This window comes from Barbatula barbatula (genome assembly GCF_947034865.1).
Source record: "Barbatula barbatula genome assembly, chromosome: 13".
Taxonomy (NCBI): Eukaryota; Metazoa; Chordata; class Actinopteri; order Cypriniformes; family Nemacheilidae; genus Barbatula; species Barbatula barbatula.
The window spans coordinates 22,798,098-22,901,276 of NC_136776.1; the positions used below are offsets into that span (position 1 = coordinate 22,798,098).

General features: G+C 40.5%; 10 protein-coding genes across 46 annotated transcripts in view; 4 read left to right on the forward strand and 6 right to left on the reverse strand.

The window, feature by feature from the left end:
- The first annotated feature begins 360 nt into the window (after positions 1 to 360).
- On the forward strand, positions 361 to 6,824 carry cers4a (ceramide synthase 4a). The gene is made up of 11 exons (XM_079472083.1): positions 361 to 753; positions 1,336 to 1,515; positions 2,335 to 2,452; positions 2,595 to 2,713; positions 2,803 to 2,860; positions 3,546 to 3,596; positions 3,867 to 3,959; positions 4,048 to 4,176; positions 5,214 to 5,320; positions 5,432 to 5,588; positions 5,671 to 6,824. The coding sequence occupies exons 1-11, from the start codon at positions 746 to 748 to the stop codon at positions 5,860 to 5,862; spliced, it is 1,212 nt and encodes a 403-aa protein (XP_079328209.1). The 5' UTR covers positions 361 to 745; the 3' UTR covers positions 5,863 to 6,824.
- Positions 6,825 to 6,981: 157 nt separating this feature from the next.
- On the reverse strand, positions 6,982 to 8,945 carry LOC306903019 (kelch-like protein 23; the record flags this gene model as incomplete). Its single annotated transcript, XM_079471939.1, has 3 exons — positions 6,982 to 7,288; positions 7,358 to 7,766; positions 8,003 to 8,945. 3 exons carry the CDS (start codon positions 8,943 to 8,945, stop codon positions 6,982 to 6,984), a joined length of 1,659 nt encoding a protein of 552 aa, XP_079328065.1.
- A 10,290-nt stretch (positions 8,946 to 19,235) lies between these two features.
- Positions 19,236 to 23,265, reverse strand: rad23ab (RAD23 homolog A, nucleotide excision repair protein b). Its single transcript, XM_079471311.1, has 10 exons — positions 23,035 to 23,265; positions 22,557 to 22,638; positions 22,393 to 22,472; positions 21,910 to 22,223; positions 21,718 to 21,764; positions 21,501 to 21,628; positions 21,258 to 21,387; positions 20,747 to 20,904; positions 20,513 to 20,662; positions 19,236 to 20,415 (listed from the first exon to the last, which is right to left on the reverse strand). Exons 1-10 carry the CDS (start codon positions 23,224 to 23,226, stop codon positions 20,302 to 20,304), a joined length of 1,395 nt encoding a protein of 464 aa, XP_079327437.1. The 5' UTR covers positions 23,227 to 23,265; the 3' UTR covers positions 19,236 to 20,301.
- A 613-nt stretch (positions 23,266 to 23,878) lies between these two features.
- calr3a (calreticulin 3a) lies at positions 23,879 to 27,359 on the reverse strand. The gene is made up of 9 exons (XM_079471980.1): positions 27,065 to 27,359; positions 26,117 to 26,218; positions 25,787 to 25,990; positions 25,586 to 25,680; positions 25,291 to 25,500; positions 25,094 to 25,207; positions 24,811 to 24,954; positions 24,467 to 24,559; positions 23,879 to 24,375 (listed from the first exon to the last, which is right to left on the reverse strand). The coding sequence occupies exons 1-9, from the start codon at positions 27,153 to 27,155 to the stop codon at positions 24,169 to 24,171; spliced, it is 1,260 nt and encodes a 419-aa protein (XP_079328106.1). The 5' UTR covers positions 27,156 to 27,359; the 3' UTR covers positions 23,879 to 24,168.
- Positions 27,360 to 29,301: 1,942 nt separating this feature from the next.
- Positions 29,302 to 32,122, reverse strand: LOC306902522 (uncharacterized protein). Of its 2 annotated transcripts, none has more exons than XM_079471143.1 (3): positions 31,842 to 32,122; positions 31,461 to 31,778; positions 29,302 to 31,364 (listed from the first exon to the last, which is right to left on the reverse strand). In XM_079471143.1, the coding sequence occupies exons 1-3, from the start codon at positions 31,912 to 31,914 to the stop codon at positions 31,222 to 31,224; spliced, it is 534 nt and encodes a 177-aa protein (XP_079327269.1). In that variant the 5' UTR covers positions 31,915 to 32,122; the 3' UTR covers positions 29,302 to 31,221. The 2 variants fall into 2 exon arrangements, with proteins under 2 accessions (XP_079327269.1, XP_079327268.1); XM_079471142.1 differs by having other exon boundaries at positions 29,537 to 31,364; positions 31,461 to 31,796; positions 31,842 to 32,088.
- Positions 32,123 to 33,493: 1,371 nt separating this feature from the next.
- LOC306902518 (ICOS ligand) lies at positions 33,494 to 35,772 on the forward strand. Its single transcript, XM_079471136.1, has 4 exons — positions 33,494 to 33,588; positions 33,967 to 34,004; positions 34,460 to 34,786; positions 35,446 to 35,772. The coding sequence occupies exons 1-4, from the start codon at positions 33,512 to 33,514 to the stop codon at positions 35,577 to 35,579; spliced, it is 576 nt and encodes a 191-aa protein (XP_079327262.1). The 5' UTR covers positions 33,494 to 33,511; the 3' UTR covers positions 35,580 to 35,772.
- On the reverse strand, positions 35,494 to 71,594 carry LOC306902459 (myosin IXB). Of its 35 annotated transcripts, none has more exons than XM_079471043.1 (43): positions 71,241 to 71,594; positions 61,864 to 62,760; positions 55,851 to 55,945; positions 54,355 to 54,417; positions 53,935 to 54,034; positions 52,266 to 52,366; positions 52,026 to 52,155; positions 51,840 to 51,929; positions 51,650 to 51,766; positions 51,265 to 51,399; positions 51,057 to 51,178; positions 50,837 to 50,978; positions 50,456 to 50,651; positions 49,997 to 50,072; positions 49,273 to 49,365; positions 48,473 to 48,586; positions 47,712 to 47,751; positions 47,115 to 47,231; positions 46,563 to 46,643; positions 46,327 to 46,437; positions 46,038 to 46,157; positions 45,811 to 45,960; positions 45,581 to 45,738; positions 44,436 to 45,431; positions 44,166 to 44,229; positions 43,464 to 43,628; positions 42,908 to 43,026; positions 41,930 to 42,036; positions 41,677 to 41,855; positions 41,436 to 41,543; positions 41,155 to 41,325; positions 40,816 to 40,860; positions 40,626 to 40,737; positions 40,413 to 40,486; positions 40,111 to 40,303; positions 39,853 to 39,981; positions 39,669 to 39,774; positions 39,276 to 39,407; positions 39,070 to 39,193; positions 38,875 to 38,922; positions 37,758 to 37,873; positions 37,481 to 37,608; positions 35,500 to 37,084 (listed from the first exon to the last, which is right to left on the reverse strand). In XM_079471043.1, the coding sequence occupies exons 2-43, from the start codon at positions 62,698 to 62,700 to the stop codon at positions 36,651 to 36,653; spliced, it is 6,738 nt and encodes a 2,245-aa protein (XP_079327169.1). In that variant the 5' UTR covers positions 62,701 to 62,760; positions 71,241 to 71,594; the 3' UTR covers positions 35,500 to 36,650. The 35 variants fall into 35 exon arrangements, 29 of the variants coding, with proteins under 29 accessions (XP_079327157.1, XP_079327154.1, XP_079327165.1 ...); XR_013787450.1 differs by lacking the exon at positions 49,273 to 49,365 and adding an exon at positions 37,320 to 37,381 and having other exon boundaries at positions 35,529 to 36,963; positions 37,469 to 37,608; XM_079471024.1 differs by lacking the exon at positions 49,273 to 49,365 and adding an exon at positions 37,320 to 37,381 and having other exon boundaries at positions 35,529 to 36,963.
- Positions 71,595 to 75,356: 3,762 nt separating this feature from the next.
- On the forward strand, positions 75,357 to 78,065 carry s1pr4 (sphingosine-1-phosphate receptor 4). Its single transcript, XM_079471094.1, has 2 exons — positions 75,357 to 75,424; positions 76,263 to 78,065. Exon 2 carries the CDS (start codon positions 76,366 to 76,368, stop codon positions 77,533 to 77,535), a length of 1,170 nt encoding a protein of 389 aa, XP_079327220.1. The 5' UTR covers positions 75,357 to 75,424; positions 76,263 to 76,365; the 3' UTR covers positions 77,536 to 78,065.
- Positions 78,066 to 92,328: 14,263 nt separating this feature from the next.
- Positions 92,329 to 98,279, forward strand: ncln (nicalin). 2 transcript variants are annotated; one of them, XM_079471062.1, is made up of 15 exons: positions 92,329 to 92,633; positions 93,302 to 93,492; positions 93,566 to 93,710; positions 93,801 to 93,895; positions 94,368 to 94,448; positions 94,527 to 94,630; positions 94,710 to 94,798; positions 94,880 to 95,019; positions 95,154 to 95,377; positions 95,483 to 95,570; positions 95,911 to 95,949; positions 96,030 to 96,193; positions 96,288 to 96,341; positions 97,218 to 97,296; positions 97,372 to 98,279. In XM_079471062.1, the coding sequence occupies exons 1-15, from the start codon at positions 92,471 to 92,473 to the stop codon at positions 97,432 to 97,434; spliced, it is 1,719 nt and encodes a 572-aa protein (XP_079327188.1). In that variant the 5' UTR covers positions 92,329 to 92,470; the 3' UTR covers positions 97,435 to 98,279. The 2 variants fall into 2 exon arrangements, with proteins under 2 accessions (XP_079327188.1, XP_079327189.1); XM_079471063.1 differs by having other exon boundaries at positions 92,343 to 92,633; positions 95,154 to 95,332; positions 97,372 to 98,253.
- An 859-nt stretch (positions 98,280 to 99,138) lies between these two features.
- cers1 (ceramide synthase 1) overlaps positions 99,139 to 103,179 on the reverse strand; it is a 5,176-nt gene continuing 1,135 nt past the window's right edge. Inside the window, exons 3-6 of the mRNA XM_079471128.1 lie at positions 102,127 to 102,288; positions 101,900 to 102,047; positions 100,360 to 100,469; positions 99,139 to 100,133 (exon numbers count right to left, since the gene is read on the reverse strand). Of these exons, the coding sequence (XP_079327254.1) occupies positions 100,094 to 100,133; positions 100,360 to 100,469; positions 101,900 to 102,047; positions 102,127 to 102,288 (460 nt within the window). The 3' untranslated portion in view covers positions 99,139 to 100,093. The remainder of the gene's footprint in view (positions 100,134 to 100,359; positions 100,470 to 101,899; positions 102,048 to 102,126; positions 102,289 to 103,179) is intronic.

The following is a 103,179-nucleotide window of genomic DNA, read 5'->3' on the forward strand; positions in this document are numbered from 1 at the left end:
TTTTAAATGTGTATCAGTAAATGTTTGAAGGAATTAAGACTAGTGAAGGTATAAAGTTGCTTACTCTGTGTTTAGCTATATTCTCTGATGCCACAACATAACTCTTGTTGTTTTTAAATCAACTTGAATAGAGTGTTTGTTATTTGGAGAGACAGACTGGATAAATATTTATTTGAGTTATTTTAATGATTATAATACATTTATTTATTTACACAGACTGACTAATTGGTTATTTTATTTATTATCACAGATTTGTATTTGTATTTTTGAATGACTAATTTGTATTTACAGATGTCTTGTGCGCGTTTCGGTGGTGCGTGTTCATGCAGTCACCGGCAGGGGGCGTCAGTATCTCCGCCCGCGAGCGCATCGCGGAGGACGCAGGACGGAGACGCGCTAAAGATGTTGCTAAACCCTTCACTTCTCCTGCTTTCTTCACTCACACGAAACCCTTCATGTCTGATGATTTCTCTCAGTCTGGGGTCTGGTTGGTGAATCTGGGGTCTGTTTGATGAATGTGTGATGGTTTTGTTTTTCGGGACACGGATGGATGTGGCGACATCGGAGGAGACCGCGCGGATTCGTTGAAATATTCCGCGTCAACAATCGCGTCGTTTTTATTTTAGTCGAAATTTAAATCGATCACGATGGCGTGTGCTGTTTATATTGAACAGGGGGTTTAAACCGGATTTGGATACCCGTGAAACAGGCCCCTGGTGGTCTATCCTAGATCCATCACTGGAACATGAACGCGTAATGACTTCACTTTTATTTACAATATAAACAACTATACAGTTATGATTAATGCACTGTCCGTTATTCCTCCGATAATAAAGTGCGTATTTTAAGACGTACGACAGATTTGATGTTTATTGATATTCTATTTTGAGGTAGCTTACGTTACCATAAGGATCTTAAATGATACGTTTTAATGTTATAATTAACACTGTGTTAACACATTAAATAACATAAATAGATTTGATTTGCGGTTTCTGTGCGAAAAATATGGTTTAGTCATTTTGGGGACGTTTCGCTTGTTGGCCCCGCCCATTGCAAAGTCTCATTGGTCCGAAGTCTGTATTATTGCGTAACTTCGCCCATCGTGAAATCTCATTGGTCCAAATCCAGGTTGACGATTAATACATTAGACCTGATTTCTATTCATTTCATACCAGTGTTGTTATACATTTCTGTTTTTATACCATTTTAATTGGACACAAATAAAATATTTATTCAAATGTGTGCAATACATCTGATTATACACTACGGCTATATGTTATATAATGCTATAGATCGGCTATTTTATTAGTAAAGGAGTGTCCTTTGTGTGTATAGGATAGAGGATCTTGTAAACCAGTGGATTTGGCAGGAGGACTTCTGGCTCCCTCCTGGCGTCACATGGAAGGATATCGCAGAAGGGACGGAGGATGGCGGTCGTCATCCTGCCCCCCGCGACCTTATCGTCTGTCTGCCTTTGGCCCTGAGCTTCATCGCCCTGCGCTTTGGTTTTGAAAGGTTAGGACTAAGGAAATACCACCGATGCCTTATTGCATTGATGTTGTGCATGAATTGTGAAATTATAAGACTTAAGATCCAGCTAACTTGTCGTCAGTGTTTACAGTACAACGGTTAGTCAGGACGAGTGAGTCAAGTGTAGACTTGCTGTTTTTGTAGAGTTACGGTGAGATGGCCTCCGGGCAACAACAGCAGATGTTTCATACAAGATTCTCTTGAAACTCAATCCTGCCTGTTTGTTACTAAAACTAAAAGGTCCTGAACATCTCTGCACGTCTTTAGATTGACTCAAGTCCCAATGAAATAAAAAATGACGATGTCTATTTTTTCATGAAATATTGCAGTGTGTATTGTAAATAGTTTATCAATGTGGGTCATTACAACATAATCTTCAGTTAAATGGCTATCCATTTTAGATCACGTATGTTAGACGGCTTGGGTGGAGCATCCGTTAACTCCGCCCCTTCAACGGTCAGTCTGTTGCCTGTTTCATTTAAAAATGCAACAGCTTTTTTTAATCATCAAATTGCAGAGAAAGCCGAAAGCCACTCCGCTATTTTTCTCATTCAAACTTCCATTTCACTCGGAAATGCGTCAAAATACCGAAGTCAAAACAATCGCAACTTCTGCTTCACAGGGACTTTAAGGATCTTGAGTTGCAGACCGTGTATTGTGGCCACACAGTCATGAAAAACAACACATAGGCCGTGAGGCTGTGAGACGGTCAGCGTTATGAGCCCACGCCCAATTGTACCAAGTCTCAACGCGTTGGGTCGCATTATCTGTGTCACTAATAAATATATTGTGTATGTCTCGCAGGGCTGTCGCGCAGCCGCTTAGCCGGCTGCTGGGAGTGCGGGACAGGGTTCGGGTCCGAGTCACGCCTACCCCAACGCTAGAGGCTTTTTATCGGAGGAAAAGGAGTCATCCGTCGCAGGTTAGTGAGTCACATGTGCACCTGTCATCTTAAATTTGTTCAATGTTAAAGATTTCGAATGATAAAAATCAACAACGGCAAATTCAAAATGTGTGACTTCATCATTAATATAAAACAATGAGTGGTTTGTGTTTGTTATCAGAGTGAAACAGCAGTCCTGGAGAAGCGATGCGGGCTCTCCCAGCGTCAGATCCAGACGTGGCTTCACCATCGCCGAAACCAGGACAGACCCAGCAACACCAAGAAGTTTTGTGAAGCTTCGTAAGTCCAGTTGTTAAAGGCTGTGTCAGACATCTGCGATTCTTCTCATCTACGGTTAAGTAACCGTCCTTTTCCGTGTCATTTCTCAGGTGGAGGTTTGTCTTTTATCTCATTGTGTTCTCCGGTAGTCTTGTCTCTTTGGTTAACGTGAGTATCTCCCAGTATTTCTCGCTTCAGAATCGACACCTTTCGTTTTTAGGCCGCGTGCAGAACACATAATGTCATTTGTGTCTGAACATGTCAGTTATTTCTTCGCTGTTTGTTTTTTAGTTTTATTGAAAATGTTATGACTGAACTTTAATTAAAAATATGGGTTTTTGTATTTGCTTACCTGAAAGTAAATCCATATTTTAAGTGCTATAACTGTAACCAGAACAAACAAAAACACAATAAACGTTACATTGTCAACCACACTAACAGGCATGTGATGATTCGATTGGCTGTCAGTGTTTTATCGCTGTGGATAAACGTGTCTGCTAAATGACTAAATGTTATTGTTTATCTGTATTGTATAAGTTATGATTTGGCCTATTCTCTTACATTTAGAGTGATTTTTTTTACTTTGTTATCATCCTTAATGTGAACAGGCTTTTAGAGGATAAAGAAAATTGTCGTTGTTTCCATGACAACAGTCAGTCGTCTTTGGTAAATGGTCATGGGCTAGCTACTGTTCAACTGATCCAAAGAAAATAGCAAAATAACAGATTTTTCTTTTCATGAAATAATGATTTGAACTATTTGGAGTTTTAAATGATGTGTTAATGCAACGTCTGTTGCGTCATTTAAAACAAAAATATAACTATAATCCATTTCACCTTTTGTGTCCTGACAGACTCCTTGGTTTTGGGATCAGAAAGAATGCTGGCGTGGATACCCAAAACAGGTCAGGAGAAAACACATTTACGCGCACACTTCCTGTTGAACAATCTCAGGATCTCAAAACGCTCAAACGTTTTTTCCCGTGAAAAACACACACGGTCTCAAGATGTAGAGTCTGTTTGAGAATAGAAGTGTATATGTTTTCAGAAGAACTCTGACGTAAAATCCACCAAATACAAACATATTCAATTCCTGTTTTTGTGCTAGGTATTAAAAACGTATGTTTAAAGTGTGTATTAATGTGTTTACTGTGAGTGTTCTTGTGTTTCTGCAGGCTGTCGCAGAGGCTCAGTACTGGTATTATGTGACGGAGCTCTCCTTCTACCTCTCACTTCTGCTGTGTGTATCAGTGGACACCAAACGCAAAGTACGCTTGCTACATACGGTCGGGGGTTTACTTCCTCTGTGACACATAAAGCGTGTCGATATAATAAACGTATTTGTGCTGTGTGCAGGACTTCAAAGAGCAGATTGTTCACCACGTCGCCACCATTTTCCTCATCGCGTTCTCGTACTGTGGAAACTTTGTGCGCGTGGGAACCCTGGTGATGCTCGTACACGACTCCTCTGACTTCCTGCTGGAGGTAAACCACAGGCTTTCATCTGATTGGCTGCTCTCCGCTCTCCCATTGTGACATCACAGCATCAGTGTTCATACCGTTCGTCAAATACAAAGGTCTAACAGGAATTAACCACTGCTTAAAAATGGGAAAAGCATGCATGCCAGAAACATGTCGGTAAACCGGTCGACCTCACCGACAGTTTCGGAGACACATTTTATTGGTATGAGAGAGGCTGTATGTGAACAGCAGAAATGGGTTTGAGGCGGATGTTTTGGTTTCAGGGCTGATGAATATACAGAAGAACACAACACAGATGTCGCGGCTGTCAAAACTGAGATTGTAGTGTTGACAGCTGCTGGATGAAACACAGACACGGCTTTGGTTTCTGCCGGTGTCACGTTGGCTTATTTAGCCGTGTCTAGAATCTAAGTGCAAAACAAGGGATTTACATTGAGGTTTAAATTAAGATTTGGAGCTGACCGCTTTAATGGCCAAACATGGATGATGAAAGGCTATATACATTTGATTAAATACGTTTATATTCTGAAATGATAGTATAGCGTCTGGTGTGGCATCTCTGAAGTCATGCGCAGGACGCGTCTCTCTGCATGTGCAATCTTCAGCTGGAGCGCGAGACGGACAAAAACTGTTCTGATTGGCTTTGTTTTGTGATTGATTGACACGTCCCGCCTCTTTTTCGCGTTCGGTATGGATAAACAAATTGCTTATCGCAGGAATCTCTTCGCATGGCTTTTGGTTAGGATGCGGTGTAAGGCCATGTAAAAAAAAAGCCTTCTAGTATCATTTGGTACAAAACAGTGTCAATAGCATCATTCATATTCTGTTACTTTCTGTATTATAAATGAACGTTTGTCGACTCATGAACATTTGTTTCTTGAAATCTATCATTCACATTAGAAACGGCTCATTGTTTTTGGATATTTTTGGGGTAAAACATCACGATTTTTGTGGCGTACGGTAGGAACGACAATTGGATTTTTTCTTACGTCCTTTAAGAAAATGATATAATAATAATAAATTTCTTTTTTCTTTTACAGTCTGCTAAGATGTTCAATTACGCCGGTTGGAGAAAGACCTGCGATACCCTGTTTGTGATTTTCGCGGCAGTGTTTCTCATAACCCGTCTTGTGGTTTTCCCCTGCAGGTTAGAGCGTTCACATCGCCCTTCCATTGGAAATGATGCGTTTAAAACACAATCAAAATACAGATTTTTAATCATACAAACTCACTTTTTATATTTGCCCTCGTTTTTAAGAGTGGTCTACACAACTGTGGTGGATTGGTTGGACGTGTTTCCTCCGTTCCCCGGATACTATTTCTTAAACTTCCTCCTGCTGGTCCTTCAAGCGCTGCACATCTTCTGGGCTTGGCTGATCCTTCGGATGGTTTATAAATTTGTCTTTATAGGCAAAGTATGTTTCTCTGTACACATCACAAGGAATACTTTACAAATCTTTCATAGTTCCTCTTTAAACGGTGCAATCTGTTTTTAAGGTGGAGCGAGATGAACGCAGCGACGAAGAGAGTGAGGTGGAGGAAGATGATGGCGGAGAAGAGCAACACAGCTGGGAGAAGAAACAAGGGGCCCTGAACTCCAAACTGTCTTCACTGGCCGATAACTGTGTGTTGAACAATTTAACCAATCAGAGACGAAGGATGAACAGCAGAAAGACGAAAGCAAGATAGTAATATTAGTTTGCGTTTAGTGTGTTTTGTTTAAAGACATGAGGTCCAAATTTGATTCCAGAAACGGCAGATGCTTGAGCACATGTGAAAGCATATATGGATGAACAAAATCAGTTCATTTAATGAATTAGCTTCTTTGCGTTGACTAAATAGCTTTAACCTGTTTTTAAACTGCAGATTGAAGAGCGGAAACCGATGTTGATAATAAACGTTACGTTTAACAAAGTTCGCAATGATATGTTTCGTGAATAGGCAATTTAAAACTGAATTGTGCGCTTAAAGTTGTTTTCACTGTCTTTTCACAAGTCGGTTAACACTGTCGACGAACACACTACTGAACATTTACATACTTAAACCTTCACCTAAGTTATTTTACGTGTCTTCTAAATTATGATATTTTTAATGTACATTATGGGAATTTTCTACAACTGCTGTCAGAATGTGCTTTTGTCTGTGTTTGGAGAGTCGAGCAGCTCCATCTTGTAAAGGATCGTCCACTTGTTTTCATGTTACTGAAATAACCTTTTTTTTTACAGTTTTGTGTTTTGTGCATCGCCTTACCGAACGACAGCGATTATTGAAGCATGTGCCTCTTAAATAAGAAATATTGCAGGGCTACAGGCCAAGTGTGCATTTGCGAATATGTTTAAGATGTAGTTTAAGAGGCTGTAAAGTTTGTGTGTTTTGTCAAACTTATGCCTAAATTGTTTGTTTGCACAGTAACCCCAACCAAACCTTCTGAAGGCTTCTGATCTGAAAATAATGCGTGATTGTTCATTTTGTTTTATAAAATACATTTTCATACCGAAGCTGTGATACTGATGACGTGTAACAAGAAAGTGTATTCGTTGAGATCTGAAGTTGTGCATGATTCCTGCGATTATCGTTGCATATTACCGACTCAAATCCCTGGCATTCTCTCTCTGTGACTGTTTTAATAATAAACACGTAAAGCATATATTAAGCTTCAGTGTTCATGCAAAATCATTCTTTTTGTGTTCAGACTTGCCACGATATTCCCGTTTTTTTTAAATACTTAGGATCGTAAACCAAAGAATGAGAGGAAAAACATTTATTATATCTAACACAACAGTGAAATACAAATGGCTAACATGTTTTTTAGTAAGGATTCACACGCAATGTGATGCAGCCTCTTATGGGAACTGGACAGGGTATTGAATCGTCGATCTCCGAGCACGTGTCAATGTAAGGGTCCATCAGAATCATGTTAGGGAACGCTTTGTTCATCTTCCTCTCGCTCAGTATGTAAACCTGTCCGTTGACCGTGGTACATCCCGTATAGAATTTGTTGTCCAGACATTCCTCCTGAAGGGCGGTCCACTCGTCAGTGTCGACGTCAAGGCGCAGAGCTCGACCTCCCAGCAGATAGACGGCACCGTTGAGCTCGGTTGCGAGTAGATCATAACTGGAATAAACACAGTAAACCAGATAGTAAAGTTCTGTGTCAAAAACCAACCGTTCTTACTTTACTCACCGTGGGAATGGCGAATAGGACACCACATCCCACTGGTCCACCTCCGGCCTGTATCGTTGTATTCCACTGTACACGTCTCCATTCTCATCCAAACCACAGGCAACGTAGATGCAAGATCCCAAAGTGGTGACAGCGGCTCTCTCCACAGCGCACACCATGGGGCTGACGCTCTCCCATTCCTCTGCTCCCAGCTCCAGCATCTCCACGTCGGCCACGGGTCCCTCGTCCACACTTCCGCCAAACACGAACAGCTGGAGCTGGATGGACGCCGAGCAGTGACTGTGCCTGGACTTGAGAAGTGCCGGGCCGTCCACCCATCGTTCGGTACCGCACTGGTAGATGCTCACCCAGTCAACGCTGTACCACAAGATGTCCCTGAAGTAGCCTCCGGTCACGACTATGTTGTCCTCTGAGGGCAAAGAATTGTGACTTCACACCAGAAAGATCTGGACTCATTTATAATGTGTGATTCCCAGATAGCGCACGTGCATGTACATCTGGAAGATGTTTATTTGATGTCTACATTTACATCTGCAAGACACGTTTTTTTTATTGTTTGCTCATCTGCAACACGTCTCTGAGACGGTTCATGTCAGATGTTATATATCTCATTTCCCTAAGACAAAATAGTTAACAAGTTGTTACCTACGGAGGCCACGCAGTACTGTGTAAGACATTTCTTCTGCAGGGGTGGATGGGATTGCCACCTTCCGCTATATGGATGAAACTGATACAGCAACTGTGTGTCCTGCTCATGGGGTCCGCCGAGAACAAACAGAGTTTCTCTTGAACGACTCCTGGGTACCGACCTTCCTGCAGTCCAGCTACTAGGCAGGCTCTCGTTCAGCTTACAAATGAGTTTGGCACGTGGGTCCGAGCTGTTGATCTTAGACAAAAGATCGGTAATGTACGGAAGACTCAAGCACTCGGGCCTTACCAGACCCACCAGCTGCATGAAGTCGGCTTCTCGACTCGGTTCGAAAGTCGCCCAGCGAAGGGCCACGTCAAGGACCAGGTCTTCCCGTGGAATGCTCAAGTTGTCGCTAGCGAGGAGGTTGGCGATACTGTCTTTGGAAAGGAACATGAGGTCTTGCTCAGAAGCTATTGCGGGAAGGTGGGTCAAGACGACCTCACGGGCTGCGGCGTAAAGACCCAGACAGCCCAGCTGCCAGGCGTAGGCCATCATGCCCAAACAGTTACTAAGATGCAATTGTCTTTCCAAATATTTACAGCAGAGAAGTCGAGCTCTGTCGAGCTGGAGGAAGTCAGCCGCCTCTAAAATATCAAGGACATTCTCGCTATCCAGAGACAGTTTGAAGTTCTTCGTGAACTCCATCAGAGTTCGAAACTGTTTCACGCCCAAGCCTCGTATCTCGATGTGCTTCGTGGTGCTCTCCTGACCACCACCGAAGAACAAAGCTCGGAAGTAAGGACTCAACATGGCCAAACGTTGACGGTTCACAAAGAACGATTCTCCCTCAACCTGAAGCACTGTGTCGGGAACTACATCGTCTTCATTCTCCTCAACAAGTGTTTTTTGGCCAGTTCCAGGACTCGGATCATAGCTAGCTTGCTTTCCACAAGCCATGACTGTACCCGACACTATATCTGGGACATTGATATCCCCGCCAAGACCGACATACTCGTTGTGGGAATGGGGTCAACATGCACGGTGAAAGCAACAGCTAAATATATCACTGGAAATGTGTTACAAAGATACGCGTTTCTTTTTTTTAACATCAACTTTATGAGAGTGTTTAGTGGCACGTCTAGAAATCTGATATACTGTTGGAACTTGGTTTTTTATATGTTAGATTTCTGTGTGGGTTGTGCAGAGATCACTTCAATCTAAAGAATTGTCTTTTTGGGTTGTTATCTTACTGATTCTTCCTCAAGGTTGGATTTTGGATAAAAACGTCTGAATGCAATAATGTACATGTAATACTGTCAATAAAGCACATGTTGGACAACAAAAAAGACAATAGTAACTACAGTCAACATCAACAAGTTGGTCAAGTGACCACTAGCCTACATTTACATTACATTTAGTCATTGAGTCATTTAGCAGATGCTTTTATCCAAAGCGACTTACAGAGAGTTCAGGGACCAATAAGCGATATGTCATATAAGAGCAATAATATAATAGATGCTAATACAATTTATTAGTTACAAAAAAAGCCAGAACAATACCTGTCGAGAGAAAGAGTGTGTGTTTTTTCATTTTTTCCTCATTTGTCTGTCAAGTATTCACAGAAGAGATCATTTTTTGAAGGTTGTGAGAGATTATACACAACTATATAATTCACCCCATTTTACTGTTTAAGTCCAAATGCAACACATACATTTAACACACCATGTGCATGTAATTGCATTTGTATAAAACATATTTTTATATTTTGTGTAAATATGGTGTGCATGTCTTTTATATAGCCATTTCTTCGCTTTATTTATTACACATATATATATTATATACAACAAAACAGGCATCTGACTAACATTTATAATTGATTTCAATCTCGACACAACCATAAACAGAAGATTTTATTTTCTCGTGTCATCTGTTTATAAACTATTACTAAGTTTCCCATTGGGCTACGAAATACACTTTAAATATACGTTTATTGGTGAATTTTAACATTAGTGTCATGTTGTTTTGTTCTATGGTTTAATGTATTTCATTTGGTTTGGTTCTATTGCTTAGATGTGCTGTCCCGTGGAAAGGATAAACTTGTCCTTTATTTACAAAGCATAATTTAAATAAACAAAAACAAACACGAAACTAATAGAAAAAAGTGCGACCTCCCCGTCGGGGAATTGAACCCCGGTCTCGCGGGCGGGCGCCGTGGATTGTTTCGCTAAACGGCCCTAAACAGTTTCCCATTCATTTTCAATGGTAGTGCTAAAACACTACGGATGCAATATCCTTTCGGCCACTGACGCTTTGTGGCGCACTTCTGCGTGTCTCTACACTTCCGCCGGGAGATTTGAAATCGCCATTGTTGCTTCCTCGCCTGAGAGACACGACACGCTCAGAACTTTGCTCTTTTTATACAGCGATTTCTCTTCTCATCGATCAAAAGTAAGTTTTTTCAAATCATCCGCTTGTGTTTAGAAATACACGCCTGTTCATTTTAACAACAGAGTCGATTTGTCGCAAAAAATCCGGTTAGCACCCAATGAGATAATGTTTGTTTGTTTGTTTCCAAACGTATCTCTAAAACACATCGCTGGGTCTTTTGTTCGCTAATGTATGAATGAACATGACCGTAATTCGTGTTTGTGGTTGTGCATTTCCTTTGTTGTGTAATGTTTTTAATGTTTACATATAGATTTAGGTGTGTTGTTTATTGAGGGATGTTTCTTTTGTGCACAATATCTGTGCTTTAACGATGTTTTTTAAAGCCATAGATCTCTTTTGGTAACTATGGGTTTACTACAGTAACCCTGTTTTTTCCCGTTTTAACTGCAATAAAACCATGGTTAATTTCCATTGGTTGGAAGTGTTTTATGTTTATGGAGTTTATTGGAGTGCTTATTAGTAAACAAAGTATACAGTTGACCGTTTCATCACAACACTATTTGTACTGCATGTGTGAAAACCCATCTGATTTTCATCTTTTTTATTCCAATGTCAATTTTTAATATTTACATTTAAAAAAATTGCCATTCTTTTCTCGCAGGTCAACATGCAGAAAAACATATTTTTCCCTGGAAGGGTTACCGTTGTGTTTCGTAAGGGGCCGCTGGGATATCTTTTGCAGGATCCAACTGACCAGGCCAGAACCATCAAAAATGACCCATCTTTGCAGGACAAGTCGGCTCCAATTAAGCCGGAGCTTGTCAGACAAAATGCTCTGAATGTGGTCCGTCAAAGAGGAGGTGATGCCTCAGACCAAAAAGAAGTTTTTGGAGAGTACATCCTGCAGTTCGGGAAATACAAGGGGAAGTCCTTCCGATGGCTTCTTGAAAATGATGTGGGGTACACCATCTACCTGACGAAGAACCTTCAGCAGGAAGAGGCTGCAGGAGTCACAATGACCGAGGGGCACAGCAAGAGCAGCCTGGTCTCTTTTGAGAAATACGCCCACAGCTTTGAGGAAATTCGGTCTCTTTTACTCCACACTTCTAAAACTCCAGCTGCACCCACGGCATCACCAGACGACGATCAGCTGGTTGGTTTTGGAGCTCGTGCCAAGAGTACATGGAAGGAGATTTGGGACGGCAGAGCTGATGGTTACGCTTCCTTTATAGTGGGGGCTAAGTGTGTCCGTGGGACACGGATGCATAAACTGCAACAATACCTGCTGAAGCAGAAGCAGTCTGCCCGTCCACATATGCCTGCCACATCTGAGCCCATAGGTCAGTTGTTATTTTCCCTCATTTGCCCTTCAGAAGAGAATCTTTACAGTTATTTCAATAAGTATAAACAGTATAGCACATTTGATTTGAAAAGTTCCAAGCAACCTTTAACTCTTGTTTGTCAATCATACAGAGATGGATGAAGACGCTGAGCTGGAGAGTGCAATGCTGAACATCACCCCCTCTAAGCTACTGGTGCAGTGTAAGTGTTACTTTTCTTAAATGACAGCTTGTATCAAATTAGTTGATATTTAATAAATGTTCCCTATTTTTTTACATTTGTTTGTTCCAGCATCATCTGCATCCTCAGCTGCTGAAGTAAAACACTCCACAGGAACAACGACAGGTTTTTAAACACTTTAGCTTCAGCACTTTCGTGTCGATGAATTATGAAATTAGATGTCTTCCAAAACTGAATATGAATTTTTATATATGTCTGTGTGTTGTCTGTGTGTTGTCTGTGTGTTGTCTGTGTGTTGTCTGTGTGTTGTCTGTGTGTTGTCTGTGTGTTGTCCGTGTGTCACTTACAAATCTGTGTGCTGTTGGCATTATACTAACTGTTCAAGGGGCTATGAATTGATTCCCCCACCAAGATGAACTGATAAATCCCCATTCTGGGTAAGTGCTCACTTTTACTGTAAACTTATCAATATTTGAATATGAATTTTTATATATGTCAGTGTGTTGTCCGTGTGTCACTTACAAATCTGTGTGCTGTTGGCATTATACTAACTGTTCAAGGGGCTATGAATTGATTCCCCCACCAAGATGAACTGATAAATCCCCATTCTGGGTAAGTGCTCACTTTTACTGTAAACTTATCAATAATTCAGTTTATTAATACACGAAGACGTGCATGTTCTTGTAATTAAATTTTTTACATTCCCTGTTTAGTTTAAAATGTTTTTGACATTATTTGAGAAGGCATAATGCATCATTTAATTCATTCTATTAAAGTAAGCAGATCTCTTAAGAGTATTGATATTATTAACAAGATTTATGTATTGCAGAACCACCTACTGTCCTTTCAAAACCACTGATGGGCACTAGAAAGGAACTGCATCTGTCTCCTGTGGATGGTAAAGACATTTTATTTATGCCTCTCTGATCATATAATTGTCGTCTTTATAACTTTGAATTGACATTTTTTTGTGTCTTCCTTTTTAAAGCACCAGCTGTGCCAATACTGAAAACACCTGTGCCCCTTCCTAAAGAGCTGATGTTTCTTGTGCAAGAACCATCAGCTTCCACACAAATGAAAGGTGTTTCAGCGACAGGTGTGTTTTAATGTCAAGTTTATGGATACATTGAATCATAGATTATACCTCTTTTACAATGTGTCTCTCTTCAGCAGAGAGCAGTATCTCTCGAGCGTGCAGGACACTTTCTTTTGAGGAACGTGACAAAGATGGTAAGAACTGTTTGCATTAGATATATATCCGTTGAATCATTTCTAGGTTTGGAATTTATAGAGACATCATCACATAGTGTTATGTTGTGTTTTACTTTGTTTAGAACAGCTTTAATTATTGTTTTTGTGCTTTCAGAACCATGCTCCTCTGCTCCTCATCCTTCTGTGTGCGTCCCACCACCTATGCGACAGACAGTGCAAAGTAAGATAGTATTCTGTGGATATAATAGTGATTACCATATTTAATATCTGTGGCAATACTTTATTATATTCAAATTTTTTAAACACCCAGGCACACCAACCCTTCCTAGAGTTCCTGCTCCACAGCTTCCCGGATACGATAGAGACACGCCTCAGTGGAAGTGTTCTCATCAACAGAGGATCTGGATGAAGACCGAGCTGGAATCCATGGGTCTGTGGCCAGGCTCTCGTCCTGTGAGCAACCCCATGAAGACAGTGTCATTGTGGCGTTTACCTCCTCAACCTGAGCTGATAGACACAGTCTCTGATCTGCCGTCAGCCAAATATTTTCAGCTTCATCCTTTTTTTATTTGGAAACCTGAAAATGACACCTTGATGGCTAGACTGAAAACTAACTATGCTCTACCATGCATTGCGGGGTGTAGCAAAGCACAGGTCACGTGTGCAGGAGTTGGTAGACCTCGTGTGATCGTGGGCATCACAGGTCAGTACTACCTCTTCTCATCTCGGCTGTGCTGCAAAGTCTGCAAGAAAAGGTGGTATGCAGACAACCCACAGTGGCTGGAAAAGCTCCCCAAAAGGTTTACAAATGTATTGCCAGCAATTCTTACTTACAAGAAGGCCATCTGTAAATCTGTAATGGATGAGCTGCGGCGTACTGGAAAGTCACCCACGGACATGGCCAACCAGGTGAATGAAATGATGCACCTGAAATTTGAACGTGCTGATTTTGCCTACCTCCTCAGTTGCCAGAATGTCCTGGATTCTGAAGCTGGAATGTACGGACAGAAAACCATTACAGGATTCCTAAGAACTGAGACCAAGCCTGCTCCCTTTGGCGAGTATGATGATCCTGATGGATGGAATGGAATCTCTGTGTCTGCCCACTACCTCACTGACTGCCTCCTTTATGAGTACAAGCGGCAAGAGGTAGCTATTAGAAAGCTCCTGCAGGGCACCTTTGGGCAGGCTTTACGTTCTGACCACACTCGGAAAGTGGCAAGGAAAGTTACATTTACCTCTGGCACAATGTCATCTTACGCCACCATGAACGAGAACTGGATGATCCTTTCTTGGGTGATGGTGCAGTCCGAGACGGAAAGGTCGTTGGAACACATGTATGAGGGCCTAGCAAACCGGTACAACATTGCAGGAGTGGAAAAGGCAAAGTACCATTGGGTGGACAGGTGAGTCATTTGAATCATGCAATCGTTTGCCTGCATTTCTTTAAACATACTCGCAATTCACTATCTGTGGACATTCTTTTTACTCATAACCTGTTGTTTAGACCGATTAATACAGAAGTTTTAATATGTAATTATCCTACAATTTAATTTAATTATACTATAATTAAAAAATATCTTCTTTCTGTTTCAGGGATTGCTGCGCAGCGTTCAGAGTGCCGGATCTACACTCAGGAGAACATCTCAACTGGGATGCTTGGAGAACTGCTGAGGCTGCTATTGCCGAGGCCACTTCTGGTGAGCTGCAAAATGCATGTGCATCCAGGTCTCGCTTCAATCAGCACATCAATGTCAAGCTTGACCTGTTTCATTGCATGAGGCGCTTTCACAGGGAGTGTGTTTCCGAGCATCATGCTTTGTACAGCTCCTTCACCCAGTTCCTGTCTGCTGCTTTCTGTGTGGTGGATCAAGAAGACCTGATCAAGCTCAAGAATGCCTATGCGTTTTGCGGTATTCAGCCAGCCAACCCCACCAAGCAGCACATTCGGGAGCACTGCAGGACAAAGATTCCGGCTCCTCAAGAACTTCTCAAAAGGGTTGAGGGGGTCATGCAGCACTTTCATTTAGCGGCTGATCCAAATGGTGTTCCCCTCTACAAGCCCTCTATGCTGAAGACATGGCGCATTCAGCGTGTCCATATCTTGAGGGGCTGTTTGAGTGACCCTGAAGTGGCAGGTGGGATCCTGTATAGGCATGGTGGGACACTGCAGCTTAATCACGTCCAGGGTGAGGGAGCCAAAGTTGATGTCTGGGTTCCAATAAGAGGCACATCACAGCAGGAGGGCTACCACTTCCACCAGGCTCAGTGGGTCACCGGCACACGTGTTTCCTCTGAGTTGTTTCAAGCCCAGGGCATGATCGGAGTGGCACGTTGGAACTTTCAGCGCCTGGTGGACCTGAAATCACCAGGTGTTCGGCTTCCTGGTGTGTTTGATCCATCCCTGATCGCTGATCTCAATACTGCGTCAGAAAGGGTTTTAGGAATGCCCAAGTATCCTGCTCTTCTAGTGTCCAGCAAGGATTCTGGGGAGAGGTTTGGGCTAGACTATGTGGAACCTGGATGTCGCACTGTTGTGCTAGATTGGGAAAAGCACAGGAGCAAAACTGACCTGCCTTTAGATCCTCCCGTGCAAAGCAGTCCATCAACTGCCAGGGCGCGATACCTTTCATCTGACCTTGATCCGCAGCCAGATTCAGGTAAACCTTTTTTTAAAGAATATATAGGATGTTATCATACACTTAATGTCTTTAAAGTGACTATATTAATGCTGTTTTGTTCCTCTAGGATCCATTACCACTTTGCCTGCCCCCTTGCTGTCCTCATGCCATGGTGCTGATGAGGATCTTCAGCCTAAACCAGGTAAACATTTCACATATGAACAGTGTCATGCTTAAAATGCCCTTTTTCTTTACACATAAAAATAAATACTTGCTAAAAGTACACCTTGATGAAAAAAGTATTTCTGCTGCTGCTGTTGTAGAATCTGCTGATACGACTGGTGGAAGGGTATTTGTGCTAGACCACAAACGGTGGACAACGCCAATGAAGGAGGCAATTGACAACCTGCTTACTGAACATCATGGGAAGAAGGATATGCTTAAACTTGTGGATCATGAGTATGCAGCAATGGTCCATAACTCCAGTACTAATCCCAACAGCATGCTCCATCCTACTACAAAACTGCACATAGCTCAGTATGTCAAGCACTTGGCCAAACTGCTAAACACCAGTTCTTCGTTAAATACTTCTCCTGAAAAACTACTTCAGACACAACGACTGTGGCACTCTCTGACAGAGGGGAGCGAGACTACTAGTGTGCCAGTGAATACAATTAATCCTGCAGTTGTAAACCCACCAGCACTTGCTCTGACCACACCACTTTCACACGCAACCATTGAGAGGATCGTTGAGGGTATTATGGAGAAGCATCAACAGCAACAAAAACAACCAGAACAAAAAAAGAAACAGACGAAGACTTGTGTTGCCTGCGGACAGCCCAAGTCTCGCTATGAAAGTGATGGCTCCTCAATCCATTTTTTTTACCAGCAAGGACCTGTTAGGTACTTCTACTGTTCCACCAAGGTTTTTAAGGCTTATAGTGGTGAAGGGCTGACAAATCCCATAATGCCTTTTAAAGATTTTATGGAAACAGAGTTCTTCCAAAGAGAACTGGATGACACAAAAAAAAGGGTGGAAGAGAAGGGACAGCAAAAACGAAAAATGCCTGAATCTCCGCATGTAGGTCGCCTGTGTAGGTTTTGTAAAATGGAACTCAAACAAGGTCCAAACAGTCCACACATACATGCGGGCTTTCCTGGAATTGCTGGGAAATATGTTTATTGTCCTGCTAAAGTCTTTTCCATATACAGAGAGCAGGGTATGGAGAAAGAGATGACCTGGAAAGACTTTCAAAAGTCTACATTTTACAATATGGAAAGACAGAGATGGGTTTCTGGAAAAAGTAAATAAGAATTTTCCACATGTAAATATGTTTTGCTTGTTTGTTTTGCCTTTTAAATTGTTAAGAAAATAAAAACTATCTAAAAAAAGCACTTATCTTGTACTCTGTGTTTTATATTTATATACACACAAATTATTGGCAAATATTTTCAACATGAAGTAAAATATACTTGATTTACAGATGTCTCTTACCTTTGTAGTGCTATTACATATGTATTGTAATTGGAGTTTAAATACAAATACTCTTCATGAATGCATTCACATTTAGTGCTGCGAAAATTATTATTTTATGTCAATTTGACCAAAAATCTAAAAGGATATAGTGATGAAAACAATATAAAACCAATTCAACACTGATATAAAGAATATTTTGTTATGAATATCAACATTTACATTTCAAATAACCTTTTGTTACAAATTAATGTTCATAAGAATAGAGTTTTCAAACATTTTGGTTAAAGATATGATAAATAAAGCACCATTAATGAATATATTCTAGAAACATTTTCATTTAACCCAACTTTAATTTTAATCATTTTAATACTAATACTTTGTCATTATTTCTAAATTTTAAAAGGGTGCTTAAATGTCATAAAAAACTCACAAATGTTTTTAAAACAATGTTTTCAGTTTTGCTTCGAGTGGGATTCGAACCCCATGCAAGCGAACATAAAAAAAGATGTGAAACAATCTGATTGGCTGTCAAGGACCTGGGACAATAAGAGAAAAGCTTGAATCTGATTGGCTGTCAGTGAATGCCACCTATCCACGACCGGCCCGCGGGTGACAGGCGGGGATACTGACCACTATACTAACGAGGAGTAGCTTATATCCTGCGCGGACGGATACCGTTTTTTTTTATATATATACACATTCACATTTTGTATTTTAGATTTAAGTTATTGGACGGTACATAAACATAGTAAATATAGTAAAGACGTAATACCTTGTGTTGGTAGAGGATATCTCCTGTAGCTCAATGGGTAGAACATGTTCGCAACTGTGACAAAACGTACTGACACAAATACTGATAAAAAATATAAAATAAATGCATTCTAAAGTCGTTTTGCATTGAACCATCAGCCAAATGTGTAAATGCGCTGAAAACCCTGAATCTCAATGTAATACTGTACATACGCGCGTGATGCAATACTGTGACCACACCACAAGGGGTCGGTGTAGGACAACCAAAAAGATTTAAACCACCTGTAGAATCTCTTTCTTACTCTCTCGTTTGAGAAACGTTTGGGATAAAAGTCAAGATAGCTTTATTTATATAGCGCTTTTTACAATTTTCATTGTTGTACAAGCAAACATTGACTGTAAGAAAAACATAAAAGGTCATGCAAGTCAAAATACAGGTCAGATATCCGACAGACTATAAATTCCTATATGCAGTGTTTATTAAATAAGACTATAAAATCCTAGCAGCCCCCCGGCCAGTGAAAAACAGTATACAAACGGTGGCGAGCTCGACAGAGGTTGAACAAGAAGGCGAAATAAAATAAAAAAGTTAGATTTAAGATTATCATTAATAATCTAATAGCGGCTGAAGTTTTGTAGAGTCCAGCTCTTTCATCACAGGATTGCGTCCTGTAAAAGCATCTGGTAAACGAATCAGTTGTATAAATGATGATATTTCCAAAGTTTTCTTCGTTTAAAATCATGCAGACGATTCGATTATGGATTCATGCATTCGCAAAACGACCTTTGAAACATTTTAGATTGTTTTTATATGCAACTAAGTATCGTTTTAATTTCAGCATATCGAATCCGGTTCTTATCGATTCTCTCTTCCGATTTCACTATTTGTGGGGGAGAGAAAAACTAGAAAATAGTTAAAGAAAACAAGCTAACGAGTAGTCTGTAACTGTGACAATTCGTCAAATAATGAAATAAACAACACCTCCATTAAGGAATAACAAGGAAGCATTTACAAAAGTTAAATTTAACCATTTAACACCCCCTCACACAGAAATATATTTACCAGACGTATTGCACGTGTCAATGCTATCGTCTTTTTACACAAAGCTTTTCCAAACTTTTGATCGTTTGCTGCGTACATAGCGCCGATGGTAATGAGATGCGCGCATGCGTAATGAGATAAAGGTCCTTGTCGCAGGTCCTGGCAGACAGATACAACTGTAAAATACTCTTTGACGTTTGGAACCGGTTCTCGATACCCAACACTAATAATAACTTGCGTTGCCGATGTGCACTTGGAGCTGAAGCAATTTCTCACGAGACACTTTATGGTCAGCTTTGTAAAAGCGATTTATTTCACACAGCACTGAAACAATACATTCATCATCCAGCCAGTTCAGGCATTTACAGACCAAAATCTTCCACTTTCCACACATCAAATCCCACCACGCGAGAAAATAATATAAAACGCTCAAATGAGAAGCGCATCACACAGTGTAAACAGGACGCAATTTCTTCAATACACGCAGACTCCTTTTCTACCTCAATAAAACTTCTAAGCAAAACTTCCCTGGGACATGTTTGAGGTCAAATATAGCCTATTCAGAGAACATTTTAAGCATTGCAGTCATGTTTTCAGCCTTCGTTCTGGCCGTTTTCCAGTTGTGATTTGGCACGACGATTTCTCTCCACTGCTCCAATATGCAAAAAGTACTCAAATCACTTCACAAGTCTGCATATATCATGAGGTTTTAAAGACACCAAACCACATTCTGTTCGCACTAAATAAAACAGCAACGATTATTGCAGCATTTTGGGCACCATTCAGAATCACGGATCATACAGTTACCACTGCACACTTTTTGCTCCACAAAGTCTTGTTGGAAACAAAGTTAAAAAGCAAAACAAACTATTTGAACATAAAAAACCGGGATAGACTATGACATACTATTCCGCGAAGCTTTGGTTTTTATTCGGGACAAAGTACCCTGACTAACATCTGTATGTAACACATATAATACCTCATAAATGTATGAAGAGTTTCAGATAAAGGTGAGAAATTGATCATGATAATGACGACTTTTTGCAGAGTTTTAGTCTACCTCTGATGCATAAACACTCGATACGCAACGTATACTTAGCAGCAAAAACCAGACAGACAACATGCCCCTCCCTACCGAGGAAACAAAAATAAAGCTTCTGTCGCGACTCCATGATAACCATCACGTAAGACCGTAGGCTTTCTACTCGTAACACCTATTCACGCACGCACACACACACACGCAACATGCGGCCGAACGCTCGCGCTCTCTGTCGCCCCAAGTGTCCTCGCGTCCTGCTGCAGCTACTCGTCGTCGAAGTTCTGTTGGAGCAGGAAGTTGGCAGCAAGGTTTTCGTTTTTCTCGCAGGCGAAATACGCTTGAATGACGAGTCCCTCTGGGAAACCAAGAGCTTTTAACTACAAGAGAAAAGAGAAAACAATCACACGCAACCAAACAAAAATATGTCAAATGGACATTTTTAGGTTGCGCTAAAATTCACGATTAATCACAAACCCTATCGATTGCTTCCTTCTCCTGTGGCGTGACCTGGATGTAGTTTGTCTGTGGTGCGCTGTGGGCTTCCACGGCTTCCGCAGCTCCCGCCTCCCCGACGTGCGGCTCGTTCAGCATGAGTACGAACCGCTCCTGGTGCTGCGTAATTTGCTGCAAAAACGTATGAACGTTAGGCCTACGTATGTCCACCATCCAGATCGACTCTCAAGATGTGATGTGTTAAGCTCCACCCACCTGCAGGAGTTGCGGATTGTCTCGACCCAGCTGTTGCAGCAGTGCAGGCAGGAGGGCGGGGTTCTGCTGGATGATCTGTCGCATCTGCTGGAACTGCGGCTGGTTCCGCAGGAACTCCAGCGGGTTTTCTGACGTCTGCGCAGATCCCGACCCTGCGCCTGTTCACAGGATAGAAAGGGCTGTACAGGAGTCTGGTCCAAGGTTGCGGTGTACCAAATCAAGCAAATGTTTGATAAAGGAAATTTTCGTTCGCCTGTCCGCAACAACACATTCTGATGTCAATAGAATCTTTATGGTCTTTATTTCTTAGACCCGGGGAGCACCACCATTTCTGAGATTTCCAGCCTCAGACAATACCAGGGACCAGTTCTTCTTTTATTTTGTTCACAGCCATCAGCTGTGCTGCCAAAATTATATTTATACCGAATTAGAAGGAATGTATCAGCTGCCGCGAGGAGCCGAGGACGAATCATTTGTCTGTTTCTTTAAGGAAGGAACAAATGTGCCTCACCGGCTGCAGCAGGTGGCGGCTGAGGTCGCTGTGGTGCTGAGGGGGCGGGGGTAGACACGGGGGCGGGGGTAGACACGGGGGCGGTTTGCACGACTTCCTGGGGTGGTTGCTCGGATTCTGTGGGTATACCCTTCAGGAACATACATCACCCTTTTACACATCAATACTTCTCTCATTGAAACACATCACACTATGGTTAGTTTTTCGCAAAACTTTTAAGTTAATTTGTTTATTAACTCTCACCGTAAGCAGATATTCCACCGCACGGTCCGGATTGTTGAAACTCGCTCGTAAGGCGGAGATCACCTGTTCTCTCTCGTAACCCATGGACATGATCTCCGTCACTAAATTCTCATACGCTTGACCTGTAACTGATGGATAAAAGCGATAATAGAAAGAAGTCACATTAACCTTTTTTTATTATTATTTTGTTTTTTAAAGAAATCCCCCCCAAACATACCTAGTATTGAAGCAGCGGCTTCAAGCAGACCCAGTTCATCCACGAAACTGCAGAAAACAGACCCAATGTTTAGTTAACAGCTATTGACCATTTAAGTAACTGTGTAATTTTCTAATATATTTTGAATTTCACTGACTTTTCAGCAAACATTTACAAAGTTTCAAAACCTAACAAAATATGTTTTAGGCTCACCTGGCCTCTGATTGGGCAATGGCCTGGGTCCCCTCCTCTAGGAGGGGAACTGGATCTGGGGTCACTTCAACCGGTTCTGAGGCCTCTGCACCGACATCTAAGGCCACAGGGGGCGCTGTGACGGGTGGAGCGGGCGGTTCCACGGATGGTGCTGGTTCCGCACGGTCAGGAGCCGGGGTCGATACAGGCACTGCAGGGACCGCAGGTGGATCGTCAGGGGGTGACGGTGAAAGGACGGAGAGTTCTGCGAGAGGGATGCTAACTGAAGCTGGGGTGACGGCAGGAGCAGCTTGAGGAGGTGATGCAGATTTAGGCTGAAGAGACAAAAATACAACTGCACAGAGAACTATAGAAACCTGCCAATGGTTGTCACTGTTGAACGTAGCATGTTGTAACAGGTACCCATAAACCTCCCGGATGGTCTACCGGCTTGAATGTTCTAATAAATGATGTGATAAATGATGAGAAATGAAACAATCTTACCTTTGTAACCATTACCACTACAAAGTTCTTCTCATCCATTTTGTATTCTTTAAGAGGTATGTCGTCATTCAATATTTTACCTGTTTCAAGTATTTGAAATCTTAGTGAAATATAGAGTATATATATGAACAATAACAATACACAGAAACTCTCAGAAGACAAACCTGCATAGATTAGTTTTTGACCAGCGGCTGGAAAATAATCTTTTCCCTTTTCTGCCTCGATCTTCTCTTTAAGAGCTTTTACCTGCAATTAAAACATTTAGCTGTAATACAATTGATTAATTATTATGCCCAAAACGAAAGAAAATAGACTCAAGTGAATTCAATTGAAACTGTTTGCAAAATTGGAGACTTTTCGACACCACTGTATATAAAAAAGTAACATCGTAACGACGACTGCACGTCACAAAGTAACACGCTACAGTGACAGCTGTGCGTCACAAAGTAACATTTTCAGTCACGTGACAATGTAACGCTTTAGAACAACAGCGGCTGTCACAAAATGACATTTTTCGATCACAAAGTAACGTTTCACAAAGTCCCACCAATGACGGTCCGCACGTATCAACGCCGGCGGAGGCCGCGGCGTTTCCCAGCCCGCCGTGCCCGTGTTTACAGGGCCACGGCCGCGCACGCTTACCGTCAGCTCCTCGTCTATGTGCACTTTAAACGTCTGCTGCTGCAGGGTTTTCAGCGTGATCGTCAGCATCGTGTCCGACCGGGAGTCTCGTGGAGAAAGCGTCCGCGGTGAGTGCGCGTGGAGATGTGACTCAGCGGTCTTCTGGAGATGTGATGATGGTCCTGATCTCGAGATGTTATGGAAAGACGCCATCTACTTGCTGAGCGGGACAAGACACTTTCAGACTTGTTCAATCTCGTAAGGGAACTCAAAACCTCTTTAGTAGTTCAATTATATTCAAATGATTTTTAATTTTGATTACAGAAACGGACATCAATTCGTCACAAACACGGTCACTAGGTTTACTATAATAAAACAACGGTTTGTTGTTTGCAATGGAAAATGACGATAATATTTCAATAATAAAATGATCGTTGTTTTATTGTTGTAAAGTGTGACCAACAATGGTTAGTTTTTAAAAGCAATGCATTTTGGAGAGAAAAGTGAAAAGTCTGTTTAATTTTATAAACTCATGTGCCAAGTTTAATAAACATTAAAATATATATTTTACTCGGTTTCATTCATCATATGAAATTTCCGTGAACTAAACTTATTATATTAGAAATTAGAAAAAATAAACTTACTGACCAGTCTCTGAATCTGTAAACTTAATTATTTTTTATACTGTGTTATTTGTTCATATATATATATATTTGTAAAGTAATATATTTTATTTTATTTAGGCCTTCAGAAATATCACAATTATTTGACTTAAACACATTATTTTTCTATATGCACACAATTACCCAAATTAAGAAAAATAATATACAAATCTTCAAAGATGAAGAATAAGTCAAGACGCCCATTTAAAAATAAATCATTTATTTTAAAAAGTGCAAATCCAACAAACGACACTAGAATTTCCCCTCAGACGAACAGGTAACCCAAACATTTATTAGTCTAACATTTCTTAGCTCTTATTTTGAAGGCGGGGGGTGGAGCTTCTAGCAGCAGAATCAAAATAAATCTTTAAGTTATGGACACATATGAACTAACATGTGGGGGGCGGGGCCAAAAAAACACACCATAAAGAAAAATCAACCAATCAGATTAGATTCTGCTCAATCTGAGACATCAGGTCAAATAAAATCTGCTTCACAGCTCGTCTTTAGTGGGCGCATCCTCCTCCTCCTCTTCCTCCTCCTCGCCCTCACCCTCCTCTGAAGGTTCCTCTATGTGTTCATCCTCGTCTGCCTCATCATCATCCTCTTCCTCATTTTGATCTTTTTTGCTCTTTTCCTCTTCCTCGCTCTTTTTCCGCTCTTCCTCTTCCTGCTGCTCCTTCATTTTCTTTTCTGGCCCCTGTAACATACAAATGAAACCAGTAAGAGGTACAGCACAGAGATTCATCATATAAACAAGCACACGGTCAACGCTGGATGAAAGCTCTTACCTTTGTCACTCCCCAAGTGTCGGTGCCAAATTTCTCAGCCTCTTGAACATCATCGGTTATGAGGAAGTTATCAAAAATGGTTCCGGATTTCACCTGTGAGGAGAATCGGTTTGTTTTAATACCATCCAAGAAAAATGATCAAATCATAATATACAATTTTATTGTCTTCTAAAGTCCCATAATGTCCCACATAGTCAAAGTTGCTGGTTGATGGCATCCGAATGTTCCGTTTTTATATACACATTAATAATATTTTGATTGGCTGTTGATGTTTAAAAAGTGTGCAATAACACAAACTAGGATAAAGCTTTTTATTTATACACGTTGACTTCCTCTGAACGCACCTGCCAAAGATCAAGTCCGATAACTCCAATGTTGTCGAATTTGTAAATGGAGTCGTCTGCGCTGTATTCAGGGTTGTCGATCTCCGGGTGAACCCACAGGCCTTTGTAGTCCGGGTTATCGATCTGCTTGGGTTTCCACTCGCCCTACAAACACATGGAAGTCAGTCAGATATATTAAGACTCAAGAATCACATTTTCATTACGACTCAAGACACAACGTTGAGCTTAATTCTCTCTCACGCATTTCTGGAGATCTGTTGATTGTTGTTTGATATTGTGATACCTTGTACTCTGGATTGGGGATCATCGGTGGTTCCCATTCTCCATCCATGTCCTCATCCCAGTCGTCTGGTTTCATAGCATCAGGGTCGGGAATATTCTCGGGTTTATCCCAATTCTAAACAGAATGAGTATAGTTCATATACACTGTTGCAAAGCAGAATTTCCACCGTTGACTAAAGGTATAAGTCTGAAGCTCACCTCAGGTTTGGTCTCCTCTGGATCGTCGATTTTGGCCCGATCGTCCCAGTCCTCGGGCTTCTTAGCTTCTGGATCCTTGATCTTTTGGGCCGGCAGGAAGTCCCAGTCTTCCTCCAGGGAGCCCGATTCCACTTTCTCGTTGTCGATTTTCACTTCGTAGGTCTGGTCCGGCCGCAGGATGAGCGTGTACAGGTGCGTCAGTTCGTCGTCCTGTTGGGTGGAGAATGGTTAGAGACTTAAAACCTTGTTTAAACGAAATCAACGGAGATACAATTACAACTGACGCAGAACATACTTTGCATTTGATGTCTTTCTTGATCAGATGGTTTTGTCCTTTGTAGTTGAAAATGACGTGGACTTTCTTGGTACTGTAGCCACAGATGTCAGGTCCTACAAGAAAGTTCACAAGTTTACAATCTCTTTCAATTGTTGGAGCCCCGTCTACACGCCTCCTCCCACACAAACCTGTTCCGTTATGTCAACATTAGAGACTTACCGAACATGATGTAATATCTGGAGTCTCCGTGCATATCAGCCTGGTCCTGGTCGGAAGGGAAGACCTTGACGTAACCACCACCGCAGTCGATCTTCTGCTCGTGTTTCACCGTAAACTGGACCACCAGGGTTTTACCCTCATTACTGAAGGAGTCAAAGCGGGTGGACAGGGCGTAAAAGCGGGCGTCCTGACTGGTCTGCAAACCTGGAGAGACCAGTTGTATACTACATTACACCACAAAAATGATCCTATTTTGCATTATCTCTGCAGGTGTCATTTGCATAAACCTTTAAGCTCCATTGAGCATGTAAAAAGGACACAAGCGCTCACCTTTATCGAGCTCAGCATCGCCGTAGAATTTCCCTGAGGTGAGCTTCCACTGGCCGTAGTCCGACTTGTGTTTGGATTCAGCCCATCGACTTTTCCAACCATCTGAAATATATTTCAATACGTTTTAATGAAACTTTAAAACAAGTCAATTGGGAGAAATTACTTCCACGTCAATACATTTTTTTAATAAATCACAGAACTTGTGCATTGTTCCAAAGCAGCTTTACAGGGAAAAATAGAAACCTTAAAACACAAAAAAGGTCAAACACACAACATGGTGTTTTATATAGTAAGTTAAATTAATCTAGTAAATAACATGTAATGTCAGCAGTCTCCCGGTCATTTATTTAGCATATTTTGCATCAAGTGAAAGATGTGTCTTTAATCTAGATTTAAATTGAGCGAGTGTGTCTGATCCTCGAATAGTATCAGGAAGGCTGTTCCAGAGTTTAGGTATAAGAAAACCTCGACCCCCTTTGATGGATTTAGTTATTCTAGGTGTTATCAAAAGAGTTTTGAGATCTTAGAGAGCGTGATGGCTTGTAGTGTGATAGAAGCTCTGTTGGGTTGGTAGGGTCTAAACCCTTGAAGGCTTTATGAGTGAAGTCGGTAGCCAGTGAATGTACTGCCTTGAAGTGAATGCAAAAACATCCATCACTCGTCCATTTAAAGCCTTTATTCATAAAACTATATAAATAACCATAATGCAAAATACTTCATCCATAATGCAAACTCTCAAAAATGTGCATATGCATTCTTGAATTGAAATGCAGTACATGAAAGGATTACATACGTCAAATGTAACAGCATGATCGACTAAACACGCATTAAAGTAACTTACAAAAAGACAAACTATATAGAAATCACACCCAGACATCTTTGATCTCGCCGAAACGAACACAATGTAACATTATAAATGATGTCACGCAACATGAAAGTCACATTTACCTCCGTCCAGAAATTGTTCTTTAAAATACACGGCCGCGTCGACACTGAGAGTCACTGCAAAAACAACACACACCGCGACCGCGATCCTCATGTTGTCGTGTTTTAAAGGATCTTTATTCAATGAAAGATCTTCTTATAATAATGAATTCTGCTCGAGGACTCCGGAATATCGCCGTGTTTCTTCCTGCACAGATGGCTGATGCTCATTGGACGCGCGCTCGGCCAATCGGAGGGGACCACGAGTTGACGCGTCGCGTCTACTCGGTCACGTGGTTTGCGTGCGCGTTCTAAACGCGGTGAATGTTTGATATAACGTGTCATAAAACAAGCAGGTTGATTAAATATATTGACAAGCAGGTTGATTAATATTATGTATTATTTTATACATTTGTAACTGCGTTTCTAATACAGAGTATTACGGAGGACCAATAGTATGGAGGACGAAACACTATAAATAAATAAATAAATGCGGAAATAAATATGTGTATAAATAGACATGTCGCTTTTAAAATACGACGTAAATAAATTATTAAATGTGTGAGAAGCTAAACCCGAAGTAGCAACTTGTTTTTCACAACAACACGTTAATGAAAGGACGTCGGTGGGCGGGTCTTGCCCGCGCATGCGCGTTCACTAAACGCTTTTAGCGTTCTGTTCAAAAAACATTTCTCCGACCATTTATTTGATTTATTTACATTAATTGTTTATCTCACCAACATTCAATTATTTGTATAGATATTGTAATAACAGTATGTGTATTAATACACATGTTTAATTCCCCATTTATTGTGTTTATTATAGCTTTCTTATTTTAGAATTGCATGTTTTAAAACGTAGAAAAATTTAACAATAAAAGTTCATTAATAAAACATTTTAAATGCACATTTTGCCAAATGCTTTTCTCTTTCTATTTGCCAATTGTTTGTCTTTGACGTTTTGTCAAATGCTTTTCTTTATCCATTTGTAAATCAAGTTTAAAATGCCATTGAACAGTACGCACTACTACACACGATACAAAAAAAAAAAAGATTTAGTTGTGATTATATCGTCAACATAATTTTATGAGCGAGCACTAAAAATGAAAAGGGAAGCAGTTTATGATGTTCAACCACTGGGTGGCGTTTGAAACTCCCTTAAATCACCCTAAACTAAGATTAAAGACAAATAAGCACATAATAAAAAAGCACGTTTTGAGAAGACAAAACAATAAAAAAGTCATTCGATGTATACATTTCACTCCAGCCAGGATGCAAACCTGGAGCTCCATGTGAAGTGTGTTTGGAGATGATCTATGATCTTTGCCCTTCAGCTCTTCTGGATCTGATGTAATAAATCAGAACAACAAGAGCACCTACAGCAGCCACGCCCACCAGAGCAGAGGCAACCAATCGGATCACAGCTTTAACAGTATAAGAATAGTTGAGACAACCTGAGGGGAAAAAGATGAAATGATCGGCTGAATGAATAAACACAAACATCACCTGTGACTCCCCTGAACACATCTGTCAGACATCAGTGATGTTGACTCTGGTTTGTGATGGGATGGTTGATGACACATCTGTATGTGTTGTTGTCTTGAAATTACACCTCCAGAGGAAGAGAGAGTCTGATGTTGAGATCAGACACACTGATGCTGGACAATAAACTCTTTCCTTTGTACCAGGAGACGCTCACATCATGTGACACATTCATCACTGAACACAGCAACACACATGTTGAGAATGATGATAATGATGATGATGATAATGATGATGATGATGGGGGATTCTGTGGACAGTAACTGATGATAACGGGCAGACAAGCTGGAAAACATGTGAAATAAGATAAAGGATCAACAATTGGAGCGTTTGTGTAAATATAAATGCCAACGAAATCATCGGTAAATCTCTTCTCTACTCTATCTCCAAATACTTAAGTTCAGTAGTGACCCACACAAAAACAATGTCATAGACAAAATAAGATACACCCTTTCACTCAGGATGAGAGAAATTTCATAACAGAGCATAACCGTCCCATTTTGTACTCAGAGGCAACAGTCAAAACACTTATTAAAGCATTCAGAGAACACGAAAGATGGCAGGAGCATGCACACGATACACAAGACAAACCAACAAAGCAAGACAAAAGTGAAAACCAGTCAAGAGCAAACACTCAAGTGAGCGTACAAGACAAGTAAAATGAGAAGATAAGAGAGAACGAGTCAAAAACAAATGTTGAATTCTGAAAATAATCATTTTATAAAAAAGCAAGTTTATTTATATAGCGCTTTTTACCATTTTCATTGTTACAAAGCCGCTGTACAAGAAAACATTGACTATAAGAAACATATAAAGTTATGCGAGTCAAAATACAGGTCAAATATCAGACGGACTATAAATTCATATATGCAGTGTTAATGAAATAAAACTATAAAATGTACATGTCCAATCCAGAATCTCTATGAAAAGCACCAAATACAATTCTAACGACATTCAGTAGCAATATTTGTTTTATTTAAGAATGAAAAAGAACACAAAGAAACGATAAAACGCCACATCAACAAACAGACCAAATTTCTCTTCTGTCAAGAAGTGATGACAGAGAAATACAATTCTTTGGTTTGTGCTGCATGTATTGTAGTAACAGGAAGTTACAGGACAGTACTGCTGGGAAACATTTAACACTTTTCACACATTTCTGTCTGTGTGTGTAACAAACTTTTTCTGTCACTCACATTCGACTGCAATGAGCTGTTGAAATGTTTGTTTTCTGATTTTATGTTAATAATTTTTAGAGAACCTAATGCTGGACATCATCAGTATTATGTTGAGTCTGTCCGCACTCTCTGTTCACTTTACATGAAGGCGTTGACATCCATCTTGCTATTACTTATTTTGCTGCCTATTTTACACCACTTGTGCTTTCGGTTGAAGTTGACATTCATTTGCAAACTGAGGCAAAATGCTCACTGACCACATTTGAAACAACGTTTTGGTGAATATGTGAGTTTAAACCGGCGTGCTCATGTTGTCATGTTTTCAGTTCTGGATTATTTTGATGTAATCGCTGTAGAGCAAAGATAGAAAACAGAACTTCTAGCCATCCTCTTACTGACGTGCATTACAATGTGATGATACATCTGGAAGAAGTACTGTATTACAATACAAGTGATGCAATGTCAATACATGGTGGCAGGACAATAGTTTACATTTAAACCCATAGGCGGAGCGGTTTGGAAACTCTTCCAAATGTGAGCTTATTTAGAGGTGAGAGCAAACACAATGAGCTGTAACAGAAAGATAATGTGAGATTGGCAGTCTTGAATTGAAACGATAAATGAGCTGTGACGTATCAACACACAACACAGTGAAGCTAAAGTTGAAACTTCAGAGACATGCAGATGCACAATGTTTATTCTACATCAATGTGACACTGGATCAGAAAACCAGTCTTAAATTGCACGAGAATTTTTGTAGTAATAGCCCAAAATACGCAGTATGGGTCCAAATGGTCGATTTTTATTTTATGCCCAAAATCATTAGGGTATTAAGCAAAGATCATGTTACATGAAGATATCTTGTACATTTCCTACAGTAAATATGTCAAAGTTTATCTTTGTGAGTGGATGTAGCAAAACCACCAACAAAAATGGCCGGAAACACATCTACAGAACTAACACAACATCATACAGCGGTAAGACAATAGAGAGCATTGAAACAAACCTGTTTCTTCTAAGCAACAGCCTGCTTAACAGCTTCACAGGCAATTTTTATCAATGTTTAGCTTTTAGCGACCCTAGATTTCAAACCATATATCAATAGAAAGCTTATTTATTCAGCTTTCAGATGATGTAAAAATCTAAATTTTGAACAATTGATCCTTAAGACTGGTTTTGTTGTCCGGGGTCACAAATATGAATATTTGAGACATTGATAATAATTACAATTCAATGACAATCTAGATGAGTTATTTATTGGAATAGAATGAACTTGTTTTGTGTGTGTGTGTGTGTGTGTGTGTGTGTGTGTGTGTGTGTGTGTGTGTGTGTGTGTGTGTGTGTGAGTGAATCTGTCCATATATTGATATGTACACTATGTCTAACTGTTTTAAGTTTTTCTTGACATTTGACATTCTCTGCGTAAAAACAGAAAAACGCAAATCTTTATTTGTCACACTCATTAGTCTGTCCGATCTCTACGATTCTGTTCAGCTCTTCCGGATCTGATTTCATACCACACAACTGCAACAGTGGCCACGCCCACCAGAGCGGAGAGGACCAATCGGATCACGCCTTCAGTGAAACTGAAACACTGGACATGTTCTGTGGGTTAAAAATGACCACGAATGAAAGATCAGTGTGAGCTTACAAAAACGGAAATAGCAGAGTCTAAGACTTATTTCTTCTTGGACTACTCACCATAGACAGTAACATTGAATCTGTATGAGGGCTCTCTAATGTAGCCGCTGCTGCTGATGAAAGTCATTTGATAAAGTCCAGAGTGTTGAGTTGTGATGTCTGTGATGGTGAGAGATCCAGTCTGATCGTCCACCTGCAGTCTGTCTCTGAACATCCCATCATGAACATCCGTCTCCCAGGAATCTGTATAGATCGTAGCTATACGAGTCTCTTGAGGTCCAAACAGCCACTCTATCACATCCCCTCCCTGTATGTTGGTAACATTGTTGTGTAGTGTGACCGAATGACCCTCCATCACTGACACCGACTTCACTTCAGCTGAAACACAAACAAATGCTGTAAAACAGACAAAGAGTCAAAGAAGCAATAAAATCAACTCACCGATCGGACGCCACATGAAAAAGCAGAACAAAACTGTGTGATGCATTTTCTTCAAACGCTCCAATCCTGACATCTGAAAACACAAACTCCTCAAATTCCCAAAAGCCGATGAATGCTTCACAGAAGCATGACAAATACACCAAAGAGGGTTCTTAAAGAAGAGACGATAAACTGAAAATGCATCTCAGCAAACTCTCTTCTCTTCTGTCTCTCTATGTCGGTTTGGTTTGTTAAACCGAACTCTCTCAAATGTATTGAAGCAAGAAGGAACAAGCTGTTCTGCTTTTTGAAACATTTTCCACACGACATCCTTCCCTGATAACACAAAAACATCTATTTCATGTCTTCATTTACATCTGTAAGAGATAGTTTGCTCATCGGCAATACGTCTCGGAGACGTCTGCTGTCCGATGTCATATAGATGTCTAGAAGATGTCTGTATAATCTAAAACTGTGTGTTCGTCACTCGCATAATTTTAATCTGTCACAAGCAAACGACGGCATTAACACAGAAGCTCTTGATGCTCATGAAGACTGCAAACATTTTATTTCACAAACAAAATAGAGTAACATAGAGTAATAGTAGGCCTGTGATGCCGGTGCATTTGAAATCTAGACAGAAAACATATCAAATATAAGAGAGATACGGCTAAGCGAGAAAAAAACTGAATCAAGGCAAACAAACAGAACGGTGCCTTTAGATAGTACTTTTTTATTTTCGCCATTGACAGTCACATTGAATGTGTGTATCTATCATGTTATTGCCAAGGATGGCAAGTTGATAAAGTCCAGAAGTCTTAGTGTAAGCATTGCAGAACCTTCATAGACTATCTTAAATGATGGATGGACGTTTAATATTAATTTTTTCTGGAAACTCTACATTATTTGACGAGGTTTATGAATTTTAGCATCGTCAAAGTGTAGAGTGACAGAATCTCCCTCCATCGGCTTCACTTCACCCATATCAACACTTGTGGTGTTTAAGCAAATTGGAATTAAGACTGATGTTAAGTTTTGAGTGTGAATCAGGGGCCGCATGTATAAAGTAGATGGGAATAAAAGAGTGTCAAAATGATAAGAATGATGTTGTTCTTATGAATAAGTGTGATGCATAAAAGTTCCTTAGTGAAGGAAGACTAGGCCATTGAATTATTTTGGAGTGATGGAGTGGTAGGTAACGGAAAGACCATGGACTTCACAACAAAGAAACAACGTGTTTGAGTTATATGATGACATGGAATTCACAACATTATATGAACTCAAGTCTTTCTTTGTACTGGGGTGTCACAATATACACTGCAATTTGAACATTGTTTTTCAAAAAAAGTTGCTGCATTTATTTTATACGGTATAATGAAATTTTAATGAATGATTATAAATGGTTGCAAAGTAAAAGTCAAAAACTTTCCAGAAGAATAAACAATAATTGCGTTTTGAATAAAGTGAAACACCTTTAAACAGAAAATATGTTTTCTTTGTGTGCATTTGAGCTGTTTCACAAGTGTTTAAAACAGTGGATTTGAAGTTAGCGTACAAACCATAAAATGAAAAGTAGTTCGTGGAAAGTCTCAGGTGAAGACTTTCCTCCAATAGGCGTGGTCTGGGCGGGGCAACGCCACGCGGAGGACTTTCTCCTCGTTGTTTGAATCCCTGGCGCGTGTTTTTTGAAAATGCAGACCATGATGTTACACAGAGAATCCAATCCTGCAGCTATATTACACGGGCGGCACAATTTCTACGGATATCGGTAAGTTGCATATTTGCTTTATTAAATTGATCCGGTATTACATTTTGATGTATCGTTATCGAACGCTGCAGAAATTGAAAGAATAATGGCAAAGAAACGATATGCGTCACACACGCACAGTGCGTTATATTAATTTGTTTTTAATATTTTAAAATGTTTTGCATGAATCGAGCCGATTTTTTTAATAAACGGAGTAGAAAACGTCGCTCAGATAACAGGTTTCCCTTAAAGTGAAAACGAAACCGAGTTGTTTACTTTTAACTTTTTGAATCGAGCTCCCGCTTTATTACCGGAGCTGAATAACCGCCACACGCTCGCGCTTCAACAAATGTATGACGTCACGTTTGTCATAACTTTCTGGCTTTCTTTGGTTTCCAGATGCTGTTTATCTGTGTTTGTGCTGTTAATAAACACTGGTAAGACAAAAACATATGAATATATATTCATTAAAAATATATTTGACCCAGTCCATGAAAACCAGGCTCAAAGTCTAGTTCTGAGAAAACAAGCATCAAGTTTTGATTTCAATCCTTGGAATGACATTACTCCGTCAATATTAAAGGTATAGTAAGGTTACATTTTAACAGAATGCTCTTTACATCATGAAGGATGATTTAACAGCCAATAACAACAAAAATAAAACACATTGGCAGGGTTTTCACAGACTGGGACTTGATTAAAGAAATCAATAAACTGTTTGAATATTAAAATTGTCACATTGACATTTCTAACGTTACAATGTTCCAAGTGGGTTTTAAATGATTCAAATGATTGTCTCTGTTTGTCAAGTATCTGATAATACATCATGGCTATAATACGTTCAATATATAATGTTAAGTAATATTGATAAAGCTGAACTTCTGTTTTCTAGCTTCGTCACACTTGATAGTTAAAGGTATTGAAGGAGAGTCCGTCATCTTGGACTGCGTCCACAAAAATGTTGAAGTTGCAGAACAACAAGTTGAGGTTCACTGGAGACACAACGACATCGGGAATGTTTTTGATATCATGCACGGCAAGATTTCTGTGAAGGAACAGCACTCGGAGTATAAAAACAGAGCATCTGTTGTACTTGAAAAGTGCAAAAGCGGCAATTTCTCTCTGAAACTGAGAAATCTTCAACGATCTGATGAAGGAATGTACATCTGTTTTGTCCCGGCCCTGGATGTTATTCAGAATGTAGAACTGGTTGTCAAAGGTGTGTTGTTACTTACATGCATCTGGGCATAAACTGGAGAGAGCAGTATTATCAGACTTTAAAGGGGTCATGTGATACAGCTAAATCGAATCGGTTGTTGTGGATGTAATGCAATGTGTATTCACGATTTAAGGTTCAAAAACACTTTTTGTATTTTTCACATACCTTGCATGTTGGTATCCTCCTTTTCCCTGCCTCTCTGAAACGTCATCGCTCTGAAAAGCGAGGTGTGCTATGATTGGCCAGTTAACCAGTGCGTAGTGATTGGACGTATACTGCAAGCATTCAAATCATACCACCAACTGACGTAGATTTGTGGTTACAAAAGGCATTTCAGGCATGTCTGCGTGAGCATTCGCCTTTAGATAGAATGCACCTTTTGTTCCGACGCTACAATTGTTCATGTCTAATACATGCATGGGCAACTTGTAACTCACCAAAGACACAGAAAAACACGTATTCGCACCATATGACCCCTTTCCAAACTAGAAAACAAACCTATATGTAATGCAGATCCATATGAGAAATTTAATCGGTAGCCATGTTATTATTTGATTAGTTACTATCATATCCGTTATTATGGTACATAATACACTATTAGCTCAGCTACTTTTTGTAAAATTTTCATAATGTTAATTTTTATAAAATTTTGTTTTCAGGTCGTATTGCTGTAACAGAAGAATTGTTCCATGGATACAGAGCTGGTCGGTTAACAAGTCAAAGTACAGACACAAGACTGGGACTGATTCTCCATCTCATCCCTGTATTTGGATTTATTATGCACATTATTTAAATGTGCTGTATTACTATACATAAGGGACTGATCAGAGAACAAAAGTTACCCAAGTTTACAGAACCAGATGAAGGTAAATGATGCCTAGGTGTGAAAAACATTTGTAAAATTGTATTTACATTTTTGTTGTTGATTTTTTTACTATCTAAATGGTTTCATTTCAGATTTAAAAATAAAATGTTTAATATCAACCAATACTAATCATATCCTTTTGCCCTAAAATGTAACCCAACATTTTGCATAAAATGAATCCAATAAGATTTCAGTAAAATACACAAGAAAGCACACAGGTAAGCGGCCAGTACAAATTGTATTGTAAGAAAATAATTAGTTTTGATTTCTCCATTAAATGTAAAAATGTCTCGTTGAAGATTTGAAGATAACCATACTAACAGACACGTACAGTACAGTTCAAGTGACGTAATAATTTACATCATACTCACCCAGCCAGCATTCGTTCCTTTCCAAACATGACAACATACAACATTGACTTTAGTATTACACACATAATGGCTTTGCCACAAACTGCATTTTAGCTCTACATAAAGACATCCACGCGGATCTGAAGTGTCACACGCTTACCAAAGCAACGAAGTTCAAAATCAAACGAGTTATTGTGGAAAAATCCATCCGGTTATGGCATTTTGTCCGGGAGGAAAGTGGCTTGTGCTGCACCCTTTCCCAAACAGTCAAAAACTCAAAAGAGTTTTTATAAAGAAACTAAAACTACAAGGTTCGTGAGAAATTAAACCATGCTTGTACAAATCAATCTGAGCACAAAAATCCTCAAGGCGTGATTTCTCAGATGACGGCATGGGTTATTACCATGAGTTATTTTTAATGATCATAAAAAGGCCAAAAGGTGCTTTTCTTTACTCTAAAAAAAATCTTCTAAAAACAAACAAAACGTTGACGCACGTCAACATCTGTCTGCAGCACGAAATTCTTAAAAATGTCTTTAAAAAAAATCCAATATATTATTAGTATGAAAAAGTGCTAGTGAGACATCGGTCACTGACCACGGCCAGTATCCAGCGAGATCCGTATTTTCAAGAGCAGGCAGCTTGAAACTCAAACTTCATCTTTTACGAATGCAACATCTGGGTTTGAGAAGCGCCTGGAGATGTTGCTGGGGATTTGGAGCTCCTGTGTGTCTGAGTCGGCGGCGGCTGCGGGTGGGGACGGGAAGAGCAATTCGGTCTCTGGCGTGATGTACAGGGACTGGATGCTGTCCTTGCGGCGGCCGGGTTGCTCGCGACGCCACACGAGAGTGAGGGACTGGGCTTTCCGGGGAGGGAGCGACTGTACAGCCGGGTGGCACAGGAGTCCTGGGGGCAGTTTGACTGTTCCAGGGATGATGGGGTGACGACGCTGGAGTTGAAGCCTGGGAAAAGACAGTGAAAGGAGAGAGGGGCCGTCAGCCCTTGTTCCGTCTGTCTGGACCGGGATGGCAGATGTAGGAGAGCAAGCTGGTTTGGACAACCTTGGCACAACCATTGCTTGTCCTACGATAGGAGAAAGAAGCAAATCAACCTCAAAGCAAGAAAAAGACCAGAGAAGCAAGAAAACCCAATGCAGATCCCAATACATGCTGCAAACACCAACGTCCCACCAGCCAACTTGACACTTTCAAGTCATAAATTGAAGACGACATGCAGCAAGTCTCCTTCCGTCACCACAAACATGCAAACACAACACAACGCTCATGCATTCGGCATACGGGTTGGATAACATCGTAACCTGCTACAGAGCAGATGGCGCCGCCACCTTCTTTAAATGCACCAGGAGCAGCCCGTCCAGACCTGCGCCACATACAACAGGACCCAAACATGGGTGACTACTGCAGAGGAAAGAAAAGAGCACTGGTCTCAAATGATAGGAGTTTGTACCTTAATACTGACCTTCCGTGTCCGGACAGACCCCTCGCTCGTCCAGCAGACTCTCAGAGCTGACCGACGCCTCAGAGTCTAGGTTCTCCTGGTCGGAACCAGGCTGTTCTAGTTCAGGAAGCCTACATGCCAAGTCCTCTCTGAAACACAGATCACATCCAAAACGAGCATTCAAAAGTCTTGCAAGTCTTGATGCACATCTGGTTTCATACTTCATAAATCACAAATGACGAGTTTACGTCTATGTTTTGGGGTTTTATAACATTTTGTGGACACCACATCTACATACTTCTCCTGCTTGATGGATTTTATACGCTCCATCAGGTTTCTTTCTGCTTCCGTGTCCGAATCCAAAGGCTCGTTCTCAGGCACCACACAAAGGTTGGAGGGCGGCTTCTCCCGAACCTACAGCCCAAACAAATGCCAATTACTCAAAATGACACTGACAGTACACCAACACTTTTTTTGCAGTTCCTTCCTTCTTACACAAACTGCAAGAAAAGACAACGTATGTTAAAAGCTTTTCCCTTGTTGCCCAAAAAAGAACCAGAAACAAAGGGAGGGCTCTCAGACTAAAAAATCTTTCAGTTTGGTTAGTACACTAAGACACAAGGAATGCTGTAATTCTTCACAACAACATGCTGAGAGCTCTTTCTAGAAAAGGTGAAAAGTTCCTAGTTTGAAACTCACTTGAAATTATTTCAAGGCGAAGATTTGTTTAAGTCAACATGAAAGGACTTTTGTAAACCCATTTTACCTTTGTAATAGTGCCATATTTCAATGTGTAGCAGTACATTTAACTACAACAAAAAAGTAGGGCAGGATTTAATTGCAGTGTGCAATGAATTGTGGGGGATTTATTCCCCAACCAACATATCCTAATGGCATCTTTGTTCAAATGTATAATCATTTGCTGTTATTGTTTTAACCTTTGACCTTTTAACCTGGCATTTTAATTATGATTTTTTAGACAGGCTCCATTAGCTAAATGTTCAAATGAATCATATACTATGAAATCAGTGTAAAGAAAGTAAACAGGGTTAATTCTGATTTCACGTTGACTTAATAAATATTTACTGAACAATTCTACAGTTTCCGTGGTGAGAGTTTCAAAGCTTTGAACTTAAAACAATCAAACTTTGACTGTTTATTTTTCGCTTTCAACTCATTGAAATAAAAAATATCATTTTCATTGAAATTCACACCACTTTCTGCAGTAACCACACCAGCACACATCTATACCAACGTCATCCACCCGACACCCTACTGAATATCTACATCTACTCTGGAAAACCGCTAACACACACATGCGATGGGTTGCGTGTTAGTATTAGTGGGTAGTGAGGTCTACACTGCATGCACCACACCAAACTCTTGGAGTTCACTAAACCACAGGACATACGTACCGGCTCTTCTTTGTAAGGAGAGATAAACCTGAGGGGCAAATGCCAGCACTACAGAGAGATAAAACGACAAGCAAATAAAGCGTGACCAAAGCGTCTCAAGTTGCCCAATGAAACTGGAAAGTTACCGATTTCTGGGAACACAACATTTATCACAGGCGTGTGGAAACAGATGCGGGAAGGTTAGTCTAAGTTTACCGTGTTTTTTCTTTTGAGCTTCAGCTGATTGACGGCCAGCGCCTCCGCGTATTCAAGCTGTTCGATCTCCTCCATCTTCTCGTTGTATCTCCGAATCTGTTCGTTAAGGAGCATCTCCACACATCTGAAGAAAATTATGATGTTTAAACTACTTTCATAACAAAGGCACATTTTAACTTCATCAAAGGACACAGAACAGCACTTACGTGGTAGTCTTGGCAACATCCTTCATGCTCAAGAGGGGATCGGCGCTATCCGGACAGCGGAGGATGCAGGGAGCGAAAACGATGGCCAGAGAGTTCGGCGTCATCCGATTGCTCTTCTCCTCCGTTGCGACCCTGAAACACAACTGGAGAGTTAGCACATCATGCTTTTTATGGACTTTTTGCTTTTGTTACGATAGTGGAGACATGACAGGAGAGTGCTAGATAGAGATGGGGAGCAGGATCGGCAAAGGACCGCACCAGACAGGAATTGAACTCGGGTCGCCGCGAGCGTACTAGCCCTATATGTCGGCACACAAACCACCAGGCTAATGGCGCCGACAGCACCTGATTTTAAGTACCATTTTGTTTACGTGTTTCTCAACTCATCTGTACCTCACAAGATGAAAAATGAGTCTCTCCAAGGTGTTGAAGTTGGCCGTTGGAAGCTGCTCCAGGACTTTGTAAATGGCGAGTAACTGCTCTTGTTTCTCGGGCAGTTCTGCAGACACAAAATGCGGATTATAGAAATGCGGAAGTCGTAGCGTAAGAGCAGAAGAACAGTACGGTGGATACTGACCTATGGCCCGGAGAAATTCGTTGTAATGCGTGAAGGTCATGAGAGGTTCGGGCAACTCCCTCAGCCACTGTTTGACCAGGCCTGTGATGGCGTGGATGGGGTAATCCTCCAAACAAACAGTCTCAGGACCTTAACAAACACAATGATACACAAACAAGTTGCCTCCATGCTCTGATCTGATTAGAGTGTTCAAGAAGTCAGGAAAGTCTTGGATACTTCACATAAAAGTGAGTTTTGAATATTTCCTCAACGTCTTACCTGCTTCCAAAAGCTGATATAGCTCCTTCATGCGATTGGCTGAGCCAGACTTCCTATAAATGCCCTCTGTGTAAAGGCCGTTCATCTCCACGTGTTCCAGCATTATTTCTAACACAACCGGAACGGGGGTCTTTTCGTTGACCAGGTTGCACACACGCACACCGAAGTGATGTGATCGAGGCTCATCTTCACACTATAGCACAACGTCAAAACCAATCGATTACACCAATTTAACTGATGACCTGGCAAAACATCCCCAAAAATGAGTGAAATTATTCAAATAAATAAGTTAACTTTTTTACCTTCTTGGAGCAGAAAGTAGAGCAGTCGATGGCAATTTTGCAGATGCATTTCTTATGGCAAACCATTTTGCAATCTGAAAGAGCAGGAAGGGTTAAAATTTGTATTTTAACTGTTATAAATATAGTGGTGTATTATAGGTGATCTACATACAGTAGGCCATGAAAGGATGAATGCAGTAAAGTGTTAAATTATGGGGGGAATCATATACTCACAACTACACATGTAGGCCTTCTCCATGCCCCAGATGTATGATGTGCATTGGTCACATGACTGCATGATGTTCACTTGGTAGTGCGTAAACATGTGGTCCAACGGACTCTCCAGCTATATTGAAACAAAACGTTATTGATAAGTAGATCTATAATGATTTAGATCTGAGAATATAATCACAGAAATACTCACACTTTTGTCTTTTTTCCTCCTCCTCATCTTACGGCCTTTGGGGGGCTGCAACAGAATATATTTAAAGTCAGTAACAGTAACAATGTATAAATGAAAATAACCATAATTAACTGAAGAAAAAATAAAAATGACACATTTTAGATAACCAGATGGTGACATTTCTGACCCGGTAAAATACGTTATTTTTATTTAATTGTTTATAATCTAAATTTGTTTACATCGCATTGGCGACGTCTTAGTCGATTTAATAAATTTTTCTGTGTAGTTTCTTAATGCCATTTTGGTGATTTTCAAAGTAGAGAGAAATCTTGCAGGTCATAGACGATGGTGAATGTTCACCTTGGCTGGTTCGGCCTCTTCTTTTTTGATCTCCGCTCGGATAAAGCCGTCCAGAACCGACTGGAACAAATTGACCACCAGCACCACCTCTTCCTTCTTCTTCTCTCCGGCCAGACCGATCACTTTATTTTGGTATGAATTCATCAAACCCTTGTATGCGATCTGAGGTTTCTGTACGTCAGAGAGGGAAGAATAAATCGGTAACGTTAAATCGATATTTTATTGTGATATTGTTTTGTTGCCTCCTTAGTGGGTGGGGTCTTATGTGGGCTGTAACTCACAGTGAATGAATACATGCTCTTGATGTTCTCTCTGAACTGCATGGTCGCGGAGATGAAGATGTGCTCCGTTCCCGACAGCTGCTTTCCACGCGAGCGCAAGTCGTTCACCTACACCGCAAGAGAGAGAAAAGAGCTATGAGCTCACGCAAAACCTTCTGATAATCAAGGCATAAAATAACTTTTTTAAATCACAATACACATTGATTCGGTAAATGACAGGTGTCTCTCTCAGTTGACAGACCTGGTTGCCCAGAAACTCGTCGAGGTTGCGCAGCTCATTGGCGTTGGTGATCACGCGGTTGAGGGACGAGTTCCACTGCTCAGACGAGCGTGCGCCCGAGTGACTGATCATTATGCTTGGCGTCCGACCGAGCCTGTTGGCGTGAGGCTTCGAATGTTGCGAGCGAGACGGAGAACCTGCTGTGAACGCAAACAACAGAATGAACGAAGGAAATGTATTCTAGTCGTGATGAACAGTGTGTGACGGTACGTACCTTCTCTCTCTTCCAAAGCTGAAGCCATGCTCGACTCTCCATCTTCAGGGGTCTGAGCTTCCTTGTGTGGACGTTTCTTCAGGATCTTTCTGAAGAACCCTGTCGTCCTGTTGTCAAATAAAGAGGATACTCTTACTTTTCTTCAAATATTTGGACCCAGACGACCAATCCAGGATTTATGTTATATATAAGCGCATCAGCGAATATTTGTAGAGAACATTAGTAATTAGACACAAATACACCTTTGATATTATTTAGATATAAATAGTCTCAGAGGAACACAGAATGGTGTAAGGTGACATCAGACAGTCCAGAATTTCAGGAATCTGTCTTATCTCGCAGCAGATCCTTTGCATCTATATAAGGGAGTGAGGAACCTACACCAGACGTCTGATACACAAGCGCTACTGATGTGAACCAGGACTAGTATTTTCCCATGAGCCCTTGTTCACATTTCCTCTGTGACTCATTCTTATTACAGATTGTTAACCTCATTTGTAAAGTGTCTGCTAAATGACTAAATGTAAAGTTAAGACTTATTTTCAGTTCTAGGTGTCGAGATGCAGTGTAAATAGTTTGAGAGACTCAGTCCTGCCGGTGGGGGAGTTTGTCAGATAAGATAACCCAGACACCCCCTTGGATAGCTTTAAGAAAGTAGCCACGGTGGGGGTCAAATTCTTTAAAAGCTTTAGGACAGACATTATATAAGACCTGGCCCTGTTATACATGCGTAATGTGTGGTCTGGCCTAACAATAGCTGTAACATCCTCTGTCCTCAAGGGGGCGACCTTCAAATGTCTGCCTCTTGTTTCACAAGATTCTTCTCAAACTGTTGCTTCCAACTCCAAACAGACCAAACATGGTTGCGGTTTACAAAACTTTCAACAGCAGCATCTCTTGCAAAACAAACTTGCGTAGCTCGATGCACATGGGTATTTATGTTTCTGTCGCCATGTACACTTGTAGGTATGGCAGTACCTCTCAGGTGTGGAGGGCTGGATCGGCAAGGCGTCCTGGTGCCCGTGACTCTCTTGGTTTCTCTCCTTTAACGTGCTGTGCTTTGCTCCGTCACAAGCGTTTTGGGTTCTGGCCGGTATCTGTATAAACATTCATGAAGAAAACGAAGTTAGTGTTTGTCTAGACTCAATTTTCAGCGTTTTCATTATTACTGAAACAAATTAAAACTTCCTGCGAAGACAGGAATCTAAAGTGGCTTTTATTGGTCAACTGGGTCAATACTGAGAGTGATACATTTTATAGATCAACACCTTATTGATCCAATTTTTGGAGAGAAATTATATAAAGAGAATATTATATAAAGGGAAAAGACTAAAAGGAAAAAAAGCCATCACCATCCATACGATAAAACCATGCATCATCCAATTCATCTTCAAAGGTTTTCCAGTTTAAAAAACAGTATAAATGAATTTGTGACAGATCAACAGTTGCACAGCACAATTTCTCTGCTCATTGGAGGGCAATCTTTAATTTCTCCCATAATTCCAAGCGTTTCTTCCACCAGCAGCCGACGCACCAAAACTTTCTGCCCGCCATCTAACATCAGGCAGCTATACGACACCTGCTCTGGACTCATGGTAGACAAAGTCCATAACTCTGCATCTTCCATTTCAATACTTTTAACCCCCAAACAGATTCGTGCAAGGGCGAGTCGCTTTTTGCATCTCAGGCGACCTCTGTTCTAAATCAGCCAGAGAACACCAAATTAATTTGATTAAATAAAACAGAATATTAAAAGAAAGTTATTTAGAAGAGGGAATGTGGAGCCAAATCTAGGTCAAAACATTTTCAAAACTGCAATTTATTTAATTGCTTTAACTACAAATTTTCTCGAATTTTAGTGTTGCTATAAAAGTCACAGAAAGGTTTGTTGATCTACAACACAAGCTGCTTGGCGATTGGTTATCATTATCGTCTCCACCTCTGTGGCCACGATGATGTCATCAAAACAGCAAAGGAATTCGGCAGGTGGGTCAAACAATTACAGATATGTTTGGAAAACACTTCGGATTGAGTGACACAATCATGGGAGCATGTACAATGAAAGTGTATTTCAATCAAATATTGGAATCAAAGGCGGCGAATGCCAAGTTTAGTCATTTGGTTACAGTGTAAACTAAAAATAGGTTAAAACTAAATTATAAGCAAGGCACAGAATCAAAGCATTCAATGAGATTCTCATTCTCAATATTACTATCAATTCAAAATCAAGAGTTACCTGTGATGGACTGTCTAAACCTATCCTGGACATGTCATCTAGTGATACAGAGATCACTCGTTTCCTGGAGAACATAGAGAGAAAGCTTTAGTGTTCAGAATGTGTCCTCAATCTAATTAATAGTTTAGTCGTAAATCAAATCAATCGACTACTCATTTAGTTGTCCAGTAATTGACTGAGTAATGCGCTAGCCATTTTGCGACAAATAATGAATAATTTGACAACAAATGCTTTGACAATCACTTCTACAGTACAAAACTATAGTCATACTGGAGAAGCTTGATGTTCTTGTCTTCCAGACTCTGCGGTCCTGTTATGAGATTTTCTGGTTGAGTGCTGCTTCTAGAGGGTTCCTTTCTCTTGTTGGCATCTTCTTTGACAGGTGAAGGTTTGGTGTTGAGGATGCCTGGGTCACCGTAGCCGTTTCTTCCCGTTACAGACGCAGGGATGTCTAAGGGTAAGGTGGAAGGCCGGACAAGCTCGTCTCTCTTCACCTTGTCCACCTTCCAAGCCACAAAGGTGTACTGATCCAACTCTTTGCTGTCTGCCCGCTCCTTCAATTTGCCCTCCGCTTTACTGGGACTCTCCAGAGTTTTGCTCTTCAAGGAAGGGTCATCTTTTCCAGCCGAAGCTGCCCGTTGGTTCTCTCTCTGATTGTGCTCCAGACCACGTTGCCTCCGGAGCTCCCGCTTCTCCTGACTTCTGGAAGCCGGGAGTTTGGAGAGCGGAGGAGCTCTGGTTTTGCTTGGATCAGTTTGGGGTTCAGACGTTTTAGCTTGTGCACCTTCTTCTCCTGAATGCGGGGAGGATTCACTCTCATTTGTGCGCTGGTTCTTCAACACCTCGGGCTGAGAGCCAGCCTCAACCCAAGGAATCGTTTCAGAATCTCTTTGCTCCTTTGAGACTTGGATATTGGGTCTGCCAGTGTCTTCAACTGTTTCTCTATGTTCTGGTACTAGTGTCCCGTCTCTTTCAGGTTGTTGACCTGATGGTTTTACAGTTGGTTGCTGTAGTCCAGTCTTCTCTTGCTTTTCTGCAGCTTTTTGCTCGGCTTTTAACTTCTCTTCCTGTGCACGCCTTGCCGCTTCTTCCACCTCTGCGAGTTGTATGGCTTCTTCTGCCTCTCTGAGATTTCTGGCTTTTTCTTCCTCCTCTTTGAGTGTTCTGGCTTCTTCAGCTCGCCTGCTTTCTTCCTCCGCTTCCCTGACACGTCTTGCGGCCTCTTCCTCTTCCTCCCTCCTTTTCTCTTCCTTTAGGAAGTGGTACCTATGCGACCAAAAAACATCTTATTATATAATATACCGACAGCTCTTTCGATATTACCAAAAGCACACTTGGCAAAGGTGGCAAACGTTTTTTCTTTGGTTGCCTTATGTCTCAAATTAAAACACCAATCATGTTTTTGTAGACCGTACCGTCTGCGAGCCGAGTGGCCTCTTGCAAGAGCCTGTATCTTCGTGAGGGAAACTCGTCTTTTTTTATATTCCTCTCTCTGTCTTGAACCACGCCATGCCGCCTGGATCAAAACCGCTGCTTGGTAGAATCTGTCTCTGAGGTACCTACGCCAAGAGCGCTGTAGACAAGATCAAACCAACGTCATACACAAGCACAAACCTTTTAGACTTAATGCAAGATTCTGATATACCTGAATCAAGACTGCCCCTTCTCTCATTCTAATGAATTCCCACCTCTGCATTTTGGCTCGAAACGAACGTTGCAAAAATATGATTTTGTGCATGACATCTTTATGTAAGATGTCCTGTAGCTTTTGCCTTTCAAGCTCTTTTAAGTACACCTGCAAAACACAAACGATATCAGCCAACGAGCCCAGAACCACATCTACAACCTCAGAAGATGAGATTGAAATAAGACCTTGGTTTTTCCAATCTGGTAGGTAGTGTTGTCAAAGCCAAGCTTGTGCAACAGAGATGAAATATCCTCCAGGGATGCGGTGTTCTTTGGCAGCAACACACGAAACTGCTCGATGAACTCCTGTCGTGCATAAAATAAACTTTGTTTATTTATACTTCTCATTTGATGGTGTAGTAACAAAATACAATTCAAACATGCCTTTCGTGCAAAAATCTACACCAGTCTAATAAGGGGATTGTTCAAAAGCTAAGCAATAATATTAAAGTTTATATGTACTATCAAAGGTTACCTGAAAGGTGTATTTGGCTCCATATCCTGAGCGCCTGATGCGGACCGTCTCCAGCATCCCCGTGTAGCGTAGCTGCTGCACGATGAGCGCCTCATCGAAACACATTTCCTTCTGCATGTCACAAACAGAAATAACACCCAGACAATTATCAGACACAACTCGTATGAATAGTTTTCGAGGAAAAACACAGGCACTTAAAGAAAATAGGGTCAGATATGAAGTTTAGGACAACAGACCTTCTCAGCATTGGATCGAAGACATCGAATGAAGAACGGTTCGGCTCTTCCCAGCGTCTCCAGCAGCTTACTCAAAGACGTCTGCATGATGGACAGAAATCACAGCATCATTCTAACCACTTTCAACAGAGAAACACATGCAATGTCTTCCACATACAGCGTCCATTTGACTATCTAACATTATTAGCATTTTATGACATTATCGTTTGAATGTTGATCATCTAATGTCACTAGTTTTTATTCGTTGTTCCAGTCTAGTGAGCTGCCTTGCTGACAAAGTAAAAACATGATACATTTATAATAGTGTTAAGCTTAAATGAATTTATTTCGTATCGTCTGTCATTTAAGATTTATTTTTGCCTTTGTTGCTTTCTGCAATACATTCTAAGATTCATGGGTCCCAAGATGGTACATCAAAATTTGGCCAAAACCATTTATCTTAGGAGGCAGCTAAATTGTTCCCTTTATAGACAGCAAACTCATTTTGGAACATAGCATGTGTAAACAGCTGTTTATCAACTTGACATGAAGGCTAATCTCAATTTTTTTTACTTGAAACTGGGCACTGATGCTTGGAGGGCGTTTCTTCTTGTGGAGATGCAGCAGAGACTTGGTTGTGCGGTCATGAAGGCCAACTATGAATTTTAGAGAACGAGAGTCCAACAAGTTCTGTCCAAAATACACAAACGGAGAAGAGAAAGTGAGTCACACACAATAAGAAACATTTTTTTTGCGATTGCCTTGGATACATGACGGCATGGAAAATCTTAGTCCAGTCGGAGCTACTGCGGTAGAGGTTTCTAAACATTTACCGAACAGCACACATGTAACGGAAAACCATAAACAATGGCGACTGAGCTTAACACTTTCGCAAATAATGATGGAAACGAGGATATTGCAGCTGTCTTGCGAACCCTAACAATCTAAAAGTGCTACGAGTATGTATATATATGAATATTGCTAAAATATGGTAAAACAGCAACAGTATATACTGTTTAAGCAAGTCAGAGACATTTGTTGGGTTGTGCTCTACAACATTAAAATGTTCAAACCAAATGCTACCAGCATCTTTACTTTCATATAGGTAGTTTTCGGCATGTCTTTTGCTACTATAAACTAGTCGGATGAATCCAGCGAGTGAAATCTCACCTTGGGAATGAGTTGCTTGCTTTTGGGGTTCTTGTTCTTCCTGTGAAAGAGAAAGATGAGCTTAGACCTTTTGTTGAGATAAGAATCGACTGCATGCGGCGTGTTAGTGGAGTGAGTCATGTGCCGGCCGACAGGAATCAAGAAACGGCACCTAAACGCTAGAGAAAAGCTCAGGCCAAGCGTTCAACAAGCATACATTTTCAAATGGATCTGGTTAAATAAAAGGGGAAAGAGTCCAAATTAATAAATGAAATGGGGATTCATTTATACATGTACACAAGCTCTACAATTCATCTGGAGTAACGGCGGAGAATCGCATAAAAGGTCACTCTTTACATTCCTTACGAATTATGTTTGTGGTAAAATGTATAATTTTTTCACAACTAATAAAACGTTATAGACTTGACGATTTGGTTTCCGGGTGTGTTAAACCCATGCGGCACGTTAGCATGTGGATATCATTCCGAGCTAGCGCGCTAATGAAGCTCACACTGTTTGCAGCTCATAAAGTCTGCGTTTCTGTAACATACACCTCTAGAAGCTACAGGGAGTCATCTGAAGAAATAACTGCCATACGTGTTATATGGGTTTTATTAAAGCAGAGTTAACAAGAGTTTGAGTTATGAAGGAAATCACAAGCAGTAACGCTGCTAAATCGGTAGCAATTCCAAACTAGGCTTGGCATAGAGCAAGAAGTGTTGATTGCGATGCCAACTGAGGTCACGGCTGTGGATCCTGCGCCGGAGGGCATTCAAACTCACTGGAGGGCGTGGCGGGGGAACCGCAGGCGACCCCAGGACTGCAACAGCTTGCGCGGATCTTCCCCATCCAACTGCAAGTCCTTAATAGAGTTGATGATTTGGGCATGCATGTCCCTGATTCGACCCAGAGCAGAGGTGCATTGTGGGAGAAAGGGGGGAGTGGAGGGGAATGAAGAAGGAACAGGACAGAAACTCATCACCAATGTTATTAGACAAGAAAAAACCCTCCAAATAAGAAAAAAAAACACACCAGAATGAGGGCGTTTGTCATTTTCGGGGGAATCGTTCCATTGAGAGTCAGTGGTGATATCATGCTGGTTACGGTGTTGGGAGCTGACGGGGTGTTAAACTGTGAGTGGGCTCTTTGCTTTGTGAAGACCCTTTATCATGCACTGCTTAACTTACCCCTGGGATCAGAACTATAGGAGGTCAGACAGGGTGGACTCGCAGCGTGGGTTGGAGACGTCGCTTACTGCTTCCTCAAACCATAAGAGAACCTTCACCTATAACCAATGTTTCTAAAGGGAACTTCATGGCTTCCTGCTCGCTTGGGAGAAATTATAGGTTACAATATCCCAAGAGGGCTTTATGGGGGATGTTGTGGAGTACTCGAACAAACCAGGTTAAGTCAAACTCTGCTCCGCTCCTTAATTACAGAAAGAAGTACAAGCTTGCTCTGCTAGTTTCAGGCTTCCTTCTGAACGTGCTATTTGAGTTTGCTCGGAATACCAGAAAGCCAGCGTTCCCCGACTGCCAAGCTCTCCCTGTCTGACCTCAACGTTCCGCTTAAATCCACTTACTTTTTACTCTCATAACTAGAAAAGATGTCCTCAAAAGCCTCTAGGGGGCGCTCCTCTGAGTGATCAAAGGAGAAATCAAGCATAGGGGCATGGCTGTAAGAACAAACACCACACACACAGTCACTCGGGGGCCAGCGGGTGCCGATCGAGACCGTACGGATTTAGAAAGAGTAAAACTGATCACAGATCAGTAACTGTGGGCAAACCCTTGACAAACACCTGGGAAAAAGCAAAGGGACATTGCAGGCTGTCAGCATCTGTATGCCTTGATGATAATGACTGGATCCAATAATCAACTGTGGTGAATCTCACAAAATAAAATCAAGAAATAAGAAAATATTTTTGCGAAAGAAACATGATGCTTATATTTAGGAAAAACTAAGTAGTATATAAAGTATATAAAATATAAATGTATAACTAAAAGAAAATATTTATAATGAATAATTAATTTAAAGTTATTTTTACATTGTCGTATTGTACTGTTTTTATTCTCACGTCGAATTTTTTTTATTTCTTATAGATTTTTTATGTTTTTATGAGATTCACAAAGTTGTTGATGGCAGAATAATGGTGGCATGACTTTACAGCAAGAACAGGCCTGCAATGTGCCTATTGTGAGGAGCCTGGTCACATGATCACCTGCCACACAAAGGCAACGAAAGGACAGGAAGAGATCAAGTTCCGTTTCTTTCCTCTAATCGCACCAGCCCAGTCTCAAACTCACCGGTACATCCTCTCGATGGGCACGTTGGATCTCTGCAGTTCTCCGAGAGGAACTCTGGAGTTCGGTCGCACCACACCTGTGGATCCAAACACACACAAACATACAATGTTGACGACTTCTGTTAAACAACCCAGAACAAAACAGCTTTTGTAAAGTTGGACAACTTAACTACTGGACTGGTAACTAATATCTGTGGGTGGAGTTCATCCCTGCACTTTACAGAAAAAACTTCACAGTAATACTACACTTATCGTCATGACCCCGAAAAGTGAAAAGACTGTTTAAATTTATACAGATAAGGTCATTAAGTGATTTGCTGTCATACTTCCAAAACACTTTCACTAATAAGCTCTTAATCCTGAAAATGTGCGTCACTGGATGGCTTTCCTACGTTCCCGGCTATAAATAACAAAAATCCAAAATTCAAGAATAATCACAAATGTCTGAAACAAGGTTTACCCGCAGTCTTGGCGGCCCACCGACGGCCTGCCTCGTTGAATGCGGCCAATGCACGGACGGTGGCACGGAGGATTCCCCAGCGGAACATCGCCACAGGATCCATCCCTATCAACTGCCGGACATATGCTCGGTCGCTGCTTCGCAGCAGAGCCACGATATCCGAACGCATGTGATCTGTGTTCTTCTCCCGGAAATCCTATTAAATGTTACAAAAAGGATCAGAAAATGAATGTTAGGACTGTCATCCCTGTTGGTACTTTTCGGGAAGCCGATTTACCTCTTATTTTTTATTTGGATAGTCTCTCCAAGACTTCAAATATTCTTCTCGAAATGAATAAAGTTCTCATTTTTGAGAATCAAAAGAAAAACAAGCTCTGTTACCTTAATCTGGTATTTGACCTTCCCAGCGAAATGTAAAATGACAAAAGCCGGTTCCATCACCGGAGTCGCCACAAAGTATTGGTTCTGCTGGTGCTGCTGTTTAAACTTCGCCAGCAAAGTTTTATCAGTGGCATGAGGGAAACTGGAAAAAACATCATCACAGAGCGTATTAGCAAACCACCAAAACACCATTCATCTTATCTACACGAAGAGATCTTACTTGCTCTCCTCATCGAGTAAATAGAGAAGCCCTGTGGGTTTCTTGCTAATTAAATTAATACATCCAACATTATCGATGTAGTCAATGTTGTGCCAGGTGATTCCCTCAGCCTGATACTCCTCCTGCAGGTGGAATCACATCAAAGATCATCAGGAACACAAATCACGACAGAAAGAGACTTCAGCAAGTCATCTGGAGATCCACCAACCTGTTCAAGCTTAAAAATGTGCTGGTTGAAGTAATACTGAAGTTGTTCGTTGGCGTAATTGATGCAGAACTGTTCAAAGCTGTTGGTCTCAAAGTCTTCGAAGCCGAAGATGTCGAGCACGCCAATAGATAAGCACTGAAATAATCACGTGGGAAATAACAAGGTTGAACTCAATGTCTTCAAACATTTACAAACAGTTTAAGTCCTTTTTGACTTAAGTGTACAAAGCAATAAAACACGCTCAATATTAGCTCAATGGTCAGAGTTTGGGGTTGGATTGCCTGATTGTCAAACTAGAATTACTCTCAAAGTTGTGTTTCGTGACGCAAGAACTTTTAATTGATGATGAACAACTATAAACAATCCCGTGCGAATTGTGTCTCACCGAAACCGACTCCTCCATATCTTTCTTATTCAGCAGAGCGTGATTGATGCGCAGGACGATCCAGTCGAAAAGGGCGCTGTACAAGGACTTGGCCATCGAGTCTCGTGCCGTGATCGCCTGTAGAAACGCCCCTCGAGTTAGCTCCAAAACATCAAATGAACTATAAGAGTATAAGAGCGGATGGTCCTACCTCGCTGTGGCTGTATGGCAGAATAATCTTGTCGTTGACGGTCACCGTTTTCCTCTTGGTTAGAGCTTCCACCAACAACTCCACCTTAACCTGATGAAACCAAAACAAAGCACTTGAAAAATGTGCTTTCTAATCGTGAAATAGTTTGATGAAATTGCAACACATTTCAAACCATAAAGGCCTTACCTTAAGCAGCTCTGAAAGGGTGGACAGGACCTCTGGAGGTCCAACATCCAATCCGTCTTCTCTACCTGTGGACTTCTGACTGTACGTCACGTTACCAAGATACAAGATCGCAGACAGAACGGAGAATATCCTACAGGAAACACGACAACAAACTGAACATCTTTCATCTGAGCATAGCCTAAAAAACTAACTGATCTATTTTGTGACGTTATTGATCGAGTCTATGAAGAAGTTACTCACTGCCTCTTAGTGGCCGGTAGAAAACCGACCATCTCCATGGCCTGCTGTAGTCGCTCAAAGTCGTGCCGAAGATCATCTGCATCTTCTATCGTAAAGTTTTGCTGCAAATGAAGAACGAAAACCCACTGAAAGTTTAATTCTGTATTTTGGTTTCGGCTTAGTTTTTGTAGCTGGTGTAAGCGGATCACCAACTGGTCCAACCTGGTGGACCATCAGCAAAAAAATAGCTAGACAAGCGTTTTTCTTTTTTAGAAGCCTTGTTAACCAGCCATTGACCAGGCCATTGAATAGGGCAGCAATTGATCATCTGGAAATATGGCTGCAGGACATTGAGGAAACATGCGATAACTTGCCTAACAATATAAGATATGCGATACAATACCGCTTCAAGTTTGTAAAATCAACTTGAACTACACTAAAAGTGTCTATGACTTTGATACTTCATCTCTGTCACCATACACTACATCCTGTGTTAGAAACCTGGGTGTTTGGCTTAACAATTATCTGAATTTTGGTAAGCAGATATGTTCTGTTGTCAAGTTTCCATCTCAGGCTTCTCTCCAAAGTAAAGCCATTCTTGTCCTTAAAGATGTTCGAAAAAGCAATACATGCATTTGTTACATCGAGGCTTGACTATTGTAATTTTCGGTTTGTTTGTGCTCCGTTGTCTTGTGTTTCTTGCCTACAGTTAGTCCAGAATGCAGCAGCTCGAGTCTATTACGCCGGTTCTAATTTCGCTTCATTGGCTTCCTGTGAAGTACAGTATTGATTTTAAAATACTCTTTCTGGTTTTTAAATCACTTCACACCATTGAACTTTTGCAGTCTTATACACTGTCGTGATCACTTAGGTCCTCAAACTTTAACCTGCTGCATGTCCAAGGACTAGGCTTAAAACACGAGGCGACCGTGCTTATTTTGTTGCCGGTCCAAGATTCTGGAACAACCTCTCCCCCATATCAGTGCTATATAAAAAAAGGTTTATTGTATTGTATATCGACAATTATTTAAATCCTGAACACAATAAGACCAAAATTCACATTCTTTCTAGGAAAAGAATGCATTACTTTGTGACCTGCCATCTCATTTTGCGTCGACCTAGAACTTTTATTACAGACTCATTTTTATAATTATTAATTTATCACAAACCACTACAACATGCATAAAGCGATTTTTGGATCATTTTTATACATTGTGCAGCACTAACTAGAACCAGCGACATACTCAAAAACACAGCTAGCATCGGAACTTTCCAGCGTAAAAGTCACCCTTTCTACATCTTGGCACCACAGCTTTCACATTACAAGGACCTTTAATAGCACTCGAGTGCTAAATGAAATAAAACGATAATAAAAAGCTACTGAAGGTATGAAAATAGCACAACTCTGCCGTGCCACGAACGGATATCAGAAAGCTACAATGACGTCACAAAGGTGCTGTGTGGTTTTGACACGTGGCCACGCTCGTGCCGGAGTGCTTTGTCGTGCACAGCGGTGAGGTTTCTTACAGGCCCTAGTTAAACGAACTACTAAAGTACTTTGCTCCTCTCTCGACCAAAACAACTGGATCTATTTTGTTTGTTTTTTATCTGAGGAAAAGTCACTTAAAATAGTAGCATGTGTGTTTAAGCGAATAAACCTAAACGTTTAATACCACAGTTACTGACGCACCTGTTTGAGGTAGAAGTATTCTTCGGGCTGGAGGAGTTTGAATTCCCTCCGCTCCTCCTCGGACGCGCCCACCAGCAGGTAATAAAACACGTGGTAGTTCCTGTGTGACGGTAAATAGACAAACAGACCATTGTGTCAGAGTTTATGAGCGGGTTTTACTCAGAATCTTAGTGCGGGAGGCCCCAGAGTCGGTTTTTCCTGTTTTCAGATCTCATACAGTATTGCTCATACGCCGATGAGACATCTGCCATGTCTCACATACAGTATGTGTAATACATCTAATACACATTGGAATCTCGATGTCATTAGTCTGCACAAACAAACACTTTTTGCCATCAGAAACATACAGAACGAGTCTAGATTGTGACGTAAAACCAAATGGTCTGGCTTTGTATCAAACTTTGTTTTTGCCAGTTTTACCTTTCGTTCTTCTCTCTGGACACCAGGCGAGACTTCTCCAGCAGATATTTTTCCACCACGGCTCTGTAAGGCGAGAGAAAACGTGCGGTCGTCAGATGCAAATCGGATCTTTAGAGGTCAAATGTCAATCTAGGGGTCACTGGGACAGATGGCATGAACAATACATCTCGACAGAGCGTGACTGAGACAGCCCACTTTTTCGGCGGCCTTGATTCCTGAAGTGGTTTTATTCGTTCAGTTTGGTCCGTTGGAAACACAAGGCCAGACCGACCGGCTAACATGAATCACCACATTACAAACTTTGATTTACAGTTTAAACATTCGAGAAAATTGATTTCACGAAACCTTTTGCGAGGCAATCGTGCATGTATCCCATGATGCATTGCAACAGATTCGTCGTTCATGTTCTTTTAAAACGCATTTCTCAAAACAGAAAGAAAGATAATTGATAACATATGAAACTATGCGGTCTTAAACACACTTTTCTTTGTTTATCTGAGCTAAAATTTCAAAGCTTATCAGATTTATTGCAATCGTATTAACATAAACCATGAAGTCAAATCTGCTTCGGTAAATAAAGCCACACCTACAGAGCAACAAAAGGCAAACAAATGTCCAAGAGGGAAGTGAAGAGGTGTTTGTTTCTAAAACAGACATTGTAAGTGTCTAGTGGACTAGTGCACACTTAACAAGCAGCAGACAACAAAGTGCGTCACATTACAGGGGCCCAGACAACAACAGGGTTCTATGAAAACAGATTATATGACTATTGCTCTTATTGACCCGTCTCAACTGCATAACACGGTCCCGGCACTCCCGCTTCCAACAAATCAGTCACAGATTTTATCCAAATAAGGCTCAATTTTCAAATTTCATAAAATAAATTGGCCAAAAAGATGTAAACGATAACCATAAATATTGAATTGCATTTGTGTGGAATAAGAAATACGAACAAAATGATGTCACAACAATCTTTCTTCAAATCAAAATGATAAGTCATACAAACAGGCTTCCCCCATTTTGTAATACAAGGGAAAATATGACTTGGATAAGCTTTTGTGAAAATAAGTGTTAACAATGTACTCTCTGTCTGAATTACAGAAGTACTATTTACAGTAGAAGTAAATATTCAACCAATCACACAAGAGGAAGGAAGCCAACAGCGCGCTTGCGATGGAATCTTCGGTTTGTTAAAATTATCTGCGACACCCGTAGAGCATCTCTAAGCTTGAAACATTTCTCTCAGAAACAGAGATGGCGTTTCGGATAAAACGCGTGATATTAAAATCAGCTTCCTCGAACTACACAGCATGCATGATCTTTCATTTCAGCCGTACTGGAGGCAAACATCTCACTTATTTCTGTTTACACAATCTTTCAGCGTGAAGGAGGAAACGAGGCAAGGTGTGACGTCGGCAGCTGTGCAGGCGTGATAAGACGAGGAGTAGGCAAGGGTCAGCTGTGTGAGGTGTGTGAAACGAAAGCGAGATACTCACCCTCGTACGACTCCGCTTTCAAGATAATTCACCTGGATGAACTTCCCAAAGCGGCTGGAGTTGTTGTTGTGTGCTGTCTTTGCGTTGCCAAATGCCTGTGAAGACAAAGGATAAGATGACTTGATTACAACAAAACATCTATATCTACGCAAAACAGATAATATCAGGGCTTTAGACTGCAACTAAAATGCTTTCAAATGCGATCAAATTTTATAACGTGCGAGGTCAAATTTAACGGGGTCACATTGCGGGTGGTGTAATGCACATTCAGCTAAAATCCTGTAAAGTGTTTTCAATGTTGACTTCTGTCTTTTGCAATGTTCTAACAGCTGTGAATAAGAAATGGTTGATTCGCGAAGTAAAGGAGGATTGTGAAGATTGGTTATATTTGTGTCAGATCATTAATAGCCAATATATAACTTGAAAGAACTTATAAAACTTAACAACAACTGTATAAAATAACGAATACAATGTTTCTCTGCATTTATGGTTCTCTTAACATGGTCGTCACCCACCACCAAAGACCCTTTTGACTCTGTTAACCAATCAGGTTCCATTCGGCCCACCTACAAGTGTGCAGTGCGAAGATGATAAAACGCAAGTGATAAAGTGCAAACATAAAGCGATCTAACCAACTATTTTAAAAGACAGAGTGACAAATTAACAGAACGATTTATTAACTCATCAGGTCATTATGATGATTAAATAAAGGGTGAGACCAACTGAGAAAGTGAGTCGCACCAGAGCGACCAGTGGAAAAATAAGTCTAGAGATCTAGATACAGAACTATTTCACATACCCGTTGCATGTGTTAACAGTTTACCTACTAAAGCATTATTCTTTCTACATGTAAAATAAATAAAAACTAAATGTATTAGATTGAAAGTTTTTTATTTTAAACTATGGAAAACTATAAATACTATACACAGAGGTGGACAGTACTTAAATATAGTAATATATGTTTCACATTTAATAAAAAACTTTAACCTTTTATTACTTTATACTTGAGTACATTGAAAACCCAGTACTTTTCCTGAAGCTTTAAAATTCCACTTGAAAAAGTAAGAAAGACTTTTTTTATGTCTTTAAAGTTTAAAGGTTTAATTTATGAAACATTGTGGAGTAAAAAGTATGACATATGCTTTATGTAGCAAAGTAAAAACACAGTAGCTACAATTTTTCTATATACAGTTTTCTATAAAAAATAGCCTTTGCGTTTTTAGGTTACGTTGAAACAAACCAAATCACATTCATGTAAATAATTCTCTAGGTGCTCCGTAACCAAACGCTAGTAAACAAATGAGCCACATTTGCGTAAAGCCGCTCGAACGCGCCGAGCGTCAGTTGCGGCTTCAGCTCTAAAGGCTTTGTGATGTTATCAAGCGCGTCGTCGCGTTATTTAAACTCAACTGGGAAAAGCTGCCATTCACACAAAAACAGCCGATGTGATTAATGAGTCGCTGAAGCTGATGCCCAGCTCATCCTGATGCCACAGGGCAGCCGGACTCTGAATGTGAAGCCCGGCTCAGGGCACAAAAGGCTTGCCACGGGGGAAAGTGGGCTCTGTGCATTTTAAAGAGGAGAGGCATTGTGCCCGACACCAGTGGAAAAAACGACGGGGCGTTTTACTGGAGCAGATTGAGGAGGGGGTGGGGCGTTAACCTAATTAAGATTCCCTGCCGTGAACCTTTGACCCCCTTCACGAAGCATACAGGGAAATATCGGGGATGGAACGTATACTGTAACAAACCCATCTGTCCCAGAAAATGACCAAATAAAGTGGTTGATATTGAAATAATACGACACCTTGCTAACAAAGCGAGACTCGCAGCAGAACATGTCACTCTTGCGGTCAGAACTGTCGATTCAGACTGAAACGTGTTTATTCAAACGTCGTGTGATTGCGTTTACGACTCGAGGGGAATGAGGAAATTGTCCACTGCAACTGCACAGCCGCCCGAGTGCAGTATCTCTCTCTGAATGTTGCGACGTACATAAACGCTAAATCCTTCTCTGTCAAACCTGGGAATGGCAATAAAACGGGACGATTGAGAGGGAGAGAATTTTTCGGAAGTGGACTTGTCTGGACTGGCTCTGGTTATTTGGAAGTCGGCACCACACGGACTCGTTCACAAAATCCAGACTTCATAAACATCTAAATTGCAAGTTTACTCATCTGCTCCAGCCACTGAAATCCAGTCCATCCATACAACGTCTCACAAAACAAAGACTCTATTCTGGTGTTTTATAGAAAGGCCGCTAGAATCCTATTACTCAGAAACAACACTAGGAGATATTCACATGACTCCTAAATATAACCGCTTCTCCTTTTAGACACGGCCTCGGAGCCGATCGCATCTATACACCAGCTCGACATCTCCAGCTTTGCTTTTATTCTTCATCAGATCCTTGTGGTGTTAATACAAAGAGAAGGTTTGCTAAACTGGGGACGGCATGTAGAAGCACGAATTGAGACACAGACACACTAGTTTTATTAAAAACAAGTGCCTTAAAGCAGGAACAAGGATGCATTCATTGCTTTACAAAAGCAATCACAAGTTTAATTGTACATGATGTTCATAAAGCGTGAGGGGCGCACGTGCAACACTTGACATCAAGTCGAATTGAAAAGGAATAATTCAAACCACTGAACGCAAGGTTTTTAGAAATAAACAAAGATGCCATCTCTTATGCCATTTTATCTTTTCAATATTAATAATATAAAATAATATACTATAAACTGTTTGCTTTCAAAATCACACCATAGGACGCATATATTTGTCAGACACCCAGGAATAATCAAAATGCACAATTATACACAACAATGTGACAAGCTAGAACCAATGAAATGTAAAGCCATCAATGCATCAACATATTTGAGCATTAAAATGTATTTTTGTTTATGATTTATGGGTGTGTTGTTGAAAGTGAGTAAATTACACGATTACATTTTTTTGCAACCTACTAAAACGTAACGCTTTACAAAAATTAATAAACACATGTGAAACATCGGGTTGCAATGCAAAGCAGATCTGTTTGGTTATAAGCATTCTTCCAAATTACTTTCTCTGTTTTCATCAGAACAAAGACATTTATACACATTTGGAACTCGAAGGAGACTTAATGAGGACAGAATATTCATTTTTGTTTGAAGTCTCCCTTTAAAAGAAAGCCCATAGATAAACAAAGGCCATAAAATAGGTATTACAGCTCTGGACATCCTGAGAAACAGTACGCCGACTCGACGACCGGCCAATGAGGAGCGAGGCCTCCGCAGCAACCACTTCCTCTTGCAAAAAAATTCTGCTTCCTGTAGAAGCAATCAGCCCGAGGGAAGTTCCTGTCTTTGGGCAGCAAAAGGATGACCTCAGAGGTTTCAGATACGAGCATTAAAAAAAGCTATAGAGGCTGACTGACAAAAGAAAAACAGAAGGTAATGCTATTTGCAGAGCAGCCCGACTGTGACTTTGTTTTGTGGTACAGTCGATAAAAAGCTCACTGCTATTTGAAGGTCCGTGGCACAAAAAAAGCTCTTGTGTTATAAGATCCTCAATGACGTAATGAACTAAAAGCCGCTTGATCCGCCAATGCAAGAATGTTTTTGGTTTGACAGATTCCAAACTGTTCTCCTGCAGACCCTTAGGTCCCCACATGGGTCGGTTGGCTAGAATGAACTTCGGCGTTACTGATATTTTCCATACGTTTATGCTTATTTATATAACATACAGAGAGTTTTTGGAAGTTACTTTGAAAGTATTCAGAACGCATGTGATGACATGAAAGTAAAATATGCATTCAAACATGTGTTCTCCAAAAGCACAGAGGCCGTGGGGTGGAATTACTACAGCGATCCGTATGAAGAAAAGAAAATATGCAAAAACCGGTCAGTCGTGTCTGTCAACGACAATAACCTCCAAAGCTGGCTTTGTGTACGTTATAAAAACGGAGACAAAAACATGTCCGGCCCAAAAGTCAGACACAAAAATTACAATTTAAACCGAGCTAGTTCAAAGCTAAAAAGTACTCGGTATACAAAGAAAGAAATGTACAAAAATGTTATTGATAGACGGTCCTAGAAGGCCACAAGTTTCCCAACCCTATTCAAACACAACTATGACTTTCTATATTCTGCAGAACACACAAAAAAAATTTTTGATGACCAAAGAACACTGAACTCCATTGACTTCCATTGTATGAACATATGATCAGACTCCTATCATTGATAGAGACTGGAAGGAGTCTTGTTCTGCTCTCACCACTTATTCAACCGGTTTCAACATGCGGCTTGTCCAACCACTAACACAGAGATGCAAAAATACTGAAGCCTAAAAACTCATCTACCATGCTGACGGCGAAAAAAGTACTTCTACTTTTCACAGACCGCAAGCACGAACGTCACAGAACCTGCCGTCTTTTATGCCCTCCGACGCTTGATTTAAAAGTGAACTTTGATCTCAAAATAAGAAATAAACCAAAGTGCATTTTCTCATTACATCACAGGATGCACAAGAGAGGTGTCAGTCTTTGAAGACATGTGGGTTAGTTTCGTACAAGAAAAAGTTTTGCTGACAGACGGTTCGAAACATTTGCATGTAAGAACCTACTGATAAAAATAAATTCAGAGAAAAGAATTAAAACAAAATTGAAAACTTCAATTTTCATACCACATGATGCGTTTAAAACAACTCGCAAGAAGCAACTCACAAAGTCAACTTTTGTCTAGTTGTTAAACCTCATTCTTACCATAACTTATCGCATTCGAACCCCCGTCCTTACCCAACCCCTTGCGGGATGAGCGCCCTCACGACAGCTTCCACATCATCACATATAAACCTGATCTCACAGTTGGTTGTTTTTTGGAAAATAACAAAGTGCTCAAACAGGTTTAAGGAAACAAGAAATAACTAAAGCAAGTGACCCGAGATACCGAAAAACTGCCATAGACTTGCGAAAACCCTGCAGACCCAGATTAAGTGCAATTGCAACACAAGCTATGCAAGTCAAGCGTGTTGTGACCATGCATTTCAAGCAGAGGCTTGTGGGAAAGCTCACTGTAAATAACTGATCTTGGAAGTTTAGAAACCTGCGGGCAACGTTTCATATGTGGTTACGAGGCAGATCGATTCTACAGACTCTACAATTCCGACCAAAGAGAAGCAAATGTTGACGGGTTTCAATGTTGTGCAATATAGAATTGCACGATAAATCGTTAAAAGATCGCAATCTCGATTCCTACACCCACACGATCTCATTAATGAAAATCTACGATTCGCCTGCGTCTATTATACCTCAGACTAGTCATATCCGAGTGCGCACTTATATCTGCACTATGGTAAAAACACGTTGTGAGAGTTTGTGGCGCTTATTTGCGCAAATAGAGAAGCTGTATATTGATTTTCATCAAACCGCCCTGCATTGCATGTTTTCAGGTTATTTTAAACTGTTTATAGGTAAATACTGTGTTGGTGTTAATCAGTTGTATCATTCAACTGTAGATGTCAGGCAAATTTATCAATCTTTCTAAGGACCTTCAATTGCTGGAATCACCTTTTTTATGTTTTAATGTATAAATGTTTTTTAAATAGTCACTTCAATGCGTTCAACTTTTACATTTGAAGTAAAACAAAAAAGTAACCACTATATTTTACCTATGGCAATTGAAGTAAAAAAATCCTTATTTACTTTTTATTTGTCATTCAGAATCGTAAGAGAATCGTGATCTCTATTTGAAAACAAAAGAATCGTGATTCTCAATTTTTACAGAATCGTGCAGCTCTAGTGCAATACAACTAATGCATCAAGTGCAAAAAAATCTAACAAAAACATCACAGGCGATTGAATTTAATGTTTACATACACACGTTTGGGGTTTACTAATGTCTTTGGACCGTATCTATACCAAAACCACATTTGACTGTGGAATTCAACTAAAATGGCTGTGCCTTGTGAACGACTTAAGGAAAAGAAGACCATTCAGCCAAAACTAGTTTACATCAATGTGCGAATGATCTTACCTCCAGCACAGGTCCCGCACCCAAGATGGTTCTTTCCACTCCGCTGGCGTAACCCTTCTGGCTGAGAGCGGTCAGGCAGTGAATGAGGAAATTAGTGCTTTGAGTTTTGCCCGATCCACTTTCCCCTGAGATTACGATGCATTGGTTGACATGCTTGCGTAGCATGGTGTAATACGCCACATCGGCGATGGCAAAAATGTGCGGCACCAGCTTGCCCAGTTGATGGTTCTCGTATATCTTGACGTACTTGGGATTGTAAATGGGCAGGAACTTGAAGGGGTTGACAGCGACCAAAATGCTTCCAGCGTACGTGTAAATCTTCTTCTTTTGAAATCGATTGCGGAGGTTCGCCAAGATGCTGTCCTCATTGAGCCGCGGGAGGTTACACAGATCCTCAAAGTCCTCCTGCCGCGGAGGGAGGAAACCCCGAGCGACCAGTCGCTTGGAATCCTGCTCGCTGGCCACGGCAGGCAGGTGCACGTAACGGATGGAACCATCGTGGTTGCGTTCCTGTAGGAAAAAGTAAAATCCTTCCTTCTGAGCATGCTGTTCTTGGGCTTTTCGAGGCCAAAGAAGAACCCGGTGGACAGGAAGGTCTGTGGATTCCAGGACCCACTCCTCACCGCCGGATTCCTTCACCTCGGCCAACACGTAGCGCTTGCTAGCGTCAAGCCCGAGTACAGCTGCCGCATCCTGGATGACGCTAGCTGCCGTGGCCTCCTTGGTGACATTGAGCGTGCAACACGAAGTCGTCTCGACAGACAGTCGCGGGTATATCTGAAGTTCGTAGACCTTTCCATCTTGACTAGTCGTCCCGTCACCATCTTTGACACTCATTCTGACTCCGGACGAGCCCCTTCAGCATTACGTATCTCCCTCACAACCACCATCTAGTACCTAGGACAGAAGACACATGAAATTAGTATTGCAGCTAACACAGCTTTTTTATATAATCAATTCATCTGTTGATCTGCTCAACTTGTTTAGCTAAATTTACAAGCACATTCAACCAAGATAAGATACAGATTGGCACAAAAATACCTCTTAGTGCAACCGGACCACATTATACTATATTTTGAATGGCATTCTTTACCAAGCTCTTGGAAACCACCATCATCCTGCTTGCTCCATGTAGACAGCGACTTTTTAATTTAATCGGTCTCAAGTCTTTTCTTGCAATATACTCTCATCATAGAGAGACATCTGTCTAGTGAAGGGCTGTGCAAGAAACCGCAGTGTCGCACAGTTGCACCGAATCTGCCCCCTTGTAAAACACTGCATGTCTCGATAAATATCCAAAACAAAACCACAGTTGCTACATAAGGTGATGATATCAGCGAGGCAATTTCTCACACTGATCCACAGTAGATAACATAATCATGTGCTTTTTAAATCTACTGGTTTTTACTAGGACTGCAACTAACAATTATCTTGGTAATCGATTATTTGGACAATAATTAAAAAAAAAAGGTTTAATTTAGATCTTTTGTTTATAATAAGGAAATCAGAGATGGGAAAAGTATACACAACTTAACTCATTTGCATTCTCCCAAAATGTGGAATTGTGGATTCAGATGTGTCATATGAGAAGCAGCCGAAAATAGTCTCTCCCAAACATGGCAGGGAGGAAGTGGGCAGTTGGCCAAAGAAATCAATTTTTGGGGTAATTAAAAGTCAGATATTTGTCATTCAATTGTAGTGAAGTACAGTAAAAGCATCCAGAAAAAGATAGTACGCAAGTATAGTACAGATACTCAAAAAGTGTACTTGAGTAGGCTACAGTACTCAAGTAAATGTAGTTCGCTACTTCCCAGCTCTTTACTAAATAAACCCAAAATCAGTGTATTAAGCCTATTCTGTACTTTGCAAAGAGCAAACAGCATAAATTGGGTTTAACTATTATAATCAATAATTTTGTCAAAAACTGCGCAGCTTGAAAGATGCATGCAAAACTTCTGCCACCCGGAGAGACGCATGCATGGAAAGAGACGTTTGACTTTAAAACTGCGCCCCTCGCGCTGCACGGAGAGACGAATGCATGGAAAGTGACGTTTGACTTTAAAACTGCGCCCCTCGCGCTGCATGGAGAGACGCATGCATGGAAAGAGACGTTTGACTTTAAAACTGCGCACCTCGCGCTGCACGGAGAGACGCATGCATGGAAAGTGACGTTTGACTTTAAAACTGCGCCCCTCGCGCTGCACGGAGAGACGCATGCATGGAAAGAGACGTTTGACTTTAAAACTGCGCACCTCGCGCTGCACGGAGAGACGCATGCATGGAAAGAGACGTTTGACTTTAAAACTGCGCACTTGGCGCTGCACGGAGAGACGCATGCATGGAAAGAGACGTTTGACTTTAAAACTGCGCCCCTCGCGCTGCACGGAGAGACGCATGCATGGAAAGAGACGTTTGACTTTAAAACTGCGCACTTGGCGCTGCACGGAGAGACGCATGCATGGAAAGAGACGTTTGACTTTAAAACTGCGCCCCTCGCGCTGCACGGAGAGACGCATGCATGGAAAGAGACGTTTGACTTTAAAACTGCGCACCTCGCGCTGCACGGAGAGACGCATGCATGGAAAGAGATGTTTGACTTTAAAACTGCGCACTTGGCGCTGCACGGAGAGACGCATGCATGGAAAGAGACGTTTGACTTTAAAACTGCGTACCTCGCGCTGCAGAGTGTGAAATCCAGAAAACCGGAATTAAGGAAACTAGAAAACATGTCTGCAGACAGAATAGTGGCTCAGTATACCAACACAGAACATGTCGGTTTGGCAGACGAATCACATGAAACTGAAGCTTGTTCCAACTTTAAATTTAAGGCTGTACGTTATCTACGGAAAATAACAGAGCCAACCATCTTAAACAACAATAAGCTTATATCCAGCTAAATTAAGTTAAGCCCGGGTCCATAAGTGTGTCACATGGTTTGATCTGAAGGCCATTTGTGTTTGATTTCCCTTAACTGTAAAGTCTGACATCTGTTGTCCAAACATTAAAGACACTGCGAGCATTTGGGTTTTTTAAAACAGCAATTTTGAAAACCTTTTGGGTACAAATGTTTGTTCTTGCCCTAAAAATGTCAACACGTTATGCAGATTTGCAGGCACATGTTTGAGTTGAGTCAACACATTGAGTTGTCGAGTACAACCCCAGCCTGGTTCCTCACTTTGAAAAGTAGGCCAGTCTCTGAATCTGGCCACTGACCATAACCGCAGTCAATAACATTCCAAGACAATCATAAAGTGTTCATCATAGTCCATTATGATTAGACCTTACAGGTTAACTCTTCGAAACACAACAGAAGTAAATGAGGAGAGTTGAATTTCATAGCTATATCGGAACAGACCAAAGATTCCTTTGAGAGAGGCAGATTTTGCCAGACTGGCAAATTGGTAATTTGGAGTATTAAAACAAACCAACAAGCACAAAACACACTATTATCTACACAATAGAGCCATTGTTAAGCTTAAAAACAACCTTTTTAACTGCAAAAAAGTTACCATTAATTATGCTACATTAAACAACACATTTACATTTATTAATTTAGCAGACACTTATCCAAAGTGACTTACAAATGAGGTTGCTTTCGAAGTTTTGCCATGCAATCTGACAACGAATCTTTCCAATAGTGCGATGTGTCCATATTGCCAAGCTAACAACACATGACAAAACACACACAAGCTAAATGACATGAATCCAAAGGCATGGGGAGAGAAGACAACACAATGTCTTCTCATTTTATGGTGCTTTCAGGGGGTGATAAAAGTGATTTCTTCACTACAATGTCGGTTTGGGGGTCAGCTTCTCACGTTTCACTGTAAAAAAGACAAGAACCACTGAGATCTCCTTCAACGTGTCCCTCGGATCGAGATGAGGGCCGTTGGCTGAGCTCCCGAGGGAGGAAAAGACCTGGAGGTGAATCACTCACAGGTTTCTTATGAGGTCCAGATGCATCTGGAGATGTTGTGAATGAAAAGGCTGCTCGGGTGGAATGTGAAGCAGAACAGAAACGAGGCTTTTGTTTAAAATTCCCCTCCGTTCAGAAAGTCTTTTAGCAGACGCGTGGACAGGAAGGATAAACCTTTACAACACATGGTGTTCACTGTGGACGATTCCTCTGTTATTCTAGACTGGTGGATGTCTCCCTAGAGTTCTGTCTATATAGAACACTGTGACATTGTGCATTGCTGGAAAGTATCTATTAGTGACCAATTATCAATGATTAGGTCACACCAAGAACTATATCTTAATATTCTTTTAAAGTTAAGACAATGGTGAAAGGAATGATAACATATTGCAACATCGCTGTGGTATATTGTAACATAATGGTAACATGTTGTAGAAAAGGGCTACAGTATTAAAAGGTTTGACACGTATAATAGTCTAAAACACACAAGTTTAACCATACAAATATATTGTGAAACCAAGAATTACAATAAGCATTTTTCAGTGCCTAGTCATATTTCTTCCATACAATAGGTATAACGACACCTTGATTCAATTCTATGATCATTTAGGAACATTTTTTAAAAAAAAGTCTTGTTTAAATTAAATTCTTATTGGTTTTATTTCTTGTTCAAAATCACGAGATGAATGTATCGCTCCTAAATATAACTCGCACCAATTGCAAACCGTATCAAAAATGTTTCAGATCTAAGAAGTATTAAAACCATATTTTTGCGCATTAGCGTTCAGATCTCATGATTGTTTCGCATTTCATCAAATCACTGCAAGATGCCTGTAACATTAGCATCCGTCCGACGTCCTCGCTCCGTGAAATTTGCATGCATAGAGTCTCCTGTACAACCCTGAGAAAACTGGGCCCCTAAAACATTCCTAAGTAAATATCTCTCTATATACATTCCTGCAGAAAATGTGCAGCAAGTTAGCATGAGCAGCCACATACGGTCTCTCTATATGAAACGGCATTACGTCAAACAGGGATAATCTTACATTACCAATCCTTAAGGTCATTTCTGTCCAGAGGGAATTAGCAATTATGTTTCAAAAGCATCATGGAAGTGGAAGAGGCAGGATGTTAAAGAAAAAAACACTAAAATGAAAACTTTTTTCATACTTTACTTTATGAGAAATATTTTGCATGGATTAATATAAAGACTGCTGATAGAGTTCTGCAAAAACAGATATGGGTTTGAAAGGGCGTGGAAGTAAATAAAGAAGTTTAGTGTCTAGGTGAATTGTGCCTTTTCGAAAAGCAGAAGTTAGCCGTTCCCTCCCGGGTCATCTCTAGATTGCTCAGCAGGACACAGGGCACGTGACCCATTAGTTACAAAGACAAGCCCAATTCTAGTGATTGATCTTCTTAAAACACCCCACTTCAGAGCTGGGAAAGTACAAAGATGAAGTCAGCTAACGTTTAAGAAGTGTTCATGAATTTTTTATTGCCAAATGGACGCTAAATCCCTCAAACCCATTATATCTAGCCATATTTGGTGTTTGGGAGGTTTGTACAAAAAGAAGTGAGGATGTTGCCGTGTCTCCAACCCCGGCCAGTGCTGCTTTCATCCCGAACGGCACTTAACATTTAAAAGTTGTCGAACAGAAGCCAAATGTACATCATGTAATCGAGACAGAAAACATCTTGAAGATATTAACGGCTCCTCCTAAAGCTCTGATGTTGGGGCTCAAGCCATGAGAGCTTGTTTTAGGGTGTTTGGTCTTGAAATGTGTCTTGCGTTTAACTCATCACAAGCTCAAAATTCTCATCACTTTAATGCAAACAATCTACAGTGAAGCATTCAAGCTGGGCCACAAAATCTCAAACGTCATTGTTGTATTTACATCCAATGAAGAGTAAGATGGAGCAATGTTTGCCATTCTACCAAACAACCCGCGTCCAAAATCAACACCGCAGCTGCGTGAACGTTAACAGCTCAAGTTAATGACGACTGCAGAGTATTTTTATGAAGTCACTGGCACTTAAACCATCTCGTCCACTTTCCTGCATGAGATCAATAGACACCACATCTGAGAGCGGGTTAACATTAAAGTCCCGACCTGCTGACCTCTGCTTTTTGTTCTTTACTTCAACAGTAGGACAAACGGAGAGTGCCATTTATCTTCTTGACGATATGAGCATGTACACCGGTGCTGACTAACGTGCAGTCGATAAATATTCGGATAAAGCACTAATGGCTAAAACAACTATACTGTCGCTTAATGACATACACAAGGAACGATTTCATGGCCGCGTTGTTTAGCTTTGCTAGAAAATGGGTTCATGGAAAACAGAAACTAATGTGTGTCAGAAAAACTCAAGAGTTGGCGAGAGTTATTTCTTGACTGGGTCTATAATTATGGTTATTTATAAACTTGGATCGAGCGCCTGCTTTGAAAGCGCACAAACTGCCAACAAGACAGGCCATCATATCTTTTGCAGCTTTAACGATTTCCTTCCACTTCGCCACGCGTGCGTCATCTTCAACCTAAACCGCAAGTTCGGTCGGCTTCGTGATCCTAGAAACTTTTTCGTTACTTAACTTCCAAAAACGGCACACCCATAATGCATTGCTGTTTGTGGATTGCAACTTTAGATTAAAGAGTGTTTTCACCACAGTAAAACAGATGAGCAACCACAACATGGTGGATGTTTCACTACATTAGGAAACTATTCCATCGCCGTCTGCACATCTTGCAGATTCTTTGAGTAAAAAGCAGCTACTTTTAGCACATTAAAGTACTGGACGTCACCAAAATGTGCATGTTTACACACAGATCAAGGATGGGGCAAAGAATCATTATCAGCGTCATTGGATTTGCAATACATGAATACGCATCTTAATACGTAATATTGGAATTTCGTCATATGCTTCCTGACAGTAATTTAGAGATTGAGACCCTTAACGCAATGCTAAACATTAGCTTACCCTCGTGTGCCATCAAGGAAACCAAAATATCGTTGTCTTCTCTTGCTGTAAGATTTCTTAAACTCTGGTATTGTTAGCAGTATTTCGTTTTGCTGCCATCTGCCTAATATGCTCCATTACTCGTGTATTTAGGTCGCGTTCACTATTATGTTATGGCAGAAGAGGCGGCGCAACTTAAGACGATAAGTTAATAATACCCACCAACGTTGAAGCGGTTCTATGCTGCAGTGGAAAAGCAAACTGGGCCAAAGTGAAGTGCCGTGCAGTGGAAAACCACCATTTTTAAACCTCATGTAAAAGAAAATAATCAAATTCTTACCACATGCTTGTCGATAATCTTGTCTTTCAAGGTTTTCTTAATCTGTTCAAACGGTCTGCTGCAATGCCTTGATGGTTTTCATATTGTGTTTTAGTTCTTGACAATCTTCTTGGTTGAAGAGTAAACATGAACATCAATTAGGTCGCAATGTACCGGCATTACAGTAACGTCGATATCCATATCATATCCATACTGTGATAATTCTACTCATATACTTATATTGCAACTTACACATTTGATGGTGACCAAATACATGACAACAACAAAGACAGAATATACCAAATTTAAGATGGATTTAAATTGTAATATAATTATTGTCTCTTAAAAATTACAGATGTTGTGATAATACCGCAAGCCCTATGATTGTAGTCTAGTGAAAGATTTATATTGTGACAGCCCTCAAATCAAAATACAGGTTGGACAACATGGAAAATGTTCTAGATATCACCCAGCTCTAATTCCAGTGGTTCTCTTTTTAAAGCATCCAATTCACATATGGTGCCTTTCAGAAACAACAAAAGCTTTGTGGGTTGCTCTCCCAACCTCTCTCAATGACTCTTTAAAACAAAGAGTGCAGGTTTCCATTACCCTTCAAAATGCACCCAAATTGAAATAGCGCATTGAAAATACGCCCAATGAAAACACGTCAATTTTGCAAAAATTCCCATGTATCGCAAATAAAGTTCTCACGCTTGAGGTGTTTATTCAGGCCTTTTTTCGCAAAACTCCAATGGAAACACTTTTTGTCGTATTTACAAAAAGTCCCATGAGACCATTCGCTGTACGTTATATCTAATATGACGGCCCAAATGCAGGAAAACGAGTGAGTGCAATATGGAGATTTATTAGGAACAGTGAGGTAATATGACATATATATATAAGGAAATATAGACATTTCTCTTCAAACTTATCACAGTAAGTGTCACTATGCATTAAAGTTTCGCGATATTGTTTTAATGGACATTTAGAAAACATCGCTTAAAGTTTGTGCAAATCTGTAACGGAAACCTGGCTAGACCCATCACTCACACATGCTTGTATGACTACATCTACACTCACCATCGAATATCAACTTCCTGTTAAGGAGTCAATCAAGTTCCTGTTAGGGAGTCACTCAAGAGTTTCCCAACATGAACTTAACCCTCTTGCACTGCAGTACGAATCAAGTCAACGTCAACTTTCCAAACCGTGCCAAATTTACAAACAAAATGGGCCCGAAAACGTGGTCGCAATGAGTTTGTAGTCAAACTACTCCGTCTCAAAATCTAGTCAACGGTTCTAGTTAACATTCACGATGGAACATGAATCTTTCATCGATGAAACACAAAATAAGAGAAGATCAATGGGGTCCAGTGTTTGGCGACCAAATATCTTATTTTGTGTTGAAAATAAGGCACGAGGGTAGAAAAGTGACGAAGGTATTTTAGGCTAATGTGAAAAACCTCCAAACACACGACTAGCTAAAACTGTCTCCTCTCACTTCCTGTTGAGTTTCTCTTTTTGGTGATGATGTTTTTTTCCAGACACAGACAGTAGGAGGACCTCCCATCCCGAGGTCCAAGAGATGACCACCATCCATCCCGTTGGTTTCCATTGCTGTACACTGTGCGATGACTCTATCATTGAAATAAAACCTTTATACCACCGCGGATTTTACACAAACGTCAACATTACCATTTGTGTGGGTGAGAGCTATGACGCATTATAACGCAACTAAGCACAATGCAACAAGTAGGAGGTCTCCGCCAGGATTTATATCCATTCAATGTATTTACGAAACGCAGACCAGGATCTAATATCAAAGTCTGACATCAAAAGCAAAGCTCAGATTTACCTCAGGCTACACGATAAAGAACAACATGGCGGGAAATTAAAGATAAAAGCAGCAACATTGTAGCCGGATACTTTGTATCAACTCAATCCGGGAAGTTCGTTTAATGTAGCCCGAGATCATAAACATTATTGAAACATCAATCGACGTCACTTTGAAGCTAAACAGACGCAGTTCCGCGATGATGTTTGAGGTTTTACGATCAAAAGTGTCGTTTGAGGAAACAAAAGGTCTTCTCGCTGCCAGCCGCCCGGAAAGTTTCGAAAGGCGTCGCGGAGAGAGCCTGAAACAAACACAACGTAAACAACAATAAACAACACCGTGAACTCACCTTGATGTGTGTTTGTCGCGCACGATAAAGAGACTCGTCCGTGTGAAGTTAATAAACCGGGGTTAGTCGTGTGCGCGCGCGCGTGTGAGTGAATCCGGCGTATCGCGCTCAAGTCTCTCTGAAACTCATCTGGATTGATTTATTTCCACCCCAGAGAGCTCTGTGAAAACACTCCACGCAGATACGAGTCCGGAGAGGACACACGCGGACACAGTACGTGCGATCTGTGGGCTTTGTGCCGTTGATCTATACAAACACACACGCCGGGGGGTGAAACGCGAGGGTTCGAGGCAACCTGCTGAACTGCGACCCCGTGCGGACGGACGCGGAACTGCAGCCACCAGCGTCCATCACAGGGGGCGTTTTCACATTTCTGTGTTTTTAAAAATGTGTTGATTTCGTACATTTTATGTGTTAATTGGTTATATTGTTTTGTTTACTGAATATGAAGAGTTTATCATACAAAACATTGACATAAATCACGTGTTATCTGGGCTTTTATATTGCGTAAGCTGTATTTTTTGTTATTATTACTTAATCAAAACCACCCAACTCAACCGCACTTTGATTGATATGACTTGTAATTTAGACACAATAGAAACATGATTTTTATTTTTTTAATAAGGATTTTCAAATAAAACTAACAACGAGAACAAAGCAAACAAACAAACAAACCCACAGGCGCAGCAAGTTCAATAATATGTACAAATGTATCTGTCAAGTCAAAACAAGAGAAGCCAAAACTTTCTTAAATTTTGCGTAGAAAGGATTGGAGAGGGTCCCAAAGACTCCTGAATTTGTCCTGTTTGTGGTTGAGGTCATAGGTTTATTTCTCCATAGGAAGAAAGGCTGACAGCTGAGAAATCCACATAGAAATAGTAAAGACCTGAGGTGTAGACCATTTTAATATTATACATTTCTTAGCCAGGAATATGAGGGTTGTAAACAAAGGCTTGAAGTTTGAGTCAAGCATGTCCTTAAGAAAGTCATTCAGCAAAAAAATGATTGGGAGATGAAGTAAAATGTTTCCCTGTTATCTCCTGGATTGCAGAGTTGACCCCAGAATGGTTGGATATGAACACAGGACCGAGAAACATGATTTTTGATTTAGTTATTTTGCACATGAACTCTTTATATGCATTCTAGCTATATTACTTTGCATTTTAAAGGTCACTTATTGGACACGGCCCGGAGTGAATGCAGCTTTATGTTTAATAAATAAATTAATAAATGTATAAATAAATGATATGCACATATTTACAAATATAAATAAAAAATATACACTACACATGTTAAGTTTTTTATGTCTGCATTTGTTTTCCATTCTTTGATTTATTTATACGTTATTTCATTTTTTATTTAATAGCCATTTTGCAGCTGTTCAATCCGAATAGACTGAAAAATGAAAAAATGATTTCAAGAGTCAATTTCATCCCCAAGTTTGGCATCATAAATGCACTGTTTTTGGATTGTTATTGTTGTGCTATTGCTGTTGTGAATGCTTTCTAAAAGGTGAACAGCAAAGCCCTGTGGTGGAATATGAGCAATGCAGCTCATCTGAATCGACTCTCAGTGGTCATTTCTAAAACTGCAGATAGATGTCAGTGTCGACATGAGCTGGGCGAGTGTCTATGCACTTCAAGTACTTTGATTCGAGATCGTAAACCCTTGATTCGTGCCGTTTCTAGGCCCTTTTTGTCAGCCTAGGCGAGAATCCCATTGTAACACCCAAATGGCACTGCCCACCTACCACCGTGCACCACCTCTACCCCATACACATCACACATTGCGACCTTCCATAAGAAAGAAAAAGAAATATTAAGGAAAACACATTTAATAATTATTGCAAAATTGTCAAATATTATAATTATCGGCTATTTCGTATTATACAGTAATACACCGTTAGCAGTTATCAATTCAATAACTATCCACAAAGGAAGTAACTGGTAAATGACTAAAATGACATTTTATGACATCGAACAGCTTTAAAACTGTCATCATAGGATGAATGCTGTTTATGCTCATTCACCTTTGAACTTTTCTTCACAGCCAAAACTGTAAACAAGAAGGAAGGTAAACGCTTACAGTAAGGACCGGGGCTTGCATCTGATGCTTCTTCTGCAGCATCAGCCTTGTTCTGAGTGCATCTGTCATGATTGCTTTCTTTATACTATTAATGTGGCTTCCTAAACTAACAGATCCACACACCTACATCAATGCCAGTCTGTTTGTAACTACACTACAGCCTGAGAAATCCATTCATTTGATTTATTTGATAATAATATTTTACTTGATATTCAATACATCCACATAAAGCTAATTGTTGACATTATTTTTTATATTGAATTCCTGGTCAAGTTCATATGAATTCTACTGCTGAAATGCTCACGTGCTACAGTGCTAATACACAGTGTCATACAGTATTGTGCTGGCAATGATGATAGACCAGCGACCGGCTTACAGAACAATTGGTAACATTCCTCTATGTTTTGCTTTCTCTTTCTCGTCCTCTTTTTACGATACTGAGCGGCTGATGGCTTTGACCTTTTCATGATTATTATTTGAACACGTTTTTAATCCAGGTTAGCAAACTCGCTGCCTATGCATAGAAGCATTTTCAGCGTAAAACAGTCACAAGGCATTTTAATGGGTTTCACACATACGATGCAAAATGTAAGTTCACACAGTTGTGGTCAGAGAAACCGCGTACTGTAGTAGATCAGTACTGGACCCCATCATATCTCAAACCATCCTGGTGGACCCACGTGCTCACACCCCATCCCATTTTCTTTCCCCAGCAGAACAACATATTTCCACTAAATTAGGAAAATAAAAAGATTAGTAAAGTAATAAAGTGGGTGTCAAGTTTAACCCCTGAATGCAAGATAATATCTCAAATCATTTTGAAAGGCTTCTACGGACCCCCAGCAATGATGCTCTCTACGGAACAATAGCCGTCTGCGTCCTCCCAGTTGAGAAACACTGCCGTAGATCATCACATTATAGACGAATACAATTTGCTCTAATAGACTATAAAGTGTCCAAACTCTTTTCAAGTTGTTTGTGTATGCGTATGCCACATATGCAGGTCAGTTTGTGCGTGTCTGATATCATTTTAATGATGACACACTTTTGTTTTCTTTGCAGCTTTTTCAGAGAGCACTTTTTTATGCTTTGCGCGAAAAGTGACACGAGGGCGTTGGCAACTGTTAAGGGTGTAACGTCTTACTTCAGGATGTGGTAGTTTCAGAAGTCCCCCCTCCTTAATCTAACAATAATAAAACAGACATCAAGAAAAATGTATCTCTTCTCTTTTATTTTGTCACTTACAAAATAATAAACAATATTAATCTTGTCATTTTTGCATGTCCCACGTGCAAATGTATTGAGATGCTATTGTAAATACTTCTTTCGGGATTTACAGAATGAATTAATGATGCATGGAAAAAAATAATCAGGTAGTTTTCACTTGTGACACATAAAGTTACTCATGCACACACAACCTTCTCCTTCTGATGAGTTGACAGATGATTTTGTGTGTGTGTGTGTGCGTGTGCGTGTGTGTTTTCAGCCAGCTGTTTTAAGGGAGGGGTCACCCATTACTAGTTCATCATTGTTTCCTGTTTGCTTTCGATTTTCTGAGAAGTTGTAAAGCTGTTGAAAGAATATTGATGCAGCGTAAGATTAAAAGGCTCTTACAACATGTCACTACTGCAACACGTGGAGAATAGAAAATGACCAAGAAGTACAAAGAAATCACTTGAAACTTTGTGGGAAGAAGTGCTTTACTTTTTTAATTGCAGCATTAAACACATTAACCATAAAAATGTATATAATTCTGTTTATTGAAAAATATACATGAGTACCAGTAATGCTTTATACTGTACAATCGTTAACATTTTATCGATTTTACATCTATAACAATACAAATAATATTCAAGACAGAATTAGTTTGCATGTGTCATATGTGGTTTGTACAAATTCTGGGAAGATGTCACAATTATGCATTTTACAAACTGGCGTTTGTAAAACTGAAAACTTTTGCTTTCCCCATTGGGTGTGTCAAAAATCTGCAAGAAAACTTCCTTCCTTGTTATTGCGGGGTATATAGCGGTTCAGAGACCCAGGTCTCAAGCTTTTTGCATCAGAGCATGGCTCAAAACCACCAGCGTCGCTCTTAACAGGTGAGTTGACCTGCAAATACAAAACACCACATTGCACCTATAGTGTTTATATTACAGTACACGCCAGTATTCTGTGTTATTAATAACAATGCATTTGAATAATTTAAGTGTTTTTCAGTCAATAATGTGTAGTTTTATAATTTTTTATTTAAGTCAACAATGTCTCTTAACATTTCAATCACTTGCATTTATATTAAGCATCATATTTATAGCGTGGTAGTGTGGTCCTTTAAAGACTACACGCTTGGTTACCGTGTAACCACAAGTGCAGCAGTGAAACTAGAGGTATTTAAATTAACACGTGGCAAGAAGAAATCATGCCAAGCTTTTAAAATGGTATGTATTAATATTATTTAAAGTATTTATTGATTTAAGTTAACTTAATTAAATATATATATATAAATATTTAATTTAATTTATTATTTTGTATGAAATTGTCTTAAATTTGTAGTTTTTACAAGATGTTCTGAGAATGTATTTTTTCTTAATTGTCCTTATTTTGTACTTTAGGGGTTGTTTGTGTAACGCAGTAGTCAAAGATTTGAAATGGTAGCCCAGAAGTTGCGAGTTTAAATCGCGCAATAGTCAATCCCCAAGTGTCAGCATCAGTGCGCTTGAGAAACTGGGTCAGTCCCTGAATAAATATTGAAGTCACTTTGAATCCAACACTGGTTTGGGTAAAGCACCTGTTCAAAATAACACAATAAGACATACTGACAGTTATTATAAAAATATCTCTGTGATTTTGTTGAGATTATTATTAGCATTTCTTCAAAATTGTCAAAAAAATGTGAAAGCTAAGTCAATGGACTCAAATTAATGCACTCTTTTCGATCAGGTTAGTGAGCGAGATAAAGGATCTTGGCGCTGGAGTCTGAATGCCTGGAGTCTGATCACATCGGAGACTGAACTGACCCCAGCGAGATTCGACTCTTCACACCATGGATTTTAGGCGTTCATTAATCTCTGCGTCCTCCTGCCCTGACATCTACAACTGGAGTGGCGACTACAATCCCATCTTGACGCACTACAACTACACCGGACGCCTCCAGCACCGAAAACCCTCCCGGACCAGCAGCGGCATCATCACGGTCTTGTTCTTATGCATCAGCATCTTCATCGTCCTGGAGAACCTCATGGTGCTGCTGGCCGTGGTCTTCGGTGTTCGCCTGCGCCACCGCTGGATTTTCATCTGCATCGCCAACATCGCCCTCAGCGACCTGCTGACCGGCTCCGCCTACGTGGTCAACATCTGCATGTCAGGTGAAAGCACCTTCAAGTTGAGCCCGGTTCTCTGGCTGTTCCGTGAGGGACTTCTGTTTGTGGCGCTGGCGGCGTCTATCTTCAGCCTGCTCTTGATAGCCGTGGAGCGCTACGCGACGATGATGAAGCCTGTCCACCAGAAAACTGCCACAAAGACCTATCGCGTCTACATGATGGTTGTGCTGTGCTGGATGACGGCGCTTGTGATCGGCTTCCTGCCGCTTATGGGTTGGAACTGCGTTTGCAACCTGAAGAGCTGCTCGACGCTTCTACCGCTTTACTCCAAGAGCTACATCCTATTCGCTCTTGTCATCTTCTTCATCATCCTGCTCACCATAGGCGCACTCTATTTCGCCATCTACTGCCACGTCCGAAGCAGCACGGAGACGATGTCCATACGCAGCAGCAAGCGTTCGCTCCGGCTTTTGAAGGCCGTCATCTCCATCGTAGGGGTTTTCATGGTTTGCTGGGGTCCGTTGTTTATCCTCTTGCTGGTGGATTTCTTCTGTTACTCTCGGAGCTGCAGCACGCTCTTCAGTCCCGGATGGGTCATCGCCCTAGCCGTGCTCAACTCCGCCATGAACCCGCTCATTTACTCGTTTGGCAGCCTGGAGCTGAGGAAAGCCATCTCCAACCTACTGTGCTGTTGCTGCATGAAGGTGGGGCTGGTGGATCCCAAGACCTTGATGTCCAAGGAGACGTCCAGCACTTCTGGAAGCCGACACAGCAGTCTGCGCAACAGCTTCAGCAAGGTGAGGAATCTGAGCACCAGCCCACCGCCGGAACCGAAGAGCAAGAAAACGCGCCTCAGCTCCACCACTTCATGTTTATCTGCGTCAAGCGGTTAGGTCGCCACAGAAATTGCGCTCAGACGCTCAGACACAAAGTCAGCGTGCCTCTGGGGTTGTTTTGCGCATCTCTACGCTGTTTCCATGTGACAGGTGAACATCCTTGAAACTGTTGCAATGACCTTGCTGGAAACAAAGAACTGTCACTTCTAAAGTAAGTTCCTGTAACTTGACTGGCAGAGCACGCCGCTAACAACTGCAAATTCGACTGTGTATATCATTTTAAATGCACTGTGAGTAGCTTAAGATAATGGCAATAATAATATATGCCAAATGCATATATGTAAATGTAGCTTGAGGAATGTATTTTATATGACAAACTGAATTGGGCATGCAATATGAATTATAAGATGTTCAGATTAATAGATGTGGTTCGTTTTCAAGGTAATTTAAATGATGTAATTTAAAAAGGTCTATTTTGATAAAATACAGATGTTTTATATTTTGTATATTTTCTTTTATTGTTTCATTTCAAGTTCATATGTTTAATTGTACATTTTCCAGCGCCAATAAAAGCGAACTGATTCATAGTTGTTTATTCTTGACACAGTCGCTTGATCTTCACTGCACACGAGAGGGAGACATCACACAGACTTCCTAAATCTTTCATGACTGTAAAGTTGATCCGTTTAAGGGTTATACAGTGTGTAAGACAGTAAAGCTCATGTTTTAGGGCTCATGTGGAGAACAGAGGCAGTGTCTGTCTTTTGAATATGTTTTATTGTCTGCAATCTGGACTCATTTAGGATGAATGCATAATCTAAACCCTTTAAGTACAAAACAATATTGCTCAAAGGTTGGGTTTAGGGCTTGAAAACAAATATTCTTTGATTTTCCTTAGATTTGGTTGATTTTACTTTCAGGACCAACAAAATATATTTGGAGATGCATGATGCAATAAAGATAGATGTTGCTTTGACTGTCCACATTTCTACGTAGTCTAAAGTGTTCACACATTACAGCCGGTCAGAAGATTGTCCTCATTGATGATCCATGGAGCAGTTGAAATGCAGTGGATGAAAAAATCAATTGATCAATTTGGGAAAGTAAGCATTCAAACACACGGCAAACATACTATCAACTGTTTGCATTAGCATATAATTCTATCATTTGTGCAAACACAAACACTTCTTTTCTTCACTGGACATGAAATGATCTTGTTTTGAGTTCTGCTAATGAAATGCAAACAAGTATGTGCAACTTTTCTTTTACGTAAAGCATGCACACAGTGCTTTCTTGATAGAATCAAATACATGTGTTGATTTATGTCAGTCTTTTCAGAGGACATGAAGGTTTAACTGCAGTTGCGTGCAGTTAACTGACAGATAACGTTTAACCTGCATTCGTCCTGACATGAATTTAAACCAGAATCAATGAATATCACTTCAACAGAAATGATTGGACTCAATCTCACAACAAAGCTGTCACTGTCCATGATCTGAGAGTTATAGAGAGACATCATATTTCCGTTTATCCGCAAAGAAGAGATTAGATAAATGTGTTCTGAGGTTATTTTACATGCTATACATTTTTCTCTTTAGTACCGAAGTCTTGTGCGCAGAGTGAATTTTAGCACTGGTTTATTGTTATTCGGTCTCTACATGATTAAACTTGAGAAATTCTTGTGCGTTCCTGAATGATTGCCTGAGGAAACTTCTGGAATCCTTTACTAAAAGATGAAGGAAAGGAGTGGCAGCTGTAGATCTGCTGTTTGATATTGTAAAAAGCGTAAATATGTGCACAAGATTTATACATATATATACATATGTACATGGAGAATTGTATTAGCACATTTCAATACCCTTTTTTTAGCAAAAGCAATTCTTTACGGACCTAGAGGGAATTATAAAAATGTATGTTAGACTTTTTTGTGATGATGAAGGCAACAAACGCAACTGAACCGACCTTTAACATACCACGTCACACAATCTACTCATGAGCTCAAGACAGGGGCGGAGCCTGGGATTTTTCATAGGGATCAAAAGATGACTTAATAATATCTCAAAACTCAAAGAAAAAATGACTAGAGCCCTATTCGCACAGGATTATTATCTGGCGACCTCGCGTGATTTAAAAATGACCTCCCCACATCTGTATTTCATGTGGCGCATTGGCACACGATAAGTGTTTTTACTCAAATTTATGGATTTATTTCCCGGATATGATGGCAAGGCTTTGCGTATACCTTGTATAATTGTATGGTGCATAATGATATATGACCGTACCTGTTAGCATTTGAGACCCACGATCGTGAGCCAGAGAATATCACAGAATGGGTTTCTAATGTTACAAAACCCGAGACTCCTGGCTAAAACGACAGTGTTGGCAGGTACGGATATGACCCAGAACCCGAAATAATATCAAAACACTTCACCACAGCCTCCATTATTCTCAAACGGTGAATAATACCTTGAAAAAGGATACATGAGCCTGCCAAATCACAGAGATGTCGCATGGGACTAATATTATCACAGGACCTCGGTGTTCCCCAAAACATGGTAACGTTAGGTAACTTGTGACGGGAACTTTGTCAGATTTTAATGACTTACCCAAATAGATGCGTTTCTGTGCTCATTGATGACGCGAGTTTCACAGTCCGAATATTAACGTATAGACAGGATCACAGTTCTCCTACATAGACCAATATCTGATCAAACATGAGTGGGGTGGCCACGATAATGTCCATGGTGGCCGCGGCCACCCCTTAGGTCTGTGACTGGCTCAAGATATAAGAATTCTGATATGCTGTGAAACTGAAATGGCGCCCTTTTCTCTTTCATCCTCGCTCTTTTATGCTTTTATGACCTGTAATAGTTTCAGAGCGGCACAAATCTTTCCAAGCAGCTGTCATTGCTGAGGTTCAAGTGAGGCCACGACACTCAGGCTTCTACAAGAAATTTAATTTCGTTGAGAAATACCGACGCTATAGATCCAGCCTGGGGTGGCTAATTCAAAACTTCTTCACGTCATGAATCTTACAAAACAATTGATATCTGTCTCCACTCCATAGGTAACCACCAAATAAGCATTCTGCGAAAATGAGATCGAACAATTTAATACAACATAGCCAACTCATAACAAAGTTGACACAAATTGTGGTCAAATTTTGTTTTATGCATTTGATAGACGCTTTCTTTTTGGCATCTTAAAGCGCATTCAGTTCATACATGTCTTTGATCAATATGTGTGTTACGTGGTAACGAACCAATTACCTTTGTGTTGCTAGCGCACTTCTGTGCCATTTGAGCTACAGGAACACAAAAACATTCTGCAACAGTAAAACATTGGTGAAGATCTTTGTCGCAGGGTGTCTCTTATGAGCTGGGCCAGTTAGCAACCAGCTAGCAACCCCTGGAAACCATCTGTGGCAACCCAGCATTGTGGCGACGAATACTGCACTGTCAAAAAAGTTAAATGAAGCTAGATTTTTAGTTGAAGTAAAGAATTGTTTTTAGGTATCATACGAGACAAAACATGGTTTATATTCTTATAAAAAATAATATCTTATGAAGAACAACATATTTTAATTGCGTTTTATTAATAATAAAGCAATTAAACTAACTTATCGTTCATTCTAATCTAATCCTCACCATGTTTTTAAATCTCTCCAGCATTTTCTTGTAACCATTTCACTACCGGATAAAAATCCCCAATGTCTTGACTTTTAAAGGTTGCCATTCATATGTCATCAACGTGAGCATTGTATATTCACAGAAGGACAAAAGGATAATGTACTTAATGTTGACTGGAGGCCAGAAAGACAATAAAGGCATGCTAAATGCTGATTGGGCGAGAATAAATCTGCGTTCTGGTTGGAGGAGTGCAAGAAATACCGCATGCTGATTGGAGGAGATTTGTGGCGGTAGGACCTCACTCCTGTTCCTGCTGAACTGAGCCAGCGCTATACAAACAAACTGATACCAGTTTAGCAGGCACAAGAGGACACGGACCTCACAGAAGGTCACCATCATACATGTAATTATACGATTTGTGTGGACAGATCTTCAGCTGCGTGAGGGGGCGAGGGGATTTCCTCAAACGTACGGCCAAAGCGTTCACTTCAGGTACTGAACTTAGCCACTGTGAACAGTAGATATCTATGCTCACCAATTAGCTAAGCTCTGTGCCATAAACAAGTGACTGACCTGATGGACAAATGTGAGACGGACATCAAAAATCTGTATAGCTAAGTGTTCTTAAAAGCTGCATTGTGAAGAGCATTTTTCTAGGTAAATACAGTTCATAATAGTTCATTTCTGTTTGGAAGAGTCGCATTTGGAGACGTTATCGTCATCTAGGTGAAGCTACAGTGAAACTTTTTTCAAATGTTGTCTTCGGCTGAACTGAATCTAGCATGAATTTAATATGTGTGAACGACCCCTTAAGAGTGTCAGATCGATTAACTATCAAAAATAATAACTCTGATAAACACTGTGGGTGTCAAATATGGCCTTTACTCCATATTCCAGTAAGCCATTATCTTTCATTCCTGAGGATACACGATCATGCCAAAGAGATGAGTCACTGTTTGTGTTATTGAGTCGAAAACATACCAGGCGGTTAAACTCGCATGAACTTAATGCCATAGGGATGAACACAAAAGATTCAATCTTAAAAGCACTACAAAATGATGATAACACTTCATTTAAACAATGATGTATATTTTTTTCTATATTTGAAGTAAGATAATATGATCAGTACTTGCCCATGTAAAGCCTCCACTACGATGCCAAGGTGTTGCTATGGTCTCCTGACTGTTTCTTAGTATGTCGCTATGGAGTTGCTAGGGTGCATTTTAGGGTGATTTCAAGTTCAGCTTCCACTGGAGAGGTACAAGGTGTAGGTGTGGGCGCCTGAGAGCTGTGCAGGGGTGGAAATCCCTGGCAATGTGATTTTTATTTTCTTAGCCACCAAATCACGGTGCCAGGAACCCTCCCCATCGCAGCAGAGATGGAAGCCCCACAAACCCACCCACTTCGGCTTCAAACGCTTCGCAGCTGCACTCCAGCTGTGTACCGGGGCGGCCGTCACCCTGCGGAGCGAGAGGAAGAGATTGTCAGTTCATCAGGGGCAGAGGAATAGTTTGGGGTCTGACCCCAGACCACTTCTGTTTTTGAAAACACCTGCTAAATAGCATATTTATTGGTGGTTTTGCCCCATATAAAACTGTAAACTGAAGGAGAAGATGCCGTGTACCTAAACCTGGAATGCAACGACCTGTTCCTGGACATAAATATTTGTGTTTAGCTGATGGACGTCGAAGGGAAGATTCCAAGAATTCAACAGCAGATGTTACCGTAGACAGGCACAGATGAAGCTGGACAGTCAAAGTTCATCGTATGAAAATGCTCGGTGAAAAAAAAAATCTAGAATTGACCGCAGCAAACAGCTACCGGACAATTTCCTTCCCAGAATCCTATATTAAGCGCATGCCGTGCGGGCTAAAATTACCTCTACAACACAAACAAAAGAAATTAACTTCACAGGTTTTGGTTTTAACAAAGCAAAACACGAGTTCTTTCTCCGACGAATGAGAACTGATTCCTTAAATCAGGACATTTCAGACTGCATGACACTGAATTTTAAAGTCGGGTCATATATGTTAAACCGCAAAAAAGTGATGATTGTTGTTTCACATCACAGCGGTTACATTCCTGGGCCGCCCTCGTAGTGACGTCATAATGCTGCGATTGTGCTCCTGTCTGCAGCGCTGGTTCATAACGCTTTACTGAGACAGATGAAAACATGCGTCATTATATTTTTAACATACAAAATATATTCAAATATGTTTTCAGACAGACGACAACAACTTGGACTACATGCATCTCATAAGTGATTTACACAATGAATCTAGTCATCGTCATCGTGTGTTTACAAAATAGTGCAAAGACTTTTTAGCGAAAACAACGTGTAGAGACAGTGTTAGTTTTATGGTGTAATGAGAATCTGTTGGTTGGTTTTCTCCAGGAAATTGCTAAAAGGCTTTGGGGTATGTGACAGTGTACTGTTAGAGGAACATAGTGCTGCCAAATTCTTCAAGCCGAGAAATATGTATGTTAACCACTTTGTACACTTTCTTTTCCTACCTACTTAATCAGTGATTTGGATAGACTGTATTAAAAAGGTTTGAAACATAGTAGAGGAAAACAGTAGCCAGACATTTGCTTTTGTGTTCGAGATGTGGAAATTTGGGACTTTACTGTGGACAATTAAAGTTGATCATTGCCAAACATGTTTGAAAGGTTACAGTAATGGTCAGTATAAATGTGTCGGCTTTGCAAAGAAGACAAGGAACAAGCAATGGTTATGGTCGTAGCTTAAATACATAAAGCCGGAAGCCTCAATTCATAACTTATTGAGCAAGTAAATAAAAAATGTCTCATTCAAAACTTACCCGACTCAAAATTTCAACTGTTAGCTAATAATAATAAATTCATGTCTGATCGTTCGACTTCCACATAAACTTTACATAAAGTAATTTTATGTTTCAAACAGAGACGGCGATATAGAGGGAAAAAAATACGGATTGTAGTTTTGAAGGGATAAAAGAGAAAAAAAATCAATAGCGCCCATTGGCACAAAACCACTGAGACATTTCTCAAAATATCGACTTTTGTGTTCCACAGAAGAATCGCATACAGGTTTTGAACCTCATGAGGGGAATAAATGATGACATCTTTTATACTATCCCTTTAACTCATCTAACACAACGAATAGAACGGAATAGAACATTCATCTTTTGTGTTTAACAAACACAAGTTTAATCTTGTAGTTCAATTACACAACATACTATATAGGAAAATATGTAGACCATCTGTAGATTTTGGAACTGAAACTGGGTTAACCAAACACTGCATTTCAAATGATGCTGATCATTTAAAAATTGGACAACTAATCATTCTGGATAACATATCGCTCCATTACCGCAGCAGACACATCAGCCCTCGCAGGGCTCCGGTCCAACGGCACCACACGGCTCATGGCTGGACCAGTTCTGCTCCAATGTGCATCCGTTCGAGCAAAGGTCACAAGAGAACCGATTGGATAGCGGCCACATGAGCCGTTAAAGCGAAATGATCCGTATTAAAGATGTCATATTCTGAAAACATTTCTGTCGGTTTGCCGTATTTGTTTGGATGCATTTCATCTCGTAATCTAGAATGTGAACCAACGAAGGAAAATAATAAGAAACAACTGTGAAATATACGGTGAGATGCGAAAGCCTGGACCTGCATTGAAAATCTGGAAACAGACAGAAGGGTTAAGGATCCTGAGGATCTTTTCATTTAAGGATTCTTTTAAACAGAAATTTGACCATTTTGCTTATAGAATTTGTCACGCAAATATACTCCGCTAACCAGCCCGCTAATATTTAATCCGCACGGGAGACCACAGACACAAATGACTCTTAATATAAATACCTTTTCAATAAACCTTCCTTTAAAATAAGCACAGCAGACACTCAACCGCAATGCAAATGACACTAAAACGCGTCGAGCTTGTGGGTAAAATCCATTCCTAGCATGCAAGGTGTCTCAAATTGCAAACATTTCTTCTTGCGTAGCCGAGTGACACGTCCTAGCACCACTGTACATGTGCTGTAGACCTGTAGACACATGCAAAAGGTCATTCAGTCACGGCCATTTCCATGAATTATGTCATAAGTGCTTCAAACTATTTGGTATAAAACAGATTTATCTAGTGAGGGTAGTTAAAACGAAATTTTTTATGGACCACCAAGCATCCCAGTGGGTGTCAAAAGCCCTGAAATGTCAAATCCAAACCCAAAGCATAACAGGCCGGCTTGTGTGAGCTTGTGCTCCATCACCCTCAGCAGAACTTTCCAGAAGGGCTGTAAAGTTAAAACGCAGCTGTCTGGCCCATCAAAGCCTTCCTCATTTCAAAGCCTCTGGCCACCTTGATTCAATCGTTCCGACCGCATCCCATTCACGAAGAAAGGCCGGGAAATAAATTCCTTCTGCTTTCCAAATTAGTAACTCGCTTTTCTACACACGTCAGGGTCTTCAATTCCTGTGGTTGGTACAATGCCGCGTTTATGAGAACTGTACTATCCCGATGCAAAGCGTACCAGCATGTTTATAAATAAGGGCGGTGCAATTAATCGAAAATTAATCGTAATCGGCAATTTTGGCCTTCATCAATTACAAAGACAAAATAATCGCGGTAAACGATTATCGTGCCGCCTTCCATTTTGCAGGGATCCTTGTAGTATAAATCCACTTTTCATTACACCGGTTCAGCGGTGCGATTTCTTTACATTACTTATCAGTTAAATTCAGAGTTTAAAAGTCAATGTTAATGAATCGTGTTAAATAATCGCGATCTCAACGTTGGGCAAAACAATCGCGGTTATCATTTTTGTCACCTGACCCTGTTATAAAAGCAATAATTGAATGACTACGCAAACAAACTTTCCACAGTTTCAATAAAAATGCAAAAACGGGCAATTGAAGACGTAACAAGGTCATACGACGTAAACCAGCTGTGTTATATGACAACAAAAAACCTCACTAAATTGACAGATTTCTCGCATTTCACGACAAAACCCGTCCATCTCTATTTGCTGACGTCAATTCTGAGGAGAAATTGGAAAAGTTCACCAACCTTTTTAAATCGCGCTTGACGTTCACAAATGGAGATGAAGTGAACCTCAAGTTGCAGACCTGCTATCAAAAGACTACAACTTGACGTCAGTAAGAAATCCTTCATGTTTATTTTAAAAACGGACAGTCGTCGAGAAACGTCGGAACGACTTACGTTTATATTCATAATAATACATTCGGTATAAGCAACGGACGTACGTCGTCAGCGCGATCTAATTAATATTCATGAGCGTGACGACGGCAAGCGGGATTCGCCTGACAGGAAGATCGGAGCAATTAAAAATGTGAAACTAACCATCGAATTACTTCACAGACACCACTAACCCCGTCAGTCCGAGGAGATACGTCCGGATTGTCGTCCACAGATTCCCACAATCCATTTATAAATCACCGCAGCGCGTTTTTCTCCGGCTCTAGAGATTTCTTCACCGTGGCGATATCATTAGCCTTCAGACAGACGAGAAAGCTTTTAGTGGCTTAACGCTGTCTTTCGCTTTCTCCGTGTCTGTCTGCCTTAACATCACTTTCTCTCTCACTTTCTGTCAGGGGGGCAAACACCTCCTCGCCCACTTTTTCCCGTTTTATTTCTTAAAGGAAAAGTTCACCCAAAAATGTCCATTCTGTCATCTGACGAAAGCAAATGTAAATCTAAATGCAGACGACGACCCCAAGCCGAGATTTCTGTGAAGACAACTAAATAAACCTGCTTTTCTTTCAAAGTCGGATCGTTCAAAGTCGGTGTCGAATACTTGCGGTGACTTGAGGAGGCAGAACTTCTGGTGCCCTCTTTTTCCCCCGTATGTCTCCATGTGCCAGCGTAGTGAAGAAGAAATGTGTCTTGTTTTGGTCCGAGTGGGCTGTGGTTGTTAGGATGCCATGCCAGCCCGTCGCTCTGCCCGAAAGAAACGCCAACACATACACACACACACGTAAAAAGACACGGTCCTATGCACATCCCGGGCTTGGTGGTATGCGCCAGATGCCCAGACTGACAGCCCACTCCAGTATGCCAAGAAGAACCCCTCTGTTCATCATAACGGTCTAAACAAGACAGGAACGTGTTCTGAAAATATATTTTCCCATTAGGACCATTTGTTTCACGTTGTCACTAAATACCGTACATGAACGTTTTTTAGGTCTCCAGTCGTCACCCCGCGCCACTTTTTGGGAAGAACTGGGCTATAGATGTGTGCGGTTCCAAAGTGCGGTCAAAATGCAAAATGGTTGCCAATTATAATAAACCAAACTGATTCCCAGAAACCATACAGCCTGAGCGGCACCGGGATGCTTTTCAGATGGGTCCAGGTTAGATGTGTTCTGTGAAATATATAATGTACAATTTTATATCTCAGAGGTTCCATAGCCTGTGAGAGTTTGAGCTAAAATGAGAAAAGTCTCAGACGGTTCTCCTGAAAGTCCTTGAAGTGAGATGAACATCCTTCAGTCCATGAAGAGTATAAAGGTATCATGATCTGGATTTGGATCAATTTGATGAGATATTGACTTTTGATTGCAGACTTGACAAATCTGAGCTCGGTTTGAGACATTGTTGACATCTCCTCTCATGACAGACATTTGTGACATTTCTGAATGTCTCTTTCTCAGGAGAAACATCCGAGACGCATGAGACATAAGTAAAAGTCTCGAGAGATAATTGAGATAGAGATTTCATCTGTGATTTTCTGCGCTCACATCAAAGTGCATTCAGGACAGGTGGGATGCGATCTGCAGCCCTGAGACTATATTGAAACATAACACACTTTAGTCCAACGACGCAGCAGTAACGCCATTGTTTCCGGGTGGGATGCCATGCCCGTCCACTGTTGTTATGTCTGTTCGGCTGGACGACACGTACGTCAGCCCCCTCCACCTTTAGGACCGGGCATGACACAGCCTAATTCATCATTGCGCCCTCACTGCTCCATCATTTATGCAGGCCATCCATCAAGAGCAGAGAGTGAGACAAGAGGCAGCAGAGAGGCTCTGGATGAGAGGCTAATACGGTCTGCAGTCATTGCTCGAGGGAAACGCTTTGTTACCACTTTAAGCATAGGGTTGCAGTTTTAATGCGGATGTAGATAATATTTCATTTGAGATTCACAGAAAAAATTATAAACCTTTACAGCACCATTCACAACATAGAGGGACATTTTAGTGCTTAGAGTTTGCTCTTTCATTACTTATGAGATCTAATTGAACTCTGAGATATTTTTTAAGATTGTTTTATTTAAGCACAAGATCGGTAACTGCGAGTTCCAATAAAATGCATACGTGCCGTCTCATTATTCTCTAGAAGCAGCTTATGTCCAGAGATGGACTTTCTTACCCCGGTGAAATCTCTTTAATAATTTAATGATTCTACCTAGACATCAATGAGAATAAATGGAGAGCAAATGGAAACTTTTATAACTCCGATATTTCTCAATGTCAATGTAACAAATGTCTCCATTAGAGTTTCAGAAGAGATTTCAACAATGTCTCAAACTGAGCTCAAATTGGTCTGCAATCAGAAGTCAATATTATTGAAGATCTCAATATGAACTCAAACATTTCTCATAAAATTGACCAAAATCCACATTTGTTTACATCTATAATCTACATTCATTGATACCTGCATTTGTTTCTCTTTCTTTCAAAATTGAGACCATTAAGACTACTAAACTAAATGATCAGACATGCCTAATATAAACACCAAATGTTCTGTTTGTAAACATGGGTGGCAATCGAGCCGTTTCATCACTGGTGGCTTTGTGGTTTCTAAATTTCCTGTACAGAGCCTTCCAGATTTGTGCCCGGATCACTGAGCAAGCATCAGCGATGTACAAACACTTCCCGATGTTTCCAAAACCAGACTGTTTCCAAAGGTCCAGGCCTCGTGGCCACAAACTAGGATCTGGTGGTCTGCTTTAAAACTGACTCTTTCCCTGGAGATTAAGGAAGGACAAAATCAGTTTCAAATGAATGAAGAAAAAGAAGCTCTGTCAAAAACCTAGTGTGCAAAAACTTGAGTAGTGCCAAAACCTACAAATACACTTTCAATGGGCATTATTCTCTCACTTTGTCTGCCGTTAATTTGAAGCTTTGCAACAGTTTTGTCTCTGACCATAAAAAACTTTTTTACACTGTTCAAAAATGAAAAGTCCTGTAAAAAAAACGATAAAATAACAGTTGTCTCAAATAAAATGACAGTTTTTCCAGCTTTTCTTGTATTATTTTGGTAATTGTAAGTTTTATGACTGTATGTTCAAAAATATCATAGTAAAAAAAAAGTCTGGCAGTTGAGCAAAAAAACTTCAAAAAACAGTAAACTTACAGATTTTCTGCTTTCTGCCAAATTACAGTCTTTTTAAAGTTAAATTCTGTAAATTACAGTTTTTTTACTGTGTGGGGCGCCAGAAAGCAACTTTGAAATTACAGTTTTCCCCATAAAATTAGACATTTACCCACAGTTTTCTTGTAAATTTACAAATCTATTTCTGTAATTTGACCTTTTTGACTGCATTCCAAAAAGAAGTGGAAAACTGAAAAAAAAATTGTACAATTACAGTTTTTGTAAATTCTGTAAAATAATAACTTTTTTTCTGGTTGTATCTGGCTAATATATGAGCTTATATAAACAGACACATCGCTCAATGTCCGAAATTACCTTGAGAACAGAAGTAGACCTTGAAGAATAAGGACTAGCGTCTCATCTGCATCTTGTCATTATGAATGATTCATAAAGGAGCTGAATACAAATATAAACAGCAGAGAAAAAAAATACATTCCAGTTCTTAGTTTTCCAAATAAGATCTGTGTTATTTCAACTATAATTATGTTTATGGAGTCTGGAAATATGTGAAGCACTGATAACGTTCAAGTTGTCACAGTTTTGCAGAAGACAAATTACTTTATCATTGTTTTGATCAATCTTGAGTACTGTGATACACCTGAAGTAAATCCAAACCCTTGCATTGTTTATGATATCTTGTTCCCTTTAATACCCCAATAAGATATATGCATCATACGCAATAAGCTTGCATGTACAATTTGTTCTTATAGCGCTTCTTCTGCTGGTGATGTTGAAATACTTCAATTTCGTCAGACCCGTAGACATCACATCCTGCCACTGCTCTTTAAGAATAAAAGCTTTCTTTCAACACCACAGACCAATGTGGGAGTTTAATTGCACAATATTAAAATATGTTATTATTGCAGGAAATGTCGGGCCCACATGCATACCTCCGGCTTTCTGCGATGTGTATTGATTTGCACTGCTCACTGTCACTCAACACATAATTCAGTTTTTGTGACGCATGAGAGCTGCGGATACTAAGCAGGCGTCACGTTTCTTACAGAACAAGAACTTCTGTTGGCCACACGATTACAGCAATCCAACCATAAAGCATAACGTCACATTTAAAAGAGGTCATGGAAGACATAACTGTTGTAGTTTTGCATGCACGATTCACAGCACAAATATGGGTATTTACATCAAAACAATCAAATAGTGGATGAAATTACTAACAATAAAGGGACTTTTTCAACATGTGCATTTTTTAACATTACACGCACCTTTTAGCTTTGATTCCTGGGTTGACTTTAAGGACAGCTATTTCAAACGATAACCAGGCAGCCACAACAACAGTTTGTAAGACGTCAAACAAAATTCCCTTTTTTGATGGAGGAAAGGAAGCTATTAAGAACTCAGGACAACCTTCTAGACCCAAAGTAACTGATACGCCATGCTAATGGACAGCGTGAGCTCTCTGGTTAAAGAGGCAGAACAGGAACGCAGGATGTTGGACATGCTCAGTGCATGCAGGTCAAGACTTCAAAAGTGGCATTTTCATTCCGAACCCAAACTATGGATATCAGGTGCGACCCCTGCCTGGCCATCAGAGAACCGGAGCGCATCTGAAACGGGATATAAAGAGATGATCCAAGCACCTTTCTACTTGAATGCATTAATGCAACTTAATGGGAAACGCTGGCTCCTCCTGGACGCCACCCAATCCATTAGGTCTGGCTATACACTTTTTCCAGACCATCATCAGGGCACACTGTCTCTTGCTGGCTTGCTCTGTAGATATCTGTTTATGTTTATACTTACATGTTTATTGCCTAGAACAAGTGCACACGTGATCCATTTAATGCCTGCAGACGGACACACACAACAAAACAGCATGGCTGTATAAACGAGTGCTTTTATAGTAAAATTAGAACTGGGGTTTGGTCTTGGCTGTCAAGCCCTACCATAAAATCCACCCAAAACCTGAAAAGAAAATATAAACCATTCCACGCGTTTCTAATGATCTCCAAGGTCTGATTAAAACTTGTCCATTACAATATTTGTATATTTAAACAGTATAAAGCATCTTTAAAGCACTTAGAGATTGATCGCCTCCCAAAGCTACTCAGCCATTATAGCAGGTTGGCTTCGTGCTAAATTACATTAGATATTCTGCTTCATGTGCTTTTTGCTTGTACAAAACACTTCCATTTCTGTACTAGTCATCCCTTTAATCCATTAGGAGAAAATCTGAAAATGTGTGTCCACTTTGTCATATCATTTTGATCGGTCATCTCTTCCGAAAATCAGGCGATTACTGAAAAAACTGCATAGATGCAGAGTTGCAGGAAAGTGTGTCATGGAAGACCATTTAAGTCCAATTGACATAAAGACCACTTTAAATGTCAGAAAACATCGCACTCTAGTGGTCAACCATGCACACTGTATTATAACATAAATTAGCATAACATTTTAAAAACACGTTAAACATGAATTATCTAACGTGACATATTGCTATTGTTATTATTATCATTATTATTATTTGACCTCTAATATTGTATAAATTACTATTCAGTTCATAGATGTGAAGTGTTCACTTAGGTCGCCAGTGAAATGCTAATATAAAAAATATTTTCATGATAACTACTAAATTCTAATATAAAAAACTAAATAATAAAAAAGTGCAACAATTCAAAAGTATTAACCCAAAAAAACCCTTAAGGTCAGATGAGGTAGTCCTTCGAATTCTCCTGATGGACCCTCACCAAAACATAAAATCATACCCACAAATAAACGAGATCCCTCACACCCTAAATTAAATGTAAAACTATAAAGTGTTTAACACTTAAAAATTAAGGCAATATGACATTAAAAACATCGCGATAGTATTCCTTCAGCGCAGGCGGGTTGTAGGGGTCCGTCGATTTCGCCTGACTGAAACTCACCCCGCGTCGCCTGACAGCTCGAGCGGTCCCCGTCAGTCATTCATCCCCGTATTTCTCTTTTTCTCTCGGTCAGAATCCACGGAACCGACTCCAGTATGTTCGAGGAGGCCAGTGAGGTGTTGGAGAACATGCTCAAGTGCTCGTTTCCCCTCAGTTTGCTGCTGTTTTTGGTGCTGATGTGCCCGCTTCGCGCGGACGCGGCTCACGAATTCAGCGTGTACCGCATGCAGCAGTACGATCTGCAGGGACAAAACTACGGTAAAACACGGTTATTCGCTTTAAAGTGTGATGATATTAACCTCTTTTACTCTTTTTTTTAGTGTTTGTGGTTTATGAATCAGTCAAAATCGCACTAACCATAAAAGTCGACGCGATATACCGTGGCATTACCGTGGTTTTGACTCGTGCCACGGATAGTCATATGTTGGTACTTTAATATTGAAATTAGGCAGTTTCACGCATCATATATAATCCCAGTCGTATTACCACGTGTCTACTACAGTACTAGGCTTGTATTTTGTTTGTTTCTGTACAGTACAAATCGACGTTTTGTAGATTCACGCACACAAAGGTTGATCGCACCGAGGGTGATCTGGATGGATACCTGAAGGATTGTGGGTTCGACCCCGCCAACAGTCACATGACTCGCATTGACTCACACACCTTGTCTTTGAGGTTTATGTCTTGACGTTGTTGATAGTGCAGACAAACTCGGGGTCAAGATGTCATCACACCAGTTCTTCACGAGTAGATGCCACGAATCAGATCTGGTGTTTCAGGTTACCATTGAAGTTCTTTCACGTGAATGTATCTGCCAAAGAGGAACGAAAACAGATCACACGATGAAAAAACATGCGAGAAACGCGTCGTTTGTTATATTGAGTGACACGCAAAAATGTTGCATAACCGTCGATTTTTGTTGACAGGTTCCAGGAACGCCATTTTAAACTCGGAAGCTCGTACGGTGGAGGCCGACGTGCTGAGTCGTCGATGCGTGATGATGCGACTGGTTGATTTCTCTTACGAGATGTATCAGAAAGCACTCCGACAGTCGGCGGGTGCTGTCGTCATCATACTGCCCCAGAACATGTCCACAATGCCTCAGGACATAGTGCAGGTAGGACCTCATTATAATTTCAGTGTTTCCCAGAATTCAACGGCTGAACGTGGGTGATTTTTCTCCACTGCAGCAGTTCATGGAGCTGGAGCCGGAGCTGCTGGCCACGGAGACGTCCGTGCCGGTGTATTTCGCCCTTGAGGACGAGGAGCTGCTGTCTATTTACCATCAGACGCAGATCTCGTCGTCCTCGCAGGGGTCTTCGTCAGCGGCTGAAGGTACCAGAGCACAGAAAACGTCGTTGTTCAGTGTTAGTAACAAACTACACGTGTTGTTTAAAGATGGATAATGTTTGTGTTTTCAAACAGTGCTGCTTCACACGGCGACGGCCAACGGTTTTCAGATGGTGACCAGCGGCGCTCAGAGTAAAGCCGTGAGCGATTGGGCCATTACCAGTCTGGAGGTGAGTGAACCTGACTGTAGGAGGCAATATCTTAATAGTGTTGATGTGTTTACTTCCTCTGATCGTGGAAGTCGCTACTTGATGATTAGTGTCAATTTGGCGTGTAACGCATGAGACGGATAACTTAATAAACGCAAGTTCATCCGCTGCCACACGCGTATATAAAACAAGCATCTTATATCGTATCAAAACACACAAATATTGAATGCGATAAAAAACATTGTTTTAAAAGGCAACGTAATCATTTTGCCACTGGTGATGATAAAATATTTTGCCAACCTACGTAGGTTGTCATTGATGTATTTGTCTCGAAGGCTAATGCTACATCATATATCGGTGTGTTGTAGCTAATGGCACTTGAGAGATTGACCTTTGTTCAGACTAACTAGTCACTTAATACTCAACATAACAACGACAGACTTGAAGTTTGATAGATCAGAGAGATGTAATCCGTCTCGTCCGTTTTGCTTAGGGACGACTAACAGGATCCGGGGGAGAAGAACTGCCCTCCATCGTTCTGGTTGCCCACTATGACTCTTTTGGAGTGGCTCCGGTAAGGACCCCGTTCTTCCCTAAAACAATTTGTCTGTCTGTGAGTTGTTAATGCACATCTAGCCTTTGTTTTCTTTAGTGGTTGTCATACGGCGCTGATTCGAACGGCAGCGGTGTGGCTGTTCTCCTGGAGCTCGCTCGGCTTTTCTCCAGACTCTACTCTTACAAGAGAACTCACGCAGGGTAACACTTTAATAACACTCGCTTACTTCTAAACAAAGATTTACTCTGGTGGCGAGTCATTAAAATGTCTTGTTTATAGGTATAACCTGCTGTTTTTCTTGTCTGGAGGGGGGAAATTTAACTATCAGGGCACCAAACGCTGGCTGGAGGATAATTTGGACCACACAGGTGTGTTTGAAGATCATTTTAGCGCAAGAAGTGTGACGTCTCGCTGGAATGGTTTTGACCGACTTCGCCCTTGTGTTTTAGATGCCAGTTTACTCCAGGACAACGTGGCGTTCGTTCTGTGTCTGGACACTTTGGGTAACAGCGATAACCTTCACCTTCATGTGTCGAAGCCACCCAAAGAGGGAAGCCCGCAACACACCCTGCTTACAGAACTGGAGACGGTACAAAATCAACATGCTTTTAAGAAAATCCTAAACCTTTCAGTCACATGTTCATCCTTAATGGTTTTTAAAAAATGATCTCTTAGTTACAAGAGAAATAAGTAGAAGGTTATATCTGATATCGCTGTCATCAGGTGACTGCCAACCAGCACCCTGACCTGAAGTTCTCCATGGTCCACAAGAAGATCAACCTGGCCGATGACACTCTGGCCTGGGAGCACGAGCGATTCGGCATCCGTCGCCTGCCGGCCTTCACCCTGTCGCACCTAGACAGCCACCGCAGCCCTGAGCGCCACTCTATCATGGACATGCGGTCAGTGTCGCCCTCTCTGGAGGGGGCGGGTGAGGCCACCACCGGGTGGGTGATGATTGGTGCTCTCTCACCCCGACATAGCACCTTAGTCTCCTCACAGCCGATTTCTGATCACTTTTGTTGTTGATATCGTTTATGTTTCTTATTAAGGCCTCACGTGGATTTGAAGAAACTCACTCGTAACACTAAAGCGATCGCGGAAAGTCTGGCGAGGGTGATATATAACCTGACGGAGAAGGTATGAAGTACTAACTTTTTGTGTCGTTTTTATCACCATTATTAAATGTATCAATGCAGTCTTTATTACCTTTTTGGATTAACTGGGCAATTCCGTCCTAATGTCAACCTTAATATGAAATAAGGTTGTTGTTGTTGTTTAGTAAAATACAAACAAGTGGTTCAATATATTGGTAACAATTACATTCTCTGAGTATTTTTGTCACATCCATAACACATAATGTCACGTCCATAACGCTGGAATTGCCCAACTATTATTTTAATGAAGTAATGTCTGTTTGTTATAACAGAGATCAGAATGTGTCTTTCAATAGAGTAACATGGGTTGTTTTTCCACCCAGGGTGCCAGTGGAGACCTGGAGATCTTCACCGAACAGATGGTGAGTTGGAGAACGTGGGCGGATGTTTTGTGATATGTAGAAAACTGATTTTAATGTAAAATGTTGATTGTGCTTCACAGCAGGTACAGGAGGAGCAGCTGACATCATTGGTGGATTGGTTGACAGCACAGCCGAGAGCTGCACAGCTTCTGGACAAAGACAGCAGCACAGTGAACACACTGGAGTATTACATGAACCGCTATCTTAAAGATGTCAAGAGGCATCTTGTCAAAGCCGATAAGAGGTACGTTCAGCTCTTAACGTTTAGTGTTCATGGAGCTGAAGTGTCTACCAGATGCATAAACGTAATCATTTTTTTTAAATATTTTTCTCAACAGAGACCCAGAATTTGTTTTTTATGATCAACTGAAGCAGACCATGAATGCGTACAGGTGAGAACGTCTCAGGGATCTGTTTGTTATTAAACCAGAGGTTGACTATTTCATTGTCTATCATTTTGACAGACAGACTCTTATAAAATCGCTCTATTTTTACCCGTCACTATGGTGCAAGGTGATATTACGTTCTTATTAGCATGTTTGCGACGTACATGCGTTTACTCCCTGAACACACTGTTTTTTAATACAACTGAATATCCAATAAAGCAAAAGTCATTTACATATTTAATGTTTTTGCAATCAAATATTCATATGTCAAGTCAGTAACAATGACAGGTGCTTGTAAACACTGTTTTGTAATCATTCAATTACTTCACGCTACTGTTTGGTCATGAACGGAGAAGACGCAGGGAGTTTTTCCACTCACTGAACGTTAACGTTTATCCAAAATGATGCTAGTCGCTATCGCTCTCCGAAGGAGAAAAAGTCTGTTAACATAGCACCAATGATTTGTGCGTGCCTGTTTGTGTACGAGAGCATGCGACGCAAAGATCCAATTGAGTGATAGATGCATGCTTTGCAGAAACAACGCCACAAACAACGTTAGAGATCGCTGTGTTATAAAAAGATTTTCAGTTCTTTTAAACTTTGGCAAAAACAAATTAGACTGTGGCGGTCATATATAGACGCCCCCTGAGTCTCTGCTCATCCCACGTGGGGTTTCCTGAACGGACGAGGCGTTTATGAGTAATGAACGGGAAACATACGTGCCTTCACGGTTATGTTCAGGACAGTGGCACCTCCGGCTGCTTATAATGAGTGAGGGGCGGTCCTCAGATTTGACATCACTGGAATAAAAAATCTGTCAATGACGGAGAATTTTTGGTGAATTAAACGGTTTGTAATAAATTCTATATTTTTTCCTATTAGGGTAAAACCAGCCGTCTTCGACCTGCTGCTGGCTCTCTGTATTGCATCTTATCTTGGCGTGATGTATTTGGCCATACAGGTAAGAGAAACCTTACCGCATTCAGTGGTTTCCATAAATATGCATGTGCTATAAAACTGTTTCCTGTTCCTGTAGAATTTCGGACTTCTGTACCGTTTCCTGCGCAGAGTGACGGCTCCTCGTGTCAAGCAGCACTAAACTGCAGACTCGTCTCCTCCGCGAGTGCCAAGAGTGCGTTATTTTTCTCTCTGTGGACCTCATTTTCATTTGATAGTGAGTGGGAACAAGTCTGCGAGTGACAGATGCACAGAACAGCTCGTTTGCTTGTGTGACTGAATGTTCAATGAAAACATTAAAAAACCGACTCGCAGACTTGTTGTCATTTGCGAGAAATGTAACGCTCGACTAACGTTCATATCATGCCTTTTTTGTGTTTGTATGTGTTTGATTTAGCTTTCGAGAGTGATGTTTGATTTGATAAGTGTTTTTTTAATCACTAACAAAGTTTCAACATTGCCTCGTTCCGACAATGTCCGCATCTTTTAGGAGACAATCCATAATTTCAGAGTCTGTACACTTACATCTTAAAGCATTACTTTTCTTCAGCCATTCACCAGATTTTTTAAACAGTGTTTTCTGAAAGCCCTCATGAGGTTTATATCACTGGAAGCTACTCCAAGGCGGGCCAAACCTTTGGTGTTTGAGTCGAAGCGTTCGTACGTGGAAATCTGCCATATATGTTTCATTTAACTTGATGGTTGGAACGACATGTGGTTATTTTGGAGAGAACGATGTCGACTATTTGTTCGTGTTATTTTACGTGCTGTATAACTATGATTTCTGTAAGATTGTACCATATATATCAGGAAGCTGTATGGTGCAACTTACTCTGTTATTTATGGAAGCGACTGAGCTTCAACGTGCACTGATTTAAAATCTTCTCACTGATTTAACTTCACACATCAGGGGTACAAACTTGATTCTTAGAAAGGACGAATTAAATAAAGGCATTTGTTGAAATAAACGTCACAGTTTTTTCTTTCAACCGATTTTATTAAATGGCAAAAACAACTGGTTCACTTATTCAAGGGGAATAATATTAATTACTCCATTATAGAACCGATCAGAACTGACACGCTTTCAGCATCAGATGAAATTATGCAAAGCAAATAATTCAATGACTACATGGTCCGAGAGAAATCTAAAACAAGCATCAACTTTGTTCATGTTAATGTCATTTGTATAAATTCCCAGTCCTAATCCCCTTCAATATTTCATACAGAACAATAGAAATAATAATAGTACGAAATTACAGTGCAATTTAAAAGCATTGGAATAAGTCCAGATTTATAAGAATATACCCAAAGCTGTTTCTCTGGAGACCTCAGACCCAAAGTTGCTTTGTCGTCACACTCACGGAAGGTTTCGCTTTTGGCACTTTTGAAAGAGCGTTAACACACCACCAAAGAATGTTCTCAATTCAAAACATTAAAACGATCAAGAAAATGTTTAATGTCTAACATTATTTTGTTCTTTCCAGTGATTTGACAAAGCTGGGCGACGAGAATTGAGACCTGAGATGAACTGCCTACACTCTTTCAACAGTACAACTGTAGACATTTACTTAAATAAACATTCAAATTAAATCAATGAAACCACAACATAAAAATCGCAAATGACTATCTAGCCTCGTGGAAGACATGATCGCATCCGATTTGATCCGACTAGGCAAATCAAACACAAAGTACACACTGCAATCGCTTCGGAGGATCACTATAAGATATAACAGACAATATTTGTATCCCTTGTCAAACGTCATGCGGTCCTGAATACGGCATTAACATAAATACTTCAACTGAGATCTTTCATGTTGACAGTAAAAACGATTTCTTCAAGATAACGGATTGTCCTCCATTTTTATTTGTTAGAATGAAATGATTTCTGTGAATGATTTAAGGAATTCAACAGCTAGAAAAAACAAACATCACGATTTCTACAGAAGGAACGAAAGAGCGCTTCGGTTAATGCAGTTCACACAATGAAAGTAGTTCCCTTTATATCGTGGACATTCTAACACGGTAATACTGTAAAAACGCTTGTTTGATTGACGGGTTGTCGAATCAAAACCGCCCCTTTACACGGCCTTCACTTCAAAATATCATCAAAATAAACACGTGGGGTGGTCCCACACGAAGACCACAAAACCTGGTTATTGTGTGTTGTGCTATTCTCAAACGTGTCTGTGAAAACATAAATTGTGGTCACTGTCGGATCTGAGGGATAGTTCAAAGAAATATGAAAATTCTGTCATTATTTATTTACCCTTATATCATTTCAAACCTGTATGACTGACTGACTTTTACAGAACACAAAGCCATTTCTCAAAATATCTTCTTTTGTGTTTCACAAAACAAAGAGTCCGATTTACAACCATGAGCGTGAATAAATGATGACAGAATTTCTATATTTTGGGTGTACCGTCCCTTTAATAATCCATTAGTATATTAATGAAAGATAATTTGTTCAACATAAGCCTAAAGAGCATCATTATTTAAAGTTAAAATACTTCATCCCATTTAAATATGCCCAGACACTGCCCTGATCTTTAAGAAAACCTAAAAGCAACATTGGCTCAACCAATTTGGGGGTGTGACCACTGTTCGCACACGTCCTCTTTCAACCTTGTCAAAGCAATATATAACACAAACACCACCAAAGAAAGAAAAACATTCACCGTGCTAAACAATTAAAATAACATTGATTCTCTGCATGAACGTTGGAGCACCTTGGCGGTCTGAGGTCAAAATCCAGCTGGGTCACACAAGTGTAATCGCCTGCAGGAGGCAGCAGCGAAACCTTATTGATGCTTCTTGGTGATGCCGTTTTTCACTTGTTTCCTGAATGGAAATAACAGAAGATATCAGGACACGTGAGATAAGGACATAAAACAGCACTTTAATCACATCTCGTTGTGAGCCATAAAGATGAACGTTTATCCTCTGGTGGAAAAGCCGTTTCACCACATGCATAGAAGGCATGACATGCACTTCTCGACAAACCACTTCCCCTGAACACCCGATGCTTTTCACACGAGCTAAACCACAGATGTGAGTTTCTACTTGCCCATCAGCAGAGGTTTGATCATCAGCGTCGTCTCCATCCTCATACTCCCGGACGTCATTCACACTCTTCATCTGTCCCGTCAGGACCTTCACCACGAACAGCACGATAAACTGAAAAAGAGAACATCCCATAAGAGAGAAAAATCACAGATGAGATCTCTTCAAGGTCTCAATTATATCTGTCAGACGTCAACGAGATTAAATGAAGAGGAAATGTAAACGTCTGCTTAGGAGTCGTGTGTCTGAGATATTTCTCCTGAGGAAAAGAGTCAGAAATGTCACAAATGTGTGAAGAGATGTCAACGACGTATCAAACACATGATACATGACATTTACCCAAATCCAGATTATTTTACACCTCCACACTTTTCATGGATTTCAACAACTACGCTCATTTTAGAGATACAATCTGAATCAAGGTGGTGTTGGTTTCAGTCCTTTAACCCAAAGGTTGCGTTTTCAAATTTAATGACGTGCAAAGTTACGGGGATCCATCTTCTCTGGTCTGTAAATAAATACTGTCACAAAAGCTGTTTATCCGACATCTCTGGTCTCCTTTAGTTTTATCATTGGAGTTTATAATAGAACCATTCGTTTTTTTGCTTCGGTTAAGCACACATTGGTCTACGGCCAGACGTGAGCGTTAACCCCTTCACCACCGCACACTGGGTCTCATTCATGAAACATTGGTAAATATATGCGTAAATTACGAGTCACTTGCGCGTTAAACAGACCTTCATGAAAGATTTCCTCCAGTTTCACAAATACTTCGTAAACATCAGATTTAGTAGTAAAATGTGTGTATGTTAATGAAATCGAAAAATTCGTAAACAGCTAAAATAATTCACAATTAGCATAATCCCCGCCTATCAATTACAGCTAAGCAAATGACGTATCTCTTTAGTTTGGCTACATTAAATTACATGAATGCATAATATACTAATAAGCTATATGCTTACCAATAAATTAATCGATTAAACTGTGTCCACCAAAGCATTTTTAGCCAGCTAAAATAATAAAACCTGGTGCTCTTATGAACAAGACCAGATATTTTGGAGATGCGTTGGTTGCTATGATTTAGAATTTCTCGCAACAGTTAGCCTACTTTTTACTAGTATCTTGTTTTGAAGAAAATTACCAAATTTAAAAGTGCAGTAACTGTTAATATTAACTTTTCCATTGTTGTGTAGGATGGTTGGTCAATGTAGTTTGTCCCGTCTACTCTCAAATGTCTTTCGACGCATTCGTAAAAAAGGATAATGAAGAGCATTGCGTTACCCAAAGTTAAAAATGATAAAATACACGGCAAAAGAACTCGTGAAATATAATTATGATCCAGTTTGTGTATTTACGCACTGTTTACACGTGGTATGGAGCAGGTGTACGTTTCTTTCGTGCCAACTAACATTTTGAAAATAAGAACATTTTCACGAATCAGACAATTTACGTCAAAACAACTTTACGAAGGATTTACACAAAAAATCGTTCTGCTCATGTTTCATGAAAGAGGCCCACTGGGTTTAAAGAGCAGCGGTTCTCACCAAGAACCAGTAGATGTTCATGAGGAGGAGGATGAACAGCAGGGTGTTGAAGAAGAAGTAGAAGGGAATGTTGGGAACCGTCTGGATGCTGGTGATGCAGGAGGCCCACAACACCTTTAGAGGGAACCAGTACAAACGAAACCAAAACCTGAAATAATCAAATCAATTAAAATTCCACATTAGATCTAGATGAAGTTGAAAATAAATCATGTGGGTGTGAACCTCACCAGGTGATGCTAAAGCAAACAACACCAATGTTGGACAGGACGTCGTTGATCAAGTGCTCTTTCCCGCCCCGAGTCTTGAAGTAGATGTTGACTTTGGTGAACTCCAACTGAATATCATTGATATCGTGCAGAAATAGCACCAGAATGCCAATGTTGTGATATCTGAGGAGGATACAGTCAGACCGGGTCAATTATTATTAACTAAATTCAAAACCATTAAGACATTTGTGTTAATTAAAATAAATAAGTATAGACATAAGTATTATCTTATAGACCGTGTCATCCGACTCGCGCCGGGACTGCAGTTAACTTCTTGTACGCTATGATACTAAGTCAACAAGCCATTAGAAGCCCAGAATGTGATTGTTACACTACAATAAAAAGACTGAAAATCTGAAGTTGCACTTTGGCTGTGTGTGACACAGGTGCCATTTCTATACCTATAGTTAATAAAATGACCTAATTTCATCTGCAAATAAAGTATGTGGTCTTGAAGAGAATTCTTTTTTCTGTCTCTGTCTGGACCGTCTCATTTAAACTCGAACCTCTTTGGACTCGGACTCGACTAGTCCTGGTGGTGGACTTGATTATAGCCCTGGTTTGTTGGTCCTGTAGTTGACTGACATCTAGACATCAACGCTTCTTCTAGGTTTCTTTTGCTTGTTATCGGAAATAAACTACAGACGCTCTATTGTTTGCGGATGTGTACCGGAAGTTAACTGCAGTCCATGAACGCGCTCATTCACGTTTGTTTGTTGTTACTTTAAAACCGTATATAAAAGCCTAAGTAATAAAGTGAAATAAGTTTAAAATGGGGCATTATTATGATTATTAAATGAAAATAACTAAAAACCAAACAAAAATTTAAAATGAAATAAAAAATAAAGACTTGAATTAACATGAAAACTTAATTACACAAAATGAAATCATAAAAATATTAAGCGCCCGTTAGCATAACTCATTTCAACGAAATCTTTAGCATTATTATATCTCAACTTCTTAACACCGTTTTCCATTTTATCAGCCCAATAGTTTAACTTTGAACAAAAACCC

What these genes read in the sequence shown, in the direction of transcription:
- rad23ab (XM_079471311.1), bottom strand. Translation starts at nt 23,226, where the DNA reads ATGGCGTCTTTCCATAACATCTCGAGATCAGGACCATCATCACATCTC. An exon ending in AGCCGCTGCTTCAATACTAG is followed by an intron (nt 21,629 to 21,717) that starts GTATGTTTGGGG and finishes TTTATCCATCAG; the next exon opens with TTACAGGTCAAGCGTATGAG. An exon ending in AGAAGGAAGCAATCGATAGG is followed by an intron (nt 20,416 to 20,512) that starts GTTTGTGATTAA and finishes TTTCTCTTGTAG; the next exon opens with TTAAAAGCTCTTGGTTTCCC.
- ncln (XM_079471062.1), top strand. Translation starts at nt 92,471, where the DNA reads ATGTTCGAGGAGGCCAGTGAGGTGTTGGAGAACATGCTCAAGTGCTCG. An exon ending in GTCTTCGTCAGCGGCTGAAG is followed by an intron (nt 93,711 to 93,800) that starts GTACCAGAGCAC and finishes GTTTTCAAACAG; the next exon opens with TGCTGCTTCACACGGCGACG. An exon ending in TGCTTACAGAACTGGAGACG is followed by an intron (nt 95,020 to 95,153) that starts GTACAAAATCAA and finishes CGCTGTCATCAG; the next exon opens with GTGACTGCCAACCAGCACCC.
- LOC306902522 (XM_079471142.1), bottom strand. Translation starts at nt 31,914, where the DNA reads ATGTCAGGATTGGAGCGTTTGAAGAAAATGCATCACACAGTTTTGTTC. An exon ending in TTTCATGTGGCGTCCGATCG is followed by an intron (nt 31,797 to 31,841) that starts GTGAGTTGATTT and finishes TCTGTTTTACAG; the next exon opens with CATTTGTTTGTGTTTCAGCT. An exon ending in ATTCAATGTTACTGTCTATG is followed by an intron (nt 31,365 to 31,460) that starts GTGAGTAGTCCA and finishes TTTAACCCACAG; the next exon opens with AACATGTCCAGTGTTTCAGT.
- cers4a (XM_079472083.1), top strand. An exon ending in CTGCGCTTTGGTTTTGAAAG is followed by an intron (nt 1,516 to 2,334) that starts GTTAGGACTAAG and finishes TATGTCTCGCAG; the next exon opens with GGCTGTCGCGCAGCCGCTTA. An exon ending in CTTGTGGTTTTCCCCTGCAG is followed by an intron (nt 5,321 to 5,431) that starts GTTAGAGCGTTC and finishes CTCGTTTTTAAG; the next exon opens with AGTGGTCTACACAACTGTGG.
- LOC306902459 (XM_079471043.1), bottom strand. Translation starts at nt 62,700, where the DNA reads ATGAGTGTCAAAGATGGTGACGGGACGACTAGTCAAGATGGAAAGGTC. An exon ending in TCCAGAGAGAAGAACGAAAG is followed by an intron (nt 54,035 to 54,354) that starts GTAAAACTGGCA and finishes ACCGTCACACAG; the next exon opens with GAACTACCACGTGTTTTATT. An exon ending in AAGAGGCCGAACCAGCCAAG is followed by an intron (nt 40,861 to 41,154) that starts GTGAACATTCAC and finishes ATTCTGTTGCAG; the next exon opens with CCCCCCAAAGGCCGTAAGAT.
- LOC306902518 (XM_079471136.1), top strand. Translation starts at nt 33,512, where the DNA reads ATGCAGACCATGATGTTACACAGAGAATCCAATCCTGCAGCTATATTA. An exon ending in CACAATTTCTACGGATATCG is followed by an intron (nt 33,589 to 33,966) that starts GTAAGTTGCATA and finishes TTTGGTTTCCAG; the next exon opens with ATGCTGTTTATCTGTGTTTG. An exon ending in TGTGCTGTTAATAAACACTG is followed by an intron (nt 34,005 to 34,459) that starts GTAAGACAAAAA and finishes TCTGTTTTCTAG; the next exon opens with CTTCGTCACACTTGATAGTT.
- calr3a (XM_079471980.1), bottom strand. Translation starts at nt 27,155, where the DNA reads ATGAGGATCGCGGTCGCGGTGTGTGTTGTTTTTGCAGTGACTCTCAGT. An exon ending in AGAACAATTTCTGGACGGAG is followed by an intron (nt 26,219 to 27,064) that starts GTAAATGTGACT and finishes AATATATTTCAG; the next exon opens with ATGGTTGGAAAAGTCGATGG. An exon ending in CGATGCTGAGCTCGATAAAG is followed by an intron (nt 25,991 to 26,116) that starts GTGAGCGCTTGT and finishes TGGTCTCTCCAG; the next exon opens with GTTTGCAGACCAGTCAGGAC.
- s1pr4 (XM_079471094.1), top strand. Translation starts at nt 76,366, where the DNA reads ATGGATTTTAGGCGTTCATTAATCTCTGCGTCCTCCTGCCCTGACATC.